Source organism: Saccopteryx bilineata, chromosome 6 (genome assembly GCF_036850765.1).
Source record: "Saccopteryx bilineata isolate mSacBil1 chromosome 6, mSacBil1_pri_phased_curated, whole genome shotgun sequence".
NCBI classification, from domain to species: domain Eukaryota; kingdom Metazoa; phylum Chordata; class Mammalia; order Chiroptera; family Emballonuridae; genus Saccopteryx; species Saccopteryx bilineata.
The window spans coordinates 183,045,570-183,188,213 of record NC_089495.1 but is presented as its reverse complement, the minus strand read 5'-3'; the positions used below and the strand labels follow the sequence as shown (position 1 = coordinate 183,188,213).

Sequence of the window (142,644 nt, the reverse complement as noted above, 5' to 3'; positions counted from 1 at the left end):
TGACTGGTGGTGGTGCAGTGGATAGAACATCAATCCAGAACACTGAGGTCCCCAGTTTGAAACCCCAAGGTCTCTGGCTTGAAGCCCAAGGTTGTTAGCTTGAGCAAGGGGTCACTGACTCAGCTTGAGTACCCCTAAAATCCACCCAGAGCCTCCTTCAAGGCATGTACAAGAAGCAATCAATGAACAACTAAAGTGAAGCAACTAGGAGTTGATGCTTCTCACTCTGCTCCCTCCCCTCCTTCTCCCTTCCTGTCTCTCTTTCTGTCTCTCTCAAATCAATAAAATAAATAAATAATGCCACTGGTTGCTGAATATCCATGATAGTTCCTTTTTACTATTTAATTTGTTCAACTAGTGGCGCAATGGATAGAGCATCAGCCTAGGATTCTGAGGACCCAGGTTTGAAACTCCAAGGTCACCAGCTTGAGTGTGGGCTCAACAGCTTGAGTGTAGGGTCACTGGCTTGAGAATAGGATGATAGACATGACCCCAGAGTCGCTGGCTTGGGCAAGGGGTCACTGGCTCAGCTGGAACCGCCGGGTCCAGGCACAGATGGGAAAGCAATCAATGAATAACTAAGGTGCTGCAACTATGAATTGGTGCTTCTCATCTCTCACCCTTCCTGTCAGTCTGTCTCTGTCTGTTCCCCTCTCTTTCTCCTCTCTAAAATTAATTAATTAATTAATGTGATAATGATAATAATAATAATTTATTCAACTACAGAATCTTTCGGCTTCCCAAACACAATGGTATTGCTTGGCTCCCCAGTATACAAGTGAAATAGAACAGGAATATTACTTAGGTTGAAGAGGAGACCTTGGGAAATACAACCCTAAAGTTTCCCCCCACCCGACTGATCCCCAGACCCCATAGCCAAGCCACAGGGATTTAAAGCTCCACAGAACTCAGCTGAATATCAGAAGCCGATCTGGCCTCCCAATGCTTTAGGAGTTAAAACACTTGCCCAAGGTCACACAGCTGCAAAAACCTCCTAGGCCTTCTTTCTTTTTAATTTATTGTTTTCAGAGAGAGATGAAGGGAAAGAGAGAGGGAGAAACATCAATTTGTTGTTTCACTTATTTATGCATTCACTGGTTGATTGCTATATGTGCCCTGACCAGGGACTGAACCCACAACCTTGGCATGTCAGGACAATGCTCTAACCAACTGAGCAAGATGGCTAGACCCTCCCACCCTCACTTCTTGTTCAAGGCCACACTTTCTTCCCAACACGTTAGCTAAAGCCTTCTGCCTCACTCTGTCCTTCTCTCCTCTACCTCCAAGCAATCTTTTAAAACTGGGCTTAAAAACAGCAAGAAAGCCCTGGTGGATAGCTCAGCTAAGGTTAGAGCATCGTCTTGATATGTAAAAGTTGCGGATTCAACCCCAGGTCAGGGAACATACAGAAACAGAAAGATGTTTCTGTGTCTTCCTCTGTTCCTCTCTCTCTCAAATTAATAAATAATTTTTTTTTAAAGTAGCAAGAAAATGTCTGTGTTCCTTCTTCCTCTCCTGCCCTGTAATTCTCTCCAAAATGGTGCATTTGGTCAAAGGTGGCAGATCAGGTAACTCCAGGATAAAATTCTACCTCCTTGACCTGGCCTCCGGGTTCCATCACATGGCCGCGGCCTCCGTGCCAGGTGAGTGTCCTGTCTTATCTCCAGGCCCAGCCAGGAAAACCTCCCCCCACCCACTTGCTGCTACCTTTGCCTGAAATCACCTTCGGTGCTCCTGCCTTTCTTGAGGACGACCTTTGTTCACCCGTTCCCCACACTCAGAGCATCCATGTTATTTAATGAGCTTTTTAAAAGTCACAATGAGCTTGACCCGTGGTGGTGCAGTGGATAAAGTATCGACCTTCGAAACCCCATGCCTGCCTGGTCAAAGCACATACAAGAAGCAACTATTATGAGTTGATGCTTCCTGCTCCTTTCCACTGCCTCTCTCTCTCTCTCTCTCTCTTTCTCTCTCTCTCTCTCTCCTCTTCTCTCTCTAAAACCAATAGACAAAATCTTTAAAAGAAATAGTTACAATGAAAAGTCTTTAATGAATGTAACTAGGAGCATTTGAGAAATATGCGGCTAACCTCCACACATCTTTTTGAGGTCGGGTTTCATCATAGAAAAAGCGTCTTTTTTTCCCCCTGGCACCTTTCCATGCCTGCCCAGCCCTGACAAGGGAGGAGAGAGAGAAGCTCTCCTTCTAAAGCTTCGAACTCTGTATGTTAAACTACAAGTATGAAAAATGAGAAAAAGTAGACAATTACCTAGAAAAATAGCAATTACCAGAAATGTTTCATAAAATGGAAAACCTGAATAGACTTATCATACATTAAAGAAATTGAATTCGAATAAGAAATTTTAGCCACAAATTATGTCATCAAATAAGAAATTTTAGCCACAGATTACTTCATCGAATAAGAAATTTCAGCCACAGATTACTTCACCAAAATCCAGATGTCCTGACAGGCACTATTATCACCTTCAAGGAACAAAAAACCTCTATCTTACCCAAACTAAGATGCAACAATTTGTAAGAGGCTAGACTAGAGACTAGCTGTTGCCAGAGTAACCTTGACCCCAAACCAGAAAGGACAGTGAAAGAAGAAAATTGATAGCTCAGTCTCACTTATTCAGCTGTAATGATTATGAATAAACCATTAGCTAACCAATGCAGCAGTGTTATTGAAATAACACTGAAAATAAATATTACCAAGCAGTGCTTATCCCAGGGAGACAAGGATATCATTTGACCATTACAAAATAGCAATATTACAGGTGATCTATTGTAGAATCATGCACCTGAAATCTGTTTAATTTTATTAACCAGTGTCACCCCAATAAAAAAATGTTTTTTGAGAGAGCCAGGGAGAGAGAGACAGGAACATCGAGCTGCTCCTGTCTGTGCTCTGACTCAGCAATTGAAGCAGCAACCTCCATGCTCCAGGATGACGCTCCCACCAACCGAGCTATCTGGCCAGAGCATCACTGCAATAAATTCAATAAAAATCTTTAAAAAAAATAGCAATGTATTGTACTTAACCTGCAGATTAAGGAAGCAAAAACCATACGGTCATCTCAATAGATTCAGAGAAAAATCAAGTGATAAATTCAAAGTCAGCAACTACTCTATAAAAACAGATTTTTCTCCCTGGCTGGATAGCTCAGTTGGTTAGAGTATGGTCCTGAAGCACAGAGGGTGGTAGTTCAATTCCCGGTCAGGACACATACAGGAACAGATCTATGTTCCTGTCTCTCTCTCTCTCACTAAAATCAATCAATAAAAATATTTTAAAAAATAAAACACTTAGACTTCTTGTTTGGGTTCCCTCAGAAGCAGAGCCTCACAATTACCTCACCACACCAGAGGGGTGGGGGAACCAGGGGATTTATACTCCAGTTACCTAGAGCAGGGGTCCCCAAACTACGGCCCGCGGGCCGTATGCGTCCCCCTGAGGCCATTTATCCGGCCCCCGTCACACTTCCAGAAGGGGCATCTCTTTCATTGGTGGTCAGTGAGAGGAGCATAGTTCCCATTGAAATGCTGGTCAGTTTATTGATTTAAATTTACTTGTTCTTTATTTTAAATACTGTATTTGTTCCTGTTTTGTTTTTTTACTTTAAAATAAGATATGGCCCTGGCCGGTTGGCTCAGCGGTAGAGCGTCGGCCTAGCGTGCGGAGGACCCGGGTTCGATTCCCGGCCAGGGCACACAGGAGAAGCGTCCATTTGCTTCTCCACCCCTCCGCCGCGCTTTCCTCTCTGTCTCTCTCTTCCCCTCCCGCAGCCAAGGCTCCATTGGAGCAAAGATGGCCCGGGCGCTGGGGATGGCTCTGTGGCCTCTGCCTCAGGCGCTAGAGTGGCTCTGGTCGCAAGATGGCGACGCCCAGGATGGGCAGAGCAACGCCCCCCTGGTGGGCAGAGCATCGCCCCCTGGTGGGTGTGCCGGGTGGATCCCGGTCGGGCGCATGCGGGAGTCTGTCTGACTGTCTCTCCCTGTTTCCAGCTTCAGAAAAATGGAAAAGAAATAAAATAAAATAAAATAAAATAAGATATGTGCAGTGTACATAGGGATTTGTTCATAGTTTTTTTTTATAGTCCGGCCCTCCAATGGTCTGAGGGACAGTGAACTAGGCCCCTGTGTAAAAAGGTTGGGGACCCCTGGCCTAGAGAAAGGCGTCGCTGGACATCTGCTCCTGGAACTACGATTCTCTAGCACAGGCAACCTTCCGTCCACCGGGCCAGAGCAGCCTTCCTAGGTCGCGAAAGGGTCCGAGAGGCCTCAGGCCTGCACAGACCGAGCAGGTGTTACCCTGAACACAGTCATAATATCTTCAGAGAACAACAGATTTTTTTTTCACTTTTCTTCTTTTTCTTTAAATCTTTCTTCATTATGAACAAAAGTGCGGATAGAAGCCATCCTTATTTTCTGTCTTTAAAGGGAATACTTCTAATAGTTCACCACTAAAAAATGAGGATTTGTTTTGTTTTTGGTTAAACTCTGAATGAAAAACTGGTTAAAGTAATTCTCTCCTGTTTCTGGGGTGTTGAGTGTGCTCCAGAAAATGGCAACTTCACCACTCATTTTATATATACATCAGAATCAAAGGGAACATGGAAGGGGGTCGCGTGAAACCCACCGGTGGTAGATTAGGGAAGTGGGAGAGAGCCAAGCGGGGACATCTCTGGGACTGGATGAAAAGTTGAATGTGCAGACACATACTTCTTTACAGAGGCAGGTACCAGATAGTTAAAGTTAACTATTAACATGATAATCACAATGAGAGGATTTGTGGTTTCTGCTCTGGTGGGGAGGTCGTGCCTAAGTGGGCTGGAAAAGAAGACTGTTAGAGGCATGTTATCAGGTAAGTTATTGTAGATGCAAAGGACACAACAGACAGGCTCAGTTCAGGCAAGCACTGACCTTCCTTAGAGAAAAATACACCGTAGGACATGGCTACCCACCACGAACTACTGTTAGTTAGAAAGTTTTGATTTCAGACCATCCTGTGTGCGGTCACTTTAGGTCTCTAAATTTGCAAAGTCACCATGCAGGCTTCCCTGAGCTTGTCAGGTTTAGCATGTGGCCCCTTTTTCCGTCTACACAGCAAACAAAGAGGAATCGGAGGAGTCTGATGACATGCACTTTGACCTTTTTTGACTGAACCTCTTTTGTAACACATTCAATAAAGAGCTGAACTCTGCAAAAAAAAAAAAAAAGTGCTAACACTTCTAATATCTGAGTCGTACATCCCTAAGGATTTGCTGAATTATTCAGATACTTCTTTGGATATTTAAAATGTCATGCGTTAAAAATCAAAGGAAGAAATGTGCTATCTCTTGTAAAGCAGTGCTTCTTCAATGTCACTATATACCCAGATCCCCTGGGGTCTTGTTAAAATGCTGATGCTGAATCAGTTAGCGGGCCGGAGCCGAGGCCTGAGACTCTGCATTCTAACAAGCTTCCGTGAGGAGATGTTGCTGGTTCAAGGACCCCACTGTGAGAAGTGGTGTTCTGGAAAACTCTGCCCCAGGCCCCCTGGGGTGGAAGTAGAAGCCTAGCCCAGGGGACTGGAGCCACAGAACATGGAGGCAAAGATGAGAGTTCCTAAAGTTTCCCTGCCTGTTTTATTTATTTATTTTTTAATTCATTTTTAGAGAGGAGGAAGAGAGAGAGAAAGAGTGAAAGCAGTGGGGAGGAGCAGGAAGCATCAGCTCCCATATGTGCCTTGACCGGGCAAGCCCAGGGTTTCAAACCAGCGACCTCAGCATTCCAGGTAGACACTTTATCCATTGCGCCACCACAGGTCAGGCTCCCTGCCTGTTTTAGACGAGATCGGGCGCGTTCAGGGTGGTATGGCCGTAGACACCCTGCCTGTTTTAGAACAGGCTAGAAGCTGCATATGTCCTGACAACCCCTTCAGTCCCTCTGCAGCTGCCTCTAGCAAGACTCTTTCAGCCTCTGTCTAGCCTTTCTGAACCTCACTGATTACCTTCTACACATGGGCTTGGTGTTTGTTCTCTTTTCTCCTTGTAAACCCATCTTTCGTTGTGCTTTAGCTTTGTGCTTCTCCCTTCGTTGTTCTTTTCAAAACTCTTAATCTTACTTTGCAGAATTTTACGTCATAGTCTTTTTTTTTTAAAGCTGTACTCTTACCCTGCTTTTTCTTCTTGCCTTCTATAGCTTCCATTTTATCGGTCTACTTTGTTCTTTACTTTCACTGACTTTTTCTCTTCCATATCCTGCTTTTTTAAAAATTCCCTGATCTAAAAGTTTTTCCCTTAAAATAAACTAAAAAAAAAGGTAATAATAAAATAAATTACCGTAACAAGCAAATAGAAATAGACCCATAGATATAGAGAACAGATTGACAGCTGTCAAAGGAGAAGGGGGAGGGGTGCTGGGTGAAGAAGGTGAAGGGATTATGCCATAAAAAACGCAACTCAGAACCTCATAGACACAGACAAGAATATGGTGATTACCAGAGGAAAAGGGGGTGGGGAGGTTAAGGGGGGTGTATGATGATGGAGAGGTACTTGAACACACAATACAATATACAAATGATGTATTATAGAATTATCCCCTAAGACCTATGTTTTACTAACCAATGTCACCCCAATAAATTTAATGAAAAAACACTTCTTTTTTTTTCTTTTTTAAACAAAACACTTCTTTTTTTTAGGTGAGAGGAGGAAGATAGCGAGGTAGAGTCCTGTATGCTCCCTGACTAGGATCCACCCAGCAACCCCATCTGGGGCTGATGCTCAAGTACTGAGCTATTTTTAGCACCTGAGGCTGATGCTCCAATGGAGCTATCCTCAGCATCCAGGACCAAACCAATTGAGTCACTACTGGCTATGGAAAGGAAGAAGGAAAGAAGGGGGAAGATATGGGGGAAGAGGGAGAGAAGCAAATGGTCACTTTTCCTGTGTGCCCTGACTGGGAATTGAACCTGGGACATCCAAATATGGGGTTGACACTCTATCCACTGAGCCACCAGCCAAGGCCCCAAAATAAAACTTTTTTCTTATCTTTTAGCTCTTGATTTAATCCTCCTTGTTTCAATGCCTTATGGAGGCAATGGTATATCCTGGTTGACAGCTAGACTTTGGCACCAGGTCACCTGCATTCAATTTTTGCCTCCATCCCTTCTAGTTGTGGAGCCTTGGGCTAGTAACTGAACTTCTCTGTGCCTCAGTTTCTTAATCTGTAAAATAAGAATAAGAACAACATTTATCTTATAGGGCTATAGGGAGAATGAAATGTATTAATACATTAGAACAGTGTCTTGCTCAAAATAAGCACTGCATCTACAAAAATATTTTTGTTTACTTCTGTTTATGTAGTATGGTATCCAGTCTCCAAGATGGCTCCCAGTGATTCCTGCCTCCTGGATTCAGCCCCCATGCAGTCCCCTCCCACACTGAACGGAGTGGGGAGTAACCTGTATAACGAATAATAGAAATGTTGACAGATGGCCTCTGTGGCTGGGCTTGTGTCACCTTTGATACTCACTCGAGAGGAAGCCAGCTGTCATGTCCTACGGAACTGAGACCTTGTTCCAACAGCCATGTGATTCTAGAAAGTGAATCCCCCAGCTCTGTCAGCACTGAGATGACTGCAGCCCCATCCCCACCTTCATCTTGTCTGCCAAAATCGAAGTGGCTCAAAAATACACAAGTTTACTTTTCACTCACATTACTTGTATATTGCAATTCAGAAACTCGAGTTAACAGGGGCTTCCCCATCTGTCACACCATTGGTCACCACCACAGAGGGAAAGGAAGACAGAAGAACACGCACTATTAACTGCTTCTCCCCAGATGTGACGCACATCATCTCTATTCATATTTCCTTTTTCTTTTTTACAGAGACAGAGAGAGGGATAGACAGGGACAGACAGACAGGAACAGGCAGGAACAGACAGGAACAGAGAGATGAGAAGCATCAATCATTAGTTTTTCGTTGCACATTGTGACATCTTAGTTGTTCATTGATTGCTTTCTCATATATGCCTTGACCACAGGCCTTCAGCAGACTGAGTAACCCCTTGCTCGAGCCAGCGACCTTGAGTCCATGCTGGTGAGCTTTTGCTCAAACCAGATGAGCCTGCGCTCAAGCTGGCGACTTCAGGGTCTTGAACATGGGTCCTCGGCATCCCTGTTCTACGCTCTACCCACTGCGCCACCGCCTGGTCAGGCTCTATTCATATTTCTTTAGTAAGATCAAATCACATGGTTGTGCCTAACTTCAGTAGGAAGTAGAATCCTCCCCTATGCCAAGATATGGGGGAATTAGATGGAATCATGTCCGTTACAGGTTCTGTGCGTAAGTAGAATGATGCTTTTTTTTCCCATTTATAGAGTGGGGGGTAGAGGCAGGCAATGGGAGATACTGCTTTTCAATTAACTGTTTCTAACAGAAGGAGTTGGTAAAGACTTTCAAACTAAACTAAAGAAATAAAATGAGCCTGACCAGGCGGTGGCACAGTGAATAGAGCATCAGACTGGGACGCAGAGGACCCAGGTTCAAAACCCCGAGGTCACCAGCTTGAACGCGGCTCATCGGGTTTGAGCAAGGCTCACCAGCTTGAGCCCAAGGTTGCTGGCTCAAGCAAGGGGTCACTCAGTCTGCTGTAGCCCCATTGTCAAGGCACATATGAGAAATCAATCAATGAACAACTAAGGAACTGCAACGAAGAATTGATATCTCTCAGCTCTCCCCCTTCCTGTCTGTCTGTCCCTATCTGTCCCTCTCTCTGACTCTCTCTGTCTCTGCCACAAAAACAAAACAAACAAAAAAAACCCCCAAGAAATAAAATGAAAAGTAAACCTGTCATCTGGATACTCTAACCCCAGTTCTCCTTTATAAGGCAGTAATGATTACCGGTTTCCTGTGTCTCCTTCAAAAAAAAATTCCCCACAACAATCACGCATATTTATACACATGAGTTTGTTGTACATAGTATATATTGTATGTATTACATAAAAATGGGGGGGGAAGGATACCTTGAATATGGAGTTTAATAAAAAACTAACCAACACCTAGTGAAGGAATGGAAGTGAGAAGCTCCCTCCCCAAAGTTCCCTGTGTGCCCTCCCTGGTCATAACCATCTCATCCTTTTAGGTGCCCATAATTATTACTTTTATGATAGTTATTTCCTTGCCTTAAGGAAAAGAAAAACAGGTCTTAGCACCTGCCTTTCTTTTCCTAAGTGATATAACTTAGCCTTTCCTGTTTTTGAAATGTATGTAGTGGATCATACATGTATTCTCTTTTGTGCCTCCTGCTTCTTTCAGTCAACCTTTTTTAATATTCAACTGCATATACCTGTAGTTCTGTCATTTCTATTGTGTAGTATTTCATTAGGAATTTACCACAATTTATCTATTTTCCTCTTTGGGGACATTTGAGTCATTTTTAATTTGGGGCTATTACAGAAAAGTGCTGCTATGAATATTCTCGTCTATGGATGTTGGTGGAGAGATGCCTGAATGTCTCGCATCTGTAAACCCAGAGGAGAATCACTGGGTTGTAGAGTATAATGTCTTCAGAGTTAATTATAATACCAAGTTTTCCAAAGAGATTATACCTGTTTACATTCTCACCAGCCGTGTAAGAATCTTCCCATTTTCTACAGCTTTATCAACTCTGGGTATTGTCTGAATATATGATTGATTATTTCACACAAGTGAGAGTGAGTGTATAGTTTATTCTCCAACCTTGTCTTTTAAATAATATAACACTGTATCTTGGAATTTATGCCATCTAAAATATATAGACCCATTTTCATGTTTGCATAACATTCTATGGTGTGAATAACTTTTTCCCCTTACTGTCTTGAGTCATTTTCAACATAGAGACTTATAGGGCAAAGATGGCATGCATTCACAACTTGTTTCTCTGCCCATAGCAGACATTACTAATGGATCATGGCACACTTTTCCACTGAGCAAAATCGTTGCCTCAGACCCTTCTCAACACAGTGCTCTTATACCTTGTACTCAAAACATAGTCCTAGGCCTGGCAGCATCCATATCACCTGGGAGCTTATTGCAAATGCAGAATCTCAGAGCCCATTCCACTCACTGAATCAGATTCTGCATTTTAGCAATATTCCCAGGTGATTCATTTGTACAAGGAAGTCTGACAAGTACTGGTTTAGCAGCTTCCACTAATCAAAGTCATTCTATGGATGGAATGTGTGCGTCTTCCCTCTTCCAGAGGCTCGCTGAAATGCTCTGTCCTTGGTCCTGTCCTTTCCAAGTGCTCATCCCATGATAACTCAGGTGGCAGGCTGATACAATCTGCAACAGTAAGAATCCCAGAGGGGTAGCAGCAACACTGGATTGTAGATTCAGGATACAAGCACACTGAGGGTAGAATAAATGACTGACTCTAACCATTGGGCTAAATAAAATTTGACCATGCCAAACAAAAGACTTCATAGGAGTATATCTGAAAACAGGGCTTTGGGCAGCATGGCACACAGTGTCTGTTTTTGAAGCACTAACCTTGTGTCCCGCAGAAGGGTTGCATTTCATATTAGTGTGAGAAACACAACCGTCCTTTTTCTTCCTCTTATAAAGTCAATCAATGCACGAAAAACATGGAGGCTCTGAGGTGCCCATAGTAGTCAGTTCTGTTTGAATCAGCAGCCCCAAACAGAACCCTTCCTGCAGAGCACTTATTACTATCTACAGGACTGGTGTTCCATAGAACACAGTATGTTGGGTAACACTGGTTTGGGGCTTTAATTTATGGTCTGGGCTATGACAAGGACAAAGCTACCTTTAAACCATGTAGAGAGAAGTATGATCTCCAGATTATAAAGAGAGGAGGTGCCCAGCTCCCTATAGTCTGATAAGCACCATGTCGACTGGACAGGTTTACTAAAAAGGCTCAAACATCTCCAGAAATAAACCCCAGGACAGTGAGGCCACCCCTGTCTTATTGTGAACGTTGAACTTAGGGTAGATTTTCCTCTCCTATATCAACAGAAAAATGAAAAAGTCATACAAGCTATATTCTTTGGCCACAAGGCAACAGAATTAAAACAATTTTAAAAACAAACCTTGAAAGTTTTAACTCCAGAAGGTTCTTTTATTTTTTTTTGTATTTTCTTTTTTTTGTATTTTTCTGAAGCTGGAAACGGGGAGAGACAGTCAGACAGACTCCCGCATGCGCCCCACCGGGATCCACCCGGCACGCCCACCAGGGGCGAGGCTCTGCCCACCAGGGGGCGATGCTCTGCCCCTCCGGGGCGTTGCTCTGCCTCGACCAGAGCCACTCTAGCACCTGGGGCAGAGGCCAAGGAGCCATCCCCAGCGCCCGGGCCATCTCTGCTCCAATGGAGCCTTGGCTGTGGGAGGGGAAGAGAGAGACAGAGAGGAAGGAGGGGCGGGGGTGGGGGTGGAGAAGCAAATGGGCGCTTCTCCTATGTTCCCTGGCGGGGAATCGAACCCGGGTCCCCGGCACGCCAGGCCGACGCTCTACTGCTGAGCCCACCGGCCAGGGCTAGGTTCTTTTATTTATGTTTATTTTAATGATTTTAGGGAAAGGGAGAAAGAGAGAGAGAGAAAGAGAGACAGGAACATCTGTATGTGCTCTGATCAGGGATCGAACGCACAACCTCAGTCCTTTGGAATGATGCTCTAACCAACTGAGCCACCCAGCCAGAGCAGAATTGAAAATTAACAACAAATTTTAACCAAAAGCTTGTTAACTTGCAAATTTTAATAAAGGTTTTCTAAATGATTCTTGGTTTCAAAAGGAAATAAAAAACAAACTATTCAGAAATGAACAATAATTAGAGAGCGACTAATCAAAATCTGGGAGATGTGGTCAAAGCAGTTCTCAGGAAAATGCATATCCACAGGTGCACTGATAACGAAACAAGAAAGACTAACATGAGGTGGATTCAGTTTCCAACCTAAGAAACTACAAGGGACTAGCACACGGACCCAAAGGAAGTCTAAGCAGAAATTACTAAAGATAAAAGCAGAAGTAAAGAAAAGGAAAACAAAACCTAATAATACATTTGACCAATCAAACCAAATGCTAATTCACTGATGGAAAAACAGTAAAACGAACATTTTAAAAAGGTGTTATCAAATAATAAAAAGGAGGCAATAAAAATAACATTTTCAATAAGAACAACAATATATATATATTTATCAGAAAAAAATACTAGGTGCCACTTCATAGCAGTAAATTTGGAAATTTAGACCAAAAGGTATGATATTTGTGAATGAAATATAAATATTCAAAAGACATATGAAAAGAGGAAAATAGTATAGGAAAGCAAGTTTGGTTTCGTTATAAGGAACAATTTTCTAACGAATTGGGCTGACCCGTGAATGGAATGACTGATGTTAGGAAGGGAACATCACAGGCTGAGGGCCAGGCTGGAGCTTTTAGGGGACTGGAATGAAGAATTCTCAATTTCTTTGATTTCCATAATCCACCTCTCTTAGCTGTTTGTTGTTTTTACCAAATGTCCCTGTTGTTATGGCAGCAGAGTTGCTCTGATGATCCCTTAGAGATGAGGGGGCAGGGAAGGTCTGTGGGTACAGCCTGTTTGCCTGGGCCTAGAGGAGACCAGGAGGCCAGGGCAGAGGCCCCTTGCTACCAGCAGCTTCCCAGTCTCCCTGGACACAGGTGGGGATGCGTCTCCCAGTCTCCCTGGACACAGATGAGGATGCGTCTGGAATAACCGGGTTCAGGTCAGGGCCTGTCTAATGACTGAGGTCTGGGGCAGGACTCCAGCATGAAGGACAGAAAGTGACCAGGCTGGAGGAGGCTGTGACTCACCAGTTGTGTGGGGTACAGGCTATGCCCTGCCATGCCAGATACCACAACTGTAGGTCAGCTCGAAGCTGCACTGGAAGTGGGCAGTGCCACGATGACTGGCTGGCTGCATTAGAAACCCCTGTCCCCGTGAGGACTGGGCGGGCTGACCTGAGCAAGGGTGGAGGGGTCACCATGAAGTGAGAAGAGCCCACAAAGTTCCCCCGCTTTGGCATTCTGCTCAGGCTCTGCCCTCACTGCCAGCTTTATTCTGCCCACACAGCCACAGCGGCCCGGACTGGGAAACCTTACAGCCTTGCCCATCATGGGCAGGAAACCAAATAGGTGACACATCACTGCCACACTGGCAGGCTTCCTTCTGACTGGGCCGGGGCTGGCCTTGGGCCAGTCAGGGTGGGGTCACTCTTCTTGGAAGACACTGCTTTCCCTGATGAAGGACATGAAGTGTTTCTTTGTCCTCACTGAGTTCTGGAGCATCCCAGAAAAGGCAAGGCTGGGAGGCACATAAAAAAAGAGCGTTTCTTTAAAAAGAAAAACATCAAATCCTTAAATATACTCACAGAGCCTCCTTCCTGTGTTACTCACACCCGTGACTCATTTGGATTACACCTTGAATGTTTCTGGGATCAGCCAGAACATCACTGACTGGGTCAGCTCTCACTACCCCCTGTGGCCACGAACTTGTTCATCTCCCCACTGACCTCTTTGTTTCCATTCTCCTGCCCAACCTTTAGGGTCCCCAGCTGCAAACAAAACAAACCTGAGCCCCGTTTCAAGCTTCTAGATGCTCTGACTGACTTCTAGCTGGTCTGAGTCCAAGTGCCTACAGAAATACTCTGGTTGTGGGTCGTTTGTCTGGAAGAGATTCCAGGAGAAACTGGGGAGTGACACAGGAAAGGAAGAGAACCTAAAGAAGTTATCTCGAGCCTGACCAGGCGGTGGTGCAGTGGATAGACTGTTGGACTGGGATGCGGAGGACCCAGGTTCAAAACCCAAGGTCGCCAGCTTGAACGCAGGCTCATCTGGTTTGAGCAAGGCTCACCAGCTTGAGCCCAAGGTCGCTGGCTTGAGCAAGGGGTCACTAGCTCTGCTGTAGCCTCCCCCCCCCCCCCCGTCAAGACACACATGAGAAAGCAATCAATGAACAACTAAAGTGCCGCAATGAAGAATTGATGCTTCTTATCTTTCTCCCTTCCTGTCTGTCCCTATCTGTCCCTCTCTCTGTCTCTGTCACACACACACACACACAAGTTATCTCAGTGACCTGAAACCTCACTGAGAGCACAGCCCAGCTCACCTAGTCTCTATGCTCTTGTTCCAGGTGAGTAAAGGTGGTGGCAGCTGACAGGTGGCACTCTTCCACCACAGTGGTTCCACTCATCCAGGTGGAAAGCAGTAATTAATTTGTGGGTAGAAGTCTCAACAAATATCTGCATAAAAGGATTTTTGTCCACCCAGGGCACAAAACTTGGCGGGTTTGTTTGCTGTTGTGGTTGCTGGTTGTTCTGAGCAACTGTGGAGAGGAAGAGAAAAAGCCATCTCAGAGATGTATAGAATTTTTTTTTTTTGCTTGTTTTTCTTTTTTTTTCTTCTTTTTTTTTTGCTAGATGCTGACAATGCCTCATTTACAAGAGAATGGAAGGAAGTGGTTGTCAGGAGGTTCTTAAAAGTCAGATGATCATATCCTCAGATGCCTCAGAAATGATGATAAGACTTGGAAGTGGGAATACATTTGACTCCAGCCAGTAGTGGCCAGTTCAGCTCAGGAAGTACGCATCACTGGGCTGTGTGTGGCTCACTGTAGAGCAGGGGCAAGTTAGACACGCACAGATACACAGACAGATGCAGACACAGGAGTGGCTGTGTAGAGCTGGGGAGATGAAGACAGGGACACGAATATATATACATAATGATATATAGACTTATATAATGATATATATATTGCAAGACAAATATAGACACCACTATGTTCATTTGGAGAAAGAGATATACTGAAAAACGGAAAGAGGTGTTTTATGTATACATATAAATATGTAAGAGTTTATTTACCTCCACATAGTGAGGTTGCAGGTATATATTTTTCCTTTTTGCTTATCTAATACATTCTACTTTTCTTCAAATGAAGTTATATCATTTATCCAAAATAAAGTTTGTTTTGTTTTTTTAGGTGAGAGGAGGGGAGATAGTGAGGCAGACTCCTGCATGCGCTCCGGCGGGGATCCACCTGGCCACCCTGTCTGGGACTGATGGAGTGCTACTCTATGCTTAGCACCTGAGGTTGTTGTGTTCTGATGGAGCTATTCTCAGTGCCCAGGGCCACGCTGAACCAGTCGAGCCACTGGTTGCGGGAGAAGAAGGAGAGAAGGTGGAGAGGGGAGGCGGGGAGAAGTAGATGGTGTGCCCTGACTAGGAATTGAGCCCAAGATGTCTGAATGCCAGGCTGACACTCTATCCACTGAGCCACCAGTCAGGACCAAGTTATTTTCTTAAGAAAAAAACTAAAGTTATATAAAAAAATATATAAAACAGCCCTGGCTGAATGGCTCGGAGGGTAGAGCGTCATCCCGGTGTGCCGAGGTTGTAGGTCCAATCCCTGATCGTGACACAGACAAGAAGCAATCCATGAGTGCACAGCTAAAAGGACCAACTAAGTTGAACGAGTTGATGCTTCTCCCTGCGCAAGCAATGGGAAAACATTTTTTTAAAGTATAAAACAGTATGTAGGAAAGGCTTTAGAGGAGCAAATAGATTCAGTTATCACCCGTATAAAGTGTTGGGGCAAATACAGGGCTTTTAGCATCAGAAAAAAAGGGGGCATTACGTGCCCTGGGAAAATGTCAAAGCTTTGTCCATGGTCTCAAACAGCTAATAATGTACCTACCTCATTACGTTTTAGTTCTGTGAAATAGTTTATTACTACTTTAACGTGACAGTATATGACGAATATCCAGTTTTCAAGCTGTATCAGGAATACAGTAGTGATTTATGGTGGGTGTTCCTGATCAAAAAAGGCTTTTAATATATATATATATATATATATATATACACACACACACACACACACACACACACACACACATTTTTTCCCCATTAATTTGAGAGAGAGAGAGAGAGAGAGAATCATCAATTTGTTGTTCCACTTAGCTGTGCACTCATTGGTTGGCTCTTGTACATGCCTTGACTGGGGATCAAACCTGCAACCTTTGACATGCTGGGGACGACTGTCTATCCACTGAACTACCCAGCCATAGTCCAGAAAGATCTCACATGCACATTGCTTTCATAAACTGTGGCACATTCTTTAAATAATTGTGCCAGAATAGGTCCACAATTAAATGGACTCATCTCATTGTAAACAACTTTTATTTTTTGAGGGAGCATTTGAAATAATGAAGCGTCAAAAGTTATTGCTAACCATATATGAAGACTAAGATAAGTTTAGAAGAGACCTCTATTAGTTGTCTTGTTCTCTGTACAAATTACCAAAAAGTTAGCAGCTTAAAAGAATGCCTGTTTGTCATCTATAGATCAGACAGCTGGGGAGGCCGGGCCGGGCCTTCTGCTCAGCGTCTCACAAGGTTGAAGTCAAGGTGGAGGCAGGGCTACAATCCTCTCTGGAGGTTGTCCTGGCCTCTTCCAAACTCCTTCAGGTGTCACAATAATTCGGTTCCCAGCTGTTGCAGGACTGAGGGATTGTTTCTCGTTAGCTGTCAACCAGGGACCACTCTTAGTTCCTTAAGGCCACCCATATTTCTCCTCATGTGGCCCCACAGTCTTCAAATCAGGAATGGGCGTCAAGTCTTTCTTATGCTATGAATCTCTCTCCTGCTTCTATGTAAAGGGCTCCCGTAATTAGATCAGGACTACCCAGATAACCTCCGCACTGTAACACCTATGGATTGGGAACTTCAGTGAAAACTGCAAGATCCTTTCACAGCAGCACCTGGGTCAGTGTCTGACTGACTAACCTGGGGTGGAAGCGGAGTGGAGGGCATCCATCTCTAGAATTAGGGTTACCACAGGCATGAAATATGCAGCTCAAGGTGGACCAAATGCCCCACTTGAAAAAAAAATGACTCCAAGTGTTCTTTTTAGCACACAGAGAAATAATTATTATTATTTTTTTTAACAGAGGAGAGAGGGGGAGAGAGAGAGAGCAAGGAGAGAGAGAGACAGAGAGAGAGAAGGGGGGAGGAGCTGGAAGCATCAACTCCCATATGTGCCTTGACCAGGCAAGCCCAGGGTTTCAAATCAGCGACCTCAGCATTTCCAGGTCAACGCTTTATCCACTGTGCCACCACAGGTCAGGCCAGAGAAATTATTAAAATAATGTTAATAGTAAAAATTTTAATAATCACAGTAAGTGAATGTGTGTGTTTGCTCTTAGGGTGATCCTGCCTCCAGGAGAAGGACCAGATTGCCTTCGCCCAGATCAGCGCTCATTGATTAAGGGCTGCTTGGGGAATGTGAAATCCGGTGTTTACAGAACAGCTCCAGGGCAGTCCTCCCAGGAAAGTCACAGGCGTGGGAAAGAATGGGAAGCACCCAGGGTTGGGTGCACACACCAGAAAGAGGGTCTGGACAGAGAGCTGATAGCAGCCACCGCGCAGACACAGCCAGGCCCCCGGGGGAGCAGCCTGGGGGGCCTTCTGCCTGGGCCTTGGCTTTGGTGGCTGACTGTAGGCTCCAGGGTGTTGTCAGGGCGCGTGCTGCTGCAGGGGCAGAGCCAGAGCCAGGGCCAGGTGGAGGCCTGGCAGCAGTGACTGCCCCGGGGCCCGGGTGAAGAACAGCTCACAGAACCTGGGAAGCAGGCTGCCAGCCCAGGACAGTGAGCCCAAGGCCGGCCTGAGGCTTGGGTTGCTGGTAACTGACACACCTAGATGGGGGAAACTGGAAAAGGGCTCCCTTGTCCTTCTCAACACCACATTCTGCTCTTCTCATTTCCACACTACATTCTCCCAGGCCCGTGCGGGGTGTCCCCTGTGCCACACCTGCAGCCTACTGCTTTGTTTGGTACTTCTGGCAGCAGCTCCCCTCAAGGAGTGTGCCCCCTCCCCCACCCATCTGGCACCAGCATTCACAGCAGATCCTGGTCACGCCCGCCTGGCAGTGGACTCTGTTGAAGGCCCACTTCGACCAGCTCTGTGCACCCATCTCGCGCCAGCTCTGCTGTGGACGGCTGCCCTCAGCAGCCGTCAGGAGACTGCCCCTGGCACAGGGGCCTCCAATGACTGCTTGGAGAGCTGAAGTACCTGGGGGCTTTTAAGTTCCCCTTCCCCGTGGCCAGTAGCTAAAGACTGGAATGGGAGAGTGCAAGCGTACAGTTCCTTCACCTGGCTCTTCAAGTTTCTTCTCAGACGTGACGCATCACTCAAACTCATTTCATCGGCCAATGCAAGTCACACGGTGAAGGGATGAGGACGTATACAATACAATCAGAAGCCCAGGAGAACTGGGCACATTGGTTCAGCAGTTGTTCTAACACTATTTATTAAACAATTCATCCTTTCTCTAGTGATTTTAATTGCCCGTGTATCATTTACTCAATTTTTATTGATATTTAGGCCTCTTTTTTGGGTAGTCTTTCTGATCCACTGATTTCCTGGTTTTGCCACCTGTATAGAATTGTCCTGTTTTCATTTCTGTAGCTTTATAATGTCTTTTAATATCAAAGAGGGTAAGTACTTCAAGATACTCCCTTGAAATATTTTCTGGCTATTATCATCCCTTTACCTTCTAGATAGATTTGAGAATCAATTTGTCAAGTCCTCTTTATCCCTCTATGTGATTTTGATTAGAATGAGACTGCATTTGTAGACAAATTTACATCTGTTTACAATATGAGACTTACTAGTTTATTTAATTAATTAATTTATTTATTTATTTTGTGGCAGAGACAGAGAGAGCCAGAGAGAGGGACAGATAGGGACAGACAGACAGGGAGACAGATGAGAAACATCAATTCTTCGTTGCGGCTCCTTAGTTGTTCATTGATTGATTTCTCATATGTGCCTTGACCGGGGGGAGCTACAGCAGACCGAGTAACCCTTTGCTCAAGCCAGCGACCTTGGGCTCAAGCTGGTGAGCCTTGCTTAAACCAGATGAGCCCGCGCTCAAGCTGGTGACCAGGGGGTCTAGAACCTGGGTCCTCCACATCCCAGTCCGACGCTCTATCCACTGCGCCACCTCCTGGTCAGGCGAGACTTACTAGTTTAATAAAATCTTTAAAGGCAAATGTCTCAGTCAGGTTTTGTGATTTTCTTCAAATTTATTCAGTAACTTCCTATTAATTTGATGTCCAAGTCTTTTGTTTCACAGTCATTACGAATGAGACCCTAATTTTATTATGTTTTCTAATGATTATTCTAGTAGAGTAGAAGGGCTCTTCACTTTGCTACTATTCATCCAACTGAACTCTGTTAGAAACCTCTTAATTTTTATAGGTTGGATTCTATTTATTTACAAATTATAATTAGTCTCTCACTCAATTCTTTTTTTTTTTTTAACCACTTTTATACTTCTCATTTCTACAGCAAGAGTGAAACTTGCTGTGCTAACCGGTATAATTTTCATTTCCACTATTTTCTGTGACCTCGAGACCACTTCTCTCCAGCCTGGTGGCAGCTGGAGTCTTGTGCGTCTAACTGGCTTAGGGAAAGACAACACAGACGAATGTACGAGAAAAGAAAGTCTCGTTCTTGGAATTTCTTGTGTTAAATGTCTTTATCAGATTTCAAAGAGGAGATGAAGAGGCAACTGAGCCTTTATATCAGGTTCCTCCATGTCACCTCGGGACCATGGCTGGTCCATGAGCTCTGTCAGCGGCCCATGAGTTAAGAACAGATATGGAGAGCAAGAATTTAGAAATTTTTATATTATAGCCATTTGATGTTGCCACAATATCCAAATGCATGATTGGCAGATTCATCTCACTGGACAGTGTATAGACCAAAAACATTACTATGACAGTTGGAAGTAAATGAAAAGATCTTCGCCACAGATTGTCTGAGCTTTAGGTGAACTTCTTTAGTTAACGTGCATTGGGTTGGTGCTCCCTTAGATGAACTAAAAGGCTCTGGATTCAGAGAAAAGAGGAGAGTTAGAAGAAAGCAAGCTGGCTGAAAACTTCAGTGTCCCTGCATCCTGTGCCCCTCCCCCAGAAGCCCAAGCATTGCCATAAAGGGAGAATGGGGGGTGGGGGTGGGGAGCTGCCAGCAGGAGAACAGCCACATCCTTGACAGACTGGGAAACTGGAAACGGAAGGGACCCACGCCCTTTTCTAAGTAGAGCCTGGGAAGCAGCAAGATCCTATCATTTCTTTGAGAAATGAAAAGGCTATCATAGGCAGAGCTGGACAGCTGGATTGGAGACAGCCCACACAGTTCCCACGCACCCCATCATGAGGCCGGGAGCAGCAGAAGAATTCGGTAAGCGTCCAGAAGGAGCCCAAAGGCAGTAAAGAACTTTGGACACTACCCCACTAGGTAGGAACATAATCCCACTAGGTAGGCACAAGGGCCACCTCATGTTCTCACATGCCCAGATGGGGTGCAGAAGGAGCTGAGAGAGAGGCCTTAAGAAATTGTGCCACTGAGCCCTGGCCAAAGAGTTTGGTTGGTAAGAGCATTGCCCCGAAGTGCAGAGGTTGCCAGTTCAATCCCAGGTCAGGGCACACACAGGAACAGGTCAATGTTTCTGTCTCTCTCTAAAATCAATAAATAAAAATTTAAAAAAAGAGATCGTGCTGCTGAGAATAAAGGACAACACCATGGCTATCTGTATGGACCAACACTTGAGGTCTAGACAAAACAAAGCACATCTCAGAAAATGCCAGTGTGGACACACCTAACAGCCAGATGCTTCCCCTCTCTGGAGGCCTTCAGACTACTGGACCCCACTTCAACAGAAGTGGCAAACCTGGCAGGAAAGGGAACATTTATAATGACAGAGTATATTTCAGTCACCTGAACGATGACTCATGATTGAAATTCAATGGAACTATTTTAAAAAGAAAAAATTGGAACACCTTACTTCTTCCAACCTTGAATCTATGAACTGAGATTGATGTCTGCTTTTGCTTTAACCAGAATGACGAATGTTAGCGAGCACCTTTAGCACCTTTACCGTTTTGCTGATATTAATGGAAATGTATCTGGTATTTTACTTTATGGCATTTGCTATTAATTCTTCATGTGTTTTTTTTTTATAATGTTAAGATTTATCTATATGAAGTTGGCTAGCGAGATTTAATTTGTTATTAAATCAGGAAGAGATGTTAAATTTTATCTAATATCTTTTTGGCATCTATCAAGAGGGTCAAAGGCCCTGGCTTGATGACTGAGTAGATAGAGCATCATCCCACTGCACTGAGATCGCGGGTTCGATCCCCAGTCAGGGCACATACGAGAAGCAATGAATAAGTACACAACTACATGGAACCACTAAGTGGAACAGTGAGTTGATACTTTTCTTTCTCTTTCTCTCTCTGTCCTTTCCCCTTTCCCCCTCCCTTTCTTTCTCCCAAATCAATGGAGAAACTTAAAAATAAAAATAATAAAGTTATTTTAAAAAAGAGAGTTATATCTCTCCTTTAATGTATTAAGGTAATTGTGTATACAACATATTTTCTTTTATTTCTTTGTTTAGAGAGAGAAGGACAGACAGACCAGGAAGGGAGAGAGATGAGAAGCATCAACTCATAGTTGTCAAGCCAGCAAACCTGAGCTCAAGCAGGATGATCCCACGCTCAAGCTGGCAACCTCAGGTTTTCAAACCTGGGACCTCAACATCCCAGGTCTATGCTCTATCTACTGTGCCACCACCTGTCAGGTAGATCTTAATACAATTCTACATTTAAATAAATATTTCTTTTCTTCTTTTCTGAGAGGAGGGGAGATAAAGAGACAGACTCCCCCATGTGCCCCAACTGGAATCAACCTGGCAACCCCTGTCTGGCGCCGATGCTCAGCCCATCTGGGGCCATGCTCGCAACCGAGCTAGTTTTAGTGCCTATGGGGGAGGTTCCACAGAGCCATCCTCAGTGTCTGGGGCCAATGCACTTGAACCAATTGAGCTATGGCTGTGGGAGGGGAAGAGAGAGAGAGAGAAACAGAGAGAGAGAGAAGGGGATGGGGAGGGGTGAAGAAGTAGACGGTCTCCCGTGTGCCCTGACAGAGAATCGAACCTAGGATATTCACACTCTGGGCCGATGCCCTACCACTGTCAACTAGCCAGGGCCAAATTATTATTTTTCAAAGTCTGGAAAATGATCAGGCAGCAGGAAAACCCTGGGCTGACCCTAGATGACCTTGGCTATGTGCAGGGAGATTTCAATATGCAGCTTCCTCCTTCCTGGACCATAGACAACCATGCCGTGACCTGTTGCCTTCTACTTTTATGGTTGACTGTCAATCACACACAGGTGCCCTGACCAGGGATTGAACCTGTAATCTTGGCGTGTCAGGATGATGCTTTTAACTGACTGAGCTAACCGGCCAGGGCACTCACAGGGTCTGAATCTCAGGATCTAATTTTTGTCAAGTCTGGCTCTGCACATTCCAGGGGCTTTCTAAAAACCTCAAGAGCAATTAGACTTAAAATTCTTTTTAAAAAGTCTCTTCAAACACAATTAGTTCTAATTCAATTTTCCTTTAAAAATAAAGACACAGTATTTTCAACGGAAGATGGACATTTGAAAGGAGGGAATTTTTCCTGTTTGAGTGTCTTAAGATATATTTATTGAGCACTTTCGGTGCATAAGTAACTAAGTAAAGTAGTGCCTGTGTCTCCTAACTTGGCTAGGTCAGCAGAAGTGTGAGCTAAGGACAAAGAACCAGGTCTAATAACTGAGAGAGGGCACTGGCCATTGAAGGTTAAGCAGCAAGTGGAATGACACTGTTTTTTTTAGCGAGAGAGACAGAGACAGAAAGAGCAACAGATAGGGACAGACAGGAAGGGAGAGAGATGAGAAGCATCAAATTTTTTGTTGTGGTACCTTAGTTGTTCACTGATTGCTTTCTCATATATGCATTGACTGGGGGGGCTCCAGCAGAGCTGGTGAGCCCATGCTCAAGCCGGTGACCTTGGGGTTTCGAACCTGGGTCCTCTGCATCCCAGGGTGAAGCTCTACCCACTGCGCAACTGCCTGGTCAGGCTGGAATGACACTGTTGATGATACAAGCTCATGTGAACATGGGTGGTAGGAAGTCAGCAGACTAGGCTCTGGAAGGGTGTGGGGGAGCAGGGAACAGGGGCACCAGCATAGAGCCAGTGGCAGAGATCCATGCAGCTGAGCAGGAAGGAGGTATATGAAAATAGGGCCAAACACAAGGACTGGGTGAGGCAGGAGGACCAAGATCAGGGCTCAGGTACTGGAATCATAACTTATTTTCCATTCCATTCGTGGCACAGATGCAAAGAGGAAAAAAACATTTGCGCATTGATTTGCTGTGACATTGACAGCTAGGATCCTTTCACTCCGGATAATAGTACAGACCTTAGGATCCCAGGCAGTCATAGGAGGGCAGTTCATCTGCTCAGAGACAAGTAGACTGGGAAGACCCTCCCGCTCTGACCTTCCTTCCAATTACTAGAGAATGATAGATCCTGACCACAGGAGGAGAAGCATAGAAGCAACATGATTTTATAATATATTAATAGAACCCCCCCTAAAAAAAAAACCTCAGGGACTGGTGATGCCAAGTACCTCTAAAAGTGGCAGGAGAGGAGAAATATACATTAGTGGATTGGCTAAAAATCAACTGAAGAATTAGATTTTAGATTTTATGTGCTTACTTTATGAAGACATCAAGCTTTTGATTTGTGTAATTTTCTGTATGCCTACTCTTCTATAAGAAGTAAAATGAGTCGCCTGACCTGTAGTGGCGCAGTGGATAAAGCATTGACCTGGAATGCTGAGGTTGCTGGTTCAAAACCCTGGGCTTGCCTGGTCAAGGCACATATGGGAGTTGAAGCTTCCTGCTCCTCCCCCCCTTCTCTCTCTCTCTCTCTCTCTCTTTCTCTCTCTCTCTCTCCCCCCCTCTAAAAAAATGAATAAATAAAGAAGTAAAATGAGTCAAACCCAACCTCCCCTCCCAAACTCTGAGCAACAGGGCAAAGATCTCCCCCATACTCTGGCAGAAGTCTCCGTTTATTCTATCCTCTGGACAGGGTTTTGAAACCGGAGTTATACCTGAGCCGTTGGGAGACTGTATTTACAGTTGAGGTGGGAGCACCCTAGTAAAGACTGAAAAGTCTACTACACCCTGAGTGTTGAGACTCCCCGTCTTCTCTGCCAACTTGGTTCCCAGATGTTGGTGGCAGCCCTGCCTGGGAAAAACCAGCCCCAGAGAAAGAGCTGAAGTTACTGACCATGTGTATTCCCCAATGAATGGCCCAGGCAGAGTCCCACAGACAATCCCATCGTCAACAAGGCCCTTCCGCAGGCACAGAGCTCCACTCTGTTTTCTATTTTCACTCTGTAACATGAGCTGACAGTCTAACCGGTGGTGGCACAGTGTGGATAGGTCAACCTGGGACGCTGACGATCCAGGTTTGATACCCCGAGGTCACTGGATAAAGCCAACTGCCCAGGCTTAATACTGAAAGATTGTGAAGTGTTGATATAGATATTGCATGGAGAGCTAGTGAAGTCAATAAAAAAAGATTCAGCCTGTAAGAATCGGTTGTCTTTTGGAGAGTGAGAGAGGAGGGGTTACAGAGAACTTTCGGTTTTCATAAAAAGTCTGGTGAAACTATTTGACTTTTTAGAAGTATATGCATTGATAATTTTGAGAAAAATAAAGTATAAAAAGAAAACTACAGCCCTGGCTGGATAGCTCGGTTGGTTAGAGAATGATCCCAAAGTGCAGAGTTGCTGGTTCGATCTCAGTGAGAACACACAGGAACAGACTGATGTTGTCTCTCTCTCTCCCTCTAAAATCAATAAAATAAACATTAGTTCTTCACTCCTTTGCTGTCCACAGCCTAGTCCTGTGTCACCTAGGCAACCTTAATTTCCAACTTTCTCAATGCCCAGCCTAGGGGCTGCAGACCACAGCACCTATTACCAGTTTGGGGCCAGGCCAAGTCCCCTCCCACCAGCCCTGTCTCAGCCAGACCTTTCCAGAGTCTGCTGAGCCTCCTTTCCTTTCCAGTCTACTTAGAAGAGAAACAACTTTCTAAATTACTCATAATTAATACTGCATTTGTTTAGCTAGTTCCGGTATGGATCTTTGTCCTTAAGTAAGCTGCAAACTTCTAAAGCAAGTGGATGATTCCTTCTTGATACCTAGCCAAGTGCTATGTCTATAGCAGGCGCCCCCAAAATGTTTCACAGGTGAACTTAAAAGTAGAATTCAATGTGAATTAATAGGCAAATTAAAATCAAGTCTCGGGATAAGACCAAGGTTAGATTAAAGCTGTGACTGGTAAGACGTGGAGGGGTTGACTGTATCAAGACAGAGCTGCTTCCAAAGCTCTGTGGTCTACTTTTTTTTTTTGGTTAATGTTTAAGTTGACTTGTTTTAATAAAGAGATAATTTGCCCCCAAAGTGCTTTCAAGTATCAAGTTTCAGTGACCCGGGCCTTGGTCAGTAAATATGGGTCTACCCTGTCAATGCTGTGTAACTTTATTTTTCTAGATTGGAAAATCCCAGTCTCTGCTCTGTGACAGATTAACTCCTTTTATTGCCAAGTGATGAGCTAAAACCTTGCTGGAGGCAGGAGGCAAACACCAGGGAGAGAAGCACAGTGGAAGATCATGTCCGGTCAATGTTCAGAATGAGCAGGGGTCCTTGAACTCGGCTAGCGTCATTCCCTAGCTCTTCTGGCTCACTGTGGTTTCATTCTCCATTGAATGTGGAAAACACTTGGCATTTTCTGACATCCCCAAGAAGGGGAAGCTGCTGCTCTCAGCAAGTCCTCTGTCAGTAAGTCTCAGAATGTGCAGATCACAGCCACAGGGACATGAGCCTGTGGTTATATCCAGAGATTTTGAAACCGGAAATGTCAGTGTTTGTGCTACCTGTCACTTCAGCCAAATAGTAGAGACAGGGACTGAATCTTTATGAGTACTTTATTGAGATGACTGGCAATCTGAGGAGACCGTACTGTGTATCCTAACAGAAGGGTAGGTGAGGGTTTTGGAATTTTAAGGGAGGGTTCATCAGATCATAGTCAAAGGTAATTGGCTCAGAGTCGGTGGGCATTCTGTCCTTGTCCTCGGAGCACAAAGGCTTTGCTGGCAGATCTCCTGAGGAACAAAAGTGGATTACTTTCAGTTCCCTGGGGTTCAAGGGTAGATTGCTTGCGGATCTCTTTAAGTATCCCAGTTCCTGAAACTATGTTTTTATAGTTAAACCTACTGATTATATTATAATTAAAGCCGCTGTTACTGAAGCTAAAATTTGAACTCTTGAGGTCCCCCACCACTTACCCCAGCTCGTCATGGCCAATCCTCTTGCCTGGTGGGAGTCATTTTCCAACTCAGCCAGGCCACGCCCATCTCAACTCAGCCAGGCCATGCCCTCTCCTGTGCTGGTGCTTCTGCTGCTTCCATCTGTTCGGTTGCAGGGGGATATTGGCCATGTGGACGGTTGTCTCAAGCCAACTCTGCAGATATTAATCCTACAGAAAACCGGCCCTGGCCAGCTGGCTCAGTGGTAGAGCGTTGGCCTGGTGTGTGGAAGTCCTGGGTTCGATTCTCGGCCAGGGCACACAGGAGAAGCGCCCATCTGCTTTTCCACCCCTCCCCCTCTCCTTCCTCTCTGTCTCTCTTCCCCTCCCTCAGCCAAGGCTCCATTGGAGCAAAGATGGCCCGGGCGCTGAGGATGGCTCTGTGGCCTCTGCCTCAGGTGCTAGAATGGCTCTGGTTGCAACAGAGCGGCACCCCAGATGGGCAGAGCATCGCCCCCTGGTGGGCAGAGCATCGCCCCCTGGTGGGTGTGCTGGGTGGATCCCGGTCGGGCGCATGCAGGAGTCTGACTGCCTCCCCGTTTCCAGTTTCAGAAAAATACCAAAAAAAAAAAAAAAAAAAAAAGAGAAAAAAAAGAAAACCCTCTTTAAGGATTAGCATCTTGGTCAAGAAACTTGATCCTTCAGACTGAAGCACTTTCTAGCTGGCTCTTCTCAGATTAGGGAGAGGAATGAATGATGGGAGGCATCTGAGAGTCAGAGATGGGACGGGAAGCCAGCACCTTCGATGTTCAGGCTAAACTCCTGAGCTAGCAGGCCTGCTTCTCACAGAAACCAAGAGAAAAGATAGCCTGCCTTCCCCTGGATCATAAATGACACACTGTTCCCTTCCCCTGGCCTTCTGAGCACCAAGTGTGCTTCCAGTCCTGCCACGGGCCTTCCTCACCTGTTGGACGTGTTTTCTCACTGCTCACAAATAAGATCTTCACAAAGCCCCTTGCGTTTTTCCATGCCATTTCTGTGAGATGTCCTTAAGAGTCTGGGAGTTACTGTTTTGTCTAGAGAGTAATGGTAGGTGGAAGAGCTACCTTCCAGCCACTGGCGCTGCCAGGAGGTCCAGTCTCAAAGTGAGGAAATGGACCAGGAGGTAGGGGTACCCCAGACCAGTGCTTCTCAGACAGTGACAAGCAATGGACCCCTGGGGGCCTTGTCCAAATGCGGGTTCTGATTTAGCAGGGCTAGGGCTGGCCCAAGATTCTGCTCCCAGGTGGTGTTGATGCTGCTGGTCCAGAGACTGCATTTTGAAAAGCAGAGGGGCGAGACTGAGGAGAGGAAGTGCAGAAAGAGGTAAAAATGGGACCCATAGGGAGAGCGGGGAGGGAAGTACAAGGTGCAGGGAGAGTGGCTCTGATGGCGCCTGCTGCTTCACTAGTCTTCATGGCCTTCCCTGCAGGGCCCCCAGGGCAGGGGCCTCTGGCCCACGTGTTGGCTACAATAGGGTGCTTTTGTCCTCCCCGGCCCTCCCCCCCTACTTCCAGAGGACTGGAAGAGGACCAGGGGCTGGAGACCTCACCCTTCCTATAGACAGCTCTGTCAAGGAAGGGAGCCCTGCCTTGGCTGCGGCTGACGGCCATGCTGGCTCGGGCCCCTAGCTCTGGGGTGACGGCCACGCTGGCTTGGGCCTCTAGCTCCGGGGTGACGGCCATGCTGGCTTGGGCCCCTAGCTCTGGGGTGACGGCCATGCTGGCTCGGGCCCCTACCTCTGGGGTCCTTTCACCAGGGACAAGCACGTTCCTCAGGATGGCCTTGGGGTCAACTGATGAGCTCTCCTTCCTCCTCAGCTCCACCCCAGCCACTACTCCTTGAAGCCAGAGTGTGACTGTCACTTCCTCAAAGAGAAGCATCCATTCACTGGGTGCTTACCACGTGCCCAGCTCTGCATGAAGCACCCTCCCACATTGTCTTACGTAACCCTCACAATGAGCCTATGAGGTAGGAACTGGTTTATAAGGAAACTGAGGCTCCAGAGGTAATCTGCCCAATATCCTGTAGCTAATAACAAGTAGCCTGTCCCTTCCCACCCTGGCACTGAACCATGACTGAACTACAGAGCTGTGAGGCCGAGTCTGTGGGGCTGATTCTAGAGAGAAACCTCTGCATAGGAATTTAGATGACAGAGCACGGTGACTAAGGTAGCCTGATTTGGTTTATGACCCTTTGAATGTCAGTGGAAAGTCAAGGCTACAATTTTCCCTCCACCAGCTTCCCTCACACCAGTAGCAGGAGGTTCTTCTGCGTGAGCTAACAGGGATATTCCAGGACCTCAGAAGAGGGGACTCGCAGGTTGTGAGCTGGGACCACCGGACTTGACTCACTGGGTAGCACCAACTCTAAAGAGTAGCTGGCCTGCCAGGCAGGTGAGGGAGGGTCACAGAGGAGAGTCTGAATCAAACGGCAGCAGCCCACCTGTCCAGACCCCGAAGGAAACGCGCTCTTGGCTTTGGTTCTTCACTCACTGACCCTAAGTGACCACAAGCACTGTGCTCGACTTTGTGGGCCCCTCAGACACTTTTTGCTCTACACGAAGAAAACGAGCAGATGGGAATAAATGTAACTAAGCAGCGGTGGGAACTGCAGAAACTGGAGAACTCCGCTCAGCTACAGCTGCTTTACTACCTCACTCCAGATGGTTGTATAGCCTCTCAGGAATAAAGAAAAGCCAAAGATCAAGATCATGTGAACCTTTCCATTTTTAAAAACAAAATGCAGGCCAACATCTGTGGCCACAAGTCTGCAAACTCAGCTCATCACTAACCAAGCCCTATCTTATCCTGCTGTACCTTCAGCACCTGACAATCCCGGGATGAAAGGAAGCAGTCAACACGCCTCCGGCACACTGAGCTCAACCAGGCGCAGTGGGTCTGGAATTCCCATCATACGCAAAACAGCTAACACAACCCGGGAGGACTTTTAGATTTGAGGGCGTAATAGTTGTTGCAAATAAGAAACCCTTATAAGGGTAGGGCACATGATGTGGCCAACACTATCAAGGCCAGGAACAAAGAGTTGGGGACGGGGGAACAAAGTCACTTTTAGGTAGAACAAACATTTGGCAATTGAAGTTCATCCCTACTACTACAGTCCATACACCCCTCTCGCTTCTTTCCTTCTCTATCCTCTAAAGGCATTTGGCTTTTATATGTCTTCATTAAGAGTAAATACAGGTACCTGACCAGGCGGTGGCGCAGTGGATAGAGCATCGGACTAGGATGCAGAGGATCCAGGTTCGAGACCCCGAGGTCACCAGCTTGAGTGTGGGCTCATCTGGTTTGAGCAAAAAAGCCCACCAGCTTGAACCCAAGGTCGCTGGCTCCAGCAAGGGGTTACTCGGTCTGCTGAAGGCCCGCAGTCAAGGCACACATGAGAAAGCAATCAATGAACAACTAAGGTGTTGCAACGCGCAATGAAAAACTAATGATTGATGCTTCTCATCTCTCTCTGATCCTGTCTGTCTGTCCCTGTCTATCCCTCTCTCTGGCTCACTTTTTGTAAAAAAAAAAAAAGAAAAAAAGAGTAAATACAGGTTTTTCCTAAATTTGAGTTGCAAATAGCCAATCTATTATGCAGGAATCTTACCCAATTCAGGGCTTTCCCCAGGACCAAAATGAAATAGAATACATAATAAAAGTGCCTGGCACATCAGCCAAAGGGTTCAGGAAATAGTCACTATTATTATGGAGGCCTGGATGTTTTCTGTAACATGCAACTGCTGTCAACACAGTTACAGCGATCTGGTTTTGGCTTAATAAACAATATTCCTGTAACAACCCCAAATGGAATAAAATTATGAGACTGAATGTTCAAATAGGACAGCAAGTCATTCCTCAGGGGACATCCATGAGGGAATTCCTATTCCAGAAATCTGACTTTATGGTGTTTGATCTTAGGACCCTATGACTATATGCACAGCATGAAAAGCTATACTTATAATTTACATTTTTAAAAATGTGGTTGACCTCTCTGTGGATATGGAAAGATATATAAAACAGAGTAAGTAGAAAAAAAGAAATTATAAAACTATACAATGAAAGACCAAGTTTTTTTGGTCTTTTTTTAAAGGACACACACAGAGAACATTTCTGGAAGGGCTGAGATATATACAAGAAACTTAATTAGACGTTGGGGAATGGACTGGGGGAGCAAATATTTACCCCAACCAAATGCTTATTTTCAGTTTATACCCTTAGTTCCATCCCCCCAACCCTAACCAGTACCATCATTACCCTTTTAAAAAGGACCATGTAATGTGGTTTGGCCAAAACTTTCTGGTCTGAGTTGCTTTACAAACACTGCCCGGGATAAAGCGTTATATTTCCTTACATCTTCACTGACAAGGACCAAGAACTTTAATTAGACGACTGGACTCCCCAGCCTACCTTTCCATTAACAAATGTACCTAACCTGACAGGCTTCAGGTACCCTTTGTCCCTCATTTCCTGAGTCCTAGTGTTTTTTCTTCCCTGCACTCACTCTGTGGGTGATCTCATCCAGCCACAGGCTTCTTCCATATTGTCCCAACACTGGCTTCCAAATTTCTACCTGCAGCCAAGACTCCCTTTTGAACTCCAAACCTGTGCATTGCAATTGCCTAGTCAATAGCTCCACGTGGATGTCAAGCAGACATCTACAGCTTAACAAGTCCAAAGCTGAACTCATCCTCCCCAGTAAACCTGCTCTGCCCACAGCCCTTCAAATCCCAGCTCACAGCACTTCCAGGCTTCTGGCTGCCCAATCCACAACCTGAGTAAAAGAATGACTGAAAAATGAAAGCAGTCCTGGGTACTGGGAACCTAAGATATCACATAATCACTAAAATGTTTTCTGAAATGTGTTTCAAGTTAACTCATTCAAGTGTAGGATTTTGATTTTGACATTTTAATTTATTTTGAACATAAGTCACGTTTTGCAAGCTAGGAAACAGAATCAAGCTAAGGCAGTCTAGTCTCCTAGGGACACAGGTCGAATCTTGTGATCATCGGCAGAATGACATCGTAATATAGTGTGCTAACAATGGGGTTATAAACTCTAAGCAACATCCATCTACATTTTTCCTTATAAAATAGCCAAGTGTTCAGCCCTTAAAGCCATGATATATAGAACGTCTTACTCTATAAAGGATAGAATTACCCAAATTATATGGTGCCCAACCTATTGGTGAACCAGGTCCGAGCTGGCCAAGGAGTGATGAACAGAGTGTGTTTACATTTTGAAAACTTGCTCTAGGTTTAAAATTCCTGATTGCTCTTAATAAGAAATCAAGTAAAAAATATTACAGATTTGGCCCTGGGTGGATGGGTCAGTGGATAAAGCATCCTCCTGGCGTGCCAAGGTCACTGGTTCAATCCTGGTTAGGGCACATACAAGAAGCAACCAGTAAGTGCACAACTAAATGGAACAACAAGGTGGAACAGTGAGTTGATACTTTTCTCTTTCTCCCCTTTTCTTCTCTCTCAAATCAATGAAAAAAAAAAAAATTACTGATTTTGCCAAGCTCTTCCATTAGAACATGAAGTTAGAGCACAGGAGATAAAATAATTAGATTTTTCAAAATAAATTACTTAGTAATTTATTACTAAGAAATTTGACATACTGCAGTCTTCCATTTACAAGAACAAACTGACAATAAAGACTATTTAAAAGACATGCTCAACTCTAAAAAGGGTAGTGGTTGTATATTTTCCACTACAGAATAACCTCCCCTTTTATGCTCAACTCTGAAAAGGGTAGTGGTTGTACATAGAATAACCTCCCCTTTTATGCTCAACTCTGAAAAGGGTAGTGGTTGTACATTTTCCACTACAGAATAATCTCCCGCTTTTTCCAATAAACAATGCGATTCTTCCATGATACAAGTTCATGTGGGAAAACTTGTCAGCTTTTTGTCAGGACCAGGAGATGAAAAATGGAGCATGCCCTCATAAACTAATTGTAAGCTCAGTTAACATCTTTAGGATGGACCCATAAGCCCCCCTCCCATTGTTTTGTTAAATATCTGCAAACTGCAGAATTCCTTAGCCCTTAGCCATAGTTTCTGCTCATTATCTTAAAGCTCAGTCCCATCTGACGGCTCCTCAGGGCTGAGGCGGGTGCTAGTCGTCAAAGTCTGGAATGTCATCGTAGGAGTAACCACGATAGCCTTTGGATGCATAGTAGGCGATGCGCAGGTGGTAAAATCCTGGCAGGAACACCAAAATGCCAATGATCAGGACGGGAACGGCCCGGTCTGCTCCCTGGTGGCAGAAGGAGGCAAGTGCATCAGTACCACGCAAGTTATAAATTTTAAACACATGGGTCCAAGCCGTAGATCAGTATATTACACTTTTAAGAGCATTTTCTTTGGGTAGAACACTCCCTAGGGCAAAGATTTATATCTTTTTCTCTTGATTATCAATTGTACAATAGCTCATTGAAATCGTGCCAGTGTCTGTTGACCTAATGAACCTTCTATTTATGAATGAGTATGTAAAAGGCAGGAGCCACAGTGAGACCCTGGAACAAAAACACAGTGCTCTGGTGGGAAAAGGGTTCCCACCTTCCTCCTGATGCTGGAGGGTCCGGGAAGGAGAAGGGTTTGACATTGCTGGGCCGTTTGAGGCTCCGACTATCAGCAAAGCCTTCTCTTTAGCCCCCGCCCCCAATCCTCCCCTAAAGAGTCCTCAAGAGTTCATGGAAAGGCTGAGGGGGGGAAAAAACTGAGCAAAGAATGGGGCAGAGGCCCTGACCAGGTAGCTCAGTGGATAGAACATTGTCCAAGTACACCAAGGTCATGGGTTTGGACCCTGGTGAGGGCACATATGAGAAGCAACCAATGAGTGCACAATTAAATGGAACTAAGTGGAACGAGTTGATGCTTCTCTTTCTCTCCCTTCTCCCCCACCTCTCCCTCTTCTCTTATCAATGGAGAAATTAAGACGGGGGGGGGGGGGTTCTTCCCATGGCACTGACCAAAAGACTGCTTCCTTATGTTCACTTTATATACATAGTTTTAAAGATTTATTGATTTGACTGGGGGGGGGGAGAGAAAGAGAGAGATGTGGGGGGGGGGGGAGTGGGAAGCATCAACTCCTTGTAGCTCCTTGCATGTGTCTTGACTGGACAAGCCCAGGGTTTTGAACTGGCAACCTCAGCGTTCCAGGTTGATGCTTTATCGACTGTACCACCACAGACACTTATGCTGAACAGGCACTTATGCTGATTTTAGATATTAAGAGTTTGTTCCTTAATCTAGAACAGTGATTCTTTTTTTTTTTAATTTTTATTTATTTATTTTTTACAGAGACAGAGAGTGAGTCAGAGAGAGGGATAGATAGGGACAGACAGACAGGACTGGAGAGAGATAAGAAGCATCAGTCATTAGTTTTTCGTTGCGACACCTTAGTTCATTGATTGCTTTCTCATATGTGCCTTGACCGCGGGCTTTCAGCAGACCGAGTAACCCCTTGCTCAAGCTGGCGACCTTGAGTCAAGCTGGTGGGCTTTTCCTCAAACCAGATGAGCCCGCACTCAAGCTGGCGACCTCGGGGTCTTGAACCCGGGTCCTCTGCATCCCAGTCCTATACTCTAGCCACTATGCCACCGCCTGGTCAGGCTAGAACAGTGATTCTTAAGTGAACATGGTGCGTGGATGCTGATGGAAGGCAGGCAAAACATGGTCCACATTTGGTTCACTCTATCCTTGATGGCTTTGTACACAACAAACGCTCTGTGAGCACCTGTGATGAGGATCATTATTCCTCTAGCATCCATGACAGTGTCCATGCCTTGCTGAGATTTGCATCGAAGAACCTAGCACTGGCCTGGATGGTGTCCATGTCCAGCGTCTTCAAGTTCTAGGCACCAGACTGGAGCCTGGTTCATTAAAGGGAATGTGTTGGGGCTGCTGCTCGATCCAGCCTGCAGCCTTGATCTTCTTTTCAAAGGTGTCACACTGAGCCCGCAGATCAGCTGCATTCCATCCAGAATGTGGGGGTTTTCTAGGTAGGTGTCAGTGTGCTTGAAGTTGTTCCACATAACGGAATGATAACTCTGGGTAGTCTTGAGGAAGACCCACATATTCTTCTATGTTGAAGGTCTTCACATATTTGAAGGATGGGTCTGCATTCGTTTTTTAGTGAGTGAGACAGAGAGACAGAGAGAGAGACAGACAAGACAGGGAGAGAGATGAGAAGCATCAACTTGTATATGTATTACTTTAGTTGTTCACTGACTGCTTCTCTTGTGCTTTGACTGGGGGGGGGGGGGGGGGCTCAAGCCAGTGACCTTGGGCTCAGATCGAGGATCTCACGCTCAAGCCGGCGACCTCAGGGTTTTGAACGTGGACCCCAGCGTCCCAGATCAATGCTCCATCCACTGCATCACCATTGGTCAGGCAAGTCTCCATTCTTATAAATCAATTAGCTTCTTGTAGCAGCCAACTGGGGCGTTCCCAGTGGGGAGCCCCAGGGTGAAGTACTTGTCAGGTCTTGGATTACACTGGATGATGCAGTTCCTGATGTATTTGTTGGCCCACTCACTGGCCTGAGAGTGGCTCAGGATGATGAGCTTTGTCACAGACACCTCCTGTGGTGGCTGCAGCAGTGGCGTGGGTCACATGGCACAGAGTCACGTGGTGCCAGGCTAATAAAATGTTATATGTCAATTAATGGTGCATAGCACTACACTGTAATGGATGTACCACAATTTTACTTAGCCCCTGCACACACACCCAGACTCACTTTTGTGATTGTGCAGAACACCACACTAACCTTCAGTGTTTTTCTGGCCTCCCAGATTATCCTAGTGTATATTCCCATGAGCAGGACTCACAGGTCAAAGAGGGAGGAATGGTGCTTAGCCCCTCTATCAGCAGGGCTACAACTTTTGGGGGGATTCCATGAGGATGAGGACTTTGTTCCTTCCCAGCTGTGCCCAACATAGAGCAGAAGCTCAACAAATGTGCTGAATGGATTCACCTTTACACATTTGCTTTGTCCATCTTGGTTTTTTCCATGGTTTTAAATATTTTATAGTTAAACTTACCCTCCTTTTCTTTTGTAATGTTTTGTACTGTTTTAAGCTTAAGATTTCCTCATCCATAGATTTAAACTCAATCTATAAATTTCCTTTTTAAGGGCCATTTATACAATGTATACTGATGAGTTATCTAAACAATGTAATTTTGGCTGGTTCATTCACAAAAAGCTATATAAAACAGTATTTATCTCATATGGTTATAGTGAATATTAAATCGGCTTAGCTGGCACACAACAACCCAATAATCATGAACTTAAACCCAAGGGGAGAGAACTTGAAGAAGCTCCCTTAGGCCAAAAATAAACTACTTGAAAATCAAAAAGAATAAAGTCTATAACTCTCTCACATTTGGACTTATTTGGTGCTATTTCTGTTATCCTATTTTACATTTTCTATTTTCTTCCTCCTTTTATCTTTTGCAGGATTTTGACTACACATGCCTAATGAGATCTATCCTAAGGATCAAAGAATTGCAAAGAAAACTTACAATGCATTCAGCCTTCCTATGTATTTATATATAGCATTAATACCATAACTGATATTTCAAAGCTATTATATATATATATATATATATATAATACAGAATAAGGAAAGTAATTATACAAATATCACTAGGATAGACACAGAGATATAAAAGAAATTAAGTTCAAACTCTGATCTTAAATTTGCATTAAAAAATCTTTATTTCTATATATCTATATATTATTTTCCCTTGTTTCTGTCACTAAAAAGGCCTAGAAACAAAGAGAAAACCAATAGCAAATGAGCATCATTAATGTTCAGTTTGTAATCTCTAAATCAGGGCTCCTTAGTGATATGGCTGTTTACAAAGTTAGGGGGCATAAAAATGTGTAACTTGCTGCACCAGAAAACAATAAAGTTATCAAAGGCCTGACCGGGTGGTGGCACAGTGGATAGAGCATCGGACTGAGATGCGGAGGACCCAGGTTCAAGACCCTAAGGTCGCCAGTTTGAGCACGGGCTCATCTGGTTTGAGCAAAGCTCACCAGCTTGGACCCAAGGTTGCTGGCTTGAGCAAGGGGTCACTCAGTCTGCTGAAGGCCCGTGGTCAAGGCACATATGAGAAAGCAATCAATGAACAACTAAGGTGTCGCAACGAAAAACTGATGACTGATTCTTCTGATTCTTCTCATCTCTCTCCGTTCCTGTCTGTCCCTATCTGTCCCTCATCACTCTTTCTGACTCTCTGCCTCTGTAAAAAAAAAAAAAAAAAAAAAAAATAAGAAGGGCTATCTAAGGATCCCTGAGTCAGGTTTAAAAGATATAGAAGTACCCTGGCCAGAGAGTTCGGTTGGTTAGAGCATCATCCCAAAATGCAGAGGTTGCCGGTTCAATCCCGGGTCAGGGCACATACAGGAACAGATTGGTATTTCTTTCTCTCCCTCCTTCTAAAATCAATAAAATAAATATTAAAATAAAATAAAACACACAGGAGTGAACTGAGTGAATATCTGACCAAATTTGGGACAATTTATATGTTAGAAGAATACCTATAGCCTTACCAGGCGGTGGCACAGTGGATAGAGCGTCGGACTGGGATGTAGAGGACCCGGGTTCGAGACCCCAAGGTCGCCAGCTTGAGTGCGGGCTCATCTGGTTTGAGGAAAAGCCCACCAGCTTGAACCCAAGGTTGCTGGCTCCAGCAAGGGGTCACTCAGTCTGCTGAAGGCCCGTGGTCAAGGCACATATGAGAAAGCAATCAATGAACAACTAAGGTGTTGCAATGCGCAATGAAAAACTAATGATTGATGCTTCTCATCTCTCTCCATTCCTGTCTGTCTGTCCCTGTCTATCCCTCTCTCTGACTCACTCTCTGTCTCTGTAAAAAATAAATAAATAAAAATTAAAAGAGTACCTATAGACTGCAATTAATTGAAGCAAAAATGTTTCAAAAAATAATGAGTTTATAATGATACTAATAATTCTTTGGTTATTTCTTGAGAATGCTAGTTGTATTTTTATGAAAGTTATTACAGAAAAATAATCAAACATTTCTCCTACTTTGACTATATAATTGTATTTGAGGATAACCAAATAGCACATTTAAGAAAGTTCTTTATAGGAAAACTTTCAGCTGATAAATGCAGAAAATGATAAAACTGGATTCATAAGTGCAAAGGATGATGGGGAAATTTATAATAAAAAAAATTAGATCGAAGACACTTGAATCCGAGAATCAGTCTTAATATCAACTGAAAATTAGAACAGTCATTATAAGCCTCCTAATGTGATACTATAGCAATGTTCTGAAAATGTGGTCTTTGGACCACCAGCATTTCCCAGGAGCTTGTTGGAAATGCCAGTTTTAATGCCCTACTCTGGACCTAGGAATTGGAATCTCGGCATGGGAGCAAGGAATCTGTGTGTGAACAAACAGGTTGGCAAGGTAATTCTGGTTGACATTGACGTTTGAGAGTCAATGTGCTAATACAGCACCTCTTATGAAAATTCTTTCTAAAACTAAACTAAATCCAGATCTAAACAAGTCCCTAAATCTAACAGTCTATAAGAAATGAGGAAAAGAACAAGGCAAATGATAATAAGACAGCATCCCTAGATTTAAGTAAAAACTGTTAAGAGATGTATACTGAAGATGTACACTTAAAAATTTACCACCTGACCTGTGGTGGCGCAGCGGATAAAGTGTCTACCTGGAATGCTGAGGTCGCTGGTTTGAAACCTGGGCTTGCCTGGTCAAGGCACATACAGGAAGCAACTACTACGAATTGATGCTTCTTGCTTCTTCCTCATTCTCTCTCTCCTCTAAAAATCAATAAATAAAATCTAAAAAAATTTAAAAAGAATTTACCAGCAAAGTATAAATCTGGTATCTGCTTTAATATACAGGAAAAAGAATTGGGGGGATAGATGAAACAAAATGCTCATAACTTGATGCTGGGTGGTAGATATATGTGGGTTCATTATATTATTACATCTACTTGCACTTCTGTTCTGTTTGAAATGTCTGTAATAAAAAAGTAAAAAAAAACCCAAACCACAAACAAAACAAAACCTATTAGTGATTTTCTTCATTAACATCTTTATCCTTATTTTAAAAGTAGTCTTTATAAACCACACAAGATAAAACAGTATTTGTTTTATGTGGGTCTCATGTCCACTTTCTTTCTTTTTTTTCTTTTTCATTTTTCTGAAGCTGGAAACAGGGAGAGACAGTCAGACAGACTCCCGCATGTGCCCGACCGGGATCACCCGGCACGCCCACCAGGGAGCGATGCTCTGCCCATCCTGGGCGTCGCCATGTTGCGACCAGAGCCACTCTAGCGCCTGGGGCAGAGGCCACAGAGCCATCCCCAGCGCCCGGGCCATCTTTGCTCCAATGGAGCCTTGGCTGCGGGAGGGGAAGAGAGAGACAGAGAGGAAGGAGGGGGAGGGGTGGAGAAGCAAATGGGCGCTTCTCCTGTGTGCCCTGGCCGGGAATCGAACCCGGGTCCTCTGCACGCTAGGCCGACGCTCTACCGCTGAGCCAACCGGCCAGGGCTCATGTCCACTTTCAATTGTTACAATATCATTAGTAGACAGCTTACTCCTGGGATTGACACTGCATGTTGCAGTGACAGTGAAATGAAGGCACAGTCCTGAGTTAGGTGTCCAAACTAGACCACACACCAAGTAAGTGGCTGGTGGTGACCACGTAAGAGTTTTAAATAGCTAAGAGCCTAAGGCAAATTAGACATAATTGTTAAAATCCATATAGAGCCATTTTTGTGCCAGTGCTACTATTGCCAGGTGCAATGATAATGCTCCGTTTCATTCTTGCCTGAGTTCCCTCTGCAGAGCGGTTATGACCAGCATCCCTTCGCCTGGCAAGTGCTGGTGAACAAACATGAATTACGGTCCATGCTACGTCAGAACAACTTAGACGTGAGTTTCAGTGCCTGTATACAGCTCAAGAACCACCAAACACTACTTCAGGTTTCTAAAGTATCGCACTGGACTCAGCAGGAACTGCAACCAAACGCCAGAAAAGCAGCTCTGATTCAGGAGCCAAACATCCTGGCTCGGTCAGTGGCCCCAGACTTTCACAAGCCTCACTGCTTCTCCCCAGGAAGACTAGGGTGTCTGTAGCACTACAAAGCTACAATACCGGCATTCTACCCCGTGACAGCCTTTATCATTCAAGAGTCCTTGATGCCAGACTTGGCTTTGCTGTCCCAAACTATGAAAGTGGGAAAAGTGCCCACATCTCAGAGGGAAAATTTGCCGACCTGCCACCACCCACCTCAGAAGAACTGTGGGAGAAGTTTGTTGTTGCTCAAAGGAGGAAACACGGTCTCGTTACCAGAAAACAAAATCTTAAAAAACAAACAAAAAAAACCCCTCCAAAATCCTTTTTTCTCCCTGCTGGAATCGGCTGTACTAGATACAAACATAAAACAATAGAGCCCCCCCTCCCCATACAATAGAGCCCTGGTTCACATTTTAAAGACCCGCATGGCACATTCCCACAGCCCTTCAGCTTACCCCTTTGCTGATGTAGCCCGCCAGCAGGAGGGAGCCTATGATAATGAGAAAGGCGCCAATCAGAAACAGCACTGTAGCAAGCGCGATGGCCTTATATGGGATCTTGGGAGGACTTTTCTTAAACTGGAAGAGAAACAAAAAAAGACAAGGGAGAGCATTATGAAAACATCAGGGCTCAGAAACTTTAAAGCAGGAAGGATAATAAGAACCAAACTGGATGCTTAATGTGTCTTGAAATCAGTCTGGGAGAGAACAGAAAGGAAGAGGTAGAAGACGAAGTTCTACTTATTGCTCTACCAAGGAGTCCCAGCAGAATGTTCTCTCGTTCCAGCCTCATTCCACAGACCAGGAAAAGCTATTTTCTCACAAAAACAAAAGATACTTTATGGTCATTCATTGATTAGACATACATTTATTAAGGGTCCGGCACATGGGAAGCTGTACTAATGTACAGGGATTCCAGAGTGAACATCATGTTCAGAAGTAAAGAAAATAAGTGATTTCTGGCTTTCCAAGTTAAGTCAGCATACAGTCAAGGGGTTTTTTTTTCTGAAGCTGGAAACGGGGAGAGACAGACAGACTCCCGCATGCCTCCGACCGGGATCCACCCGGCACGCCCACCAGGGGCAACGCTCTGCCCACCAGGGGGTCGCTCTGCCACGACCAGAGCCACTCTAGCACCTGGGGCAGAGGCCAAGGAGCCATCCCCAGCATCTGGGCCATCTTTGCTCCAATGGAGCCTTGGCTGCAGGAGGGGAAGAGAGAGACAGAGAGGATGGAGGGGGTGGGGGTGGGGGTGGAGAAGCAAACGGGCGCTTCTCCTATGTGCCCTGGCCGGGAATCGAACCCGGGTCCCCCGCACGCCAGGCCGACGCTCTACTGCTGAGCCAACCGGCCAGGGCCTACAGTCAAGGTTTTAGAAACAGCTTTTACTAAAGCATTAGTTGCCTGCCCCAGGGAGCAAGTAATCTGCCTTATTAACAAGTTCAATTCAAGGTTACGATTCAGAAATAAACTTTCTAAAGTTTGGCTCATGGTTGTATCTGACCTAACTGGCTGGAAGCTTCCCACTTATACTTAAAACAAAACAAACCTTTCTTTCAAGTGTGAGTCAAAGAGGACAGAGAATAATTGATTTGTTTATATTTAAAAGGATGGCTTCCTGCTACTTTCTCCTTGGCCCTGGTCTCACCTAAAATATTCTGCTCTAAGCAGAAATGGGGAAAAGGAGATGCTACGCCATGAAGTATTCTATGAAAAATGATCAGGGTAGGATACAAACTTAACAAATACTGTTTTACTTATTGTTTGCTATAAAGAATACCTTTAATAAATTGGATCTCATGACATCAGGAAAGAAGGAGGATTTCCACAATCTTTAGCAGTTAATTTCTCCCTTAAAAGATGAACTGGCTTTGATTAACGTGTAAACAAACCAATGACACTGTCCTTAAAACACTCTACTTAAGAAAACTCAATCTGATTATTTTTCAGATAAATTAAATACATTTGCAATTATGGGGCTTTGGCTAAAAATTGTTAGAAAGGAACAGTATTAATATTGGTTTGGAACTGCTCCGCCAAGGTCCCAACTTCGCAGGCTATGGCTGAAAAGGAGCTGGGTTTCCTTCTTGCTACTCCCGCTAGTCCCCAAGGACAGTTAGCAAAAACCTCACCTGGAAGGTTTTCCTGCTAACTCATCAGAAACGGAGCCAGCCAGTCTCATCGGCATCCTTCTGCACTTACCTGAAGGTCAATGTAGCCATCATCTGTGGAGAGCCTTGAGTATTTCACTTTACTACTGGGGATTCCAGTAGCCAGGTTGGTACGAGGTGGCATCATAACACACTGATACGACTACAGTCTGAAAACAAAGAAAATTCTTATTGTCTGCAAGCAACAATGGTGCTTTACAGTCAACGAATTCAGGCTTCTCAGACGCAGTGTACTCAAGTTCTGGACTGTGATGACATATGTGCAACTGGCAGTTTAGGCTCCCCTGCTCTTAGAACCTGATTTTCTTTTGACAAAATGGAAATATTCTCATTATATATCCACTCTAGTTTGTCCTGGTAGAATGAGAGTCAAAGTGATGGCCAAGTACCAGAACTCATGTTTATCCTACCACCAATGTTCCCCTACTTCCTAAATTTTTCCAAAGTTACACAGGGTAGAAGAGTACTGACTTAAATCCAAGTCTGACACCAAAAGCCACATTCTCAAACATTCTGCTATGGCACTGTTTACCTCTTATCCCTGCTTCAGAAGAGAGAATATGCTCAAGTGATTCTCTTACTTTCCAGGGAGGAAGGAAAGGGTGGGAAACAGAATATACTCACATCAACATTTTGCCTATTGCCCCCCATGGAGACCATCCGTTCATGCTTCTTGTAAAGCTTCTTGTTGTTAATTTGGATAAGCTATTGGCTATCAGTATTGTACCAGTGCCTTCTGATTTGCATGTTACTCTGTCCCACCCAAGGAGAAGTATTGATTTCATTTTCCAGATGACTTTTATAACTACATTAAAAAAAATCATGACTATTTTGTCACTTGTGAAGATTAAAAACAATGACATTTAGAAGCATTTGAGATCTTGCTTGCAGCATATGTAGTCAGATTTGGCACAAATAAACTCTTATTTAAAAAAAGACATTTGAATCAAAAAACATTTGTGCACTTTTCCTCCATAAAACCACTGCTACATAAATAAAAGAATATAATTAAAAATTATTTTTTTCTTTATAAGTGAGAGGAGGGGAGATAGAGACAGACTCCTGCATGTGCCCCCACCAGGATCCACTTGGCAACCCTTGACTGGGCCCATGATTGAATCAACTGAGCTATCCTCAGGACCAACACTCAAACCACTGGTTGCAAGAGGAGAAGAGAGAGAAGGGGAAGAGAGAGGGAAACAGAAGCAGATGGTCCGTTTCTCATGTGTGCCCTGACCAGTGATGTCTGCACATCGGACTGACACACTATCCAGTGAGCCAACCTGCCAGGGCCTAAAATTTTCCTCATTGATTTTACCGAGAGGAATGGGGCCGGGGGCATTAATCTGTTCCTGTATGTGCCCTGACTGGGGACTGAACTCGCAACCCCTGTGCTTTGGGACGATGCTCTAACCAACTGAGCCACCCAGCCAGGGCTAAAAGAATTTTTTTTTTAAATTTTAATGAAAGGAGGGGAGGCATAGAGACAGACACCTGCATTGGCAGACGGGGATTCACCCAGCAAGCCCACTAGGGGGTGATGCTCTGCCCATCTGGGGTCGTTGCTCCACTGCTCAGCAACAAAGCCATTTTTTTTGGCCACTGAGGCAGAGGCCACGGAGCCATCCTCATGAAGGCCAACTCACTCAAACCAATCGAGCCATGAATGTGGGAGAAGGGGAGAGAGAGGGAGAAGGAGAAAGGGAGGGAGAGAGAGAGCGAGAGAAAGAGAAAGGAGAAGGGAGGGGGAGGAGTGGAGAAGCAGATGTTTGCTTCTCTTGGGTGCCCTGACCAGGAATCAAACTTGGGACATCTACACACCTGGCCAACACTCTACCACTGAGCCGACCAGCCAGGGTCAGAAGTAAATCTTTTTTGATCTTTAAACTATTTGATTTCTAAAAGTGGAACGTCTTTTTAAATTTTTTAAAAAATTTTTTAGAGAGACAAAAGAGAGAGAGAAACAGAGAGAGAGATATAGATTTGTTCCACTTATTTATGCATTGATTGGTTGATACCTGTATGTGCCCTGGCCAGGGATGCAACCAGCAACCTTGGTCTATCAGACAGATGCTCTAACCAACTGAGCTACCCAGCCAAGGCTAAACTTTTTTTGCAAGAGAAAATACCTAGTGCTAGTTAGGTGTCAGGTGCTTTATATATACTTAATCTGGGATATTAATGAGCTAGCTGTTTTAAATGCCCTGCATTCAACCTAAAATAACTAGCATTATAAAAGAATTGGTGCTGAAAGCCCATGTCTGTTTTTAATAAGAAAATACTGGTGCAGATATCAAATACTGAAAAAAAGAGTATGCTAATTTTTATGTCTTCTTAAAAGGTGTTAAAAGCACAAAATTCAACCAGGTAAATTTGAAGACCTAATTGGCTTGATTACTTGATTGATGAATCAGGCGGCAGCCCACCTAGAAACTGTATGGCAATGCTGATGAGTTGTACAAAATAGGCAGGAAGAGGAGACTGAAACTGCAATTTGGTTATTCAATTGTGGTCTGGTGTTATGGCTTAGGAAAAATGACTCCATTTGGCTTATTGTATTCTTTTTATAACAAAGGGTTAAACTACGTCAAATCCTAGGTTTTTTAATGTTGCAATCCAATTACATACTAATCTAAATTTAATTCTATAAAACTAAAAGTCCAAACTAGCTATATGTGGGGGGTTTATGAGGACATTTAATCACCTCTGATTTGTATTAGCTTTTACAAGAAAAACTCGTGCACTCTATTCATACACTCGCACCAAAACAAAAAACCGCAGGACGTTGACGGAGAGGAGAGGAGGCTTTTGGTGGCAACGGATAAAGAATTCTAAAAGAGGGGAAAAGAAATCCGGAAATTAATATTTTCAAAGTTCCCAAACAAAAAGCTCCCCCCCCCCTCCCCAACCAGCTCCACCGCAACACCCAAGTTCGCTCAGCACTGGAATGTTGCAAAAATTTCAAAAGCATCTGCGCGCTTGAACAGACTACTTTTCCGCCCGTCCCCAGACCGCCAGAAGGAGAAATAACAACCGACGCAAATTCAGACCGAAAACAAACAAAACCTGTTTCCGTCGAGGCCAGCCGCGCCGAGGACTCGGGCTTGACTCTGGCCGGGAGCGCGACCTCCGCCCCGAACCCGCCCCCGCCCCGCAGTGTAACCCCCTTACCGGAGCGCCGTGCCCGGCAGCCCGCGCGCCGAAGCTCACTCCCCGTTGGAAAGAGACGCTCATGACACGCCTCACCTAACTACCACCCGCCCCGCCCCGCCCGCCCCAGACCTCAGCGCCGGAAATGGCGCGCGGAAGGCGGTGTAACGGAAGTGGCGTTCCCGAGAGCGACGTCTTCTCATCCGCTGCCCGGGGACGTGTTGTCAGCGCTGCGCCGGTGCGAGCGGCCCATGGCTGTCAGGTCTCTAGCGGGCCCGCCTGGGTCAGTCAGGCTCTGGACGTGTCTCTTCCCACCCCCCGGGCAGTGTAGCGAGCTGAGGCTCCTCCCGGGAGGCGGAAACCGAGCCGTCCGGAGCTCCCGCAGGACCAGAGCTGCCCGGTCTATCACCCAGGGAAGCTTGCCTTCCACGGGGGCACTCCGCGGTCATTGCCACTCATCACACCACAACTAAGCTCTTTTCTAATTTTTTTTTTTTAACTGATTTTAGAGAGGGAGACAGGAATATTGACTTGTTCCTGTATCTGCCCTGACCTGGGGATCAAACCGGTAAAACCTGTGCTCGGGTCTACACTCGAACCACCGAGCGGGTTCGGCCATGGCCCCACTCTTGTGCTTGTTTCCCTCTTGTCATCAGCCCTTGCCCAGAGGCCCGCCCAAAAGTGACATTTTGCCACACGTGAAGCTCTTTTAAACGTGAGATTTATTAAGGTATAATTTACATACAAAATATAATTGGATGAGGTTTAACAAAAGCAGTCTTAGAACCATCACCGGCCTAGATAACATTTTCATCACCTCAAAGTTGCACTAGGCTTCTTTGCAGCCAATCTCCTTCCTTCCAGCCACATCGCAGGCAATGGTTACCCACTGGACACTGGATACAGGGAGTTCCTAAGTCCAATAACTAGAACTCAGTCCAGATACAACAAAGAAACCAGTCGTTTAACCTACCAAGCACAAGATACAACAGGATATCACAGTGATAAAGCAATTCTCAGCATGTAGGATGCCAGTTTGTGATCTTGTAGCACAATTACCAGGCATGTTTAAATAGCCTTTGTTTCACAACTGCTGGGCATTTTCACTTTATTGGTTGAATCCAGTATCCACAGGTTTTAAGCCATCTTCATCCTTTAAGGCAGTAAAGTCCATAAAATGGCTATACTGGAGAAATTTTTTTTTTGCACATACTCTTTGGGCCCTATTATAGAGCTGGTAAATTTCTTAGGCTAAAGAAACACTGCCCTGTAAGAATGCCAGTCTTATAAAGCCCATACAACTTCTAAGTGTTAAGTTTTTCCTAACAAAAATGTCAAAATAATGAATTACATAGGATTTATTCTAGTCTCCTGTTCATTTCTTGAGCTCAAGTTAGAAAAATACAAAAATAAGTTTGGCAAATGAATCCCCCAAAATATCTTGTCACCTATTGCATTTGAAGTACTTTTTATGGCTTATATCTGGCTGCCACAGACTGGAAAAATAAAATACATTTATAAAAAAAGGCAGCATTAGCTCTGAATGTGAATTCCCTAGGCTTCTTGCAACAGTCATGTTTCAAATAAAGGCACTGTCCTTTGATGTTTGAAATTAAAATAACTTTTATTTAAATTGAAAACAATTCTTCAAAATAGTCAAAACCTATTATAAAAATCCTAGAGTATTTCCAGGTAAGGCAGAAATAGTTCAAGGTTAATAACATCAGATTTGACTTGAGACTTTATCCTTTAAAGTGTAGAGAATGGAATAAAAAAAAAGTTATTTACAGAAAATATTATCTACATATGTATTCAGGTACAAATTTGGTAACAGAAGATAGTTAAGAGCATATTGGAATCTCAGAAGCAGTTCTCAAAGAGCTTAGTTTTATTTTCTTGGACTTTAAAAATGCCTAAGATCCTTCTTCATCCTCGATCTTGGGAGCCAGATAGTACTTTAAATGTCCCATATCAGCAATTTTATACTCTACAACTGAAAGAAGACAGGAACATAGTTAATTACTGAGATGTACCACATATACTACCTACAAAACGGGATTCAACAAATTTATTATCTTACCAAGGGGTACATCTGCAGACATACTGAGTGTTACTGTAGGAGACAGTGGAGTAGCTTTTGTAAAGAAGTTCAGATACCTCAGTGCAAAAGTTAGCTGAACTGGCTCGTTCATCTCTATGGTAACCTAAGGGAGAAAACAAATATCATATTTAAAAACAGAAGTTACAACCCATTAGTTTGTAATATATATTCAATATTTAAAAATACCTTTTATTTATTACTTTGGAGGGTGCTATGAAATTATTTTTGAAACAGGTTAATAAAGCAAAAGAATTAAGTTCTTTATCCTGGCTTTCCACATATGAACCAGATTTCAGGTAACCACATTATGTGGTAAGAGCTTCTATTTACAGAAATATTTCTAATAAATACACCAGCTAATAAATGAAAAAGGAATGAAATGTATTAACATATTACAACTCTGTAAAACCTAATGACTTAATGGATCTAGCCAATGACTATTGAGTGCTAAAATCACAAAAGTTTTCAGATACCTCATGACTCCTACTACAGTACACACTGTCAGCTATTAAGTATTCTTCCAGTACAACCCCCAAAATAAAGAAAACATGCTGAATATCATCAGGCCTCAAGAGCTGTAAACTGCCTGACCACGCAGTAGTGCAGTGGATACAGTGCTAAACTGGGACACAGAAGACTCAGGTTTGAGCCAAGGTCGCTGGCTTGAGCAAGGAGTTACTCGCTCTGCTGTAGCACCCCTCCACCCAGTCAAGGCACATATGAGAAAGCAATCAATGAATATCTAAGTTGTTGCAACAAAGAATCAATGCTTCTCATCTAGCTCTCTTCCTGCCTATCTGTCCCTCTATCTCTCTCTCTCTCACTTAAAAAAAAAGTTGTAAACTATAGATAAAAAATGTTAGAGGTGTTAAAAAATTGAAGTTGAAAGGGGAGTGAAATGTAATTTAGGAGACAGAGCTGGATTTAATATTTTAAGTCTTTATTTAGACTGATATTAGAGGGATGGTGACGTGACAGATCACCTTGAAGTCTCAACAATTTGAAGAGCTGTAACTCAACAAAGGATTCCCTCCTCCGTGCATGAACATGTCTGAGATCTGTGCATTGAAACATCTAAAGAATCTTTAACACATATTCATGTTGCTTAGAGAATATGTGAGATAACATCATGCGTGCACTGGTTATGAGCCTATCTAGGTTGTATATGTAATATGTTCATTTAGTGTGGGGGTGTTTAGATTTTAAAATAAATGTAAAATACACTAGTAGTAAAAAACAAACAAACTAATTTTCTTATGTATTGTCTGCTCTATTGTTGAGTAATCAATATTAAAAAAAGAATTTTTAAATAAAAAGTTTATCTTCATTTAAACTGTGGGTTGGCCTGACCTGTGGTGGCACAGTGGATAAAGTGTTGACCTGGAATGCTGAGGTTGCTGGTTCGAAACCCTGGGCTTGCCTGGTCAAGGCACATATGGGAGTTGATGCTTCCTGGTCCTCCCTACCTGCCTTCTCTCTCCCCACCTCCCCTCTAAAATATTCTTTAAAACATTTTCGTAAAACTGGATTGACTACTCAAGCAAGGCACAAGAAAGTAATATCTAGTATTTACTATTAGCTTTACAATATGACATACTGTGTTAAACACTTGATTTTAGAATGAGGGAGAGGGAAGAGAAACATTGATTTGTTTTCAAAACTTATTTATGCATTCACTGGTTGACTCTCGTATGTGCCCTGACAAGGGACTGAATGCACAACCCTAGTATATTAGGATGATGCTCTCTCTAACCAGCTAATCCAGCTGGCCAGGAGCACTTTGAATGTTACCATATTTAATCCTAATAATTCTGTGAGGTCAAATCATTTAACTGTTCTTGTTTTACAGAGCTAACTGATGTTCACAGGCTAGTTTTATTTTAGTGCACTTACCAAGTAAGTTTATAAATACTACTCTTAAGAATATTAAAAACAAAACAAAAACTACTTGATTATAGGAAAACCTTAATATAAGGATATTTAGGAATGTAGTTTTTTGTGGGTTTTTTTGGTTAAATGTGGATTCTAACAGCTAGATTTTTACTTCTAACTTAATCCTTCTGCTGAGGTATCCTATGCTCAGTTATTTGCTAAAAGCCGAGTAAATACTTCCAGAAAGCTTAAGGTTAGACATCTAGCTTCCCAATCTGATACTGAGAGTATGTACATGTCTGATATTGTTCTGTGACTTAAAAGGAAGCTATGAATTTGCACTGCCTGCTCACAAATTATAAATTAGAGAGTACTTGGAAATTTCAACAGTATCTTTCACTTCTCACAAATTACAATAGAAAAATGCAACTTTATTTTTCTTCAGTTTTTTTTTTAATTTTTAGCAATTACCTTAGCTGCTACAGAGTGAATGTTTGTGCTGTCTCCCCTCACCCCAGCCATTCAGATTAAAACTGAACCCCTAATTTAATGGTATTTAGAGGTGGGGCCTTCATGAATAGGACAATGCCCTTATAAAAGAGATCCCAGAGAGCTCTCTTGTCCCTCCTTTTACCAGGTAAGGCTGCTGCTGTCTATGAACCAAGAATCAGGCCCTCACCAGACACCAAATCTGCTAGCTTTCCAGCTTCCAGAACTGCGAAAAATAAATTTCCACTGCTCACTAGCCATCAGTTCATGGTATTTTGTTATAGCAGCGCAGAAAGACTTAAGACATAACCTAATATTAGTGTTAATTAATACAATGTTAAATTCTTTCAAAGTATTTTGTTTACTTTAACACTTACAGCTTCCTCTTCTTTATCGACATTACTTGTTTGTGATAACTTAATATTTCCATTTCCAAGTTCCCCACTTGCAGAAAATTTCACTCCGTCTTTTGCACAGGAAATTACAACAGCGTCTCCAATATGACTGAGATCTCGGCATATACGTGCGAATTCACCAGAAGGCATCTTTACTACACAGCTATACTCTTGTTCCTATAAAACAAAAGAAAACTTAAAAGATTAGTTGCTGGAAATTAAAGATTGTACCGTCACTTCCTGAAGATTCACCATCTAAATGAAATTACTTGAAATATCACTGTGTGACTTAAAAATTTTTTTAAATTGATTTAAAGAGAGAGAAACATCAGTTTATTGTTCCAGTTATTTATGCACTCATCGGCTGACTCTTGTATGTGCGCTGACGGGGGGCCAAACCCTCAGCACCAGCTGAACTACCTGGGCCACCAGGGCTTGTGTGTTTCACTTAAATACCTTCAACAGTAACATCTAGGGAACTCCCCAAATCACCCAAGGCTACATCAAGAGAATAAAAGATTATATCATAGGAACAATGATGGTGCAGCAAGCAGGCCTACCTGTTTTCCAAAACAAGAGAAAACAATATTGAGCATTTTAAACATCCCAACACTACTCTTCTCCTTTAATGTCGATCCATTTAATCTAATAATTTTCTGCCACCAGAGATCTAAAATCTACTCTTAATAAAAAGCAAGCATTCTAGATATATATAAAAAAAGACAGCTGGAGATTCACAGACATGCAAATATGTACCTGGCAACCAACAATCCATTTTTAAAAGTAATGTAGTTTAACTATAAAAAGACATGTGTCACTCTAAATAAAAAACTCCACTCTAGAACATGCACCAGCAGGTATATCTTTCTGTTAGGAAGTAGGCTTTATGTATTAACGTATCTCAGGTAACTACCATGTACCATCACGTACAGTACAACCAGAAACTGATACTCACAGGAATTCCAAGTTGTTCAACATCTAAATCCATTAACTTCATTTCATAGTCTGAAACCTTCTCTTGATCTACCAAAAAAAAAAAAGCAAATGTTACTGAAGAAAAGCTTGTAAGTTTATAAATATGGAGTAAATTTTATAAGCATTACACACATTCTAAATTTCTCAACAGCTCTGAAAACACTGTAGTTGCATTTTAATTTTCTATAGCATAATTCAGTAAAAGAGTATAACCTACTTGGCGCTTCAAATACTAGTGCCAAGGTGTCCGCATTATCTTCAGCCCTTAGGGTAATGATGTCTTCATTGCCAGCACACTTGAGTATTTTGGACATGCTAGAACAGAGAAGACACACGGTTTAAAATTGACACCACATTCTCAACATCCTTAGATGTCTAAGCAATTACAAGGCGTTACCATTTTTAGCCATTAGGCCGAGTTGGCAAGGGAGGTAACTGCAGGAGGATGTATAACCGTCCAGCCATCTTAGAATGCAATCTGGAAGTGAAGTACTTCAGCTAAAAAGCTCGCATTCCACCACCAGCAATCCCATTTCTGAACAGAATAAAAGCAGTCTTTTCTGAATTGCAAATCCCTTTAGTGGTTGAGAAAATTATTGGACCGCAACCATTAAAGACTATCAACTATACCTATTAAAAGACACTGCACATTAGCACAGGTAAATAAATACTTCTCATAAGCTTTTTAAAATTAAACACCTATGGCCCCAGCCTGTCGGCTCAGTGGATAGAGCGTGGGCCTGGCGTGTGGACGTCGGGGGCTCTGGCCAGGGCACACAGGAGAAGCGACCATCTTCTCTCCCTCCCGCACCCAGGGGCTCTATCCGCTCCAGCGTGGGCCCCGGACGCGGTGGGGGGGTGCGGGGTGGATCCCCGTCCAGGCGCACGCGGGAGTCTATCTCCCCTCCTCTCATTAAAACAGTAAACAAACACGTATGTGTACTACACAGTGGTCCAAAAGTTGAAAGCCACTACCCCACAGAAATTTTCCCTCAAATCCAAGAGGGTGCTCAATGCACCTTTTGAATAATAAAAAAAACTAGAAACAACCTATTGTCCTTAAGTAAGAATACAGAAGTAGGTAACATTCTAAAACGGTTAAAGCCGCCCATGACCATGGTTTCTCGTGCATGGCACGCGGCACCCAATGACCAAAAGAAGTCTAGAAGTGTGTTCTGCTAGCAGTCCCGCGAAGTCCGTCATTTTCCCGCCACCGCCCGCTTTGTGACTTTGGCGCGGAAATAGCTAGTTCGCGCCGCGGCCAGCGCGGGCTTTTGGAGACGCGCGCTCCGCTGGCTCCCGCCCCCAGCACAGCAGACCAATGAGAAAGCGCGATGGCCTACACCAGCCAATGAGGGTTCGGCTCAGATAGCGCTCCCGCCAAGGGGGGTTAGGAGTGAGGGGACAAGACCCGCTGCCCACCGCCCCCGGGCTCACCTGGTGAGATTCACACCCATGGCCAGATTGCGGTCGCAGCGGTACGTGTCGAAGCCCTCAGAGCGCAGGGTGAGCTGCACCAGAGAGACGTGGGACGAGTCCATGCTCTGTAGGTTCACGCCGCTCGAACTGATGTCCCAGCAGGCCTCATTGATGAGGTCCTTAAGCGCCTCCAGCACCTTTTTCAGGATGGAGCCCTGGACCAAGCGGGCTTCGAACATGGTGGCGAAGTCGAACGACGCGGAGAGAGGTGAAGGGAAGAAGGTGTAGCCGGCTTAGGCTTCAAAGGATGACAACGAGCAGTCCAAAGCAGCGCCCGGAGCTTGAGGCCAAGGAAGTTTACCAGAGTGCTCCACCCGCAGCCGTTTAATACCGCCGCGTCGGCGAGCGCGCGCTCTCCGCCTCTACGCCCCGTGATTAGACGTCATTACGCTGGCCCGCCCACGCCTGGGCAGGGAGAGACCGCGGCCAATCATGTGTCTGCTTTTCTCTAAGCCCTCCCTCCGTTAACATCCATTGGAGAATGAAGGAAAGCGAGCAGAGGAGGAACGCTGAGCCTGGGAGGGAGGGGGGGGGCGGGCAGAATGTCATCTGGCAGAATGCACAGCCATTTTGTCTTGTTGGTGAGTCGGGAGTCTGAACAAGTCCGGGCTTGTCAGTGAGGCGCAGGCTTGGGAATAGCTCCAGCTTTATGGAGCCTCCTCAACCGCCCGCTTGCGGGATAGAAGCTTGCCGACCTGGAGAGTGACAGTGAAACACAAATGGAGCCTGAGCCTATCAGTAGGGAAGCCACCTTGTAGTCTGATGAGAACAGTTTAAGTGTGCACTTTAGTTATTGCAGAAGTGACACGCTCCCTAAACTCAAAAGATAAAGAGGTGTACAGTTACAATAAAATTATCTCAACTCTCACCATCATTTTAAAGAGATTTTATTGATTTTACAGAGAGGAGAGAGGTATAGGAAGCAAGAAGTACCAAGTCATAGCTGCTTTGCTTTGGTTGTTCATTGATTGATTGCTTGTCCTGTGCGCCCTGACGGGGCGATCCCAGGGTTTCAAACCCTGTGGCCTCAGCAGCTCTAACCACTGCGCCTGCAAAGGCCAGGCCCAGCATCGGCTCTTAACACCCCGCCCCCCCGGGGGGGGGGGGCGCGCACCGAGCTCTGTCACTCAAACTTTTCTGTATACAGCTTTCTGAGCTTTTTCTCTATGCAAACATACACGTTTTAAATAACACAAATGGGTTCATACTGTAAACACTACTGCAATGTATTTAAAGTATATTTAATTTTATGACATGCAAGTTTTCTATATGAGTATTGTTGGGAAAACAGGTGCGTTAGTTAGGCTTGCTCCCTGGTACTTTGCGTGATTAGCGCCTGAGCATGTGGCAGCACCACGTGTGTATAGTCTATATAAGGCTATGGGTGCTTGCCCTCAGGGCGGATGGCGGATTGTCTGCCTGCCCCTGTGCATGGCCGTTTTGCTGTCCGTTTTTTGTTTTTGTTTTTTTACCTGAGGAGCAGTTTTCCCCTGCCTGTTTGCTCCACCTTGGGAGCCCCTGTTAAACAGAAATGGCCCAATGCTTTTTGGGTCCACAGTTTCTCTCCCTTTTGTGGGAATCCAGTGTGGACCTGCCTGGCCTGGGCCACTGGCGTTACAAGTATCTTTTTAAAAGATGGCATAACAGCCTGACCTGGTGGTGGCGCAGTGGATAGAGCGTCGGACTGGGATGCGGAAGGACCCAGGTTCGAGACCCCGAGGTCGCCAGCTTGAGTGCGGGCTCACCTGGTTTGAGTGAGGCTCACCAGTGGTCACGGGCTCCAGCAAGGGGTTACTCGGTCTGCTGAAGGTCCGCGGTCAAGACACATGTGAAAAAGCAATCAATGAACAACTAAGGTGTTGCAACGCACAATGAAAAACTAATGATTGATGCTTCTCATCTCTCTCCGTTCCTGTCTGTCTGTCCCTGTCTATCCCTCTCTCTGACTCACTCTCTGTCTCTGTAAAAAATAAAAAAAATAAATAAAAAAGATGGCATAACATAGGTAATACCTTGGAGATCTTGCTATTCCTACCAGATCACAGCAATAAAGCTCGTAAGACAGTAAAAAGAGTCATGGTCTTTTTGCTGGTGGAGGGTCTTGCCTTCTGTAATGCCAGTGGCGGAAGCCAGGCAGGTTCACATTGGATTCGGGCAGACGTTAGAGGAACGGCGAGGCCAGAAAGTGTTGGGCCATACCCGCTTATTGGAGGCTCTCAAGGAGGGGTGAGCAAATAAACAACAAAAGGGAAAACTAATAAACAAGGGAAAATCTGCTGTTCCCAGTAAGGGCAAGGGAGCATGGAAAACCGCACCTCACGGTGGCAGGAGAGCAATCTGGGAGAATGGGGTCCCAGGGGAAGCACCCACAGCCTTACATAGGCCCTGTACATGTGCCTCTGCCACGTGCTCACGCACTAATCAAGTAAAGTGGTCGCAGCTGGTAAACCTGCGAGCAATTCTAACACAGCTTTTGCACACCTTCAAGTTGGAAAAAAAGCACTTATAAAATGCAAGAAAGTGAAGTGCAATAAAACAAGGTATGCCTGTCTCTTTTGTTTGTAATCTAATTTACCAATTGCTTGTAATTACAAACACCTTTAGGCACTTAATTGATTTTTATGAGATCAACTCCTTGAACTAGCATTGCTGGGCGGAAGAGCATACAGATTAAAAAATTTTTTTTTTTTAAATGAGAGATTGAGAGAGAGAGAGAGAGAGAGAGAGAGGACAGACAGGAATAGACAAGAAGGGAGAGAGATGAGAAGCATCAACTCATAGTTGCGGCACTTTAGTTGTTCATTGATTGCTTTCTCATATATGCCTTGCGGGCTTCAGCCAAGCCGTGACCCCTTGCTCAAGCTAGCCACCTTGGGCTAAAATCAATAAATAAAAAATTTAAAATAAATAAAAAACAGTACATACCTGTTGGTCAAATAAATAAGTAATGATATATATGTTTGCTTGCTTATAGTTTGCATTGGATGTGGGGGGACAGGCTGTAAGCAGGCAGTATTCTTATAGCCTAAGGCTTAGTTTTAAGACTAAGCCTTTCCCACTCTTTTTGATGTGGGGTGGTGCACTCTCATGAGGAATCCCATTATGCCTCAGATGAGTGACTTTGTGTCAGAGACTTCCTTGTTTGTATATTAGGTATAAAGTGGGGCAGACCAGGAGCTTGCTCTCTTGGTTCCTGAGATTAGCATTAGAGAGCAGAGAAGGCCATGTGGAGGAGGCCAGGATGGTGGAGTGCTGAGTGAGAAGCCAGTTTGTGCAGAGAGAAGGAGATGGGGAACAGAGGTGAATAAGTCTGGTGAGGTAGGAACCTTTGATCCTAGGAAACTCAGATAAGTCAGTAGCTTTGTGAGCACTGAATGAGTGGGTTTTGGAGCCCAATGTGTGTTTTTACTTGCCTGCCGGGTGCAAGCTAGGATTAAAGCTAATGGCCCACCAGTTCTTGGCTCCGTTGTTTCATTACCAACTATCTGAATCAAATGTGAACCTGCATGGGCCAGGCGGCTGTGATGGTGGCCATTCCTACTGGCTTTACAATACCCATTTCCACTCTCCACCCTCTGGCAACCATCAATCTGTTGTGTATCTATGAGCTTTTTTAAAAAATGTTTTATTGATTTTAGAGGAAGGGAGAGAAAGGAACATCAATCTTTTCCTGTATGTGCCCTGATGGGGATCGAACTGGCCACCTCTGTAGTTCGAGATTATGCTCTACCAACTGAACTATCCAGCCAGGGATGAGCTTGGTTTCTTCTGTATTTGTTTGGTTCCACATATAAGAGAGATCACATAATATTCATCTCTATGTGTCTGTTATTTCACTTAGCATAATAGCTCTGAGGTCCCTCCATGTTGTCCCAGATTTTTATGGCTAAATAATACCCCATTGTACAAATATACCACATCCTCATTACCCATTCATGGACACTTTTAAAATTAATTTTAATGGGGTGACATTGATCAATCAGGGTACATAGGTTTAGAGAAAACATCTCTAGGTTATTTTGACATTTAATGTTACATACCCATCACCCAAAGTCAAATTGTCTTCTGTCACCTTCTATCTGGTTTTCTTTGTGGGACACTTGTTTCTATGTCTTGGCTATTGTAAATAATGCTGAGGTGAAAATAGGGTCCCATATATCATTTTGAGTTAGTGTTTTTGTTTTCTTTGGGTAAACACTCAGAAGTAGAATTGCTGAATCATTTGGTTGTTCTATTTTTAATCTTTTGAGGAACTTCCTGTAAAGCTGGTGGCCAAGGCCAAGCAGGTCCACGTTGGATTTGGGCAGATGGTAGAAAAACTGCGGAGCCAGAAAGGGTTGGGCCATTCCATTTAGTAAACTTTCACAAGGGCGGACAAGCACACAGGCAGGGGAAACTGCCCCTCATGCAAACAAACAGCAAAATGGCCCCTCACAGTGGCGGGCAGGCAATCTGCGCATCTACAATCCCCAATCTCTCTCCAGTGCAAGCACCCATAGCTTCATATAGGCCATACATATGTGGCGCAGCCATGTGCTTATATACCAATCAGGCAAAGTGCTTGCAGCTGGTAACCCCACGAGCAAGCCTAACACAGCTGCCCCACACTCCACCCATTTAGGGTTGCAAGCCTTGCAATAGGTACATTACATACATGCCAAAAATGACAATTACAAAGGTACCCTTCACAATGTCTTCTTAGCACTCTGCCAAGGGAGTTAACTGGAGGTCCACCTCCAGCTCCCCACCCCACGGTGCCAACAACGCCACCCATCATGGGTGGGGGTCCTGTACAGTCCAGGGCCATGTCCACTGGGAGCAAAAAATGTCCTTGGTGTGTCTGCAACTGGGTGAGAGCAGCTTCCCAGTGCAGGAGGGCCTTCACTGGAGCTGTCCCCCTCCATCAACATCTCTCATACTGTCCAAGGGCGGCGTGTCCATCCAACAAGGGAGTCAGTGCCCCCCTCTGGTCGCAGTCCAACAATCAGTCCATGATAGACAGCCCAGCTGCCTGTGTAAATCACCAAGGTAAAGGTCCGTTACAGGCAACTAGGGTCACATAGGGCCTCAGGCCTCCCGCCCCCATCCCTTCTGTCCTGGCAGCCCTGAAGACGCTGCCCCAAGGAGGAGTGCATGGCGACAGTGATCACCCTCTCACCTCTGCTCCGGACAGCCTGATGCCACCCACCCCTATGTCCCACAACCACAGCAAGCCTACCAGGGGCTCAGTAGGTACTTTTTGCTGCTGGGTTTTACCTTCTGGATGACCACTGGCCAAGCTCTGAGTGTGCAGATGACAGCTTCAGCCCAAGCCTCCTCATCCTCAGAAGAGGAGCTGGAAACACCTGCCCCTGCCGACTCAGAGCCACTCCGCTGGCACGGCTCCATCTTCGGCTCTTGCGGCTTCTGCGGCTGCCAGCTCTTGGCCTGAGCTCGGATTTAACAGCGGGTGCACCAGGCACACACCCTGGGCCCTGACTTCTGAAGGGCTCTGCACAACCCCAACTTTACACTTTTTTCTAATGTAAGGGGCCCAATATTTTCTTCTTCACCTGGGACCTCAACCGACCTTAATCCACCTCTGGCTGCCACTGGGTCCGCAACTCACCCTGGAGCTTGACTTCGGGCCGCCTCTTGCATAGTGCTTTCAGTTTCCTCTCCTAGGGCTGAAAAAAAACCCAGCCATCCCATGGTCCCCAAAAGGATAGCCATGGGGAGCCATAACAACCAGTCCTCTACCCCACCCCTCAAGGGTGTCTGCAGCTCCATACCCATCTTCTTTCTCCGAATCCTGCCCACTACACCAGATGTAATGTTGGTGGCAAGGCCAGGCAGGTCCACGTTGGATTTCAGCAGATGGTAGAAAAACTGCGGAGCCAGAAAGGGTTGAGCCATTCCACTTAATAAAGTCTTACAATGGTGGACAAGCACACAGGCAGGGGAAACTGCCTCTCAAACCACAAAATGGCCCCTCACAGTGGCGGGCAAGCAACGTGCGCATCCGCAATCCCCAATCTCTCCAGCGCAAGCACCCATAGCCTTATATAGGCCATACACACATGGCGCAGCCGTGCACTCACGTACCAATCGGGCGAAGTGCTTGCAGCTGTAACCCTGCGAGCAAGCCTAACAGAGCTGACTCACACTTCCATACTGTTTCCCATAATAGCTGCACCAATATGCAGTCCTACCAACAGTGCACAAGGGTTCCCTTCTGACCCTCACCAACACTATTGTCTTTCTGATAGCAGTTATTCTAACAGGTGTGCGATGATATCACACTGTGGCTTTGAGTTGCAGTTCCCTAACAATGATTGGTGTTGAGCATCTTTTCATGTACCTGTTGGTTTCCTTTTCTATTTTTTTAAAAATTTACTCTTTTCAATTTTATTTTAGATTTTATTTATTCATTTTTTTGAGAGAAAGGAGAGAATGAGAGTGACAGAGAGAGAGAAAGAGAGAGAGAGAGAGAAAGAGGAGCAGGAAGCATCAACTCCCATATGTGCCTTGACCAGGCAAGCCCAGGTCTTTGGACCGGTGAGCTCTGCATTCCAGGTTGACGCTTTATCCACTGCGCCACCACAGGTCAGGCCTTTTCTATTTTTAAAAGATTTTTTGTTGTTGTGGATTTTACACAGGGAGGGTTGGGGAGCAAGCAGTATCAGCCCATAGTTGCTTCATTTTAGTTGTTCATTGGTTGATTACTGTATGTGCCATGACCTGGCAAGCCCAGGACTTCAAAACAGTGAGCTCAGCATTCCAGGTCAATGCTCTATCCACTGCGCCACTGAAGGCCTGGTGCCTGTTGGTTTTTCTGTGCCTTTGGATAAATGTTTATTCAAATCTTATGCCCCCTCTCTTTATTTTGAGAGAGAGAGAAGGGACAGGGGGAGATAGAGAGAAGCATCAACTCATTCCACTTAATTGTTCCACTTAGTTCCATTTAGTTGTGCACTTATTGATTGCTTCGCCCATGTGCCCTGACCAGGGGTTGAACCCGTAATCTCTGGCGCACCAGGTCAATGCTTCATCCATAGAGCCACCTGGCCCCCAGGGCCTTATTCCTTTCCCTTTCTTTCTTTCTTTCTTTCTTTCTTTCTTTCTTTCTTTCTTTCTCTTTCTTTCTAAGATTTTATTTATTGATTTTAGAGAGAGGAGAAGAGAGAGACAGAGTGAGAGGTGGAGGAGGGGAGAGCAGAAAGCATCAACACGTAGTTGCTTCTTCTATGTGCCTTGACTGGGCAAGCCCAGGACTTTGAACCTGTGACCTCAGCATTTCAGATCTACGCTTCATCCACTGTGTCAGGCCTTATGCTCATTTTTTAATTGGATTGTTTTTGCTATTGAGTTGAGTGAGTTTTTTATATATTTTGGATAGTAGCCCTTTATCGGATACATGATATGCAATTATTTTTTCCCATTCAGTATGTCGCCTTTTCATTTTGTTGATGGTATTCTATTAAATAATTAAATAAATTAAATGAATTAAAAAAATTTTTTGAGCCTGAGCAGGCAGTGGTGCAGTGGACAGAGCTTCAGATTGGGATGCAGAGGACCCAGGTTCGAAAGCCTGAGGTCGCCGGCTTGAGCGTAGGCTCATTAGGCTTGAGTGTGGGCTCACCAGCTTGAGCGTGGAATCATAGATGTGACGTCATGGTTGCTGGCTTGAGCCCAAGGTCACTGGCTTCAGCACATATGAGAAAGCAATCAATGAACAACTAAGGTGTTGCAACAAAGAATTGATGCTTCTCATTTTTCTCCCTTTCTATCTGTCACTATCTGTCCCTCTCTCTGTCTCTCTCTGTCTCTGTCAAACACACACACACAAAATTATTGAATTTATTATGGTGACATTGCTTAATAAAATTATGCAGGTTTCAGGTGCTCAATTCTATAATACATCATCTGTATATTATATGGTATGTTCACCACCCCAAGTCAAGTCTCCTTCTGTCACCATTTATTCCCCCTTTACTCTTTTCTACCTTCCCCCACCCCCTTTTCCCTCTTGTAATCCTCATACTGCTGTGTCTACGAGGGTTCTTTTTCCACTTAATCCCTTCACCTTTTTCACCTTGCCCCCCAACCCCTATCCCCTCTGACAGCTGTCAGTCTGTTCTTTATATGTATGAGTCTGCTCCTATTTGAAAAAAATTTTTTTTCATTTTTCCGAAGCTGGAAATGGGGAGGCAGTCAGACAGACTCCCGCATGCGCTGGACCAGGATCCACCCGGCATGCCCACCGGGGGGCAATGCTCCGCCCATCGGGGAGGTCGCTCTGCTGCAACCAGAGCCATTCTAGCACCTGAGGCAGAGGCCACAAAGCCATCCTCAGTGCCCGGGCCAACCTTACTCCAATGGAGCCTTGGCTGCGGGAGAGGAAGAGAGAGACAGAGAGGAAGGAGAGGGGGAGGGGTGGAGAAGCTTCTTCGGGGCACTTCTCCTGTGTGCCCTGGCCAGGAATCGAACCCAGGACTCCCACACGCCAGGCTGACACTGTACCACTGAGCCAACCGGCCAGGGCCCTTTTGCATACATCTTAGTATCAAGCATAACTGTTTCATCTATTTGTGAGTTCTATACTTTCTCAGGCCTTTTAGAGTCTCCATTCCTTTTCAAAATGTAGAATGTGTTCATTCCTCAAGAAAGGAACGTTTGCTTTGCTAATAACAAATGTATACTCTGCTACTCTGTTTCTGTACTTTTTGCTTACATAATAACATTTTGGTTTAATGGTAAATCAAAGTGTAAAGTATTTGAAGGTATTAAAAATGGTAATTAAACTCCACCTCTGGGGTACCCACAATGTACTTGATTAGTTGAGATGGTAACATATGAATGGCTGTGAGCTGTGGTCAGAGAAGGCCTCCTCAAGGAGGTAGATAGCATTTTACTAGAGAGAAACCAGTTGTTTGGAGAGTGAAAGTGGTAGGGGAACTCAAGAGTTAAAATTTTAGCTTGAATAATATTGGCTTTAGTTATAATCAATAGGCTTAATGGTTAATGCAAGTAAAAGCTTTGTTCCAGGAACTGGGTTATCCGAACGACTTGAGGAGATCCGCAAGCAATCCACCCTTGTGCCCCAGGGAACTGCAAGCAACCCACTTTTGTGCCCCAGATCTGCTAGCAAAACCATTCGCTCCACTTTTTTGTGCATTCATTGGTTGATTCTTGTATGTGGCTGACAGGGATTGAACCTGCAACCTTGACATATTGGGATGACACTCTAACCGACTGAACTACCTGGCTAGGAGTTGTTTTTGTTTATTGATGATTCTTTAAACAAAAAGTTGTGGTTTTTTAAAAGAGAATTCCATATATATATATATATATATATATATTTTTTTTTTTTTTACAGAGACAGAGAGAGTCAGAGAGAGGGATAGGATAGATAGGGACAGACAGATAGGAATGGAGAGAGATGGGAAGCATCACTCATCAGTTTTTCTTTGCGACACCTTAGTTGTTCATTGATTGCTTTCTCATATGTGCCTTGACCGCGGGCCTTCAGCAGACCAAGTTACCCCTTGCTTGAGCCAGTGACCTTGGGCTCAAGCTGGTGAGCTTTTTTGCTCAAACCAGATGAGCCCGCACTCAAACTGGCGACCTCGGGGTCTCGAACCTGGGTTCTCTGCATCCCAGTCCGACGCTCTATCCACTGTGCCACCGCCTGGTCAGGCTAAAAGAGAATTCTTTTTAAAGAATTTTTATTTATTCATTTTGAGAGAGAGAGAGAGAGAGAGAGAAGGGCAGAGGAGCAGGAAGCATCAACTCCATATGCGCCTTGACCAGGCAAGCCCGGGGTTTCAAACCAGCAACATCAGCATTCCAGGTCAATGCTTTATCCACTGGTCAGGCACAATAAATTGTTTATGGACAATTCTTCCCCTCTAAGAGAGGAAAAATACTATTCAGGGAACTGAAGAATTTTCTTGCCACTTACACCAGTGCAGTTTTTAAATATCAAAAGGGGGGAGGTGTTTTTATTATGGAATAATTATAGCAATATTGTACACTCTTGTGGAGCTCACAGTCAGCCTACATATTCTAGGGGATTAAGACTCTCATGCTAGTTACTTCTACTAAAAAAGTAACATCTCAAAAATAATGGAACTAACCAAGGAGTGCAATGAAATCACTGTATACAGGATATGCCACAAGCCTGGAAGAAATGAACCTAAAGGAAAGTCCTAAGATGAGGAAAAGAAAAATTAGGGATAAAGGAAGATATGGAGGTGGTGTAGAGAAACAAAATTCTTTGGGATGCAGGTGGGGGAGATTTTCATTTTTTAATTTATTTTTTGTACAATTGAGGGAGAAACCCTAACTCTAGCCTAAAGTTCTATTGGCATGACTTCCAGAGGTCTGGGTACCTGACCCCTCTTCTCCACAGCACTGACTTCAAGAATGTACTTGGTCTGCACTCATCTGGCCTAGCAGGACTGAGTGTGATGGATGAGAAGTTTATTCACGCCAAATTGTAGGGGGTTATTTACTTTAGTAATCATACTGTACATTCTGAAACTCTAATATAAGTGAATTGGTTCTTCAACCTCCTTTGTATCAGGCTGGATTTAAAAGGGAATAGCTGAGCTTCTGGAAGGACCAATGTGATGCTTCCTCATTCAGATGTGACCTTTCATAATAATGTATCCTAAAGGTGAGGATCTGGATACTAGCACCTCCACCAGTCTCAGAGAATGACCTTGTGGTGCTCTCTGTTCATAGGTTCTTTAGATAATAAACTTTGCTTAATTTATCCAAGAGGTGTCTGGTTTTTAGATCAAGAAGTGACCACTGAACAGTCAAAATGGTGATCACACAGTCATCAACAGATGAAGTTTTAAAATTAGTATTAGTGGCCCTGGCCAGTTGGCTCAATGGTAGAGTGCTGGCCAGCATGTGGATATCCTGGGTTTGATATCTGGTCAGGGCACATGGAGAAGCAAATATTTGCTTCTTACCCCTTCTCCCCCTCTTCCCCTCCCATAGCATGGCTTGATTGATTTGAGCGCATCATTTCCAGGTGCTGAGGATGGCTCCATGGAGCTTTTGCCTGAGGTGCTAAAAATACCTTGGGTTGTAAGCATGGTCCCAGATGGGCAGAGCATCAGCCCTAGATGGGGGTGGCTGGGTGAACCCTGGAGGGGCTTCATGTGGGAGTCTATCTCCCCTCCTCTCCCTTGGGAAAAAAGAAAATTAGCATTGATGTTTTATTTAATTTTACAAATAACATTAAAACAAAAGGCGAAATAAAACACAAAATCAAAGCTTTCTGTAAATAAATTATGGCCTGAATGGAGTGGTCTGTTTCTCCAAAATACTCAAGTATCTGTGCACTGTTGTTAATACAAAACAAAGTATACTCTTAAGTTTAGTATTTCTCCACTGTGAAGCACTGTCACTGGAACTTGGAAATATACTATCATACAACCAAGAAAATATAACACCCTTCTCAGAATTCTCACTATTTTCCCCAAAAGTCACAGTTCAGGTCAAAATTGCTTATGTGAAACTACAACTCATACATGTGGAAATTTCTTTCCTTGCTAAATTACAATAGGCTTAAGCAAAGGGACCTCATTTATACTTGTTTCACATCACTTACAAGGCAGCGAATAAGAACCGCTAAAGATGAAGTTTGAGTAACATAGATTAGTGTGGGCTTTGGTAAGAAACAGATCTGTGCTCTAATTCTTAGTGGGCACTTTCTAGTGATGAGACCTTGGTTAAATTACTTCCCTTTAGGACAGTGGTTCTCAACCTTTCTAATGCCGTGACCCCGCAATACAGTTCCTCATGTTGCAGTGACCCCAAACCAAAAAATAATTTTGGTGGCTACTTCATAACTGTAATTTTGCTACAGTTATGATTCCGAATGTAAATACCTGATATGCATTATGTATTTTCCGATGGCTTTAGGCGACCCCGCCAGGGTCACGACCCACAGGTTGAGAACCGCTGCTTTAGGAGAAAATTTAAATCCATTCAACAAGTACTTAGGATGTGTAGGTATATGGGGATCTGGCTTTGAGCAAAGTAAGCAGCATTCCCCTCCAAAAAAAGGTCCAGAAGACAGAAAATTAAAAAAACCACAGAAGATCTTATCTTCTAAGCATTGTGCAGATTAAACAAGAAAAATTCAAGCAATTACTTATTTCAGTGCCTAATGCTCAGTAAGTACTAGAGCCTTGGCTGGGTAGTCCAGCTGGTTAGAGCCACACCCAATATGCCAAGGTTGCCTGTGATCTGGTCAGGGTACAAACAAGAATCAATTCATGGCTCTGAAGGGATAGCTTGGTTGGTTAGAGCTTCCTCCAGAAGCGTAGAGGTTGGCCATTTGATCCTAGTCAAGGCACATAAAGGAACAAATTGATGTTACTATTGCTCTTGCTCAAATCAGTAAAAACAAACAAACAAACAAAAACAAACAGCCTGACCAGGCAATGGCGCAGTGGATAGAACATAGGCCTGGGATGCTGAGGACCCAGGTTCGAAACCCTGAGGTTGTGGCTTGCGCATGGGATCATAGGCATGACCCTGTGGTCGCTGATTTGAGCCCAAACGTCATTGGCTTGAGCAAGGGGTCACTCGCTCTGCTGGAGCTCTGGGATCAAGGCACATATGAGAAAGCAATCAATGAACTAAGGTGCTGCACCGATGAATTGATGCTTCTTCTCTCTGTCCCTTCCCGTCTGTCTGTTCCTGTCTGTCCTCTTTCTCTAAAAAGAAAAAGAAAAGAAAAATCCAAACAATGAAAGCCTTCCTCTCCTCTGAAAATAATAATAATAATAATTAATCATCATAATAAAAATTAAAGCACTAGAACCTGACCAGTGGTGGCACAGTGGATAGAGTGTTGACGTAGGATGCCTAGATCCCCGCTAGGAACCTCAGGTTGCCAGCTAGCGCACAGGCTTGCCAGCTTGAGTATGGGATCGCTGATTTGAGCGTGCTTGAAGTCCACGGTCACTGGTTTAAACCCAAGGGCGCTTGGCTTGAGCAAAGGGTCAATGACTCAGTTTAAGCCCCCCACTTCCCCAGTCAAGGCACGTATGAGAAGCAAGCAACAAACAACTAAAATGAAGCAACTGGAGTTGAAGCCTCTCATCTCTCTCCTCCCTCTCTCTGAAAGAAAAGAAAAGAAAACACTAGAGACAACTTTACAAAGTTTGGGGTTCACTTCCTTATCACGTGACAACCTCTTGGCTTTTCCACTCAGAGCCTACCCAGCATCTACTTACAGGGTGGAGGGAAAAGCCTTGGGTACGGAAGACACAAAGCCCAGAGCATCAAGCAAAGCAATGACTGAGACAGAGCCGCTGGTTGCCATTTCTCGCCTCCAGCAACCCGTTACTTTCAGGACAGAGGGTGCCAGCGCCTGCCATCCTCGGTCTGGCTGAGCTCTCATTGGCTAGTCTTCCCTCAAAGCGCACACGCCTTTTCCCGCCCTCTCACGTTGATGTCCAATGCACGCCTACTTCTTCCGCCATGGCCCGCCCTTACTGCCCCGCCTCCCTGGAGGATTTGCGCCATTGGTGGATCTCCTGTGATGGTGGCGGGGCGCGTGCGCGCTCGCTCCCGGGTCCTGCGGAGGGAAGGAGCGAGAGGGCAGGCGCTGGAGGAGGCCCAGCGTGCTCCGCCCCAGGGAAAGGGCGGTGGCGGCGGCACTGGGCGGGGCCGAGGTCCGGGGCTGGCGTTGGGCTTGCGGTGGGCCCTGCGAGCTGCTCCGAGCTGGGTGCTGCTCAGGCGGGGCGGGGCCGGCCGAGCGGAGTCCGCGCGCGTCCGCGCTGAGCTGCCCGCTCCGGGGGCTGCGCTGCTCTTCCGCGGCGACGTCGCTCCGGAGTCTCGAGCATGAACGAGCTGAGGCTTAGAGCGGTCCGCGAGCCGGACGCGCCGTCCGAGGACAAGGTAGCGGCGGCATCCGGGTGGGCGCGGCCCGGGTAGCGGCGGCTCCCGGAGGTCCGCGGGGGGCACGCGCCGAGGGGTCATCCGGCTCTCTGACCCTTTGTGTCGGCGAACGGCGGCACCGGGCTTGGGCAGCGCGAGGGTCCTTGGCTGCGGGACCTCGGCGGAGCGCGCAGGGGTCCGCAAGCCGCGGTTCCCGGGGACGCGTCTCTGGGGTCCGATCGGAGGTGGTGGCTCCGCGGCGCAGGAAGGAGCGCGCGGGGGCTGGGTAGGCGGTCCGCCCCTGTCCCCCACATGCCAGGGCCTTACTGGGCGTGAAGACGTCGAGACGCTGCCGAGCGTCCTTGGGCCAGCGAGTCGACTCCTCTGTGCCCGACTTGGGCTTTCTACACCCCTCTACATTTTTTTTTGGGGGGGGGGCTATCAAGACAAGGCCTTGGGCTTTGCCTTGTAGTTTTAAATCCCTCGAAAGTGAAATCCGTTGGTTTAAGCAGAGAGGTCTCTTGACACACGCAGTCAGCAGGTGTTGGAAGGTGTACTCTCAGTGGGTGGGCTTGTTTCCTGCTTTAAATGTGGGCTTTGATGGGGTAGAGGAGGGGGGGGTAAGAAAGAGGCCATCTTGCTGGGGACGCGGCTGGTTGGGGGGTGAGTAAGGGTTGAGGGGAGTAGACCCTTTTCCTTTAAGTGACACGATTATGTAGGGGAATTGAAGGTGAAGGGAGAATGGTTGTGATATTGTGGACGTTGGATGACAGCATAGGGCTGGGACTTCATGGTAGTACTTCAAGCTTGGACTTAGCAGGTGTTAAGAGCACTGTAGTTTGCAGATTGATCTGGTAGTGAGTTACGTGTGGAATAGACTGAGGGAGCCTGCACCAGAATGAAAGAGACTGGCTAACTTGGGGGTTGCTAATGGGTGACCTGCAGATGGTTTTTTTTTTTTTTTTCCTTTGGTACCCATGTTGCTTTAAAAACAAGATTTCTCTTAACACTCTGAATTTCTTGCTTATATTAGATCTTTGAAAGATCTGTTATCATGTTCCCACCTGATTTTGGCCGGAGCTGAGGAACAGTTGTTCCCTCTAATCCCTGTTGACGAATGCCAGGCCAACAGCACCCGCTTACGCAGGTTTTGATAGTGGGAAGAAAGGGATATTAGGGAGACGTCAGGAAGGAAGATAGCCCAAGATTTAGTGACAGGTGTAAAGAAAGCAGTTATACGAAGAAGAGTGCTTTGGGTTTTAAACAACTCTTTTGTTGTTGCTTTTGACAGTGGGTCATACAAGGAGAACACTTCATATTGATTTTTAGAATATATTTTGGAGAAAATTGAGGGCTTCTGAGCAAGTTTAGGAGTCACTTATAGAGACAAGGTACTTTGAAATCTCTAATCTTCCTTCAGTATTAAATACCTTGGTTGGGCCTGAAAGAACTCTGCCCCCACCCTGTATACTAGTTGGTGAGTTTTCAAGAGGCTATGTGGCCCTGTTTAAGGGTGACAGGTCAGACTTGTTAAGGGGACTTTGTAGGCCGTGAAGGTGTGAGAAGAGGGAGGCAAAAAAGATATGAGAGCTAGCGTGCTATATATTTTTTAAAAAAATTTAAAGATTTTACTTATTGATTTTACAGAGTGGGCAGGGAGTACGGGGATGAGAGGTAGTTGCTTCAATCTAGCTGTTCATTGGTTGCTTGTTGTACATGTCTTGACCCGGTAAGCCCTGGGTTTCGAACCAGTGACCTCAGGGTTCCAGGTTGGTGCACTATCCACTGCGCCAGCACAGATAGGCGAGTGTGCTATGTTTTTTAAAAGCTAATTAATTATAACAATTAGACATACTAGTAAAAACAAAACAAAAACATATACACAGAGAACCCCCACTAGATTACAAAACTCCTTGGATCCCAGAGAAAAAGTGATGTCCAATTTCAGCCTAATAAATTAAATAAAGTAAAATACAAAAACCAAACAACCCCATCCAAGCCCCACAAAGATCTATTAAAAAAAAAAAAGAAAGAAAAAAGTGCTGGTTGATTACATTCTCATCCCGTGTTTTAGGTAGGCAGGACATGAGGAGCTGTCCAGCTAAAGGTGCCTTAATTTTTCACAACTGCACTGAAACCACTTATAGAATGACACAATGTCTGGGGTTGTGAAGTCTGCTAAGTGCAAGTTGCTTCCTAAAACACAGCAGCTACTGTATTTTGTTAAAAGCCTGCTGTAGTCCATTAGCTCAGAACAAGGCAATCAGCCCGTTACCCCATCACTGTATTTCTGAATTATCATGTCTGAAATTTTGAAAAATAAAGATAACATTTTAAGAGCTATGAAGTGCTTTATTTGCCTTTGCTGAATGTCTGTTGTAGAATTTTAAAAAAATTATTTGTTTTATTTCATAGATTGAAAAACCTACTTCCATGATTTTGACTTTGCCGGTATTCTTGTTAGAACTTAAGAAAATTAGAAATAACTAAAAAAGGAAATCTTTCTAGGGAAATGAATTGTGAGATGGGAACTTGCTTATTTTGTAGAAGAATTCAGAAAACAATATCAGGCCAATTTCTTGAAAAGAACTAGAACAAATTTGAAAGATTCTTTAAAATGTTACAGTTGCTTAACTATGGCAAAATTGTAAGTAAGCAGACAATCATTAGTTTCAAAATAATCTGAAGAATGTGTTTATTATAAAAGTCAGAAGGCATTTTGTTATATTTAGCATGATAGAATGGAATTTTTAGAGTCAGTTGCTAAGAAAGGAAATGTTTTCCTTTGGGAACCATGCTTATAATTTTCAAGTCTGAAAGCACAGTATTGCTGCCAAACTAAGAAACTTGGCATTTAAATTTTGAGAATGATCCTCTTCCTTCCCAACTATGTTTTTACAATGTAACTTAGGAAAGAAGAAGATGAAACATGGGCCAAAAGATTGGCTTTTTTTTTTTTTTTTTTTAAGATTACATCTTAAATTTTATGGGTTGACTTTTCAAGAGACTTTGTTTTTGAGGTTAGAATGAAGGTTTGGAGTTTTCTGCTGTACTTAGATGCTGGAGTGCTATGTAAATGAGAGCTTAAGGCTTCCCTTCTAGAGTGATGAAACCAGTATATCGGGAGGAAATAGTGACATCATTTAGAGAGGGGAGTTGAAATTTTAACTGAAGACAGTGGTTTAAAGCAGGGGTTTAAGAGTCAGGTAGATCCATCTTGAGCCTGGGTTCTGCATCTAAGAGCTGTATAACTTTGAGCAAATCACTTAACTTGTATAAAAACCTCAGCTCATTTCTAAAATGGGGCAATAAAACAGTATGTGCATCAGAGGATATTCAGGTGGATTAAATGAGCATGTGTGTTAGGTAGGGCAGGAAAAGTTACTTTGTTGTAATATGTTAGCTGCTGTTGTTTCTTGAAACATGCTTAAATCCTGAAAGATCATTAAATCTTCAAGTTACAAATGTTTGAAGTCGTCTTTTCCTGTTCATCACCTTTTAAGGAAAGTGTTATGGACAGAGCTTGGCCTTCTATGACCTATCTTTTTAGTTCATTTTCTTGCTGAGCTTTTAAGTGCTTAGAATCACAGTCATGCTTTAGCTGTAAAAGAAATATTGCTATGTACAATTGTCTTCTCTTCATAGCACTAGCTATAAGATATTTTATGACAGTGGTGAATATTCAGAAATAGTTTTCTGATATATTTTTAAGAGTGAACTACTAAAATAATAAAATCTTGCTTTAATGCTATAATTACTTCAGATGTAGGAGAAATGCTTTGTTTCTCTCAAAAAATTTTCTTTCATTGAGATATACTTTGGTATTGAAAAATCAGTGAATTTTAACTGTGGTTCTCAGACTTAAAAGTAGGGAGAAACAGTGAAAGATTGATTTGTCATATGACCCATCATTTTAAGTTTCTTAGTTTATGTTGATCAAAGAGTATAATTTCATTTTAAAAATTCAGTTACTCCCCAATTTATGAGTATTTAAAATTAGTTTTTTTGTATTTTTCTGAAATGAGAAGCAGGGAGACAGAGAGACAGACTCCTGCATGCACCTGACTGGGATCCACCTGGCACGCCCACTGGGGGGCGATGCTCTGCCCATCTGGAGCATTATTCCCTTGCAAGTGGAGCCATTCTAGGGCCTGAGGCGGAGGCTGTGGAACCATCCTCAGCGCTGGGCCAACTTTCCTCCAATGGAGCTTTGGCTGTGGGAGAAGAAGAGAGAGAGAGAGAGAGAGAGAGAGAGAGAGAGAGAGAGAGAGGAGAGGAGGTGGGGTGGAGAAGCAGATGATCGTTTTTACTGTGTGCCCTGGCCAGGAATCAAACAAAATTAGTTTTTTAAAAATAGATTTTATTTATTGAATTTAGAGAGAGATAAAAGAGAGAGAGAAAGTGAGAAACACAACTCATAATTGCTTCACTTTAGTTGTTTACTGATAGCTCTTGGTATGTGCCTCAACTAGACAAACCTGGGGCCTCAAATCTGAGACCTCACTGTTCCAGGTCGATACTCTATCCACTGTGCCACCCCAGGTCAGGCTTAAAATTTGTTTTGTTTTGTTTTTAAATATAATTTTATTTAAAATGTTTTGTGTTTGCACAAATTCTTGATTTTTTCCTTACAAGAATTTATATCTTTTAAAAACGTTAAATACCTCTCACCAGATGTTAGAACTAGAAGGGATCCAGAGGTTATTTTATAAAAGTGGACACCAGAGCCCATAGGGTTTACTTACTTTGTCGCACAGTTGTTTAGATACAGAATAGTTAATATTAATATGAAGCTTTTCTGATTCTTGTTTTTTTCCTCATTATGTTGCATAGTGCTGCCTTCACGGGTACAGAATTAGTTTATAGACTTTAAAAGCTTCTGTATAGATTGACCTTGAAAGATAATAAATGCTCAAATATCACCTGTTTTTCTTATGTGAATAAAAAAATAGCAAAATATTTCAAAATGTCAAATATAAAAAAAAATACCCAGACACTAAATTTGTAGATTTTGAGAATCAATTTATTTTGGTAGAAACAGTTGATTAGATCCAGTTTTCTTGTTTATTGTGTGACTGGTGATTCTATATTTTGGAGCCCATTCCTGAGAGCAGTCACTTTGGGTATCCTAGAAGGGACCCCTCCGTACGGTACAGGCTCCTCACTCTGAACTGCGTGTGAGGCTGCTCAGAATAAATGCTCTCTGGTTGATAGATGGCTCTTAGTATCAGAACTGTTTGTTCTAGCACTGATCACTCAGTGTTCAACACACCTTTCCCTTAGGACAGTCACAGAGTCTCATGTCTTCTGTACGCCACCTCTGTTAGCTCAGGGTGGGAGCTGGTGCCTGTGTTCATGAGAAAAATGCCCAGGATTTCATACCAATTTTGGCTCCAAATAATCCATTCTCTCTACACTGACTTGAAGAAATCCTATAGCTTGAATGCATCTGGGAAATCTTTAAAATGAATCTTTTACCTAAGTTTTTAGTTCAACGAATCATTCTTTAAACTATTTGAAAAATAATGTGAGCGTTAATATTTCTGATTTGCGCACTCACCCATCATTTCCAGGACCCTCCTAGATGGAGTATATTGAACTTGTTATTGTCCCAGGGGGCTCGCAGAGGGGCTCTTCTGCACACAGCTCCTGAACCTGTCCCACATGCAGTGACAGCCCGGGCCTCCTGACTGGCACTGGAGGCTGTGGGGGGAGAAAGCACAGCCTTCCCTGGATTATACGGCCTCTGGTTTGGGAAGGAGACGGAGATGGAGGGACCGTGACACTTGGTTATTAATCTGCCAGGGTCTTGTTGGAAGAATACTATTTGTACCTGGCATCGGACAGAGAGGTCTTGCCTACAAGCCTGGCTACGTAATGGTTGCCTGGTTGGGGTGGTGGCACAGTGCCCGCTAGGGCAGACCTGGCCCCCATTAGGCAGCTAGACCGCCCGTCCCTGATCTTTGTTCTCATGCAGTTTGCCCCAACGGTGGGGTTGGCACAGGGCCCACTTAGTTGAGTGTCTTTTTAAGGAAAGTTAAATTTTACTATGTTATTTTCACTAGGCAGTGCGTGGTTCAGAATTTGATAGGTGCCGAGGGGGCACTGTGAACACCTTCCCCAGAGCAGCCAGCCCTTGTTCCAGTGGGGTGCTTATGAGAGGCTGCTGTCTGTGTGGAAGCACCTGACCTGTCCTTCCAAAATCAGATGTCCTTTTGATTTGTTGACCTTTGTGTTGGTGTCACCACAGGGTAACTTCACAGGTCCAGCTGGAGCTTTTTTGTGAGGATTTGTGTGTGTGTGTGAGAGAGGCAGGGAGGGAGAGACAGAAACAGGAACGGCAAGCTGTTCCCGTGTGTGCCCTGACCACAGAGTGGACTGGTAAACCTCATGCTTTGGGGTGACGCTCCACCAGCTGAGGGCTTTATTTATTTTTTATTTCTTGATTGATTTTTAGAGAGAGAGAGGGAGAGAACAAGGGAGAAGGGATGGGGAAAGGAAGCCTATATATGTTGTTCCACTCAGTCATGAATTCATTGCTTGCTTTCTGTGTGTGCCCTGACTGGGGATTGAACCCACAACCTTGTCATTTTGGGATGACGTTCTAACCAGTTGAGCTAACCGGCCAGGGCTAACTTTGTCGTTTTTGAAAGAGCCCTTGAGACCTGGGATTTACTGGTCACACTCTCTGTTCCTGGGTTTCTGATGGGAGCACATCTGTCATTGATCCTGGACCCCTCAGTGAGGGACTCTCAGAGCCTCATCCCCACATCTGAGTCCTGCTAATCTTGTGATTTCAATGGCCTGCAGGGCATTCTTAGTTGCATGCCCTCAGTGATTTGTCTTTGTCTCAAGTGTGACTTCTCCTGTCTCCTCTGTAAGTAAACGCAGGGCTCTGCGCTGCTGCAGCTTGAAATCCACTTGTCCCTGTGTTTCTGCTCCCTCACCCCGTCCAGGTCATAGGTTCTAACCAGGTGTTACCTGGATTCCTTATCTGTTGCTCTTGCGTATTTCCCATAGTTCAGGAATTGACGCCTGCACTATTGTAAACCCTTCTAATTGATTTGTTGTTCCATTTATTTATTTATTTATTTATTTATTTATTTATGTATGTATTCATCCATTGATTCTTGTATGTGCCTTGATCAGGGATGGACCGCACAACCTTTGCATGTATCAGGACAACACTCTGAGCTAACTGGTACCTATACTTTCTTTCTTTTCTTTTTCTTTTTGATTTGACATAGAGGAAGGCAGAGAGGGAGAGAGACAGACAGACAGAAATGTTGACCTGTTTTTGTATGTATGCCCTAAATGGGGCTTGAACCCACAACCTTTGCGAATCAGGATGGTGCTCTAACCAATTGAGCTATCCGACCAGGGCTATATTTTATACATTCCTGTACAATGTGTACTACTGTTTTACAGCTTTATTTTTCTACTTACGAATATGCCCTAAACATCGTTAAGATCTTTAAAAACTCTAACCCAGCATCATTTTTGATCCTTTTGTTGTGTGGCTGTACCTTAACTTATTAAAGCAATGAGGCATTTAAATTTTTTGCTCTTGTAAGCCTGCAGGAAATATTCTTGTAAAAAAAATAGAAAAAACTTTCTGCACAGCATGATATCTTGAGATAAGTTCTGTTTAGAGCTGTGAACTCAAAAAGGAATATACATTGTTTCAGCTTTTGATACAAATAACATGTTTCCTTTCCTCAGTAAATTTGTAGCCACCATAAATGCCAAAGGGTCTGTTCATGCATGCCTGTAGTCTCTCCTCCCGACAAAGGAATACTGTCTTCACTTGTGTCTTGACCTTAGGCATTATAGCCTACTGGTTAGCAGCACAGATTTGGAGATGGACTGCTTGGTTTATAACCTGGCTCCACCACTAATTTGCCTCAGTTTTCTCATTTGAACAATGGGACTCAGAATGGGGTTGTTCTGTGGCATTATCATGCCTTTCCTATACAAACTTTACCTTAGAACAGCGATGTTCAACTGGTGTGCTGCAGGAATTATAAAAACATGCAATACCTATTTAGTTGGGGGCATGGACCTCTTTTCCCTTAGATTGGCAAATAAAAAAATGACAACAGCCAACACAGTAGTCATTCAGTGTGAATGAATCAAGTACCAATTTTTTTTTGTCATTTCGACAAAAATATATTTTTTTGGTGTGCTGTAGAATTTTAGTAATTAGTTTGTGTGCTATGAGATGAAAAAGGTTGAAGATCGCTACCTTGGCATAACCAAATTTTTTGTTAAAAGTTTAGTAAGAGAAGTCTTTCTCTCTTTCTCTCTGTTTTTAAATTTTAAGATCATGCTTTATTTAAATTACTGACAGAAGAATGTAGGACTAACATTTCCAGCAGTATAGTAGACTGAATACCCTAATTAACTCACTCACTAAAAATAACCAAATGGCCTGGCCTGTCTGTGGTGGCACAGTGGATAAAGTGTCAACCTGGAATGCTGAGGTCGCTGGTTCGAAACCCTGGGCTTGCCTGGTCAAGGCACAGATGGGAGTTGATGCTTCCTCTCCTCCCCCCTTTCTCTCTCTCTAAAATGAATAAATAAAATCTTAAAAAAAAAAAAAAAGAATAACCAAGTGGGTAGAGGGATTGAGCAAAAAATGAAATAAAGAGAAAAAGCTCATGGACATGGACAGCAGTGTGGTAGGGAGGGTATGGGGGGAGGTATAGGGACTAAAATACCTTTCTCAATATATTGATAAGCTGGCAAAAAAAATTAAGAACTTTTAAAAGTCAAAACCTATATAAAAGCAGAACCATAATGAGAAGCATTAAAGTCAGCTTCCATTTAGAGGACATTAGCCAAACCAAGTAAACTGAAGCTTTGGGAGAAGGTATTCTTTTTTTTTTTTTAATTTAATTAATTAATTAATTAATTTCAGAAACAGAGAGTGAGTCAGAGAGAGGGATAGACAGGGACAGACAGACATGAACAGAGAGAGATGAGAAACATCAATCATTAGTTTTTCATGGCGCGTTACACCTTAGTTGTTCATTGATTGTTTTCTCATATGTGCCTTGACCGCGGGCCTTCAGCAGACCAAGTAACCCTTTGCTGGAGCCAGTGACCTTGGGTCCAAGCTGGTGAGCTTTTGCTCAAACCAGATGAGCCCGCGCTCAAGCTGGTGACCTTGGGGTCTCGAACCTGGGTCCTCTGCATCCCAGTCCGATGCTCTATCCACTGTGCCACTGCCTGGTCAGGAAGAAGGTATTCTTTATAGCAGTGGTCCTCAACCTTTTTTGGACCATGGACCGGTTTAATGTCAGAAAATATTTTCACGGACTGTCCTTTAGGGTGGGACGGATAAATGTATCACGTGACCGAGACAAGCGTCAAGAGTGAGTCTTAGACGGATGTAACAGAGGGAATCTGGTCATTTGAAAAAAATAAAACATTGTTCAGACTTAAATATAAATAAAATGGAAATAATGTAAATTATTTATTCTTTCTCTGTGGACTGGTACCAAATGGCCCATGGACCGGTACCAGTCTGTGGCCCCGGGGGTTGGGGACCACTGCTTTATAGGATAAATGGAAAAGAAGTGATAGAATATCAACATTTTCGATTCCCATTGAATTAATAAAACGAGATAGTAACCATTAGTGATGCTGCTGTCTCAGAGACCAGACATGGTGTGTCTCCTGATGGAAGTATACAATACTACTAATAGAGGGATCTTGTCCAAAAATCATAGCTGAGCCTGATCAAAACTTTAGTGCCAAGTACTAGTTTATGGAAAGGAACAGAAGAACACATTGAAAAACATGCCTTGGGGCCCTGGCCGGTTGGCTCAGCGGTAGAGCGTCGGCCTGGCGTGCAAGGGGTCCCAGGTTCGATTCCTGGCCAGGGCACACAGGAGAAGCGCCCATCTGCTTCTCCACCCCTCCCCCTCTCCTTCCTCTCTGTCTCTCTCTTTCCCTCCCGCAGCGAGGCTCCATTGGAGCAAAGATGGCCCGGGCACTGGGGATGGCTCCTTGGCCTCTGCCCCAGGCGCTAGAGTGGCTCTGGTCGCAACAGAGCGACGCCCCGGAGGGGCAGAGCATCGCCCCCTGGTGGGCAGAGCGTCGCCCCCTGGTGGGCGTGCCAGGTGGATCCTGGTCGGGCGCATGCGAGGGTCTGTCTGACTGTCTCTCCCTGTTTCCAGCTTCGGAAAAATACAAAAAAACCCAAACAAACAAGCCAACAAACAAACAAACAAAAAGAAAAACATGCCTTGGGACACCCAGACAACCCTCTAATGAACTGAGCTACCCGGCCAGGGCCCGAGGCAGTGGTTTAAATCCTGGCCTGACCTGTGGTGGCGCAGTGGATAAAGCGTCGACCTGGAAATGCTGAGGTCGCTGGTTTTTGTTTTTTTTTAATTTTTATTTTTTTAATTTTTAAAAAAATTTTTAAATTCATTTTAGAGAGGAGAGAGAGGGGGAGAGAGAGAGAGAGAGACAGAGACAGAGAGAGAGGAGAGAAGCTGGAAGCATCAACTTCCATATGTGCTTGACCAGGCAAGCCCAGGGTTTTAAACCAGCTGGTTCGAAACCCTGGGCTTGCCTGGTCAAGGCACATATGGGAGTTGATGCTTCCAGCTCCTCCCCCCCTTCTCTCTCTTGTCTCTCCCTCTCCTCTCTAAAATGAATAAATAATCCTTATGATAGTCATTGACATTCATTTCAGTAGGATATTGAGGTAAAAGGCACGGGCTCTGTCTGCCTCTTCAACAGGAAGTTTTGAGTTTTGAGAGCTGCTCTTACAACATTAGAAGCAGGAGGTTGCTACTTTTGTTGTTTCGTGTGTGTGTGTGTGTGTGTGTGTGTATGGAAATGGTTCCTCTTGATTGATGACACATGAATTCTGGGCTTCTGCTCTTGACATTAAGAAGGGCAAGAGTTGATGTCTGGCCCTGGAAAGTGACTGATTTGAAATGGCTGGTGGGGGAGAGGAGACAAGCTAAGAGCCCAGTGAACGAGCCATTGGTGTGCTCCCAGAACTTAAAAGGAAAAGCTTTTGAGAAGAAAGGAAAGGTTTAAGTGTCAAGTACGACAGAACGTGCAGTAGCATGAGGAGTAGGGACGGTTTTATCCTGCCAGCACCATTTCCCACCGTGGCCTAAATATCATTCATGGAAGGTGATGGCACCTAAGTGTTTCTGTTTTTTGGTTTTTTTTGGAACAATAAACCTTTATACATACATTTGCCATTTTATGGATTTTGCTAAACTCTTATATTTTTTAGCCTCTGTTACCTTACAAAATAGCCCTGTAAAAGGAAAAAAACCCCACAACAGTAACTAGCACTTTAAACATTGTAGCAACATTTCAGGCTACTGTACCAAAAAGTAGTCCCTGTTCTGTTTAACTGGAAGTGACTGAAAACCAAAAATGATAGTGGTTTAAACAAGATAGAAGTATATCTCCTTATATAAAGTCTGAAGGTCAGCATTCCAGCAACTTCTCAGTGTCAAGGATTTAGGTTTCTTCTGTCTCACTGTTCTACCATCCTGACTATGTGACTTCTACCTCTAGCACAGGATGGCTGCTGAAATTCCAGCCATCACATTCATAGTTTAGAAAGCAGGAAGAGGGGAGGAGAAAAAAAGAGGCCCGCTTCTTTCCTGTAAAGACAGTTCCTAGAAAATGCACTCATTATTTCTGCTTATATCGCATTGGCCAGAACACTGTCACATGTCCTGGTCTGGCTGGAAGGGAAACTATGGAATGTCCTTTCTAAGTGGCCTTGAGCTTGGCTAAGCAGTGGGGCTCTCCTATTACAACAGAGGAGAAGGAGAATGGATGTTGGGACAACCAGCCATCTCTGAGCACTTTCATAGGCCTGAAGGTATTTTCCTGCCTATTAAAAATTGGCAGGAGATCAACACAGCAATGAAGAAGAAAAGCTGGAGGAAGATGAGGGCGGAGGGGACCAGCTGTGTTGGTTGAAGGTCCCTTCCAGTGGTAGCAGGTGGCAGATTCACTGACAGTGAGGCAGAAAGTAAAGGGGGCTGGGAAGAAAGGGGTTGGGGGTGGAGCAGAGTTGTAGAATTCTAAAGGTATAGGCCTTGGGCATCTTCTGGTGTGTGGTACATAAATGTTTGCCAAACAAAGAAATAATGTGTAGCCTGACCAGATGGTGGTGCAGTGGGTAGAGCATCTGCTTGGGATGCTGAGGACCCAGGTTCAAAGCCCCAAGGCCACTGTCTTGAGCTTGGGCTCATCCAGCTTAAGCATAGGCTCACTAGCTTGAGTGTGGGGTTGCTGACTTGAGCATGGGATCATAGACGTACCCTGTAGTTGCTTGCTTGAAGCCCAAGATTGTTGGCTTGAGCCCAAAGTTGCTGGCTTAAGCAAGGGGTCTCTGGCTTGGTGGGAGCCCCCCTCCTAGTCAAAGCACATATGAGAAAGCAATCAATGAACAACTAAAGTGCCACAACAAAGAATTGATGCTTCTCATCTCTCTCCCTTCCCCTATCTGTCCCTCTCTCTGACTCTCTGTCTCTGTCTCTCTCTCTCACTAAAATAAAAAAAAAAAAAAAAAAAAAAAAAAAAAATATATATATATATATATATATATATATATATATATATATATATATATATATATTTAGGGAATTCCCTGCATCCCAGTGTCTCCCACGTATGTCCAGCACCACTTGCATAAAAGTAGAGGAAAAACCAGGGCCTTAGTACCATGTCCCTTAATCATCATATTTATATCTTTTGATCTCTGTACAACAGAGCAGTATTTGTTACTTAACATGATGATTGTGAGTTCTTAGAAAATTGCATGGAAATGACCTGTTGAAGATAGCCAGAAATAGTGCTGCTTTAACAAGATGGCTTTGGATAAAGGTTATCTTTGCACATGTATCTTTTCCCCACTATTGCTACAGAAATGTGTCACCCAGCTGTTGGCGCAGTAACTTGCTGGAGATGGCACAGCTACTAGAAGAGCTGGCATTGAAACCCAGGTGTCCTGCTTCCTGAAGGGCCTAACGAGGATGTCATAGTTAGGCTCTTATTAGCACGATGTGGTAGTTCTCTGGAGAAACTAATCAGTTATTAATATATGCCGTCTTCAAAATAACAGGTCCTTGGTGGGAAAATAACTAAAAGATACACTTGAGAACTAGTGCCATTATGTTGCATGTGGAAATAGGCTCAGGGAAATTGGCTGGCAGGCCAGAGATATGATTGCTTTTGGCTAGTTTTTTGCATAGGCTGAACTCTGATGGCGTAGATCATATATCTTTTCTAGTCTCTTCCACTGTAGGTTTATAGTGACCCAGTTTTATAGTGCTTTGAGTGTGAGGGTGCTCATGGATGCCCACGGACCCCCTTCATTGCTGATCTTTGGCTGTTTTTAATAGAATCTCCCACTGAAATTCATTCAGTCTGTGCTGCTTGGACCCTCCAATAATTGTGGGAGAGCAAGGTCCACATGAGCTTTGTTTTCTCCCAAGGATGTCAGCCAATCACTCAGTTTTCTCTTGAACAGTTGGCATTTCTATCTCCTATTGGTCCCACAGAATTCTCTGTACAGGGACTTTTCAATTTGCACATAGCTGTTGAAAAGGTACCACTGGGGAGTGGCTATTTTGAGAACTTGTGACAAAGAACTGTTTCTTCCGGAGATATCAGTTCTCCTAGGGACTTCTCACCAGACAAGTGACATCTCATTGTTCCAGAGGGTTTCACTTACTTCCTGGTAGCTGTGGCGGACATCTTATTTCCTAGATCTCAGGAAGAATTATCTCAGTTCTCGGGTTTGGTGTTTTAACATGTGACTCTTGCATTTCTCATAGGTCCTAAAATATCCAGGACGATAAAACGAGCCCCCGCTTGAAGTTGAGGAAACAAAGACTTTTACTGTCCTGAGGGGGTCATAAAGTGGACGAAAACTGGGATGGTTTGAGATTTTTCAGGAAATTTGGTGCAGAATTTCCAGCCTTTATTGACCACTAATCTGTCATCTTGGATGAGTTCAGTACAGGCATACGTTGGAGGTACTGCAACACTTGATTGGTCCACTGCAATAAAGTGTTGTGGACCCAGTGGTGGAAGGTCTTGCCTTCAGTTTGTAAAAAAAACCCCAAAACACCACATCTCATCTGTGAAGCACAATTAAGTGAAGTGCCAGTATAAGTAACGGGGTTGTGGATGCTGACCTTGGGGCTGGTTCTCCTGAAGAGAGTCACGGGCCAGATGGATTCATCTGTCTGCCTCCAGGGCTCGCCCGGTGTTCTGAGGTGGTTAGCACTGCCTGAGCAGGGGCCGGGGAAGGGCTTGTTGAGGGTGGATGTTTGAACTGGAGGAGCAGAAATGTGCCTGGAAGGATGGACAGAGAAGGAGTCAGGCGGCGTCAAATGTGATGGGAAGGCCTTGAGCCCCGTGCCAGAGAGCTCAGGGGAGGCCAGTAAAGATGTCAGGTTCGTTTTGTTTTTGTGTTGTGAGGCAGCACAGAGACCGAGTTGTCTTTGCCAGTTATTCATTTAGCACAGATTTGCTGTGGGAATTATTATCCTACAAGCCAATAGCACATAAGATACCTCTTCTTTATTTTTTTATAGAATATCTCTTAATAAGTAAAATAAGAAATAACATCCTCTAAACAAATGAAAGATTAATCACACTATTGTTCCAGGTAAGGGGAAGTGAGAGGGATAAAGTCCAAATTTAATATGAGGTGTACCTTTTCATACGAGTTAAAATACATGATGGGGCCCATCGCTAGGGAAGATGCCGGTGTGGGAGGCAGGCCGATCTCTTTCACAGGGCTGGCTGCGAGGTTTATCACCTCTGTCTTCCTGAAGTGCCTTGCCAAGAAAGGAGGAGTGCCCGAGGCTCTCTCAAAGCTGTTAGGCTAGGAAGAGCCACCATGCCCAAACCAAAATTCTCAAATGCCGCTCACAAACTCTCCGTATTTATTTTCTAAATACCCTCCTGCCATAGTTACTTTCTCCATACCTTCTTATAGGTGAGCCCCCAAAGGGGCTGCTGGTTGCCTGTCAATGACAGCAGTTGTAGAATGGTAACATCCTTGCCTTGTTATATCAGAAACTTTACTTCTAAAAACAACTTTTTGTCTTTGTTATTGTCATGACCAAGTGGATTAAAACAACTTTATTTAATGCTCTAGCTGGATAGCTCTATTGGTTAGAGAGCATCAGCCCAGTGTGCAGAGGTTGAGAGTTCGATCCTCGGGTCAGGGCACATACAGAAATGTATTGATGTTTCTGTCTCTTTTCCTTCCACTCTCTGTAAAATCAATCAATAAATTAAAAAACAATGTAAGTCATAAACAAGTGGATTTGAAATCATATTAAACCTATATATAACAGTGTCAGCATAGAGGAATGAGAGGCTTAGATATATTCATTTTGTACTTTTTAAAATTATGGAAGCAATACTTGTTTTGTGAAAAATGTGGAAGTAACACGAAAGTATCCTAATTTCACTACCAGAATATAATTGCTATTAACATTTTCATTATGTCCCACTAATCTTATGCCTAAGGTTTTAAAATGGCTGCTTCTGTTCTTAGACATACAGCCTGTTTCTTTTTATAAATAATACTGTAATGAACATCCTCATATAAATTATGTATTTCTCTAGATACTCACTTAGGGGGTTTTCTAGATATGGAATGACTAGATCAAAGGAGATAAGAACCATTTAAAGGGTTTTCATACATATGTCCAAGTAACCGTTTAGAAGGGTGGTATTGATTTATGTTTCCAGGAGTACTATATGAGTGTACTAGTTGTCCCTAACCCTGGTCCACAGTGAACATTCTTTTCATCTACTCATTCAGTCAGATGTGAGAAAAATGGTTTCTCATGGCCATTTTATTTTTTTATGTCAGCGATTACTGCAAAATTAAATAAACATACAGGTTATTTGTATTTGGCAAATTGTCTTTCTCTTTTGCTAATATTTTTTAATTGATATTTTAAGAGTTTTTTTTTTAATGGTTAAAGAAGTGAGAGACGTAAACTGTGGTATTGTTCTTAAAGGATTTAAAAAATTGTATTCATTTTTCGCAGCCATGCTCTGTGATAGCCTAGGATAGCCTTGGGCCAGGGGAGCTGCCAGCAGGGCTGTGAGGTTATTACAAGGCCTGCAGGGGCAGTGGCCAGTGGCCACTTGTATGCATTTCTGGAGGAGGGCTTACTGGATTATCAGAATAATTATTATCAGGCTCCTGTTTACAGGGATGAGCAAAAAGGCCTGAAACTCAAGTTAGACTTGGAACCCCGGTGAGCTGAAGCTGAGTTCATGCTTTTTGCCGGAGCCATTCCACCTCCCTGACCTCCTGGTCTCTCAGTGACACTGCTTCCACGGTTTGGCCAAAGAGCCCTTCACACAGGAGGACCTGGGACTGTCTGAGGATTCCCAGCAGGGCCATGGGGGCGTGGGAGCCTTTCCCTCATTCTGCGTCAGTTCGGGGGAGGAGGTGGTGACGGTGGCTCCGAGCTCCTTGGGGCCTGCGAGCTGGAGGAAGGGCATCTCCGTGCTGACCCTGCAGGCTGCGGGCGTGTGCGGCCTGCCTGGCGTGGAGCCCTTGGTCCTTGAGGTCCAGCTTAGCCCCAGGTCCTCGGAGGAGCCCTCTCTACTCCTGCCCCTCGTTTCTGCACCTCTGTTCCTTCTCCAGGCTTCTGTGGAAATCGGCTGTCCAGATGCTGGTTAAGTGCTGTCCTTGCCTTCCAGCAGTGTGTTCTCTGGGTTGGGCTTCTTGTCTTGTATTTCTGTAGCTTCCACGCCATTCAGCCAAGGCATGTTGACCCATCATGGCGCTTCCTGGCAGGGTGGCAAAGCTGGCTGTCCCAGGAACAAAGGAGGCAGAGCGCAAAGGCACAGCTCCTCTGCTGACAGGGTCATAAACTCCTGGTCACTGTCAGTCTGGGCTGTTCCCAGCACAGGAGGTTGTCAGGAAGTTGCGCGGTGCTAAGGCAACTGTGAAGATTAGCAGCTGGCCGAGCAGTGCGCACCAGGCCTCCGGTTTCAGGAGGAATTTGTTGAGCTTAGTGTCTGGAGTTGAGGAGCAAAAAGAAAATAGCAGCATGTCAGTGTTTCCTTTTCATATTGCAGTACCATGCTCCGTCACGTGACTTTTCCCATATAGGTTAAGTTGCTAAAATAAGTAAAGTTAAAAATTTTATTCAAAATTAGAACTTACTAGAATGTATCAAACCAACTACATTTTCTAAATTCAAAATTAAACTTACTAGAATTTAAAATGCAGTGAATGCTTTGAAAGTGTACATCAGCGATGCCATGGATTTCAGCATATTTCTGTTTAACTTTCTCTGTGCTGAAATCTAAGGCTGGGAGTAGGGGAGGGATGAGACCATGGAACTGCAGTTCTTTCCTCTCAACCTTTCATCTCAGATCACACCTGTAGTGTTGGATAACACTGAGGGATTTTGTTGGGGGGGGGCACCGACACTAGCCCTTTAATTGCTAATGTACTGTGGTTTTTGGTTCAAAGACAGCATTTCCTGTTTGTCTTTAGTTTCATCACCGGTTTGGAAATTTGGTTCATTATTAATTTCTTTGAACTGGAGTAAGAGTTAGTCTTCAGGCAGACGTTTTGCTCTGTTGGTTGATTTTCTTCCTCTTCTTAAGGATTATGGAAAGAAAAAGGCTTCTAAATGAGGAAACCTAGTTTGTGTCTATCTCAGATATAAATAGGGCAATGGAGAAGCTTGTCATTTAGAATGCCTTTGTACCACACAGGTGCTGTGTTTTCTCCTTTAGTTTTTAATCTGCAAAATGTCAACAGTGCCCTGTCTCCCCCTTATTCCTGCTCCATCCCCACAACCACCAACGTTATATGGTGACTTAGTTCACAACGTATGTCTCTGCATTGTCTCAGGCCTTTCAAGCTTTTTTGGACCTTGATCCACAGGCATAAATACATTTTATATTGTGTCCTGATACAAGGTTGCATATGTAAATCACTTTGAAGCAAACATTTCCTGAAGCAGTACTTTTACTATCTATGAAACATTCAAAAGTTTTCTGTTATGTTTGATTCTCAGTCTTTTTATGTAAAGTTTTACTGAAGTGTAATACTCGTATAGAAGTGGGTCCGCATCATAACTGTACAGTGGATGACTTCATAAGGTCAGCACTAAGCTTATCTCTGCAAGCCTGGCCCAGATCAGACCAAGCATTGCTGGCACCCGGAACGCTCCCTAGAGACTTCTTCCAATCGGGGCCTCTCGGTTAGTCACCACTAGCCTGACTTCTGGTATCATATTTTATTGTTTTTTTTGCCAGTTGTGATCTGAATTGATTTCAAGAGCCGGTAGGTCTCAACCCACAGCTCAAAAAACACAGCCTTATCTTGTTTTATCTCTCCAGTGCTCTTGCGATGGGATTGATTCGTTTTGTAGGTGAGAATCTAAGGCCCAGAGGTGACATGACTTCTTTCAAGATCACACAGCTAGTGTTGGTCCCCTTCTCACGCTGGAGATGCTCCTCTCCCTGAGATAGAGCATCTTGCTTCTTTGCAAAGTCAGTTGCAGCCTATTTGTTCTTTTGTCTAGTTTTTCACTCCATCTTATGTTTACAGGATTGATATCCATTATTAATGTAGCTTTAGTGGATTGCGATATTACTGTCCTTAAGTACCAAGAATGGCTTTTGTTTGTGAATATGAGAGTTGTGCACATTTGTTCATTGCTCTGGAGGTTGTGTGGCTTGGAGCTTTTATGGCATTCATCGTCTCATCGTCTGCCTGCCCCCCGCCCCCCCCCCCCCCCCCCCCCCAGTGAAACTCAGCCGGGGCATAGATGGCATGCGGGTGTGACACAGGGTTTGGTCTAGGTGTGCCTGGCTTCAACCCCCACTGTACAGCAAAGCACTTTGCTGATTTGCATTTCCTTCCCTACCTGTGGAAATCTGTGGCTAGATTTCTTTCCACCCCACATCTCCCTCAGGCTCTGGAACGCCTACCTGCAGGGCAACTTGCTGAGCTGCCCTTTCCTCCTCAAGCCTTTCTGGCTGTGAGGCCATTGCTTCTAGCCAGGGGCTCGAGGAGGAGTAACTGCTCTGAGAACAGTGGAGGCTGATGTTCCTGTCTACCCCAAGAGTCCTTGATTGGGCACTGAGCCTGAGGACCCTATTAGCTGTGAACTTGTGAACTGTTTTGACTCTGTCCATTTCTAGCGGAGGCCTAATTCTGAGAGCCTTGGCCGTCTGAGTTCTCTGAGCACTGAAGTGCAGGGTCCATATTATTGGGGAGACAGCCTCTTCATTCATTAGCTCCTACAGCATGCCCAGCTGGAAGATGTTAAAAACAAGACGACAGGTCCCAAATGCATTACTTATGTTAAGCCCCATGTCACCAAACTGAGATGTGATTTAACAGTCTTAGCACTCCCCAAAATAGAATCTTACAGTAGTCAGCCAGGAATTGCTTGATCAGCACTAGTTAGGTGATTTGCCTGATAGACCCTGCCATCCCTGAAAGGAAAGGGACCTTGCAGTAATCTGTCCTTCTGCTTTTTTTGCCTGTCATAACTTCCTTGTTCTCCCCCTTCTCGCTGTAGAGGTCTTTCACTTTGTTCAGCTCCTCAGAGCTTCTTTCTGTCTGCTAGATTCGATATTGCCTGGTTCACGAATCATTGACTAAAAGCCAGTATGATCTTTAAATTTAATCACCTGAATTTCGTTTTTGGATCCCATTTATGTTAAAAATAATTACAGGGGGTCCTCGGGTTACGACAGTCTCAACATGATGTTTTGAGTTCATGATGCTCACTTCCATAAAAACTTAAAAAAATTAAGATGTGAGTGTTTCGGCTTACGCTGTTAGTGTCGTCCTTAGGGACTATGTGGGCAGACTAGTTTGGTTGCACATGGTGGAAGAGTATGCAGTAATGTGGCACCTGAGCGAGGGAGTTGGTGTCCCCCAGTGCACTTACCTACGCCATTTTGGACTGTTAAAAGCGCAAGTATTCTGTTTGTGTTAGGCTAGGGTGTGTTTTGACTTACATCAAAATTCAGTTTATGTCACTGTCATAGGAATGGAACTGTGTTGTAACCTGAGAACCCCCTGTATGTTTATGTCCATTTACTGAATTTTTTTTTTAAAGTTTTTTTATTTATTTATTCATTTTTGGAGAGGAGAGGGAGAGACAGAGGGAGAGAGAGAGAAGAGAGACAAAGAGAGAGAAGGGGGGAGGAGCTGGAAGCATCAACTCCCATATGTGCCCCGACCAGGCAAGCCCAGGGTTTCGAACCGGCAACCTCAGCATTTCCAGGTCAACACTTCATCCACTGCGCCACCACAGGTCAGGCTGAATTTTGTTTTTTGACAAAGAAAATATAGGACAATGACCTGTTAAAGTGTCCTTGTTGCAGAAGTATACAGTAATCTTTGGGTAGAAGATTTGCTACCCCAAACATTAAAAGAAATTCACTTCTTTAAATTGATGAAACAGCTGACTTTTGGATTTTTAGAAATTTCACTATGGCTTAGAAGATTTAAAAAATATATCAGATAACTGAGGTGTTCAAGTTTTGCTGCTCATTGACCTCAATCCTCAGCTGAGTTGGAGTTGGGTAGAGACAACAGCCAGCCTGTTCACAGTGTGAAGATTGAGTGGCCATTACTGTTGCATTTGTTATTAAGGTATGCGTAATTTCTTGGTTAGCGCATCTGGCTGTCTTTGCTTGGAGCAGAGACCACTCTGGCAGGGAACTCAGCTTCTGGAAGCCCACGGTGCGGGAGGCAGGAACAGATATACCTGTGCCTTCATTGAGTTACTCGCTGTATTGTGGTAGCCTGGAACCAAACCCACAGTATCTCTGAGGTATGCTTGTGTTTCCTTGTGGGAAAGGCAGTCAGCAGCTCTTGCGATTTTTGAAATTGTCTTCTCATTTTACTACTCACCTTTATTCTGCACGTTTGATGGCTGCCCTTGTGACTTTCCTAAGACTTGCACATTCCTTCCACTTACAGAACTGCAAATCTCTGTAAACTTGGTAAAATGGAGATATTTTGTGTAAAGTAGGCTAGCTGTTGTGGTGTGGTATTTACCTTAGTTATTCCTTAACTTGTCAGCTTCTCTCCCTTCCTCCTTCTGTGAAGAAACATTTATCAAGGACCTATATGCCAGGCAGCATCGCATGCCATGGGGATAGAGCAGTGAAAAGTCCCTTCCCCATGAGTTTATGTTTCAGTGCAGGAGACAGACAAGTGTGTAATAATTTCGGTGATAGTGATGTTAGGAAGAAGAATAACGGATGTGTTTCTTGGTGTGAGTGTAGCATCTTGAAGTGCTAGCTTTGGAAGAGGACTTCCAGTATGCAGTCCAGTTGGCTCAAAGGACAGATGTGTGGTGGCTTTGCTTGGGGCATTTTCCATTATTCAGGGGAAAAGAGTGAAAATGTGCTGACTTATACATTTGGTAGGGCCGGATTGAATCATTTAGGGCTCTAAAAGGTTTCACTGCACCTCCTTACTCAATATTCCTGGCAACACATTAGTTGCTGTCTGGAAATACAGCTCATTACCACCCTGGGTTTTATGGGTGCCTCCTGGGGGCTCCCTTCCCCTCAATCATTTTAACCTTTGCCAAGGGTTGAAATCACAGCCCTTTTAGTTATTAGTTGCATTTGTATAACTGGAGCTCTAGGGTTGTCTTGCCCACACTAATAATGGTGGCACCCATTATTCTAGGCCTTACAGATAAAAGTTGATGAATTGAATTCAATGAGTTTAAAAAACACTCTGAGCTTTTCCCAGATTCAAGGTAAAGATTGAAGGTAAACAAAGCTGAATAGGGCTGTCCTTATGCTTGATGAATTTGAAACCTAAATTCAATCACGGAAAGTGCCCCCGTATTGTCTGGAAGTGAAATGGTTCCTAGCCAGAGTTAGGTTTTAAAAAGCTGGGTCTCCTACACGCTCTTTTGTGTCTGTTCTCTGGAGTGCTCAGGGTGGCGGGCAGCTCCCTGTGGGGGTACTTAAAGTGCAGTAGCCCATCCGGAGTGGCTGAACGCAGAGTGTGTGTGTGTGTGTGTGTGTGTGTGTACCTGTGGAGGTACTTAAAGTGCAGTAGCCCATCTGGAGTGGCTGAACGCAGAGAGAGAGTGTGTGTGTGTGTGTGTGTGTGTGTGTACCTGTGGAGGTACTTAAAGTGCAGTAGCCCATCTGGAGTGGCTGAACGCAGTGTGTGTGTGTGTGTGTGTGTGTGTGTGTGTGTACCTGTGGAGGTACTTAAAGTGCAGTAGCCCATCTGGAGTAGCTGAACGCAGTGTGTGTGTGTGTGTGTGTGTGTGTGTGTGTGTGTGTATCACATTATAGTAGGCTTTTGGAGCACAGAGTATGGACATAATGGGGATTCTAAACTTTCAGAATAGGGCTCTTCCTATTTGATCCTTTGTTCTTGTCAAATGGAATTAGCATTAGAAAAGCTAGAAATATTTTCTTGGCTATTTCTAACACTGTAGGCAAACACACACTTGGCATTTTGGATGAGTGATACCTAGGTCCCTGACACTCTTATTAAGGATAAACCTGTAATTTCTCTCCCGGGGATGAGTCTGGAAGTGGTCAGTTGCCCTTGGCAGCTGCCACAGGGTTTGATTAAGGAGATGCAAGCAGGTATTGAGCAAAAAGGTTAGGCTCAGCCTGATGGCTTTCCTCCAGGACAGGGGTTGTAATTTGCATGTAAAGCAGTGCAAAACACAGTTTGTGTAAGTTATGGAGTCACTCAGTAAATAAAACTGACTCATCTGACTGCAGTGCCAGCAGAAGGGACAGAGTTGTTGGGAGCATAACCAGCCAAGGCACGAGCACAGCAGGTTCTCCAATGACATCGTCCCGTCCACCTGGTTTTGTTATGACGCTGAGGAGATGCTGTAGGAACTTACCTCTTGTTTATATCAGTTAGCCCGTGGCAAAATTGGTTTCTTTATTTGTCCTTCCACTGCAGTTCCAAGAACCCCTTGACAGCCTCAGTGAGGACTTTTAATGAAATATCCTTGAACAGGAAAGGAGAAGAAAAAGCCTAGTTGACGGAACTGCTTTTTTTCTCTTCCTGGTTGTTAGCTCCTTTTAGGCACACATGGGCAGAATGTTAATATATTTCCTTTAACAGGTACAAACTGAGTTGGCATCTGGGAAAGAAATGCGGTGTGTGGTGGGGAGTCCCATCTGCTTGGAGCCCAGTTGACATAGTGCCCAGGGCTCCTGTCCAGCCTGGCCACAGCCACACTTTTTTTGGTCATGCTCTGACCATCTCCACTGGTGGGTGTCACTATGGAGTCTTGAGAAATACTGAGGTTGGAGGGTGGGCCCCTGATCCCAACTGTTGACCGAAAGGGAGCCTCAGAGGGATGCTGTCCAGTAAGCTTTTGTAAGCCCAAGCCAGGCCTTCCGCAGAGCCTGAGAATTCAGAGGGAATGGGAAGAGGGAGGATTTTTCACCTTGAGAATAAAGAGTAAGTCAGTCCTAAAGATGCTGTTCGGACGGAGCCAGGCCTCTCCCCAGGCCTGAAAAGCCAGCCCTCCCAGCCCTCTGCTCCCCTGGTCCTCCCTTGTTGCCTCTCTTGCTTCTGTGCTGGTCTGAGCCCCAGGTCAGGGCTGGGGTTAGTTTCTGGGCAGCAGTGGTTGTGAGAGGCCTTTGGAACACGAATTTCTCCAAAAGCAACCACAGGTCTTACCCAGGAGACTTCATGGGTCCGCCTCCCTCAGTCAGTGCTTCTGCTGTTCCCTGTAGGACCTACGTGAAGGGGGGGGGGGGCTTTTTCCCTTCCTTTTAATGCCCCACTTTTGTTTCCTGTTTACATCAGCACCACAGCCCCCTCGGGAAACGGCTGAGGAAGTGCAGAGGATGGCTGGTGATTGAGATGGACTCTGAGAGACTGGGTCTGCTCCACTTAGCCTCTCATCTGGGCCCTTGGGTTGACCAGGAGGGAGGGAGGGAGGATGTGAAGGAAGGGAGGGAGGAAGGAGGGGATATCTGGGGGCTAGCCGGGCTGAGATGGCTTGAAGCAGCAAGGCAGACTCTCCCTGTTGCCTTGTGCTGTCCCAAAACTACTAAGCCCGGTCCTCCTCCGACCTGCCAGCCAGCAGGGAGGGGTGGGAGTGTCACCGGTCTGTTCATCCCAGGCCCCCACCTCTTGAGAATAACAGTCACAGTGGCTTTGTAACAGTTGTCGATCTCTTACTACTTTCTGCCTCAAGATACCTCTCCACCTCACCCCCTCCTAGCCAGAAGGGAGAGGACTCACATCTGGCGTTGCTGCAGGAAACAGTGCTGGGCTAACATAAGAGGCCTGGGGTGGGGATGGGGGTGGGGGTGGGGGTCAGTGCAGAGCCAGAGCTTCCTGCCCCTCCCTGCAGCGGCTCTGCCTGGCTCCTTCCTGCCCTCCTGCCTGAGGAACCAGCAGCCTTTGTGAGTCTCCCTGACAACAGGATGGATAAGTTAAAAATAACCCTGTGCTGGGGCCTGTGTGTGTGAGCGAGTGTGTGATGCGCACAGCACAGGCCTCCTCGCCTGCTGTGCTCCAGCTCAGCCCTGTGGCTTCTGGAGGCTCTGGCCGAGCAAGTGTTGGGAGGCCTCCGTGGGGCCCCTGTGCTCGCATGGGAAGCCCCTTGGGTGAGATAACCACTGAGCATCCTGACCTCATATTACTGATCATTGCAGGTGGGGTGGGGGTGATAATGTCAAGACAAAAAATGGAAAGCTGTTTGGAATGCCTCTGTTTTCAGTCTCACTGAGAAGGGATACTTTTGGGGGTGTTGCTGTGTTTCAGAACATTTCATGGTGGTAGAATGGGACACAGTCCTGGGTGGGAATTTGGTTGCTTCTCTTCAGTGAACCCCCACAGGGAAGATGGGCCCTTTTTGGGTCCCTTCATAAGGTGAGGACACGGAAGTAGAGGCACATGCATGACTTGCCCAGAGCCAGCTGGCTCAGCTGCGGCAGATAAAGGAGCAGCGACCCCCACATCAGATGAGACTACCTGTCTCGGCCCTTTCCCGAAGCCTTTCTCTGTGTGAGCAATCCTGTACTAAAGGTCTTCTGTTCTGTGGTGTTACCACAGTTGTAGTTGAATTTAGAAATGGCTGTTTCCATGAGAGCCGGGGCTGGGTAACCCCTTACCACGCCTGGAATTTACGCCTCGTTTCCTCCTTCCCCCCAGTAGTGAGGATTTCACTGTGTGCCAGGCATGGGGGGTCATGAGAACAAGGTGTCTTGGTTCCCATCTTTAGGGAGCAATAGACAGTTAATTACAGATCTCCTTCTAAGCCCCACCACGGGCCAGTGCCGAGAAGTCTGAGTGTCAGAGGGAATGACTGGGTGGGGTGGGGATAGAGGAGGCGGGAGATCATATTAGCAGCCGAGTACTTCAATCCGGGATGTATAAAAAACTCCTACACATCAAGAAGAAGGGCAGACAACTCGGTGGTAAATGGCCAATGACTTGACAGACACTTCCCAAAGGAAGATGTCTAAATGGATCGCTGTGAGTGCCATCTGTCAGTCACCTGACTAAGCCCAGTCCTCAGGCCATGTTTGGGTCTTTCCCACAGATTCCTAAATGGTACTCAGTCTTATATCTTTATTAGGGAAATTAAAGTTGTTAGTTCAACTTAAATATGTTTGCACACATACGGTATATATAACAAAATCTTTGAAGATGTGGTATAACATCTTTTTGCCATTTCTAGTTTACCTAGTTTTGAATTTCTTACCAAAAATAAATAAATAAAATGGATGCCAAGATGCTTAAATAAAAGAAAATCTAGTGAAATGAACATATTCAAGTCAAAAGACCTGGGTTAACAGGCGTCTCCGAGCCCGTTTCTTTGTAAACGGGGATCTTCCTCTGTTCCTTCTCTTCCTCCCAGAACTGCTCTCAGGGTCATGGGTTTGGGAAATGCTCTTAAGTCTGTGAAGGGCTACACAAATACTAAGTGGTATTGTTACTCGTCGCAACTGTATATTTTAAAATCCCTTAAGAAATAAAAGCTCTGAGAAGTAGGATGAGGAATGAGGCCCAGATGAAGTGCAGCTGTGCAGCCCCTTTGCAACCTTTGGATAAGGAGCGCCCTCTTCCTCTTTTGGACTGTTCCCTCCCCGCCCCCCATCAGGCAGTGGGGACTGAGTGGCTTGGGGCTGTGGTCACCCTCCTGAGGGGCAGATGCATGTCTCTCGCAGTGGAGAGAGGGCTACCTTGGCACATGTCAGAACAATGCCGGGATCGCTGTGAGTCCCATCTGTTGTGTCACCTGACTATGCCAGGTTCTGAGGCCCAGTTTGGGTCTTTTCCCACAGATTCCTATGACAGGCATGTACTTCTTCTCGGTACCCTTCTCAGCATTTTTGACCCTTTCCTCTTCTGTTTTTCTTTGGTGTAGGCGTCGGAGGCAGAAGTAAAGGCAGATGGAGAGACTGCATCGGACAGTGAGAGCCGAGCGGAAGCTGCTCCCCAAGTAACCTCTGCAGACGATACCCCAGAGGTCCTCAACAGGGCCCTTTCCAACTTGTCTTCAAGGTAACGTGCTTAGTGATGCAGGTGCTTGGTAGTGTCCGAGTGCCATGGAAGGCCCAGACCCCTCAACCCAAGTACCCCCAGCCTCTGTCCAGGGCTTCATTGAGTGGCAGTTTTTTTTGTTTTGTTTTGTTTTTTTTTAGAGAGAGAGAGCCAAACAGGGATAGGCGAGCAGGAAGAATGAGAGATGAGAGGCATCATCTTGTGGTTGTGGCACGTTAGTTGCTCATTGATTGCTTTCTCAAATGTGTCTTAACCTTAGGGGGCTCCAGCTGAGCCAGTGACCCTATGCTCAAGCCAGTGACCCCGTGCTCAGGCCTATGACCCTGCACTCAATCTGGATGAGGCTGTGCTCAAGCTGGCGACATTGAGGTTTCGAACCTGGGTCCTCAGCATCTCACGTGGATGCTCTATCCACTGTGCCACCACTTGATAAGGCTGAATGGCATCTTACCAGGAGCTGCGAGCACAGCCTGGAGGGGTCTGGCAATTGAAGAGTGCTCTAGGCTTGGATGGGCGGGGCAGTTCAAGAGGTAGAAAGGTGGACAGAGTGGTAGTGTGCAAGGTCACTGACACAGCACATGTGGAGAGATGGTCCCTGGGCTTTGTGACTCATGGATGCCTGCTGTTCACAGAGGAGCCCAAATTTCCAGTTCGAAGTTTAGTTTTTCCTCTCCCACACACGTCCATTGTGGACATTTAAAAATTCTCCTGGAAGAATTGAGAAACATCTTTGCTTGGATGGTTCTAGGGTTGAAGACCTTGAGATTTTGGTCCCTTCAACGTCAGCTACGTGGGTAAATTAAAAACACAAACTAAAACTCTGACCAAGTAGCTCAGTTGGTTAGAGCATGTAGGATTCTACTGCAAGAAATATGTTAATATATGTAATTGTGTGATTATGTGTACACATATATACAGTATATACATACACACACACACATATTTTTTGGAAGGGGGATAGACAGCCATTGAAGCCATCCAAGTAGATACAGAAGGAGAGGGCACTACATTTTCCTTGTGATTTTTGCCTGATTCTTTCATTAAGAGATAAGCTGGGTGTATTTTTCTCAGTGAGCACCCACTGAGTTTGGTGTGGGTGGGGCATTGGCTCCCACCAGCATGTGGCTAGTTTGTCCTTCCGGGTGAAGGAGATGCTCCCGGAAAGGGATGACCCGGAAAGGGATGACCTCAGGCTCTCTTCCCCAGGAAGAGCCAGTCCCCTTGGGATTGTGCTTCCGTTCTTTCTGGGCTCCTAACATGTTTTCTCCTTTCCTCCTCTCTAACTCAGATGGAAGAACTGGTGGGTGAGAGGCATCCTGACTTTGGCCATGATTGCGTTTTTCTTCGTCATCATTTACCTGGGACCAATGGTTTTAATGATAATTGTAAGTGCCATTTGCATGCTTATTTTAGTTCTGCCTTTAGTGTTTCATGCAGGATCAGTCATCTGAAGTGCCACATGCTGGGTTAGTTCTGGGAATCATTTGGGGTCTGGGCTCCATAGAACTTTTCTTCCTTAGAATATCTGTGACTTCTCCCTTTTTAGTAGCCAAGTGGCATAGGCCAATTATATGTGGTTAAAGATACCTCTTCACTTTAAAGCATTTTTTATTCTTTTTCCAAGTGAGAAGAGGGGAGACAGAGAGACAGACAGGTGCCCCAACCAGGATCCACCCAGCAACCCCTGTCTGGGGCCAGTGCTCTGCCCATTTGGGGCCATGCTTACAACTGAGCTATTTTTAGTGTCTGAGGTGGAGGCTCCACAGAGCTGTCCTCAGCACCTGGGGCCAATATGCTCAAACCAATTGAGCCATGGCTGTGGGAGAGGGAGAGAGAGAGAGTGAGAGAAGGGGAAGGGGTTGGGGTAGAGAAGCAGGTAGTCACATCTCCTGTGTGCCCTGACCGGAATCAAACCTGGGACATCCACATGCCAGGCCGACGTTCCACCACTGAGCAAACCGGCCAGGGCCCACTTTAAAATTTGATTGTATTATTTCAACTGTTTGATTTTACTATGACCCCTGCTGTGACTTTGCGTCTTGGTTTTGTTTATTGTTTTCCTGGGACCTCATTCACTGGCTTAGGCCTTTCATTAAGAAATTCCAATCAGTCCCTGGATGGATACATCAGTGGATAGAACATTGTCCTGGCGGGGTCTATCCCTGATCAGGGTACATATGAGAAGCAATCAATGAGTACACAACTAAATGGAACAACTAAGTGGAACAGCAAGTTAATGCTGCTCTCTCTCTACCCCCATCCTTTTTTCCCTTCCTCCCTCCTTTTCTCTCTCTTTCTCTTTCTCTCAAATCAATGAAAAGATAAAAAAATAGCCTGACCAGGCAGTGGCACAGTGGATAGAGCGTTGGACTGGGAAGTTGAAGGACACAGGTTCGAGACCCTGAGGTCGCCAGCTTGAGCGCGGGCTCATCTGGCTTGAGCAAAAAGCTCACCAGCTTGGACCCAGGGTCGCTGGCTCCAGCAAGGGGTTACTTGGTCTGCTGAAGGCCCGCGGTCAAGGCACATATGAGAAAGCGATCAGTGAATGACTAGGCAACGCACAACGAAAAACTAACGATTGATGTTTCTCATCTCTCCGTTCCTGTCTGTCTGTTCCTGTCTGTCCCTCTCTCTGACTCTCTCTCTCTGTAATAATAATAAAAAAAAAGATAAAAAAATAACCCAGTGCACAGTGCTTCTCTTTTAGTCTTCCCACTGTTGTGGACAGGGTCAGGTGACTAACAACTGACTGCTATAGCAGTTGGGGATTTTCAAATATTTGTAGTCAAAGTCAAAGGGAAAGAAATTGACTAAGTCCTGAGAAGTTCTAGAAGAGAAAGTTAATTGAAACTTTAAGAGCATGTATTTATTGTGAGAAATTGGACCTGTTCTGTGTGACATAAAAGTCTACAGTGCTGTATGGGATGCCGTGAGAGAGAAAAGAGCCAAATCACTATGGAACTGACAGTTTTCTTATATACCAGTGGTTTTTCTTGAAGGCTCATGACTGTTAGAGCTTGAGAATTGGGGAGTTAATGAGTATCCTCATTCTTGTGTGTCCTGCAGGTGATGTGTGTTCAGATAAAATGTTTCCACGAGATTATCACTATTGGCTACAATGTCTACCACTCCTATGACCTCCCCTGGTTCAGGACCCTCAGCTGGTAAGCCTTCCAGCCCTGTTGGGACCTTTAACAGATACGGATGATGAGTGCTTTGTGGTCGATAACCTACAGTGGTGGGTTGGAGAGGAGTGATGGCCACAGACTTGCATAGCACCTTCGAGACCCGAGTATTTCATAGGCCAGACTGCGTGGCTGGCCTCGAAGGAGTCTTTAGTGGTTATCAGGAATCTGGAGTTTTCCTCAGATGAAAGTGGACTGCCTGACATTCTATAGAAGTAAATGCCGGGAAGGCAGCTATCATGTTAGATCGGGCAAGGTTTTATGAAGAAAACGTATTTGCACAGTAGGAGAAGAAGGGTAAGTGAAGAGGACACACTGGCAGGAAAGAGACAGGAGCAGAGCAGACAGGTGACCAAGCCGGAGTGAACTGTCCTGGTCGGCACGCAGGGTTCCGCGTGGGGACAGTGGGGACAGTGGAGATAAGGCTGGGAGGCAGGGTGAGGCGTGTTACCTCATAGTCTGAGTGTTCTTGGTTAGGTATAAAAAGTCTACGCAAGGGGCAGAAACTAAGTCCCAGGTTTGTGGTAAATGGAGGCTGAAGGAGAGCGGCCACAAGTTTCTAGATAAACTCACCTACGGTGTCACTAGCGAACAGGGACCATGGGGGTCTTGAGTGTTGGGGAGACTGCCGTTCTGTCCTCTCCTCGGGTTTTCTGACAGCCTCGCCGTAAAGGACAGGCTGCGTGTGCTCCCCGCAGCAATGACCTGTCTTCATTTCCAGGTACTTTTTGCTGTGTGTAAACTATTTCTTCTACGGCGAAACAGTGACGGATTATTTCTTCACTTTGGTCCAGAGAGAGGAGCCGTTGCGGATTCTCAGCAGATACCACCGGTTCATTTCCTTTACTCTCTACCTGATAGGTATGCCCGGATGCTCACCAGTCTGTCTGTCCGGTTTTGTATGTCTGCTGAGTAGGAATCGGCAGTTTCTTGATTAATGTAAAGCTCTGATAATGTTAACTCTGACCACGCAAGGGAGAGAGCAGAGGGCTGTGCCCTGTGTGAGCTGTAGCAACTCTGTACCAAGACAGGTGAGACTGAGGGGCTCTGGGTGTGGGGACAGCAGCCTGTGCCCTGGAGGACAGCCAAGCATGGTCCTGCCATGACTCCTGTTGGCAGAGAGTCTGCATTGTGCCCAAAACAAAATCTTCCTGTTTTTGTAAACGTGGACCACTTGGATTTATTAAAATATTGAAATATAAAAATATTACATTATTTGAGAGTCTAGAAAGTAGATTACAAAAGAGCACACTATTTTTGTACATTCATACCTATATTTTTGCATAAGCAAAATTCTAAAAGGATGTAAAATTAAAATTATATACAGGAAAGCCACCAGTTTTTATCACTGACACATAAAAGCAGGCCGCCATCTTTAAGAGCGTCTTCTTAGGGGCCCTCCTTGAAGGACAGATATTGCAGTGTGGTGCGAATTTTACTGATTTGCATTTTAAAGACTGATCTCTGAGGGGCTTTGAGCTTAGTCCTTCTGAGTCTCAGTGAGCCCTTTTGTAATTAATCTAGAGCTAAAACTGGGAACTTATGGTGAGGAGTTAGTCGGATACATTAAAACTTGCCAAACAGTGAAGCGCAGGTCAATGTAAGCTCAGTTCAGACGGCACTAGTTCTGATGAGGCTAGTGTTTTCTATCGCTGCCTTCAAAGCTAGTTTGAGGCGCACGACAAAGTTATTCCGACCTAAATTTGTCTGACCTATTTTTGATCAGCTCTGTGACACCTGGGTATTAAAATACAAAATCCACTGCTAAGGGGTCTGCAGACAGTGAGGGTGTTCAGAGGGCAGGCCTCAGACCCTGAGCTCCCCCAGCAGGAGGGCAGGGTGTTGAATGGCCACAGGCTCTCTTCTGGGCAGGACTGCTTTTGAGGGGCCCAGCACACTATCGGGTACTAGTCCTTTTCCTTACTGGGGAAGCGGGTGGGGCTGCAGCTGTTTCTTGCCACCATATGCATCAGTGTGAGAGAGAGGCAAGGGCGGCCTCCACTCCATACCTGGGGCATCTTCCCTTCACCAGACGTCTTCACTGGGGTGGAGGTCAGCAAGCTTTTTCTTAAAAGTCCAGATAATAAATATTTTAGGCTTTGAGGGCTCGAGTCTCTGTTGCAACTCCCCACTCTGCCCTTGTAACAAAAGCAACCACAGACAATATGTAAACAAACAGGCATAGCTGTGGGCCGTGAGTAAAATTTTAGTTATACAGTACACTCAGGTGGCTGGCCAGACTTGTTTGCTGGCCGCTGCTCTATCTGGTGAGCAGTGGTCTAAATTGAGTGTAGTCTGCAAGATTTAAAGGTAGTGCCTTCCTTTGATTGTCTTGAAGGAGTTATTTTTTCACTTTTGATTGCTATCTGAAGAACTAGTCCATGTCTTCTTCCCTCCTCCCTTACCTGGGGTTTGGAATTGTGCTCTGGCTAACTACTGCCAGGAAGTTAGCCAAAAGATCACAATCATGATCATGTCCACAGGTAAAGGAAACGACTAGGACACAGGTAAATGCAGAACGTGATTCATTTTGCCCTTTCTCTTCCCTCTTGAACCAGGATTCTGCATGTTTGTATTGAGTCTGGTCAAGAAGCATTACCGCCTGCAGTTCTACATGGTAAGGGAACTGTGTGAGTGTGGGTGCGCGCAGTTTATTAGCAAGCTATTAATTGCTCGACCTTGTTTAACTATTTGTCTCAGTTTTCCTCATCCCTCTTGCCAGGCCGGGTTCTAGTTTCTTACTGTCCTGCCTCAGCACCCCAGGCATTACCCATCCATAGAGAGCCTACAGCACTTTCTCAACTTGAACGTGTTCCCTTCCGAGAACCCCAGGCACTCAGTAAATACTTACAGTACCCGGGTTTCCAGAGCGCAGAAGGACTTACTCCTAGTGAGCCCTGTGGTCCTGACTGTTGATGGGGACTGTTTGCTGGGCGACAGAGGTTCTCCCAGAGGCCTGTTCTGTGCCTTTTCACTACTGATAAGGCAGGTGCAGAAGCAGATATCTTTCCTACCAATTTTCTGCATGGTATTGACTGTTACTTGAAGTTCCTTTCAAGTAAACCAATAGGTAAAGTTAACTCTTTTCTTCTTTTGCAGTTTGGCTGGACCCATGTAACCTTACTGATTGTTGTCACCCAGTCACATCTTGTTATTCACAACCTGTTTGAGGGAATGATCTGGTGAGTGAGGGAATTTTCCCTTTTATTTGCGGGTGTTTCTTATGGGCAGGTGCCTTACCTTCTAAGCCAGTGGTTCTCACCCTACGCGACATTAGAATCCCTTGTAGGGATGGTTACAACATACCTTGTTGCATCTAACGCACTCTAACCAGCTAAGCTGCCCAGCCACAGCTGGTATTTTAAAATTTTAAGTTATTTCTTAATAGGTAACAAATTCTCTGTGAGTTATTTTGATACTGGAATTTATGAAGAGTATTATCTTGCAGGCTTCCGAGGTATTAATCTTGACAGAGTCAATTCTTTGGTTTATTTCCTAGGTTCATTGTCCCCATTTCTTGCGTAATCTGTAATGACATCATGGCCTATATGTTCGGCTTCTTCTTTGGTCGAACGCCACTCATCAAGGTAAGTGGATCACTGTAACGTGAAATATCACCATGAGGGAAGGGTGGTGCTTTCGAATGAGTAGATCAGCGTGGGACACAGGAGGTCTAGCTGGTGGGTGTACCTTCATGTCATCCTGGAGAAAGGCTGGTCCTAAACAGTTTTAGGAGAAAAATCAAAGGAAAATGTTGAGTTACCCACAGGAACAAAAAAGCTAATAGAGAAAATATTTTTATAGACCATACGAGCACATTTTGGAGGCTCTAATCTGAATTTGAGTATTGCTGTTTCATTAGCATACTATTTTATAATGAGATAATTTGAATGCCTTACTAAAACAGAAAGGAAACTGAGGGGAATCAGGTAGGGGACAAGGAAACCAAGCATGGAGGTATTTTAGAAGGGGAGGTGGTTAACTGAGGGAGGTTTTTAACAAGTATTCATTGTTCCCAAAGTCAGAGTTATCAAACGCTCTTTCTTAGACCTTGTTCTCCATCCACAGCTGTCACCGAAGAAGACCTGGGAAGGCTTCATTGGGGGCTTCTTTGCTACTGTGCTCTTTGGCCTGCTGGTAGGTGGTGGCTCCCAGCTGGGTGGAGGAGTGACAGGGGCCTCACACCCATCTGTGAAGTCTGGTCAGGGCTAGCGAGCCTGTCTCCAAGGCCAGAGAATCTGTCCTGTGGATGGGACCTGGCCCTGAAGAAGAGCACCAGCATGGCACACTCTGTAACTGGCACGGGCAGCACCAGCTATTCACCCGCCAGTTTTCAAGTAGGGTCTTAGCTAGGGAGCGGGGGGCTGTGTGCGCCTTGTGCTCCTCATGCTGAGGCATGCGACACTCGGCGGATGGCATTCCTGTCGGGCACTTGATATTTAAGGTTGAGAGTAAGAGTGGGGTGAGATACGCCACTCCAGCCCAGAGTTCCTCCTGTATGCGCTGCCCGGAGGGGATGATCTCCCAGCCCTTCTGAGTGCCTCTTCCTGCTCTGACCCTGGGCCAGTCCCCCTTTGCAGTGCTGTCCGTGTGTCCTCAGTGCCTACTTCCTCAGCGCCTTCCTCCTGGCTGCCTGCCTCCCCCTCTGCCATTACCCCACCTCCTGCCTTCAGTTAGCACCACCCGAAGAGATCTGAGAAAGTGGGCTGTAGCGCCCCTAAGTGGGAAGAAACTTCTTACAGTCTTCTGCCACATTCCTTAGGCTTTTCCTGGATTCATTCAGGACCTGGGTGTTTGGGCAAGTATGTGTGCACCCTCAGTGGGCTGTGAGCCCTCTCCCCACCCCAGTTCAGGTGGAATACACATGTGGGGAGACCTGGCCTCTGACTCAGTGCATGGCTTGCAGTTAGAGGGTGCCGGGCAGTGTAAGGGACGTGGCCAAACCAGTGTGTCTGTTGCCCGGGCAGGATGGCGGCACTTGTCTCCTTTGCCTGTTTCTCTGTTCTTCATCCTCAGCTGTCCTATGTGATGTCTGGGTACAGATGCTTCGTCTGCCCCGTGGAGTACAACAATGACACCAATAGCTTCACTGTGGACTGTGAGCCCTCGGACCTGTTTCTCCTGCATGAGTACAACATTCCTGAGGTGATCCAGTCGGCCATCGGCTGGGTACGCGCTGCTCCCGCGGTGGTACTAACCTCAGTGGGATAGTGGCCACAGGAGACAGCCCCCTCTCCACCATCGCTTCCCTCAGAAAAGCCACCTTCCTCTCCCCAAAGCTGTAGGCCCCAGGATGAAGGGGAATTGTTCACGTCAGTTCCCAGGGAGGCCAGGAGGAGACCTTTCCCACTTCCGATCATTAGGACCAGTGATTCTCCAAGTGTGCTTTGAGGATCCCAGGAAGACCCTGATATCCTTTCAGGGCCTGTGAGGTCATAGCTATTTTCATAATAAACAGTGACATTATTTGCCCTTTTCACTCTGTTGACAGAGGCACTGGTGGGCACACCTGCTGACAACTTAGCGTGAGTGAGGGCAGTGGCACTAGGTGAGGGTGAATCATTGGATTCCTCGTGCCCTGCCCTCTCAAAAAGCAAGCCAGTTCCTCGTAAGGCAAAATAGTAAAATTATTAATTTGATTAAATCTTGACCCTTGAACACACCTTTCTAATATTCTTTGTACCAAAATGAACAGTATGATAAAGCACTTTTGCTGATTCCTAACGTCCTGGTCACCCAAAGGGAAAGCATGTGGGCCTTGCTTGTGTTACGAACAGACCTAGCTGCTTTTTTAGAGAAACATAATTTTTGCTTGGAAAAACCTGACAAACTGAAGTGTCTTAGACATGGGTAATTGACAGACATTTTTCTTGAACATGAATGAAGCGAGCCTGTCACTTCAAGGAACAGCTGACAGTGACTGTTAACAATGATAGCATGTGGCTTCTATGGAAGTGGGGTTTTAGAGATGGAGTGTCTTCCCTGAGCTCAGCAGCTTCCGGGAAGGGTTTCCCGATGAGACTGTGGAATTCTAGTATAGAATGTTTTGACATTGTACAGCTTCAATGTGTCTGCATTCAGAAGGCTGGCATACCTCAGTGAACCAGTATTTTCTAAATGTCCAGTGCATGGGGTTACCCAGTCATGCATGGGTCAAAGGTCCATTCAAAGTGCTAGGTAGGCCAAAGGATTTTATTGCAAAAGTTCATTGATAGGATTATAGATTTCATGCTGCACCAAATTTTTAAGGAACTACGTCTTACCAAGTTCTGGTGTAGCATCAAAGATTATGCATAACTAGAAAGCCCGGCGGTCATATGAAATGACCACTGTTCTAGATATTATAAATTGTAATTAAAATGATTTGTGCAAAGGTGTCTGCTAATTCAAACAGAATTACCCAGGGCAGGCGGTGAGGACGCCCCTTTGCTTACTGCCCCACGGGGTTTCCCCCTTCTACTTGCTTAATTGCTTAAAGTAGAGTGCAATGAAGGAAACCACTGGCGGTACATTTCTTAAGAGCCACCGCTAGCTCAATAAATAAAGGTGATTTAAATAATAAAATGTTAATTCACATGTCAAAGATCTCTTTGTACACAACATTTCTTGTGTAGATCTTTCCATCATTTTTAAGCTCTCGCCTTGCAGAGGACCATTAGTTATTTTTAATTTTATGTCTGTTCTTTCATGAACTCTTGAACAGGCAACATAAAGTTGACTGTGTCCAAATACAGGCTCAGGTAAAAAAATGCCAACACGCTTAAGCTTTTGGCCCTGAGACTTATTGATGATCATAGCAAAGGCAAGTTTTACAGGAAATTGTCTACGTCTCAATTGAAACGGCAACCCTGTTTGAGATGGAGCCAAATCAATTCTTGGAATGACATGTATTTTTACCTTTAGAGGAGCCAAAGACTTAGCTATTATGACATTATTTTTCAATTGGAGAACCTCTAGTCTTGTACCATTGCAAAGACCCCTTCTGGTGTTAAGATTTCTTAACAGCATAATAATTGCTCCAATCTTTAACCTCAATTTGTGAGGTGGCATGCCAGAAGGCGGGACTATTTGAATGCCGTGGCAACTTCACCCCATTGGCTAGTACAGTTACGCAAGCAACCAATAAGCTATCGGCGACAAACAGACACTTAAGCCGCATATAATAAAGATTATCTGCAGAGAGAGTAGTCAGACACCCTTCCTTTTCTCAATTACGTGTCTGTGTAAGGCTGCATCGTCTTCATGTGCTTCAGCCAAACCAGCATATGATGCAAGAGATTGAATGACAGCTCCCTTAATGTTTTTAAGACATTACAGGTTAAAAATAAGTTGGCCTTCTTAGTAATTATGTTTTATTTTTAGAGGGGTGGGGGGAATAGAGTTAGTTGCATAAAGCATTGTTTATATTAACATGTACTGAGGCTGGGCCTCTAGGCATCTTGACTTTTACTTCATTTATTCTTCTTAGAAAATCGTCCGGATGTACCCCTTCCAGATTCACAGCATCGCCCTCTCCACCTTTGCCTCGCTCATTGGCCCCTTCGGAGGCTTCTTCGCAAGTGGATTCAAACGAGCCTTTAAAATCAAAGTAGGAAAAGCCCCTTCTCTGTTCCTCTCACTGTCTCCCAGCCAGGCCCCTTTCCACCTTTTCTGCCTACCCCCCACCCCCTGCCCCCCATCAACCACCACTCCCTGCAAACTACCGGGCTATCAGTGTGCGCTCTTCACAATGCATGGAGTGTAGGGAGGTTAAATAAAAAGACATTGTTTCCAAGAAAATTGAATAGTTGGATTTTCCATTTGTTAATATCTTACACCTTTCTTTAAAAAGAACTTTGTAATTTAGTAAGATCACATCCTGTTACAGCCTCAGCCTCTGAGTCAGTGCTCGCTCCGCTGTTTCCCTGTTTCCCTCAGCTGGTCCGGGCAGCAGCCGGGCGCTGAGGGCCACAGGCAGGGCTTGGTCTCGGCTGAGTCCGGGCTCACCGGCCCTTCTGCCTCTGACAGGACTTTGCCAACACTATTCCTGGCCACGGGGGCATCATGGACCGCTTTGACTGCCAGTATCTGATGGCTACCTTTGTCAATGTGTACATCGCCAGTTTTATCAGGTACGGTGCCTTTCCATCTGAACGGGGGTGGATTTTTAAATAGGGGGAAATTCTAGAGATTGAGCTACATCTCAGTTTTATGGAAAGCATCCCGAATATGAATGCAGCTTACCGTTGCTACTGTTTGTTTATGGATTCCCTGAGGCCCCTCTCTCTGTGAGTAGAGAGTCCAGAGGTGGCAGCTGCCACTCGGATCATCGGGCCCTCCCAGGCGCTGGGCCTGCCCGTGTCACTTGGTCACGTTCTCTTCCAGGGGCCCGAACCCGAGCAAGCTGATCCAGCAGTTCATGACCTTGCGGCCAGATCAGCAGCTCCACATCTTCAACACGCTCAAGTCTCACCTGACCGACAAGGGGATGCTGACAGGGGCCACAGAGGACTAGGGGCGACGAGGGCTGTGAGGGGCAGGTCCGTGCGAGCCCCGCTGGTGGCACTGAGACAAGGACGAGGCTTCAGCTCACTGTCTTTTTTTCTTTTTTTAAAATTTTTTTGGTAGACGTTTTTTATCTGTGAGTTTTAAAAATATTCTGTACATACAATCTCTGTGCTTATGATTTGGGTTGTAGGTAAACGACGGCTTTGAGTTGGAAAGAAGTCATGGGGGTAAAACCATTTCGGTTTTTTAAAACAAGTCTGAAAAGCCTGCAGGACCGGTGCCCAGCTCAGGAGTGGCTGCTGGCGCTGCCGGCTCTCACCAGGTGAACTGGGCTTGGTCAGAGCGTGGCTGCTGGCGCTGCCGGCTCTCACCAGGGGAACTGGGCTTGGTCAGAGCGTGGCTGCTGGCACTGCCGGCTCTCACCAGGTGAACTGGGCTTGGTCAGAGCGTGGCTGCTGGCGCTGCCGGCTCTCACCAGGGGAACTGGGCTTGGTCAGAGCGTGGCTGCTGGCGCTGCCGGCTCTCACCAGGTGAACTGGGCTTGGTCAGAGCGTGGCTGCTGGCGCTGCCGGCTCTCACCAGGTGAACTGGGCTTGGTCAGAGCGTGGCTGCTGGCGCTGCCGGCTCTCACCAGGGGAACTGGGCTTGGTCAGAGCGTGGCTGCTGGCGCTGCCGGCTCTCACCAGGTGAACTGGGCTTGGTCAGAGCGTGCCTGTTGGCACTGCCGGCTCTCACCAGGTGAACTGGGCTTGGTCAGAGCGTGCCTGTTCAGCTGTGGCCGGCCGGTCAGGGCCCCCCGTTCCTGTGTTTGTCCCCAGCAGGGAAGAGGTTCATGGCTCAGGTGTCTTTGCTGCCGGAGAGCTTCCACCTGAGCTGCTGTGTAACCCCTGCCTCGGAGCTCCAGGGACTTTGGCCTCTGTAGGCTGGAGGGACAAGGCTTGTTGCTGGAGGGACAGATAAGCATTCTGTCCACATGAAGTCCTGTGGGACATGAGCTCTGCTTTATGACATGGGTTCACCCTACTTCATCACAGACTGAAAAGTTTTCTTGAGAAAGCACGGAAATGTATTTATAATAGTCTGGTTAAAAAAACCAACCAACCACACTGTAATATTTCAAGTGTATGCAGTAGAATGTACTGTAACCGAGCCCCTTCCCACGTGTTTAGGCTCAGATGGCCCCTAGGGGGCAGTCCAGCTAACCGTGTCTTTTCAGGGACGATGGTGTTCATGTGTGTGCGGTAGACTGGTTGCTGCTGAACCCTTTCTGGGGGCTTTCCCATCAGGCAGGGAGCAGAGGGCTTCTCGTCCGTGCCCTTTGCCTGGCCGACCACTCATGTAGCTGCTGTGTTGTATATATACGATATATTAGTCCTACGGCAGATGTGTATTGTGTATGTGTTTTTTAAAATCCCTTATTTCTTATAGTGATTTCAGTTGTACCATGACTTCTTCACTGAAACCACAAATCCCTGCTTAGAACTCTGGAGAGCCCGACCGAATTAGAGGTTTGACTATTCTGAAGATTAAATGCACACTTTTAACATAATGTGACCAGTTAAATGTAGTTTATATTTTACTGGGGGACCTTTTTTTTAAAAAACAACAACTGTGATGTGTTTTGTTTCCCTTCTTACTTACAGGAGTGGGGTTGACTTTGGGAAGGGGGTACAGGAGAGAGAACCTGGTGCCCGGATGTGTTCAGTTCCTCTGTGCCACGGGTGTTCTCATTGCCACATGAGGGCGTGATGGTCGCTCCGGCACCTGGCCTGCTGCTGGTCTGTTTGGTTTCTGTTGAAAGCAGCCCCCTGCCTCCCTGAGAGCTCACGCGCAGCCCAGGTCACGAGTGTCCGGTGCAGGGCGGACCCCTCTCGCCATTTCAGCTCACGTCACCGCACGACTTTACACGCTCATGGCACTGCCTCAGCTTCTTTCTTCTGAGCTTGCACTTGCGAGTTAGCACACGGCTCTTCTTTTTCAGCCTCAAGTCCCCCTTAAAAACAAAATGTGTTTTGCATGGGGTTTTAGCCCTGGCTGTGGACCCTGGGCGGGGCGGGACGCATCACTCTCTGGCTCCCTGTGTCTGAGCCATCCTCTAATTCCAGTATTCCAGGATTCTGGCTGAGCACGTTCATGTCACCAGAGGCAGCTGTGGGTAATGAGTCCTGTCCCAGGCACCCAAAAAACAAGTGTTTTTAGGCCTTTTCTAAAATATGTGCCCTTAAGATGAGGCAGATCTCAGCAATAATTAAATAGTGGAGGTGATTAGTAATGAATGTAGTTTTCTTACTGAAGAATGAACTTTGTCTCCTGAACCAGAGGCAGAAAGGCCCCTCGTTGTCCGTGGGGCCCTGCTGTAGGCATACGTGGGTCCTGGGGAGCAGGGAGCCTCCGCTGGAGCCCAGCAGCAGAGAGCCACTCTGGAGCAGGGCTGCGTTTGGGATCAGGGTGCCTGGCTTGTTCCTTTATGGAAGTAGTCGCCGATAAGGGAGTTCGGGGGCCTGGAGTCCTGGGGAACAGAAGGAGGTTGCCCACCAGAGCTGCCAGCCAGGCCAGAGGGTCAGCCTGGCTTTAACTGTTTTGGATTTCTCCATATGTTTTCTGCTGAAATAAGAGGAGTTTCCTAGTGGGGTAGTCTGGAGTGTCTGTGTAGCACAATGTTATTCTTTCTCCTCTTTTCTGATGCTATTTCACCATTCAGATAAGATGCAGAGACTGTTTTAACCCTATACCTGTGCAGATGTTAATGGCGTGACTCCCTTCAGATCCATTTCGTGTGTGTGAGAAATAAAATGTGACAATGATGTGCCCTCCCTTGTCATGACTTCAGTGTCTCACTTCTGTGTGTGGCTTTATATTTCCCACCTGTTTTATATTCATAAATACTGTGCAGTCCCAGTTCAGAGGTTTTTGTTTCGTTTTCCAATTTGAATCCTAGACATTCTCACAAGCCTGCAGCCTTGGGTGAGAGTCAGGAGCACCTCGCGGGTGAGGAGGTGGAGGGCCGTTTCAGGGGGAGCGCTTCCCCAGGCTCATGTGGGCCACTGGACTGTCTGCCCACCAGGGCGAGGACCAGGTCGCCCCACGCCCCACTTGCCTGTGTGCAAGGGGCATAAGTGCATCTGAGATTTGACCCCACACCCCACTCCCTCCTTCAAGCTTAGGAGGCCTGACCTGAGCGCCAGGTTGGTTCTTGAGTGGCTTTTAGTGCCTAAGTAGTGAGTAAGGGAGCTGGTGAACCTGGGCATTACAGGAACGGGGGTCCTCTGCAGAGGGCGAGCCTGGGCAGCCTCCCCTCCCCGGGGGTGCTGCGCACGGGACACCCGAGGCTTCCCATTGGGTGCGCTCGCATCCTACGACTACACGTTTTACTCCTGAAAACAAAACCCTCTAAGGCAGCCTGGGCCTTACTATGTTATTTTTTGGCCTGTTTCATATGCTGAACATTTTAGTAGCTGTAATGTAACCATATTTAAAACATTTACTCTTGGTGTTGTATAATTCTATAATGTATGTTTGAAACTAGTGTCTCAGAAGGCGTGAAATGTAACTTTTAATCTTACCCAAGTGGACTTTGAACCCACTTTTATGGTATTTATCTTTTCCCACTGGGCCTCTTATTGTGAGTTGACTTATATTATGCAAGAAGATTCCAAAAGTGTGTTTTAAGGGGGACTAAGCAGACCCTGTGACGGGAGTCTAAGCTAGTGGGGAGTTGGCTGGAGGCTGATTGGAATGGGTCTTTGAGTTCAGATCTGTAGACTGCCAGTGAGATCCCGGCAGGCCCAGGAGCCAGCGTCCCTGATATTGACAGCGGTGAGTTGGGGGAGGGTGTGAACGCTCAGTGACCCTGGTCCCTAAGAAGCCCGTCCAAGGCCAGTTTTCATTACTCTACCAAATGTGGTCCGCCCTTGCTGGAGCTTGTTCCCATGTCCCCACTGCCGTTTGTGTTTTGGAGTAATTCACATCTGTGTCCACCTTGTGATTTTGTCCCGAGAAAAGGGTGGAGTGGGGAGCGGCCACGTGACACGTACCACTGTCCTTCCAAAGTCAGGGTAGGGATGAGAGGTGACTGTCATGGACATGTCACGAGACAGGTCATGTGCTGCAGGGGCTCTGAAGGAGCAGCTGGAACAAACCATCTCTGAGGCAACAGGGCAGGCAGAGCGCCACGGTTAAGAAGATAGAAGTTGGGTTGAAAGCCCTAGGTCTGGACAGGTTTCTAAGTGCAACTCTGACCCAGCCGGGTCTGGTAACGCACCTCCCCTGGGATTGCTGTGAGGGTTTTCTGAGATAATGCACATAAGCATTTAGTGCAGTGCCTGGCACAGTGGAAGCGCTCAGTAAGTGGCAGCTATTTCTGATGCACTCAGTTGGTAATTTGAACCCGAGTTGCTTTAATGCCAGACCGGGTTCTCAGCCGACTACACTGCCACCTGCCCTGCGTGCAGCCTGGGTAGCCAAGGTCTGGAGAGCGACCACACTGTCCTGAGAGAAGCAGTCCAGCTTTAACACCCACCACAGCGTCTGGGTGCTTTGCACTTCACTTAGAATGCCAGCCTGAAAATAAGGAGTGAGGGCGTGAGGCTGTGTTAGAATCTTTATACTTAGCTGGAGTGGTTCGCCTGAGGTCTTGGCCCGTCCTGCTGCCCCTGGTCTGCACCTTCCATGGGGAAAGGCCCTTTCCTCTTGCCTCCACTCCATGGGCGGTGAGGGTCTCTGACTCACAGGACCCCATTGCCCCTCTGGCTAGGGACCGTGCTCTGCATATACAGCTCAGGAACCTGTAGCAGTGCTCTGTGTGAATGTTTTCTTTCTTTTTAAAAATTTTTTTTCCCATTGATTTGAGAGACAGAGAGAGAGAGAGATAAAGAAGCATCACCCAATTCCATTTAGTTGTGCACTCATTGATTGCTTCTCATACGTGCCCTCACCAGGGATAGAACCCGCAACCTCAGCAGGCAGGATGATGCTTTATCCACTGAGCTACTCGGCCACTTCTTAAAAGTTTTAACAGGCTAGAAGCAGGTGACCACTGAGGGGAGATGATGTGGGTGTTTGTGTTGGATTGTAGGTTAAAAGGACCATGTGAGTGATCCATGAATGAAGGGAGAACGGGCACTTGATTGAAAAACAGCTCTCTGAAAGGAGATGGAGTTGGGGATGGTGTGTGTGTGAGAGGCAGAGGATCCTTCACTTTGAAGGAGAGGTGCTGACAAAGAGGACCCAGAAGTTTCAAACCAATAAAATAGTAACGTGGAACTCCTGGCTTGACTGTGAACTGTTTCCGGGGTGTTCGTGGGGAACGAAGATCAGATCCAGAGGCTCACCGTGTTTACTGGGCTCTCCTCTCCAGTTAGTTAATGAAGCCACGATTATGGCAGGAATCAGGAGAACCTGGTTGTAGAGCTGCTTAGTAAGCAGCTGCTGTAACGGACTGAGCCTGCGTTTGTCCTCTGGTCCTTCTGGACTCGTGTCTGGGGGCCTGGCACTTCCTCACTGGTGCAGCTAATGGACCCCAGCAGCTTCTTATCTGTAGAGAAAAAGGTTCCCAACCGACAGTGCCGCTGCAGGAGTCTCCCAGGCTTTGGGAGGCCTCCCGAGGGCTTCCCCGTATGGAGTGCTCGGAGGGTTCCGCTGGGTTGAGCCATCTGGCATTTCTGTCCCAAAGTGAAGCTGTGTTTGCTGATTCCCCATCGCTCTGTCCTTGACTGCTGGACGCTTCCGTCTCGGCTCCATTAGGTCCGCATCCTGGGGTTGCTGGCTTTGTGCCAAGGAACACCAACCCAGAAGGGGAGTTAGAGCATTTTCTGGCTGCTGTGCCCTCTGCCCGACCTGGTGTTTCACTAGACCCATGTGTGTGCCACAGCTGACTTCTCTGTGCACCGTGTGATCAGTGCTGGGCAGTACATGTAGAATGTTTTCCACTGCGGAGTCAGAACACGATGGACTGTATGCTGGAAAGTGTTTACCTTATTTATACCCCTGAATGTTTGTTCCTATTACACAAATAAACATCTATCACATTCTGGATGCCGTGTGCTTCCTGATGGGGGAGTGCCGACCTGGTGCGAGATGGGGGTGGCTGTGTGGAGCCAGTGTGAGGATGCCGCCGGCCATTAGAGACACGCTCTGCCCTGGGCCCTTGCCACCTGCTCTCCGGGCTTTCCTCCAGCTTCCGCGGCCACTCCTCGGCTGCCTTTCTGAGCATCTCTTCTCCTGCCCCGTGTTCCGCCCGAGGCTGTCCCCCCGCCGAGCCATCTACTGGGTGTTCTCACCCTCTCTCCTCCATGATCTGAGGGCCACGTCCCCAGCCTGCACATACCTACAAGCTGCTTCACGTGCACTTTGCAGGAGCAAACTCAAACCTGGCCCTTTCCCCCTGGCCCCACGCCTGCTCTGTGACAAGCCCTCCCTGGCAGTGAGCTCATCCGGGCCCAGGTCTGCCCCTCTGCCAGGCCGCCCCTGCGCCTCCACTCCTTACGCTCTAGCTGGGGGGCTCAAAGTCCAGCCTCGTCAGTGGGGTTCCCCAGGCCGCCCGTCCACCCTCCCACTGGGGGTCTGCCCTCGTAACCACACTGGCTGCGCCCCCTATTTGCTCAGGTGCCCTGGTCTCCTGGTCGTCACACGTGCTGCCTCCTTTGCCCGTGTTCCTTCTCACCTTACGGTCCCACTGTCAGCAGCCCCTGCCCTGGAGGGCCCCTTCCCCAGGACTCTGCTTTCCTGATGGGACTGTGTGTCCTGTCGGGTGGCCAAAGGAGCCCTGAGGCTGAAGTCCTGGGAGCAATAGGGCCAGCCCCGCCCGGGCTAGTGCTCGGGCCAGCGGGGCCTCCAGACTGTCTGCCTTTTGGACAGGGACTCCTGCCTTTCTGGTTCACAGGAACCCTAAACGGTGGGACTTCTGGAATGAATTTCTTCCTAACACTCAGGGTGCAAAAAACACTGCATTTACTTCCTTTCTTTTTTTTTTTTATAAATAAAATTTTATTTTAGTGGGGTGACATCAATAAATCAGGGTACATACATTCAAAGAAAACATTTCCAGGTTATCTTGTCATTTAGTTCTGTTGCATACCCATCACCTGAAGAGAGATCATCCTCCGCCACCCTCCATCCAGTTCTCTCTGTACCCCTCCCCTCCCCCTCTCCCTCCTTCCCTCCCCCCACCCCCCGTAACCACCACACTCCTGTCCATGCCTCTTAGTCTCGCTTTTATGTCCCACCAATGTATGGAATCCTGCAGTTCCTGTTTTTTTCCGATTTGCTTATTTCACCCCGCACAATGCTACCAAGACTCCACCATTCACCTCACACAATGCTACCAAGACTCCACCATTCACCCCGCACAATGCTACCAAGACTCCACCATTCCGCTGCAAGTGATCCGATGTCATCATTTCTCCTAGCTGAATAGTATACCATGGTGTATATGTGCCCCACCTTCTTCATCCAGTCCTCTATTTTTTTTTTTACAGTGATTAAAAGTCTTTAAGCAAACTCTTGGCCAATACAGCAAGAATCCATAAAAGAGTAGTGTCCTTAACATGTTCACCAAGTCCAAGTTGGCCCCATCACCATGCCAAATCCCTGAAAAATGCAACCCAACCACAGTTCAGTCTGTTAGGAGCTGTCACAGGGAGCAGGAGTCCAGGAAAGTTCCCCACAGGAAAAGTCCGCATGGCACTGGAATTGTCACCATTCTATACTTTGCAGCTCATGTCCAAGTCCTTACTTCCTTTCTTAAATCTGACAGAATCTGACTCAAAGCCATGGCGTTCCAAGGTCGATGAGGAACCCAGCGTCAGTCGTTCTCCCTGGCTGCCGTGTTCTGTCCTATTGTGCCAGGAGCCCCGGCCCCGTGTGGTGCCGGAGAGTGGGGGCCTTGGTCTCCCACCCCTCTGCCTGCCGTTGTTGTCCAGGCCCGTGAGGCCCGCGTGCTGACCCCGACAAGGCCCCTTCAGTGGCATCGGGACGCACCTCCCCTAGCACCTGTGCAGCATCCGCACACGACAACCTTCCACCTCGGATCCGTGTCCTTCATGCGTTCAGCACACACTCGTGGGGCTCCTGCTCTGCGCCTGTCCCGCCCTGCCTGGCGCTGGAAATGCAGCAGCAATAAAACCAACACAGATCTGTCCTCATGCAGCTTGTTTTAGGAGAGGGTAGCAGCCCTTAAAAGGCACATCAGATGAGAAAATGTAACCGGGAGAGGGGCCCTGGGAGGGTGCTGGGGAGAGGCGTGATTGTGCGTAGGGCGGTCAGGGCCGGCCTTGCCACAGAGGTGACGTCTGGGCAAAGGGGCACACCTGAAGGAGGGGGCGGAGGGAGTTGCAGGCAGGTGCATAGTAGGTGTGGAGGCACCTGTGTTTTTAAGGAACTGCAATGGTGGATGAAGCAGGTGAGTGGAGAGGGGGCCGTGGCAGAAAATGAGGTGTGGGGAGAGTGGTAATCCCACAGGGCCCAGGCAATTGGCTATTAACAGGAGCAAGACGAGAAGATGGTGGAGAGTTTAGAGCCCAGGAGAGACTTGCTCTAATGCTTGTTTTCAGAGTCGCCCGGCTGCTGTGCTAAGAGTAGATTTGAGAGGGGCAAGGGTGGAAGCAGGGGGATGTGAGGGGGGACAGCAAAAATCCAGGCAAGGAAGGGTGGTGGCTCAGTTCGGGGGGTGTGGTGAGAATGGCCAGATTGTCAGAATTTGCTGAAGGATTCTACACAGTGGGGGAGAGAGGAAGAGGAGTCAAGGATGGCTGTGAGGTTGCTGCCCTGGGCAACCGGGAACAACGGCGTTGCCACTTTTCGGAGCCGAAGACGGCTGTGGGAGGACAGGTTGGGGGCGGACAGAGAGGAGAGGGCAGGAGTTTGGTTTTGGACACAGGTCTGACATGCCTGTGCCGTACCCACGTGGGGAGGTCCAGTCTAGGGGCGTGGTCAGGGTGTGGGTGCTATTCTGTCAGGAGACTGGGTGAGATCACTGATGGACAGGAGTTAGGTCCACTGCCACGCCTTCATTGTTCTCGAGGTGGGGAACCGCTTTTCCCAGCTGGGGCCACTCCCTTCTCTCCTTCAAGGCAACCATCTTTTCTTCCTCAGGGGGCTTCAGACAATCCAGCTCTTGGGCTGGGACACAGACCTGGATGGAGGTTGTCTCCGGTGGCTTTAGTCCCAAGTGACAGCTGCTAACTTCCTCCTGGGTGGGGGCAGGATCCTTCAGGCCCGAGTATTATTTCCTGGAGGAGGAGGGGCACCACGACCTTTCTGGTCTCTTGGGAGAAGGTGGGGAGGGAAGCAAAAAAGAGTCACTTCTATATTTGGTTATTCAGAGGACACAGGGAAAGCCACCGAGAATGGAACAATGGCCTGGCTGTGACATTCTAAATAGAAAGACACCACCTCCCCATATTTGCCAAAGGATTTCCCAAATGGAGTAAAACCACGGGGCCACTTTCTTTCATGTATTTTCTCAATTTTAACAAACCTCAGTATGTGTTTTAGGGTCAAAACACACCCATCAGATGGACACTACATTCGGTATAAATCCATTTGACCGTAGCAAGTGAAGTTATTCTTGCAGCAAATACGAGCCCTCTGAGCTTGTCCACGTGGTCCTGATTTCTCTGAGATTCAAAGGTCCTTAAAGGGAGTGCTTTCGAAGTCGATGATTCTCAAACTTGGCTGCACATTAGAATCACTTAAAGAACTTAAAAAAAAAACAAACAAAACCTCAGTGCCCAGGCAGCAGCCCAGACCAATCATATCAGCATCTGTCAGAATGGGACTCAGGCATCATGTTAAAAACAATTCCCAGGTGGCCCTGGCCGGTTGGCTCAGCAGTGGAGCGTCGGCCTGGCGTGCGGGGGACCCGGGTTTGATTCCCGGCCAGGGCACGTGGGAGAGGCGCCCATTTGCTTCTCCACCACCCCCCCTTCCTCTCTGTCTCTCTCTTCCCCTCCCGCAGCCAAGGCTCCATTGGAGCGGAGATGGCCCGGGCGCTGGGGATGGCTCCTTGGCCTCTGCCCCGGGCGCTGGAGTGGCTCTGGTCGCAGCAGAGCGACGCCCTGGAGGGACAGAGCATCGCCCCCTGGTGGGCAGAGCATCGCCCCCTGGTGGGCGTGCCGGGTGGATCCCGGTCGGGCGCATGTGGGAGTCTGTCTGACTGTCTCTCCCCGTTTCCAGCTTCGGAAAAATACAAAAAAAAAAACAAACCCAAAAAAACCCCCCCAAAAAATAATTCCCAGGTGATTTTAATCGGGAGCCAAGGTTGAGCACCAGGTTGAAACTTCCACTGGGGAGTCTGTCTCCTCTCAGACATCCCACCCCCACAAGTGGGTGGCACCCTCTGCTGGAGCATCCCCAGGTTGTCCTGAGTGAGCCTACCGGTGTAATCATTGGAACGATGGTCCACACTAGGAGCCATGGTGCAGAATGACGTGCCAGCACCCCTCCCCCCCGCCCCCAGTGCTCACCTGTCTTCTCGCCTCTCGCAGACTGAGTCTGCTCCTCTTTGCCTGACCAATGTTTCTCACGTGCCCCCAATAGCTCCTCCCCTCACTACCCAGCCTTCTCCCAAGCTCCCCGTCTGACTCTCAGGCTTCCTCACAAGAAGTGCCTTCCAGCCCCTTCACTATGCTGACCAGTGTCCGGACACACACAAGCTTATCCTGCTTATCCTTTTGAGGTCCCCAATCATTGCTTGTGGTTGTGAATATATGTGTCTGTTGGAGGGAGCACGCACGGGGCCCTTCATGGAACCGAAGTCCCCTGATAGCCACTGCCCAAGAGGTAGCTTCTTCCTCCCATTGTCTCAGAGGTCCATCTGCTCCCTACCTATGATGACTGTCATGACTTCTGTCATGAAGAGGAGCCAAGGAGAGGAGCTGGGGGCAGTACATTTGTAGTCTCCTACGGACTCCATCGGTTACCAGAGAAAATCCCAGGCGAGCCATGGTGGGTGGTCTCCTGAAGGTCCAATTATTTATCTTTTTATTTGAGATAACTTCAGACTTACTAGAAAAGTTATGATAGTATAAAGAATTCCCTACATACTTCACTCACATTCCCCAAATGTTAACATTTTATTATATTATTTTATTATCTCTCTCTTTATATGTACATATACATACACACACACATACGCCATTTTTCTGATTATTTGAAAGAGGAAAAAAAAAAGCTGTAAGCGTGATGCCCCTTTACTGTTAAGTAATCTTATTCAAATTTTACCAATTATACCAACAGCGTTGTTCATAAAAAAATATAATACATATAGTTTGGCTAGTGCAATTTAAGAGGCTCTGCAGTGGCTTTGAGACCAGAACTCACTCCACCTGTCTCCCTCACCTCCCACCCGCATCGATGGAATAGCAGGCCTGAGCTGGAGGCCTAGGTAAAAAATTGTAGTGCCCCGCACAATGGGGCAGTGCTGCCATAGGCCCAGCAGAGGGCAGCAGGGGGCCACAAATTCAGGGCTTTGGAGTGAGACACATCTGGGTGCAATCCTGACCTAACTTGCAAAACACTCAGCCGCTCAGCTTCCTCTTCTATGAAATAGAGATAATTAAGGAAATATGCAAAGCACTTGTCTAGCACCTAGCACCTACCCATCACTCACTAGAGACTTTCATTGGTAGCATTATCACCTTGGTCAGAGAGGTGAATTTCTGGAAGATGCAGGGGAAGGAGCTGGTCCTAATAGTCCAGAGCAGGCGGGCCAGGGCTGGTCATGAAGCTGGGGGAACAGAGAAGGAAGTGCCCTTGGGAAGGGAAGGAGGGGAATGGAAGTGGTAACTGCAGCTGAATTTACTTACCTTGAGCACCCCAAGGCCAGTTGGAACCAAAAGCCACATCCTCAGTGTAAGGCCAGCGGCTGCCGCCGTCGCGGCCATGCAGGTTCTCGCTGGATTCAGGCAGATGGTAAAGAAACAGTGGAGCCAAAAGATGGCGGGCCATTCCATTTATTAAAGTCTCGCAAACAGGCAGGGAAGACTGCTTCCCCCTCATTCAGAGCTCCCAAAGCCCTGATGCGTTCTCTGGTTCCACAACCTGGAATGGTCTCCGGTTCCTCCTGGAATCAAAGGCCCCCAGAAGCCTCAGTAGGGCTCCCAAAGTCCCCTCAGCACTCTGCCTCTGTACTCCTTCTGCTCCTCTGCAAAACTGGCTGGGCCCACGAAGACCCCTCCTCCAGCAAACATTAGCAAAACAGTGACCCCTCCCAAGCAGGACTGCAATCCGCAATTTGCTATCAACTGCCCTGCTCTGAGGGCAAGCACACACGTGGCTGCCCAGCGCCACTTTTTAACAATAAAAGTGAGCAAACTCAAAAAATACAAATTTTGCAAACTCATTTGCTCAACACTTAGCAAATCTGAGAAGGAGAGATGGTTTGTCTTCTTTTCTGGTTTGATGGAGCGACCACCTGAGTTCAACTCCTGACTCTCATTCACTGACTGTGACCTTGTGGCTTTGGGCAAGTAGTTTAACCTGTGTGAGTTTCAGTTTCCTGATGTGGAAAGTAAGAGTAATAACAGTTACTACCACCCTGTGATTTGTTGTGAGGATTAAATGGATTAGTAGTTGTGAAAAACTTAGACCAGCTCTGGCACAAGTGAATGTTGGGCAGATAAAATATATTATGCTCACTTTGTTAAAGTTGCCCAGGTGATATTAATGTGTGTCTCTCTGGGCAGGCAGAATCCTTGTAGCCTGGGGCTTGGTTTTGGGATTAAGCCTTTCCCACCCTTTTTGATGTGGGGTGGTACAATCCAATCATGCCTCAGAGAAGTGACTTTGTATTAGAGTCACTTCCCTATTTTGTATATTGGATTAAAGGTTTTGAATCTACACTATAAAATAGGGGTAGAACGGGAGCTTGCGCTCTTGGTTCCTGAGATTATCATTAGAAGAGAGAGCAGATGAGAGCAGAGAAAGGCCACGTGGAGGAGGCCAGGAGAAGCAGCCAAGATGGCAGAGTATTGAGTGAGAGGCCAGTTTGTGCAGTTTGATGCTGGAGAAGGAAGGAGATGGGGAACTGAGGAGAATAAGGCTGGTGAGCTAGAAACCTTTGATTCTAGGAAACTCGGATAAGTCAGTGGCTTTGTGAGCACTGAATGTGAGTGGGTTTTGGAGCCTAGTGTGTGTTTTTACTTGCCTGCTGGCTGCAAGCTAGGATTAAAGACTATGGCCCACCAGTCTGTGGCTCCTGGCTTTACAGTGAAATTCACAAATACTGGCTATTACTAGTTCCGGTGTCCTCTGCCCCTTCCTGTTCTGTGTGCTGGCCTTTCCGTCACTCCCAAGATGGTTCCATCGAGGGGTTGGGAATTACTCTTGGCTTTGGCCCTCCTTGCCCTGGACACACCTGTTCTGCATAAGCAGCTGCCCACACTGAGTTTTTATAGTCACCAGTCAACCCGTGGAATTTTCATCTGACCAAAGGCTTTCTACCTGGTCATTAACTATTATTGCAAACATGCCAGAGAACAAGGGAGTTTTAAAAAACAGTAGGGTCACATCCAACTCCCTCAGAGCCAAAAGGAAGCACCCCAAAATGGGACATTTTGAGCATCAATAAAGATAATAACTGCAGTCGATTGCAACATATCAATTACACTTAAATACACGAATTCACAATGATACTTAAAAAACTCAATTGATCACTGTTGGAGGATGCTAGAAAACCAAGTCTATTCCTAAAACTACTAATTAAAGAGAAAGAATCAAGCATTTATTCTGTCTTTTCTAAATAAAACTATGCCATTGGTATTAAATATCAGTTGCATAAAGATGAACCAACTAAAATGGAGGAAGTAATTTTAAAACTGGTGAATAAAGTGAAAGATTTGAGAGTGGGGAAACAGACCTGCCATATCTAGTCACTTGATTTATTGCAAATGAGACATTGCAGGGGGAAAGGGCGGTCTTTTCAATAAATGTGCTGCATTCATTGGATATTGTTGGAATTCATGGGAGTCCAAAAAGACCAGAGTAATAGGCTTTATTGAAAGGAAGAAAGGAACCCTGCCGGGCATTTCTCCGGGGAGAAGGGTACTGGTTACAGGCTAGGGGCGAATTTTATAGGGTTTGGGAGAGCCTGAGGGGGTACCGAGTCAAAAGTTCTGGTATGTTCCCTTTTATGGTGTTAGGATTTCAGCTTTCTGAAATGCTCCTTCTTGGGGCAGGTTGACCAGCTTCCTGGAACTCTTCTGCCTCAGGGGTGATTATCCAGTAAGTAAGGGTGAGGTCAGGCAGCCAGGTGGGACCACAAAAGGGCAGTTGGAAGTTCTGGTAAATTCATATATCTATCAAATATCAATGTGAAAAACCTATCTCACATCATATCAGAATAATCAGTTCCAGCTGGATGAATGAAATGGACAAGTTTCTAGAAAGACAGAAACTATCCAAAGTGAGTCCAGAAGCAGACATGGCCACGTAAGAGGCTACTGCCATAATCCAGGCGGGTAGGGGTGCTAATGGCTGCTTGGAGCAGGCTGGGCGGGCTGGAAAGGGAGAGGCATGTGGCCCTGGGCGTATATTTCAGAGGTAGGAAAAATGGAGCTGACTGAGGAACTGGATATGGGTGGGGAGGGAGAGAAGAATCAAGAATGAGTCTTAGAAAAAAAAAAAAGAATGAATCTTAGATGAGTGTATGGCCAGGAGCCATGGCTGTCACTATCAAAGCAGCCACCTGGACCATGCAGGTTCGCATTGGATTCGGACAGTTGGTAAAGAAACAATGGAGCCAAAAACTGGTGGGCCATAGTCTTTAATTCTAGCTTGCACCCGGCGGGCAAGTAAAAACATACACTGATGAAAAAAACAAAAAACAAAAAAAAACAACCATACACTGGGCTCCAAAACCCACTCACATTCAGTGCTCACAAAGCTACTGACTTATCCGAGTTTCCTAGAATCAAAGGTTTCTAGCTCACCAGCCTTATTCTCCTCAGTTCCCCATCTCCTTCCTTATCCCTGCATAAACTGCACACAAACTGGCATCTCACTCAGCACTCCGCCATCTTGGCTGTTTCTCCTGGCCACATGGCCTCTTTCCGCTGCTCTCTGCTCTGCTCCCTCTGCTCTCTCATGCTAATCATCCCAGGAACCAAGAGGGCAAACTCTCGTTCTTCCCTCATTTTATATTGTAGCTTCACAATCTCTAATCCAATATACAAAATAGGGAAGTCTCTAATACAAAGTCACTTCTCTGAGGCATGATTGGATTGTACCACCCCACATCAAAAAGGGTGGGAAAGGCTTAATCCCAAAACCAAGCCCCAGGCTACAAGGATTCTCAACACACATTAATATCACCTGGGCGACGGCCTCACATGGGCAGCACCATTTTTTTTTTTTTGTATTTTTCTGAAGCTGGAAACGAGGAGAGACAGTCAGACAGACTCCCGCATGCGCCCGACTGGGATCCACCCGACACGCCCACCAGGGGCGACGCTCTGCCCACCAGGGGGCGATGCTCTGCCCCTCCGGGGCGTCGCTCTGCCGTGACCAGAGCCACTCTAGCGCCTGGGGCAGAGGCCAAGGAGCCATCCCCAGCGCCCGGGCCATCTTTGCTCCAATGGAGCCTTGGCTGCGGGAGGGGAAGAGAGAGACAGAGAGGAAGGAGGGGAGATGGAGAAGCAAATGGGTGCTTCTCCTATGTGCCCTGGCCGGGAATCGGACCCGGGTCCCCCGCACGCCAGGCTGACGCTCTACCGCTGAGCCAACCGGCCAGGGCCTGCAGCACCATTTTTAACAAAGTGAGTATAATACATTTTATCTGCCCAACAATGAGACTTGCCCAACAGGTAGGTAGGATGCCACTGTTTCCTTGTGAGAAATCTGCTACTTACTATCAGACAAGAGTTGTTACAGAGATGTAGAGAGAATTGAGGGGGTGGGAACATAACTGGGTGCTTTGGACAGGAAACGTCTGCCCCATCTCTCCCTTCTGGAACTTTTCATAGTAAAGCCTTATTCAGCCGGGATTTGGTCACGCAGGCCTGGGCTGCTTACTTTGCTGCATTTGCTTCTGTTATCTTTGTTTTGACAGTCTCTCTTTTCCTGGCACTTGGTGGGTGTTGGCATAATTAGGTTTGCAGAAGAAGTAATAGTAGTTCTTAGTCTACTCACTGAGTGGGATTGATTTAAATGTCATTTGCATATGTTAAATTCCTCTGTAAAAATTACTTCCTGGCCCTGGCCGGTTGGCTCAGCGGTAGAGCATCGGCCTGGTGTGCAGGGGACCGGGGTTTGATTCCCGGCCAGGGCACATAGGAGAAGCGCCCATTTGCTTCTCCACCCCCCACCCCCCTTCCTCTCTGTCTCTCTCTTCCCCTCCCGCAGCCGAGGCTCCATTGGAGCAAAGATGGCCCGGGCACTGGGGATGGCTCCTTGGCCTCTGCCCCAGGCGCTAGAGTGGCTCTGGTCGCGGCAGAGCGACGCCCCGGAGGGGCAGAGCATCACCCCCTGGTGGGCAGAGAGTCGCCCCTGGTGGGCGTGCCGGGTGGATCCCGGTCAGGCGCATGCGGGAGTCTGTCTGACTGTCTCTCCCCGTTTCCAGCTTCAGATTAAAAAAAAAAAAAAAAAAAAAAAAAAAAAAAAATTACTTCCTGTCTACACTGACGTCTGATGAGCTAACTTGAAGACTTCAAGGAAGGATCAGCTAAGTCGTTCTTTAAGCAGCTGCTTTAGCTTGGGCTTATCTAGAAGCAGACCTGCAGTGTTGTAAGGTACCAAAAAGCTGTAAAATTAACATTGATATTCTAGGAGGAAAAAGGTCAGGCTTTCCTGTCCTTGCTTTGGAAAATGGAGGAAGTCTCCTGATTTACAAGGACGACTAGGGTTGTTTGGTTTTAAGTTCTCAGAAAGGATTAAAGTTATCTGAGGAACTCCCTTTTGTTTTCAATAACAGGCAAAATTTACATACCAACCTACACTGATTTTAGCTCTCCCTCCCTTCCTGGAATCTTGAGATTAATGTGTATCTCTAGGCAAAGGAGGAGAGATGGGTACTAAAAGGTTTATGAATGTCTTTGATTGTATTACCTTGAAAGTTTTAATGTTCTTTGTAAATCCCCTACCAGGGGTCCCCAAACTTTTTACACAGAGGGCCAGTTCACTGTCCCTCAGACCGTTGGAGGGCCGCCACATACAGTGCTCCTCTCACTGACCACCAATGAAATAGGTGCCCCTTCCGGAAGTGCAGTGGGGGGCCGGATAAATGGCCTCAGGAGGCTGCATGCGGCCCGTGGGCCGTGGTTTGGGGATGCCTGCAGATGTTATAGTCTTGTTAATGATTGTGTCATACTGTCATGCTCCCCTAACCTGTATGTAGTCAAAGGGCATATAACCAGCCTCTGAAATATACTTGGTGTGCACGATTTGGGTCTGCTATGCCCCGTGTCAGCCATATGCGGCCGGCATATTTAATAAATCTCCTCCTTCAATAAAACTCTTCAAAATTCATCTAGACTTGGTGTTTCTACGTAAATCCGCTAAAGTGAGGTACGGTACTTTTCAGAATCTGGGATACAGTACTTTACAACAGGAGAAGATTATTTGGAAGTGAGGCAGAACCAACCTGAGATACTGTGAGAGGGGAGACAGAGAAGTGAGTATTAATGACCGGGTTGCCTCTGGGGGCAACTGGGGCTTAATCCCCCTGCAGAAACTTGGGAGACTATGAAGAGCACATTCCTCAGAGATGTTGTAAGGACCAAGAGAAGATCAGAAAATAAGCAGGGCACTAATGGAACAGGGAACTTAAGGGTTACAGGCAGGTCCTGCTCCTGTTCTGTTAGGAATAACATGCCTAAGGTCGTTCAAGAAGCAGAGACAGATAGGGACCCTGTGAGGCTGAGAAAAAAAAAGAAAAAGAAAAAGAAAAGACAAATGTTTGCATTCTATTGGTTAAAAGACCCTTATCAGAAGTTTATGTTTAGAATTCGCCAATGAGCTAGACCCCAGCCTCTGTTGCTATGCTATGTGCAGCCCCCTTAGCAAATAGGTTACCGCCACATCTGCTTCTGTATTATATGCTTGCTTGCTTAGCTTATAAAAAGATTTAGCTGTGAGTGCTAGGTGCGATTCCCATCTGCAGCTCCTTGTGAGCACAGTGTCTCTGGACACCTCGGGAATTTGCCCCTGCGCAGGTAAAACTGGCCAATAAAGTTACATCTACACTCCTGAAAGTCTCCGACGTTTGTTCTTGTACCCGGTGGATGTTACATTGTCACCAACAGGTGACGAAGTTCCTCCAACCTGTCCTGTCACTGGTTGTGGAGAGCTCCTGGGGGCTTCAAGTCCAATGGCACATCCTGCCCACTGCGCCAGCACCAGTGGGCTGAGGACACTTCTGCGGCCAGAGGTAGCTCCAGGCAATGGGGCCGAGGGGCTATGGGTGGGGCACTGACACAGTCAGCTACGACCGCTTTCAGGGAGGACAGGGCTGCTGGATCAGAGGCGGTGCCTGGTCTTCCCAAGCACGACACAAAGGATGCCATTGTAGCCTGTGGCAATTTCATGGCTCCAAATCCTTGCAGTTTACGAACAAGAGCAAAAGAATTTTCATGAGTCTCATCTCCAAAATATTTCACTAATTCCTGATATCTCATTCAAGTATTCTGTTCTTTTCAATAGCCAGCTTGTCGTAGCCCATGCAACTCCTGCAGAGAACGTGTGCGAGACCGGCAGATGCCTTCCAGGAATTCATGCATACTGCATGGAGCCCATTGGCTGGCTTTCACTCACGGACACCTGGCACATGCGGCCCAGCCGGCCGGATGCTGTGGCACAGACTGCATGTTACACAAAGATGTGGTGCGATGGGGTCAGCGTGCAAAACAGCTCCACTCTCCGGGTCTTACAGCCAGCAAGAAGTTGTACTTCCAGACACAAGGGATCTACTTCCAGTCTAGAGGGTGCATCTTTTCCTAGTTTGCTCAAAGTTGCCATTTGAGTTAATGGAAGCACTAAGCAGGATAAGTGACTTTAGAAAAAAAATGATTTCTATCTTCTGGGTGTTGTTATATCCCATTTATGAACCTTTCCTTCCGCCATATTGCTAAGACCCTCTTAAGTTTCACTTCCTTTTTCACTGTCTCCACTGTTTCTTTTTCTAGGTTCCAGCACAGTAGTGGGATTCAAATAATTTAAGAACCGGTTCTCTGCCCTAATGGCCATTTTAAGTCTAAAAAAAGATACATCACAAGGTAGTTTATTATTTCATGCATTTAATACTTAAATAAGAACAATAAAAGAGGTATGCAAAACTAGATTATAAGAAAGAGCTTTAAAATATTAATGAAAAAATATTAAATAATACCTGACAAAATACAATAAAACTGTTATTTAAGATATTTTCATATTGCTTCCTTTTTTTGTTTTTGTTTCTTAGTTGTTTATTGATTGCTTTCTCATATGTGCCTTGACTGGGGGGCTACAGCAGACCGAGTAACCCCTTGCTCGAGCCAGCGACCTTGGGGTTCAAGCTGGTGAGCCCTGCTCAAACCAGATAATCCCACGCTCAAGCTGGCGACCTTGGTGTCTCGAACCGGGGTCCTCAGCATCCCAGTCTGACACTCTATCCACTGTGCCACTACCTGGTCAGGCCTTTTTTTGTTTTTGTGACAGAGAAAGAGAGAGAGACAGGGACATATAGGGACAGACAGACAGGAAGGGAGAGAGATGAGAAGCATCAATTCTTCGTTGCTACATCTGAGTTGTTTGTTGATTGCTTTCTCATTTATGCCTTGACCAGAGGGCTACAGCAGAGCAAGTGACCTCCTTGCTCAATGCAGCGACTTTGGGCTCAAGCCAGCGACCATGGGGTCATGTCTATGATCCCACGCTCAAGCTAGTGACCCTGCACTCAAGCCAGATGAGCCCACGTGCAAGCTGGCGACCTCAGGGTTTAGAACCTGGGTCCTCTGCATCCCAGGCCAATGCTCTGTCCACTGTGCCATCGCCTGGTCAGGCCCACCTTGCTTCTTGATTGGTGTTTTCAGTTGCAAATTTTTTTCACCTGTGGATGGAATGAACATTACTATGAGCGCTTAGAATACGTTATTGCACAGATGAACATTAAAACAGAGTAAGGAATGTAAATTTGTGATTTCCACATTGGGCGGCTGCCCAGGCACCAACCTTAGAGAGAACCCTGATGACAAGTGTAATTTTAACAACCGGTTTGCTGAACTCAACAAAAAAAATTAGGTATCGATTCTGCCAAACTGGTGCAAACCTGCTGAATCCCACCACTGCTCAGCAGGCAGTTTTCAAATTATCATGCAGAGTGATTTAACTGGTCTTAATCTTCATTTCTCTCACCTGAGCTATGCCTGCTGTAACCATTACCTTCTCTACCAACCCCATCTATCAAGAAGCTTGGCTGCCTGACCAGGCAGTGGCGCAGTGGATAGAGCATCGGACTGGGATGTGGAGGACCCAGGTTCGAGACCCTGAGGTCGCCAGCTTGAGCGCGGGCTCACCTGGTTTGAGCAAAGCTCACCAGCTTGGATCCAAGGTCACTGGCTTGAGCAAGGGGTTACTCAGTCTGCTGTAGTCCCACGGTCAAGGCACATATGAGAAAGCAATCAATGAACAACTAAGGTGTCACAACAAAAAACAAAACAAAACTGATGATTGATGCTTCTCATCTCTCTCCATTCCCGTCTGTCTGTCCCTACCTATCTATCCCTCTCTCTGACTCTCTCTGTAAAACAAAAAAAACAAAAAAGCTTGGCTAAGCAAAACCAGGAGTCTCACGCACCCTGTCCCTTAGGTAACTTCTTGGAGTTTGAGCTGTTGCTCAAAGTGCAAGCAGTTAAAAAAATGCATCCTCCTCATTACATCTGATGCCATGAGATAAAGTGAGTTCAAAGTATCCTAAGAAGGCTTAAAGCCACGGTTAGAAGTAGATGTTCGTTTACAGAATGTTCGGGGTAAAACCGACTCTGTTGGCCACATGAGTGATGACAAGCAGAGACAGAAACAAAATGTACCAGAAAATAATGTTTCTTCTTCCTGGAATTTCTCTAAAAGAGAAAGGACGAGGACTCTAGATCTTACTGTTTTAGAAATTGGCAAATAGCCTCAAATTGCCAATCAGCCTCTAGTGTACATTTGAAGTTAAAATTTTTCTTGACGAGCATACAAATATGAGTCTCCATCCATGTCCTTAACTGGACTGATGGCCTGGGCCGACTGCGGAACCACTGACTTGCCTGCCTGGAGCAAAGGAGATTCGAAAAGAACTAATGCGCTCCACAATCCCACACTTCACCATGCTCTCGGGGCCTCGAGAGAGGTACTGCGCATGACTGTGCTCTCCTGAGCATGTCTAATTAACTCAAGGACAGTGGGACCCCGTGCCAGGTGAGGCAGAAGGTGTGGGGAGGGGACAGAAACCAGAGAGGTTTTTCCTTTCTTCTTAGTCCCCATCTCCATTAGGCTACTCCAGACCAACTTTTTGCTTCAAAGATAAAGGGAACACCCCAACCTCACCCACACAAAAAAACAAACAAACAAAACTCAACTAATGGCAAATCTGTTCCCCTAAACATCCAGCCAACTCTGGGGTCCAGCTAGATGATCAAGGTGTGACAATATGATGGGTGATATCACAGCCCTTGCAGCCATGTTCTAGAAGGTACTGACTCACAGGGAGGGGTAAATGCTACAACAGACAGACTGCAAAGCAGAAAGAAGTCCTCATTTTGATAAATTATGTAGGCAGATATAAATTCATGTGTAAATTACTCACATACACATGACACATGCCTGGATTATACATACATATAAATTACTCACACACATCAATTGTTTGTACAAAAACAGGGAGCATAGACATGACTGTCTTCATAATGGGTATGTTGGAAGTAGGGGTGATTTGGAATTTTTGGAAAAATAGTATTGGTGTGTTGTCACAGTGTTTTTCATTGATCATATTCTTTTTGGAAATAGAAAACTATATTAAGAAAAAGAATATCGTCTTTTCTCCTGTTCCTTTAAGTAATGATGTGGATGGTTTGAGCAAAGCAACTCCTTCTCCTGGCTCCTTCTCCTTTAATCTCAGATGTGGCCCCATCATTTGTGCTAACATACATCACCTAAACTTGGGTACCGGTCGAAGGCTGGGCTGCTGTTAACAGGTCAGCAGAACTGTGAGCTAGGCTCCTCCCCCTGAGCCTCTATCCCTGTGAAGAAACAGCAATGTGCCCTGAAAGTCCTGTCAGACCTTGTCACTGGCTGTGGTGGGAGTGGACGTTGCTCTTCATTGTCCTGTGTATCAGCTGAGATGGTGGAGAAAATTGCTTTTAGTTCAGAGATGGCCTCAGCTAGGTACAGCATTGTCCTTCTGTATCACAAAGATGAGGCCACCTAGTGCTCCACTCAGAGCTCAGCCAGATTTTACAACAACCCTGTGACATTGAGAGGTCACTTGGAATCATAAAAATGTGGATTTAAATCCTAGGTGCTGCTGTGTGACTTTGAGCAAGTTACTTAACCTCTCTGTGCTTCATTTTACCCATCTGTAAAATAGTATCCAATGAGAGGATGCTTTTGAGAATCAAGAAAGTCCATAGCCCAGGCCCTGACATCTGGTCATCACGTAACACATGATAATCATTATTAAGGGCTACTTCTGTCACTTACTAGCTTTTGATCTTGAGTTAGAACTCTATCTCGCTGAGTCTCAAGTTTGACATTTATGAACTAAAACAACAGCAACAATAAAAATCCCAACTTGCTTGGCTGAGCCACATTGGGATTGGGGTGAGGTTTAGTAAGGTTAAAGTGAGAAATGGTTTTTAACTAAACTGTTGGGAAGAACCTGGTATTTGATCTTGGAGAGGGACCAGAAAGAAGATTAATGAACCACTCTCTTGGATTGATTGCAAAAATAGCTCCAATTTTTCCTCTCCTTGTATCCTTGCCCTGTGGCAATGTGACTGTTGCTCCTCCCACCAAGAGGTGGAGTTTATTCTCGCCTCATGAAATTGGGCTTGGCCATGTGACTTGCCTTGCATTGCAAACTGAGCCTTGAAAAGTGCTTGCACTATGAAGCTGGCCCTTTCATGGTGCTCTTGGGAACCCTATAACTACCACTAAGTGAAGTGCACTGAAGGATGAGCAACACATACTTTGGGAAAGGGACCTTTATTGTCCCAAGCAACAGCCAGCCATCTGGCAGAGATGCAAGTCAGGTTGTGAATCGTGAGCTGACTGCAGTGCACGAGGAGCCCAGCCAACACAGTGCTGGGCAGCCGTCCTGCTCGCCCAGCCTGTCTCACAGACAACATTCCTCTGGATCTGCAAGTAAAATCTACTCTCTGAGTTAGTGCTTTTATTAGTTAGCAATCTGCAGTTTAAAGCTGTATCATTCTTATTCCATGAGGGTTTCAATCACAGATAAAGTGCTCAGTGAGGATTGTACACTGGATGGCTGGATGTATTGATGGATGTGTAGGTCAAGGCAGAACAAAATGCTGGAGCAGGGGGTTTCTCTTGGAACAAGGTTTCTCAACCTCAGGTCTATTGACATTTTGGTCCAGATAATTCTTTGTCTCGTGTGTGTGTGTGTGTGTGCGCGCGGCTGTCCTGTGCATTGTAGAATATTTAGCAGTACCCCTGACCCTATACACTGATACCAGTAGTAAATCACACCACACCACAGTAGTGACAACCAGTGATGGCTCCATACATGTCAGATATTCTCTGGGGAGCAAAATGCTCCCCTCCCAATTTCCACTGAGTTAAGGAAAACGTTCCAAGCAGTTTTTGGAATTACCACTGGGTAATCGTTAACAGTTCCTCAGATAGAAAGCTTCATATAAAGACCCATAAACAGGACAGGAAGATCAAGAAAACCCTTCTGCTGATGTTTCTGAGGGCTGAATGCCAGGGCCCTTGAGCCACTGGCCCTACTCACAGTGGGAAGCTGAGACTTGGGGTGAGACGAGACGTGAATGACCTAGTTTCTGACACGCATCTCCCCTTGCTCTCCTGTCTCCTTGGGAGCCCCCCCCCCCTTCACTGAGATCTCCATCAGTCAACAGAGAACATAAACACGGGAAAACTCTCGGGAGCCAATCTTGCTACTTGGTTTAAGGGTCTGGGGAAGGGAGAGGAAAAGAATTGAAATGGTATCTGTGGGAATTTCAGTCCCCTCAGTCCTTTGTTCCCATTATGGAAAGGGTGATGAAGAATCAGCTTTATGTCCACGAACAGTGACATGTACCCAAACCTAGCAGTTCCTTACCAAATGGTCACTCATTGCCCATCGTTAAGTAGGAGATGGTAGAATCGAAGAGGTATATGTTTTTCCTCACCCAGCACAGCAGAGATCAATAACTATTTGAGTCCTTCTTTATCATAATGCAACCACCAATGAACCTCTGAGTAAGCCTGTGTTGTTATAAAGCCTTTTTTAAAAATCAACAGTATTTTAATATCCAACACCATTACAGAGTGAAGATTTCTATAAACAAAAGAGAATGAGCACGCCCCATCTAATAGCTTTTCTTTCCCACTGTTATTCTAACCACCTGAGTGCAAGAACTTTCACATTTATAATTCCCAGCAAAACAAAGTCTGTTTCTCGACTGTATAAACCACCCCCGTACGGATGTGTGAGACACACTAATGAGATGCCTGAGTGCAAGCATGTTTCCACAGATGTAGAGCAACAGTCGAACCTGTTTTTATTGGTGGCCTCTGGACACTGCACGATAATGAAACACTATAGTCAAGGTTCTCTAGTGGGATTGGAAGATGAGATTTCCAGGCTAACCAAACATCCTGGCCTTTGGGGAGCTGATGAATACAGGTGACTGTATAAGTTTGCCAAAAGAAAGTACAAGAGACTGGGTGGCTTAAACAACAGAAATTTATGTTCTCCCAGATCTGGAGGCTGGAAGTCCAAGATCAAAGTGTCAGCAGGGTTGGTTTATTTCGAGATCTCTCTCCTTGGCTTGTAGGTGACCATCTTTTCCAGTACTGGGATTCAAATAATTTAACAACCAGTTCTCTGCCCTAATGACCGTTGTAAGTATAAAAAAATGATATAATGAAAGGTACTTATTATTTCATGCATTTAATACTTAAATAAGAACAATAAAAGAGGTACACAAAACTAGATTGTGTTATGAGTTTTAAAATATTAATGAAAAATATTAATACCTGACAAAAAAGAATAAAACTGTTATTTAAGATATTTCTATATTGCTTCTTCTTTTTTTTTAAGTGAGAGGTAGGGAGCCTAGATAGACTCCCACATGTACCTCAGCTGGGATTCATTTGGCAAGCTCCCTACTGGGCAATGCTCTACCCATCTGCGGCTGCTGCTCCGCGTTGCTCAGCAACCAAGCTATTTTAGTGCCTGAGGTGGGGCCATGGAACCATCCTCAGCATGGGGCCAACTTGCTAGAACCATTCAAGCCATGGCTGTAGGAGGAGAAGAGAGAGAGAGAGAAAGAGAAAGAGAGAACAAAGGGGAGGGGTGGAGAGCAGATGGTCACTTTTCCTGTGTACCCTGACTGGGAACTGAACCCGGGACTTCCACATGCCACACAGACACTCTATTGCTGAGCCAACTGACCAAGGCCCATATTTTTTCTTGATTAGTGTCCTCACTTGCCATTTTTTTAGCTTTTATTTGAGCAGCATTGGCTGTGTGATTTATCCTTAACCATCTTCACTGTAGGAGTAGAATCCCATTCCTTTACCTAAGAACGGAATGAATATTACAATAGGTGCTTAGAATATGCTGTTGTGCTGATTAACATTAAAAAAGAGTAAGGAATATAAATTTGTGATTTCCACATTGGGTGGCTGCCCAGGCACCCACCTTAGAGAGAACCCTGATTACAAGTGCCATTTTAACAACCAGTTTGCTGAACTCAACAAAATATTAGATATCAGTTCTGTTGACTGGTGCAGACTGGCTGAATCCCACCACTAGTCTTTTCCCTGTGTCTTCACATGGTCTTCCCTCTGTATGTCTATGTCCTAATCTCCTTTTATAAGGGCACCATTTGTATTGGATGAAGCCCCAACCAATTTAACATTAAGTACTTCTTAGGCCCTGGCTGGTTGGCTCAGTGGTAGAGCATCGGCCTGGCATGCAGGAGTCCCGGGTTCGATTCCCGGCCAGGGCACACAGGAGAAGCACTCATCTGCTTCTCCATCCCTCCCCCTCTTCTTCCTCTCTGTCTCTCTCTTCCCCTCCTGCAGCCAAGGCTCCAGTGGAGCAAAGTTGGCCCGGGCACTGAGGATGGCTCTGTGGCCTGTTGTGGACCGGTAATGGCAAAAAGCCATTATAGATTCGAGGCTTGGCAGGGAGCTAAGTTCTCCCCCTTCCATCTCCATATTTGGCTTTGATGCTGAGTGTTTGCACCCACTTCACTTCCTTCCTTGGGTTGCAGGAAGCAATATACATGCCCTTCCTCTGACTCTTTGTTTTCAGATGTTTGTAAAATTCACTAATGTATACTGTTTTTGCCTTGGGAGAGTTCCTGTCTTAGCCTTTGATGTGCAACTTTGTATCAGGGTCCTTGATTTGCATAGGTCCATATAATAAAGTGAACTGGGGCTGTGAGGCACTCAGATACTGCCAGGCAGTTTGAAGAGTCCTCCCGGTCCCATCGGTTTTGTTCTGACAAAGTGTGTTTCCTTAATTCCGCACCGTTATTTGGAAGCTGCCCTGGTCCGCAGCAAGTGGCACCTGAACAGACAACTTGAGTACGAGGAAACTAAAACTGAAGGAAGGTGACGGAACTCCCCAAAGTGAAGTGCGCACAGTGAGTAAAGAAAGTTTTTGGGGAAAGTGTAGTTGGGAGTAAAAGAATATGGGACAGATAGGGTAAAAAATAAGGGACCTTTTTGTAAAAATGTTTCCATATGAAGACAAATCGTTGTCTGAAGAGTATCAGGGTAAGCCAGAAACAGAGGAATGTGAATATGAGGATAACTTGAAGTCTGAGGATGACAGGGAGGATGAAAAATCCGTGGCTATGGCTGCCTTAGCCGCGGGGCCTCCGCTGCCCTCAGCTCCTTCCTACATTCAACTCTCTGCTCCTCCATTCCCTTATCAGGCTGATTACCAGGCTCGAAATGTAGGGGAAACAATAAATTATGGCTTTACCCATTTTTCTGTTGTAGAAAGACAGGATGAGACTAGTGTGAGAACATAAACCTGTACCTTTTAAAACTCTGAAAGAGCTTAAACTTGTTTGTGTTCAGTATGGGCCTACTGCCTCTTTTTCACTTGGTTTATTAGATACTATTAGGGCAAAGGCTCTTCCCCCAAATGACTGGAAGGTGATTGCTTGTGCTTGTCTTTCTGGGGGTAATTATTTGCTGTGGAAGTTGGACTTTCATGAAGGGGCTGTTGAGGTAGGAGAAAAATCTCAGCATAGTCAACCTGAGCCGCCAGTTACAGCAACTATAGAATTTGAGAATGGATAGGAGACTCAGGTATTAGGAAAATTACAGCTTTTCCTGTCATGGTCTGATTTTCTTTAATGTATTGACTGCAGTCTTCTGAACTATCATTTTGTTTCTTGTTCTTTACCTGGAGGTTGAGGCAGGGGACCTGTGTTGGATCTGACTATGGAAAATATCCCAGCAGCTGCTGAGAGCAAATTTTCTCGGGGAGATTTTATTTAGTCACATCCTTCAGTCTCTCTGTCAGAAAATGCCCTGACTAATATCAGGCAGGCATCTTTCTAATCTGGATGTGCTCTGAAATCCCGGGTTTCTCTCTGGTTTGTCTGGTTCATCTAATTCTTGTCTCTGTTTAATGTTGTCAAAATGTGTCTGTTTTTAAGGCCTGAATTAAGTTTGTTTTTGCATGCAAAGGTTGGAAATGCTGGCTCTAATATTTAGAAAAAATAAAATGTTTTTAGAACTTGTAAGGAGCACTCATTTAAATTTAAAAAGAATAGAATGTAGATCCTTAAGTCTTATTGATTTGGTTAGTACATTGTGAGGTGTGTTCAGAGTTAGAAGCAAAATAGCAACTTAAGTATTAGAAAACTCCTGCAAATCTTATTTGTCATGCTCTTTTTACTTTAAATATTTTGGATACTGATGTACAGGGTCATTCAGCAGCAGAGAGACTCTGGAACCCTGCAAGGAAAGCCTTCCCTGAAGTGCGATGGAGGGACCCACTCACAGGAATCTGGCAAGGGCCAGACCCTGTTCTCTTATGGGGCCGAGGATATGTGTGTGTTTTTCCTAGGTCTGCTGAAGCTCCTCGGTGGATCCCTGAACGACTGGTGAGACACCATGATTCTAGATGAGAGACTCACTTTACAAGAGCAATTGCATAAGACTTACTATGCTCTCTTCCCTTTCTCAATTATTATCTAATTTTTTAAATGTCTTAGATCATTTTATTTTCCTGATCCATTGCTTGAAAAGAGGGCGAAAGGGGGGCCTGATTTGGGTATTGCTGAATAGAAATCTCATACGGCCGTCTTGAGATTTTTTGAGAGAGATCTCTGTTTAGTATATATCCTTATTACGTTCCTATTAAGATAGCCCTACTTAAGATCAAGCAGGCCATAGTTTAATCTCTAAAACCCCGGGTTTCACTCTTGATTTGTGTGATTGTATGTGAAGTCTTTGTTTAATGTCTAAGTGTTTTTGTTTATAAGGCCTGAATTAAGTCCTTACATGAAAAGTAATGATGATAATAGTTTTGGAAGTGCCGGCTGTAGTATTGAAAACAAAATGGGAATAATTTCATTTCCCTATATAAATATAATTTTGTTTGGAATAAGTAGAGCACGCTCATTTTGGATCCAAAAGACTTGCTGGTTTGGCCAGGCTGCTCCAGGCTGCAAGTGAAAGGCTTGAAGCAGCATAGATTTACATAATAAAGGTGTAAAAATTTTTTTGCTGTAGAAGAATAATGAAGATCACAATGGGATTTTTCAGTTTTGATATATACTCTCTAAAGTGCCTGTTAATTAATGTTAAGGGGGTGTTTTGATAAGTGTGGGAATGTTGTTTGGAGGTGCTTTTACTCTATTTTTGTTAAAAGTTAACAAAGTCAAGAATTTCTTGCAATAGAAGTCAAAATATTGTAAAGTGTGATTCAATTGTAAATAATATAAAAAGAAAGGGGGTGGGGAGTCATGTCCTGGAGCTCCTGCAGGTCTACCCTGTTACCCTTTTTACTTCAAACAGTTTATCTTGAATGCTGATGTACAAGAGATGCCCAAATTTTTGTCCTGCAAACTACTACCCTTTTTTAAATTTTTATTTGATTCCAGCTAATAACACTGTTTTGTTCTTTTCTGAATAGCTCCAGATATATAGGCAGATAGGGACCCTCAAGCCCCTCAGTGAGATCTTCTGAGCATGGCTTTTAAGGTACCAAGAGGCCAAAAAAGCCCAAAGGAGATCAGGTAAAATACTAGCTCTTGGCATATGCCCTCAGAGGCTCCAACGCGCCAACTGGAACTTCATCAGGGCCCTGCTTCAATAGTGGAAAGGATGGTCATTTAAGCCAAAGCCTGCCAGGCTTACATGCCTTTGCTGTGAGGAAGGGACACACTGGAAGGTAGGCTTCCCCTCACTCCTCTAAGAGAGGGTTCAGTCTCTTCCAGCCCTGCTCCAGCCACCTGTGACCTAACCTTGCCCAGAATACTGGGATTTGCCACTGAAGGCTAAAAGGTGCCCAGGGCCGTCGGCCCCATCTATGACACTGTGGATGAGCCTGGGGTATTTCTTCCAAGTAGCCGGTAGACTGGTCTCATTTACACAAGGGCCATTTAACTAGGTCTTGCCTGAATATTCAGGTTTTTTATTCTTCCCTCGAAGATCTCTGTTGTGGGTATTGATAGTCCTGTTTTCTGCTGCTTTGATTAATATATAGTCTTTCCTTTATTCCTCCTGCCTCAATGCCCCACTCATAGTTTAGGCTAGGACCTACTCCTAATTCAGAGCTCCTTTTTTCCTTTTTTGCCAACTTACAAATTTACCTCTGCCACCCAGCTTAGTGTATCCCAAGGTTCTCCTCACCACCCCATGGCTGTAAAGCTCCAGTATAGGACCCCTGGGTTCATCTTTTCAGTTTGAGGAAAACGGAAGCTCTGTCTTCATGCGTGCTGCAGATGGCTTTTCCAGTCTACCTGAGTCATTGCCAGCTGGGAAGCAGCGGTCATTGGGACTTTGATGCTAGCTGCAGAGTGTGGAAGTGTGACAGCAATTCCAGTGCCATGAGGACTTCTCCTGAAAGTGGACTTTTCCTGGACTCCTGCTCCTGTGACAGTTTTTGATGGACTGAACTGGGGTTGGGTTGCATTTGCAGAGATTTGGAATGGTGTTGGTGCCAACTTGGACTTGGTGAACACTTTAAGGATATTATTCTTTTATAGATTCTTGTTGTATTATTAGCTTAAAGAGTTTCCTTAAAGGCTTTAATCACTGTGATGTATTAGTATACTTGTTTTGGGTATCTGTTAGCATTGGCTATACTAATTTTGTGTTTGTTCTGTATTTTTTCCTTCTGCCTCCAAATTAGAAAATCAGATGAGTGCAAATCTCAGCACACAAATTAAAAAGAAAAGGGGGATATGTTGTGGACCGGTAATGGCAAAAAGCCATTATAGATTCGAGGCTTGGCAGGGAGCTAAGTTCTCCCCCTTCCATCTCCATATTTGGCTTTGATGCTAAGTGTTTGCACCCACTCCACTTCCTTCCTTGGGTTGCAGGAAGCAATATACATGCCCTTCCTCTGACTCTTTGTTTTCAGATGTTTGTAAAATTCACTAATGTATACTGTTTTTGCCTTGGGAGAGTTCCTGTCTTAGCCTTTGATGTGCAACTTTGTATCAGGGTCCTTGATTTGCATAGGTCCATATAATAAAGTGAACTGGGGCTGTGAGGCACTCAGATACTGACAGGCAGTTTGAAGAGTCCTCCCGGTCCCATCGGTTTTGTTCTGACAAAGTGTGTTTCCTTAATTCCGCACCGTTATTTGGAAGCTGCGCTGGTCCGCGGCAGTGGCCTCTGCCTCAGGTGCTAGAATGGCTCTGGTCGCAATAGAGCGAAGCCCTGGATAGGCGGAGCATCACCCCCTGGTGGGCATGCTGGGTGGATCCTGGGCACATGCGGGAGTCTGTCTGACTGCCTCCCTGTTTCCAACTTCAGAAAAATACAAAAAAAAAACACCCCAAAACAAAACAAACAAACAAAAAACCATTAAGTACTTCTTTAAAGATTCTATGTCAAGTACAGTCTGTTCTTAAATACTGAGGTTTAAGAATTCAACGCAGAAATGTGGTGGTGGGGGTGGGGTGGGCGGGGCACAGTTCAGCCCTTAACAATAACTACAGCCAGGCACACATCCTTTCTCTTCCACACGCACTTCAACTGTGCAGATGCCAGGGTCCTTCTAGCAGCCAGTTTAGCTGTCTCTAAACTGCTGTCAGTGTTGGTGGCTCCCTTCTGTGCAGAACTGTCCTCGTTCAGGAGCTTCCTTGCTGGAGAAGTTACGCCTCCTCGGGCAGCCGCAGCTAATGACTGACTGCCATGGGGGCACAAAGGGGCAGCTCCTCAGCCCCTTGCCTTAAGGAAGGACCAACTATGAGGTGCAGAGTTCCTGTTAACCAGGCTGAGGCTGGACTCCTGCTGTGACCCCATATGTGTTCAGCTCCTTTCTCTGTCCCCTCCTGCTTGTCTCACTCCCCTTCACCTGACAGTCACTCACAAAAAAACCGTATGTACCCAAATCCTGTCTCAGCCAGTGCTTTGACGGAGACTGTGAATTTCAAAGAAATCCTTCTAATGAGCTTACCAGGACCACCCTTCAGAAGATAATCCAGGTGTTCTTTGATGATTCAGAAGATACTCTGTGACTGTGCCGTGTCCCTGGGTTCTTATTATAAACATTGATTGTTTCTACAGCTGGAAGGAAATACCCTTGAACAGAGAGCACTCGCAGGCTGGAGGAGGCAGTTACACAATTTGATTTAACAGTAGCCAGAACCCAGTCTGTTTGGGTCCACATGAAGGCAGAGCCAGAGGTCAGGATGGTATCTCCAGTCAACACTGTCCACACCGACGGTCACAAGGTCCAACCACTGTGCTTTTCCATGTGTAGCTTCTTGCTTTGATGGCATTTCACATTGTTCATAGCATGGCTAGCCACAGAGGATGTTGGCGCGGGGACTGTGTAGTCACTCCTCTGACAAATTATTTAGAGCTCTGTGATAGGTTGAACTGTGTCTCCCAAAATCTATATTCTCACCTCTGGAACAGAGGAGGTGTCTTTAGTTCAAATAGTGTTGTCGTAGATGTGATTATGATGAGGACACACTGGAGCAGGTGGGCCCGAATCCAAAACTCGATGCTTTTTTATTGTTTGCTTTTGAAGTCATGGGAAACCCGATCCAAAACTTGACAAAATTTCATTAAACCTAACGACAAATACTTATTTTATTTTATTTTTTTTACAGGTGCTTTTTATTATTTTTCTTTTTTTTTTTTTTATAAATTTTTATTAATGTTAATGGGATGACATTAATAATTCAGGGTACATATATTCAAAGAAAACATGTCTAGGTTATCTTGTCATTAAATTATGTTGCATACCCCTCGCCCAGAGTCAGATTGTCCTCCGTCACCCTCTATCTAGTTTTCTCTGTGCCCCTCCCCCTCCCCCTAAATCTCTCCCTCCCTCCCTCCTGCGTCCTCCCTCCCCTCACCCCTGGTAACCACCACACTCTTGTCCATACGACAAATACTTAGAAAGCCTCTTTTGGCATTTCCTATTTAAGGATAAAGATAAAACACTGCATGCCTTTGGGTAAAACATTGTCTCATCCTAGTGGGCTAAGCATGTTTAAAAGACTATATGAAAAAATATGGTACCAAAATAATAATGCGGTCCTTGGTCAGAAAATATGTGGAAGATACCTAGAAAATATTTCTGAAGATTTGGAAAATATTAAAGCAAGTTACACAGGTGGGAAATTTGCAATAGTTTGATAAAAATACAGATAGATGTTTCCAATGTGTTCTAGGTTACAGTGCTGTAGACTTTGTCAGGCACAAACGGCAAGGGCTATTTTTTTTAAAAAAATTATTTTATTTTATTTTATTTTACAGAGAGCGAGTCAGAGAGAGGGATAGACAGGGACAGACAGACAGGAACAGAGAGATGAGAAGCATCAATCATTAGTTTTTCATTGTGTGTTGTGACACCTTAGTTGTTCATTGATTGCCTTCTCATACGTGCCTTGACCGCGGGCCTTCAGCAGACCGAGTAACCCCTCGCTCAAGCTGGCGACCTCGGGGTCTCGAACCTGGGTCTTCCGCATCCCAGTCTGACGCTCTATCCACTGCGCCACTGCTCGGTCAGGCAAAGGCTATTTTTGATGAGCCATGAAAGGAAAGATGAATTTGAAAATAGTCTCAACACTAATGACTTTTTTTTTTTTTTTTTTTACAGAGACAGAGAGAGAGAGTCAGAGAGAGGGATAGATAGGGACAGACAGAAACGGAGAGAGATGAGAAGCATCAATCATTAGTTTTTCGTTGTGTTCATTAATTGCTTTCTCATATGTGCCTTGACCGTGGGGCTATAGCAGACTGAGTGACCCCTTGCTTGAGCCAGCGAACTTGGGTCCAAGCTGGTGAGCTTAGCTTAAACCAGATGAGCCTGCACTCAAGCTGGCGACCTTGGGGTCTCGAACCTGGGTCCTCCGCATCCCAGTCTGATGCTCTATCCACTGCGCCACCGCCTGGTCAGGCAACACTAATGACTTTTTGAATAAAACCACTGTTTGATGAAAAGCAAAGATTAAAAATCCTGTAGCCACCAAACACCGTCCGCTTTGATACGAGAGGGGAACAGAGAGGATTTGGGGATGAGGATATTGAGCATCCCATAAAAATGCACCCACCATTCATTGATTAGGACAGTTTTAAAAGAATGAGCAAGACAATTATGTGAGTACAGAAGAGTTTACTGGTTGGTGGCAAAGTTTGTAACAGAGTTTCTAACTTAAACAAGACATGTTTCAAATTTGGGAGCCTCTTCTGGAGAGACAAGTGACAATCAATAGAATTGACAAATGACATTAGAGGGTTCAGACAGGCAGAAAGCCAAGAAACAAACATGGATGGGTAAATCAACAAGGCTCACTTATCTCATGGATGGGGAGGGAAGTTGGCATAGTCAGAATTCACTGCGCAGAGCTTAGGAGCATTAACTGAGCCTCAAAGAGATGTAAGCTTGTGCATTCAATCTTCTCCCAGAGCTATTCCGTGCCAGATGACAACATCTGATCCTTTGAGGATTCCCAGACCTTCTGGAAGCCTGTCTCTCCAGCTTCCAGACATACAGACAGTTCTGCACTAGAGCCAGGAACACCTCATCAGTCTTGGAGTTTATGACACGCAGTGTTATTACAGGTCCCGGTACTCGCAGCCATGAACACAGCTTTGTGTGTCCTTCTGCTCTGCTTCCTGGCTTCCTTGTCCAGACACGCTCCTGAACTTAGAGCTGTCCAGCTGTCTTTGGATGAAGAGGGAGTTGAGAGACCTAATGGCCAAATGCAGTCAGTGTGTGGTCCTTGTATGGCTCTTGGCTCAGACAGACCAATTGCAAAAGACATTTTGGTGACAACTGGGGAAATTTGAATTTGGATTGGGTGCTAGGTGAGATAAAGGAATTATTGTTTATTTTGTTACGTATAATAATTGTATAACGGTTATGGAGGGAAAGTCCTTATTATTAGAGATGCATATAAAAGTATATGACGTAAAATGACTTTTTCTGTAATTTATTATAAATATTTTGGCAAAAAGTTACATGAAGCAAATCTGGTTAAATGTTAAAAACGATTGAGTCTAGGTATGGGTAGATGGCAGGTCATTGCACTATTTTCTTCTCATTTTCTGTATGTCTTAAAATGTTCATAATAACATTTTTTATAAATAAAATTAAAATTAAAAAAATTTTATTATTATTATTTTTTTACAGAGACAGAGTGAGTCAGAGAGACGAATAGACAGAGACAGACAGACAGGAACGGAGAGAGTTTTTCGTTGCGCGTTGCAACACCTTAGTTGTTCATTGAATACTTTCTCATATGTGCCTTGACTGCGGGCCTTCAGCAGACCGAGTAACCCCTTGCTCGAGCCAGTGACCTTGGGTTCAAGCTGGGGAGCTTTTTGCTCAAACCAGATGAGCCCGCGCTCAAGCTGGCGACCTCGGGGTCTCAAACCTGGGTCCTCTGTATCCCAGTTGGATGCTCCATCCATTGCACCACCGCCTGGTCAGGCAAAAAAATTTTATTTTTATAAATAAAAATTTTATAAACAAAAAATTAATAAAGGAAAATAATCTGTACTATGAAAGTAAAATTGATGTTTTAGCATTGAATAAAAAAAGCAAATTTGGGGGGGAATAAAATCTATGAAGAGAATATTTTGAAAGTTCCCACCGTTACAGTATTTTATCAATAAAAGAAATACAAGTGAACCATCTACCAACTTTCTTCTGCCTTGCTTAAAATAAAAATATGAAAAAGCAATATAGTATAAAAATAGTATAAAAATTTGGGAGAAAGCCTGACCAGGTGGTGGCGCAGTGGATGGAGCGTCGGATTGGGATGCGGAAGACCCAGGTTCGAGACCCCAAGGTCGCCAGCTTGAGTGCAGGCTCATCTGGTTTGAGCAAAAGCTCACCAGCTTGGACCCAAGGTCGCTGGCTCCAGCAAGGGGTTGCTCAGTCTGCTGAAGGCCCGCGGTCAAGGCACATATGAGAAAGCAATCAATGAACAACTAAAGTGTCGCAACGAAAAACTAATGATTGATGTTTCTCATCTCTCTCCATTCCTGTCTGTCTGTCCTCCATCCCTATCTATCCCTCTCTCTGACTCTGTCTCTGGGAAAAAAAAATTGGGAGAAACAATGAACAATTCAAAAAAAATATATAAAAAATATTCCATTTATAAGAGCATTAAAAAGAATAAGATACTTAGGAATAAACCTAACCAAGGAGGTAAAAACTAAAGAACCTTATTGAAAGAAATGAAATGGAAAGAGATTTCCTGTGCTCATGGATTGCAAAATTTAATATTGTTAAGATCTCAGTACTATCCAAAACAATCTACAAATTCAGTGCAATCCCTATAAAAATTCCAGTAGCATTGTTTGTAGCAATGGGAAAACTTACGATAAATTCAGATAGACTCTCAAGGGACCTTGAGTAGTCAAAACGATTTTTTAAAAGACCAAAGTTAGAGTGCTGCTCACAATTCTTTTTTTTTTTTTTTTTCATTTTTCTGAAGTTGGAAACAGGGAGAGACAGTCAGACAGACTCCCGCATGCGCCCGACTGGGATCCACCCGGCACGCCCACCATGGGGCGACGCTCTGCCCACCAGGGGGCGATGCTCTGCCCATCCTGGGCGTCGCCATGTTGCGACCAGAGCCACTCTAGCGCCTGAGGCAGAGGCCACAGAGCCATCCCCAGAGCCCGGGCCATCCTTGCTCCAATGGAGCCTTGGCTGCGGGAGGGGAAGAGAGAGACAGAGAGGAAAGCGCAGCAGAGGGGTGGAGAAGCAAATGGGCGCTTCTCCTGTGTGCCCTGGCTGGGAATCGAACCCGGGTCCTCCGCACGCTAGGCCGACGCTCTACCGCTGAGCCAACCGGCCAGGGCTCACAATTCTTTTTTTAAAAAAGATATTTATTTATTTATTTATTTATTTATTTACAGAGACAGAGAGAGAGTCAGAGAGAGGAATAGATAGGGACAGACAGACAGGAACGGAGAGAGATGAGAAGCATCAATCATCAGTTTTTCGTTGCAACACCTTAGTTGTTCATTGATTGCTTTCTCATATGTGCCTTGACCACGGGCCTTCAGCAGACCGAGTAACCCCTTGCTGGAACCAGCGACCTTGGGCTCAAGCTGGTGAGCTTTGTTCAAACCAGATGAACCGGTGCTCAAGCGGGTGACCTCAGGGTCTCGAACCTGGATCCTCTGCATCCCAGTCCGACGCTCTATCACTGCGCCACCGCCTGGTCAGGCTCACACTTCTTGATTTTAAAACATTACAGAACTACAGTAATCAAAATAGTGTGGTACTGGCAGAAAGATAAATAGATAAGGGAACCAAATAGAGCACCTGGAAATAACCCCTTTCATGTATGGTCAAGTGATATTTGTAAGGGTGTCAAGACCGTGGGGAAAGGATAGTCTCCTTAACAAATGGTGTTGGGAAAACTAGATTCTTATCTTATACCACAGAAATTAACTCAAAATTTATCAAAAATCTAAACTTAAGACCAAAAATGATGATATTCTTAGAAGAAAACATCAGGGAAAAGCTCATGACATTGGATCTGGCAATGATTTCTTGGTTATGACAAAAAAGCATAGGCAGCAAAAGCAAAAACTGACAGTTGAGACTACACCAAACTTAAAAATTTTGTGCCTTGCCCTGGCCGGTTGGCTCAGTGGTAGAGCGTCGGCCTGGCGTGCAGGAGTCCTGGGTTCGATTCCCAGCCAGGGCACACAGGAGAAGCGCCCATCTGCTTCTCCACCCCTCCCCCTTTTCTTCCTCTCTGTCTCTCTCTTCCCCTCCCACAGCCAAGGCTTCATTGGAGCAAAGTTGGCCCGGGTGCTGAGGATGGCTCCATGGCCCTTGCCTCAGGCGCTAGAATGGCTCTGGATGCAGCAGAGCAACACCCCAGATGGGCAGAGCATCGCCCCCTGGTGGGCATGCCAGGTGGATCCTGGTTGGGCGCCCGCGGGAGTCTGTCTGACTGCCTCCCCATTTCCAGCTTCAGAAAAATACAGAAAAAAAATTTTTTTTTGGGCCTCAAAGGACAATCAACAGAGTGAAAAGACAATCTATAAAATGGGAGTAAACATCTGCCAATCATAAATCTAATAAAGGGTTAATGTATAGACTACGTAAAGAACTCATACAACTCAACAAGAAAAGTTCAAGATTAAAAATTGGGCCAAGTACTTGAGTGGGTATGTCTCTAAAAATGATATAGAATAGAAATGGTCAACATGCATATTAATAGATGCTTACCATCACAAATCACCAGAGAAATATAAATCAAAACCACAAGATAAGCACCTCACACTCAAGAAGGCTACTATAAAAGAACAACAAAAGAAAATAACAAGTGTTGGTAAGGGTGTGGAGAAATTAGAACCCTAGTGCCCTGTTGATGAGATTGCAAACTGGTGCAACTGTTATGGAAAAACAATACAAAGATTCCTCAAAAAATGAACTATAGAACTATTATATGATCTAGCAATCCCACTTCTGACTATATACCCAAAAGAATTGAAATCAGAATCTTAAAGAGATATTTGCACACCCATGTCCACAGCAGCACTATTCACCATAGCTAAGAGACAGAAACAACCCAAGCATTCATCAACAGTTGAATGGGTAAACAAAATGTGATATATATATATATATATATATATATATATATATATATATATACACACACATACACACACACACACATACACACACACACATACACACACTCACAGTGGACTGTTATT

The 142,644-nt window shown here is 45.5% G+C and overlaps 3 protein-coding genes, 1 long non-coding RNA gene and 1 pseudogene across 6 annotated transcripts; 1 reads left to right on the top strand and 4 right to left on the bottom strand.

Moving 5' to 3' along the window:
* Positions 1-31,143: 31,143 nt before the first annotated feature.
* Positions 31,144-44,796, bottom strand: TMEM230 (transmembrane protein 230). Of its 3 annotated transcripts, XM_066235804.1 has the most exons (5): positions 44,689-44,796; positions 41,549-41,666; positions 39,803-39,925; positions 36,594-36,708; positions 32,383-32,517 (listed from the first exon to the last, which is right to left on the bottom strand). In XM_066235804.1, the coding sequence occupies exons 2-4, from the start codon at positions 41,642-41,644 to the stop codon at positions 36,616-36,618; spliced, it is 312 nt and encodes a 103-aa protein (XP_066091901.1). In that variant the 5' UTR covers positions 41,645-41,666; positions 44,689-44,796; the 3' UTR covers positions 32,383-32,517; positions 36,594-36,615. The 3 variants fall into 3 exon arrangements, with proteins under 3 accessions (XP_066091898.1, XP_066091899.1, XP_066091901.1); XM_066235801.1 differs by lacking the exon at positions 36,594-36,708 and having other exon boundaries at positions 31,144-32,517; XM_066235802.1 differs by lacking the exons at positions 36,594-36,708; positions 44,689-44,796 and adding an exon at positions 44,584-44,664 and having other exon boundaries at positions 31,144-32,517.
* LOC136308393 (glucosamine-6-phosphate isomerase 1-like) lies at positions 33,332-35,362 on the bottom strand (annotated as a pseudogene).
* A 574-nt stretch (positions 44,797-45,370) lies between the features above and the next one.
* PCNA (proliferating cell nuclear antigen) lies at positions 45,371-52,341 on the bottom strand. The gene is made up of 6 exons (XM_066236658.1): positions 51,937-52,341; positions 50,717-50,814; positions 50,480-50,547; positions 49,507-49,701; positions 46,748-46,871; positions 45,371-46,660 (listed from the first exon to the last, which is right to left on the bottom strand). Exons 1-6 carry the CDS (start codon positions 52,155-52,157, stop codon positions 46,581-46,583), a joined length of 786 nt encoding a protein of 261 aa, XP_066092755.1. The 5' UTR covers positions 52,158-52,341; the 3' UTR covers positions 45,371-46,580.
* A 3,578-nt stretch (positions 52,342-55,919) lies between these two features.
* On the bottom strand, positions 55,920-65,359 carry LOC136308155 (uncharacterized). The gene is made up of 5 exons (XR_010726058.1): positions 65,223-65,359; positions 57,750-57,846; positions 57,587-57,644; positions 57,235-57,405; positions 55,920-56,989 (listed from the first exon to the last, which is right to left on the bottom strand). It is a non-coding gene; the product is annotated as an uncharacterized lncRNA (long non-coding RNA).
* A 230-nt stretch (positions 65,360-65,589) lies between these two features.
* CDS2 (CDP-diacylglycerol synthase 2) lies at positions 65,590-106,898 on the top strand. Its single transcript, XM_066237673.1, has 13 exons — positions 65,590-65,889; positions 92,280-92,416; positions 93,705-93,801; positions 95,483-95,580; positions 96,323-96,462; positions 98,160-98,218; positions 98,701-98,783; positions 99,101-99,188; positions 99,670-99,738; positions 100,618-100,770; positions 103,070-103,189; positions 103,609-103,712; positions 103,966-106,898. Exons 1-13 carry the CDS (start codon positions 65,833-65,835, stop codon positions 104,093-104,095), a joined length of 1,335 nt encoding a protein of 444 aa, XP_066093770.1. The 5' UTR covers positions 65,590-65,832; the 3' UTR covers positions 104,096-106,898.
* Positions 106,899-142,644: the final 35,746 nt, after the last annotated feature.

Excerpts from the sequence above, each read along its gene's own strand:
- TMEM230 (XM_066235801.1), bottom strand. The coding sequence starts at position 41,644 with ATGATGCCACCTCGTACCAACCTGGCTACTGGAATCCCCAGTAGTAAA. Across the intron at positions 39,926-41,548 it reads ATGGCTACATTGACCTTCAG|TTTAAGAAAAGTCCTCCCAA; the intron begins GTAAGTGCAGAA and ends TTTCTCTTCCAG. Across the intron at positions 32,518-39,802 it reads CGGGCTACATCAGCAAAGGG|GGAGCAGACCGGGCCGTTCC; the intron begins GTAAGCTGAAGG and ends TTCTGCCACCAG.
- PCNA (XM_066236658.1), bottom strand. The coding sequence starts at position 52,157 with ATGTTCGAAGCCCGCTTGGTCCAGGGCTCCATCCTGAAAAAGGTGCTG. Across the intron at positions 50,548-50,716 it reads ACTAGTATTTGAAGCGCCAA|ATCAAGAGAAGGTTTCAGAC; the intron begins GTAGGTTATACT and ends TTTTTTTGGTAG. Across the intron at positions 49,702-50,479 it reads TTGAACAACTTGGAATTCCT|GAACAAGAGTATAGCTGTGT; the intron begins GTGAGTATCAGT and ends TTTGTTTTATAG.
- CDS2 (XM_066237673.1), top strand. The coding sequence starts at position 65,833 with ATGAACGAGCTGAGGCTTAGAGCGGTCCGCGAGCCGGACGCGCCGTCC. Across the intron at positions 65,890-92,279 it reads ACGCGCCGTCCGAGGACAAG|GCGTCGGAGGCAGAAGTAAA; the intron begins GTAGCGGCGGCA and ends TCTTTGGTGTAG. Across the intron at positions 96,463-98,159 it reads CTTTACTCTCTACCTGATAG|GATTCTGCATGTTTGTATTG; the intron begins GTATGCCCGGAT and ends CTCTTGAACCAG.